We start from the raw sequence: 139,697 nt of genomic DNA on the forward strand, positions 1-139,697 counted from the left end.
CTAGCAACTTGATTGCAACTTTGAATAATCTATTTCTCATTTCAAATCGAAGATAAAATAATTGAACTATCGAATCATTAACATCAATAGTACCGTACAAGATAAAACTGAAAAGAGGAATAGAAAACCAAACCTTTAAAGAAATCTTTAGGTTCTAAAAAAAATAAGTATAGAACTCTCTATATTCTCCATTATTAATATATATCCTGCATTTAATTTGCTTGGCAATATTCTCCTCTGTTAATGCGTCAACATCCGTGCCTTGTCAAAATATCACCTAGCTAAACCCATACCTGACCAATCATATCCATTTCACAATACGAAGATCGGCTAACTTAATCAATTTGGAAGTTGATTGTTACGTCTAATATATCAATGACGCTAGTTTAATTGATTTCCTAATACGCTCACCTATATATATACTTTTTAAGTTTTTGTCACGATATGTATAATTAAGAGCAACTCCAATAGAATGGCCAACTACCCAAGCTAAATTTTAGCAAATATAGGGGGAAAATACCCTTCAACAGTCTCTCCATCCGAATGGCCAAATCGCACCCCTCATTGACCAAACTTGGAGAGTCTCTCTGCCTGGCTATTCGTGGGCTCCATACTCCCCTCCCACCCCATCTCTCTCTCTGCCCTGGCTAGAGCAAGAAGGCGGCAAGGATGCCGCTTGTGAACGGCGATGGCTAGGAACCGCACAACGGCGACGGCACGGAGGAGAGATGCGCCGGAGCCAGCTGCGACCGCCGCCGTCGTCCGCGTCGTCCCATGCAGCAACTGTCGCCGTCGTCCACGCCGTCCCCAGTCGCGACCGCCACCGCCGTCCGTGCCGTCCCCAGCCGCGACCGCCGCCCCCGCGTGGATTTGACCGGGCGGCGTGGATTCGGGGGCTGTTGCCATGGTCGTCGTCGTCACGAGCCGCCGCCGCTGCCACCCTTTGCTCAATCGCCGTTGCCTCAGGGAGTGCTAAGAGAAGAGGAAGAGGGAGAAAAAGAGGAATAAGGGGAGAAAGATGAGAAAGAATGGGTATAGAGGCTGACTCATGGGTTCCGCTGTCATACACTCAAAATAGAGAGGATGGATGGAGAGGCTGTTGGAGTAAAGAACGAATTTGACTTGACAAATAAAATGGAGAGTTAACCAAATAGACATTTGGAGAGTCGAATTTAGAGAAACTATTGGAGATGCTCTAAGCTAGCTTTATTAATAGTCCGTTTCAATAATGATTACCTCTTTAATTGGACCGAGGCTCCTGTGATTGATGTACCAGCTGTGACTACCACAGCTGCATGCTTATGCGTGTAAGTGATGCACTTCCTCCGTTCCATAATATAAGGGATTTTGGTGGGATGAGACATATCCTACTACTAATTTGGGCAGAGATACAACGAATATGAGTATAGAGTGTATTTATTGCACTAGGATGTGATGTATTCTGGTAAGCGAGGTTAGTTTTTTTATGGAGGAATTAGCTGTCATGCTGCCTATGAATTTTAAATTTTGATTTTGAGAATAATTTTAGGCAACGACAGCGGCAGAGGAAAACCTAAAACTTAAAATCAAATCCTATAATCGACGCAGTGCTAAGTACTCCGTACACCCTTATTCAAGGTTGACTGCCTACTGTTATTTGACTATTTGTTATTAATTGTTACTACAAATTTTGGGTGAAAATATACAAGAAAGTAGATATATTTTGTTTTCTTGACAATGCATATGTATATATTCAAATTATACATCACCAACTTTATCACAATTTATTATCATTACTGTTGCATATTTACTACAATTCACACATATATCTAGATCTATCGTAATACTCTACCAATTATTTTCATCATATCAAATTTCATCTAAAATTACTTCTATATATTTTCGTAGCAACACGCGTGGTATCTTCTCGTATTTTTAATGGTGAGTAGGAGCTAGTTGGGATGAGTGCAATGTCCCTTTCATTTTGCACTTGGAGGAAAAAATCAATTAAGTAAATTAACTACTTCATGCTCCGCCTAGCCGCCAATCAAACAGATTTATTTCTCCTCTTCACCCACTATATTTTTCCTAACAATGATTGGCACAATAAAATGCGCCAAAAACACATGACAAGATCGAGAACCTACTAATAGCTAGGAGTAAGATAACTGAATAATTCATTCTTATTTTTCTTTTTTGATCTGCTAATTGACACACATCTTATAGCTAGTCATCAAGTGGCAACTTCGGGGGCATGCCTAATAAGACAAAATTAGAAATAGTAGTTGAACTCCTATATAAACTTTGGTTTTTATTTATGAGAAAATCGATTTTGGTGGTTAGTGTCTAGCTAGCTTCTATGGATTGTATAATTAGCTGTGGTCTTATATTAGACTAGTGGTTTAATTAATTATGGCACATGCATTTGGGGCTGAAAATTTATTGAACAGGTAGAGTGCACGCATCATGCATGCATGCGCGTGACAAAATGATTATGTCATTCATTCTGCTAGCTAAGAGCAAGTTTAATAGTATAGCCAACTAATAGCTCCAATTCATCTATAACCAATCTAATAGCTCATTCATACAATAGCTACATACTACACTATTAATATCTGGTCCCACCTGTCATACACACATTGCGTCTTGGAGTCCGTGCTACAGCTGGCTACAAATCTATAGCCTGCTGCCCTTCTCTTTCCTCATTTATCTGCTTAAAATATGTTTGTAGCTAGTTTATAGCCTGCTATTATACCTGCTCTAAGCTAGCTGGAAACCTCAAACACATACTCGGTCAGTCCCAAATCTCAATATACTTATTGTTGTAGGTTATTTAAATATAGATTAAGATTTGTTTGAAAAAGACTATACCGTTTATTATTAAATGATGTATATATGGTCGAAAGTGAGAGGGTTGTTAGGGGTAGAATGGCAGGAGGTGATTGATTTAGTAAATTATATTTTAGAGTAACAACTATTTTAAGATAAATTTCAAATCTTGAAAGTGCATCTAGGCAACTAATTATGTTGGTGATTAATAACAATGTGATTAGAGATGACTAACAACTTATTTGAGTATGAGTGAATGAATGTTAGCATCGGTGAAAAACGATGTTAAAGGCAAAACCTCTAGGCCTTAATGACCTTGCAAATCTCGAAATACAACTATTATGTCGCGGAGATAGTATTCTACTAATATAAGATTATATATATGAAATTTTTTTCAAGAAATACATTAACAAACATTCAATTTCAATAAATATCATCGATAAGTACGACTTTTATAAAATGCCACTGTATAAGCGACTTTGTCTCGGAAATACCATCATCGTTAGGGTTTCGTTAGTAGTCCTCCGTTAAGTATTATAGGATAAACGGTGCATTTAACAATGGGGATGGATGGAGCCTTAACAACAATAATATTTATAGGACAAAATCGCTTGCACTCGTCGATGATGGCTTTGATTGTTTGTTAATGGTATTTCTGGATGTTCTCTATATGTATGGGCTCATTGATAACGGCACTATATGAGTGACAATGAGAAACAGCGTGAGCGAATCTGTATGAGATGACGTACGCGATATTCATATACAGGCATTGATACAAACTTCTACACAGTAGCTAGTGTTGCTGAATATAGCTTGGTCGTGTACTCCCTCCGTCCAAATTAAGTATTTCTTTGGTTAGATGGAACATAACTATAAATCTAAACATATTTTTTCAGACTCATATTACTAAAATATGTCCAATCAAAATCTTATATATTTTAGGACGAAGGGAGTAGACTAGCGTCCACCGTATGTTACATGTCGCCCACTGAATTAAATATGAAACTCTGAAATATTCAAAGACATCATCGGGAAGTGTGTTGTAAGTCAGAAATTATTTTGAGCTGGGGAATATTAGTTTAATTTCATTTGCCTCTGATATAATTTGTAAGGTGTTTTCAATTTTGTTCAACGTTAAACTTCTCTACTTTCATATTAGTGGGCCGGGTGCTTTAGCTTATACTGCCACGGAGATATAAAAGCCTATCTTAATTTTTTTTTGATGGGAAAAAACAGCAAGAGAGGCTACTACTGTGATTTTAATAAGAGAAAGGGAATAATTACAGAGAGTATGTACATGAGGGGGAAAGAAAGAACAACAAAACTAAACTAATCAAGCTAAACAAGAAACTGAATCCATGATTCCCATGAAGGTTTATCATCCTGTTTTACTCTATGCAAATGTAGAGTAAAGTCCTCCTTGAAATCTGATTTCCACTTGCTGAAATTGATTGAAAGATTGTTGAAGATAAAGTCATTTCTCCTGCTCTAGATATTCCAGCAACAAATAGCAATGACCTCCATGAAGAAAGGATAAGGAAAGTTGTTCTTTGCTTCTGAGATCGTGTTCATAACATCCAGATGAAAATTCCAGTTAATGCTTAAACTAGACCAGCATTGCTGAGCAAAAGGGCAGGAGAAAAAAAGATGGTGGGAGTCCTCTATGACCACTGATTGCAGGTAACACATTTGATGCCTCCTTGGGTGTTGAAATGTTTTCTTTGCAAGAGTTCCTTGGTGTTCAATCTTTCCATTAGAAGCAACCAAAGGAAGACTTTCAGTTTCAGAGTGCATTTGCATTTCCAAATCCAAATAAGAGGAGCCGGTGGGTGAATGTGAGCAAAGAACAAATCATAGACTTTTTTGGAATGATATTGATGAGAATTCCACTGATAAGTCCAGCAGTCCAAGTCATTAAAGTTATCCAGATTTTGAACCAGATCGTTTAAGATTTGCCATTGTTGAATTGCTTATACCAACATGGGTGTATGAAAAGACTGCTCAATACTATTCAGATCGAGGAAACCTTTAAGTGAGATATCTTCCAATTTTGCGAATGAGAATAGGATGCTTAACTCCTCTTGCAAAATGCTTCTAGTCCAATTATCTTTCCAAAACAAAGCTGTTTCACCAGAACCAACAGTTACCTTTGAGATTGCTCTGAAAGTTGGGATTAATCTGAAAATGTCCTTCCACCAAAAAGAACCCTTTTCTGTGTGTGCATGAGGGGGTAAATTTGAATGAGAGTAGTATTTGTTCCAAATGAGATTTACCCAAGGGAGATCTTTCTTATTGAAAAATTTGTCCAAATGTTTTGTGAGTAGGGCAACATTTTGAAGAGGAGGGGAAATGAGAAAACTAAAAATATATGTAAAACAAGATAAGTTATTAGTGCATGATTAATTAAGTATTAATTATTTTAAATTTAAAAATAATTAATATATTTTTAAAATAAATTTTGTTTTTTTTAAAATATACACGATTTAACCGTTTAGGAAGTGTACACCTGAAAAACATCATATATCCCTATTGACACTCCCACCTCTCACTCGTGACGACTCTATCCAATCCTTCTCCGTCTCGTCATGGCCACGGCAGCGCCACTCACATCAGAGCCCCAAGATCCCGACCCTCATATATGGTGTAGACCCCCGATTTTGGAAATCGGAAATCTTCTGTGTTTATCCGTACCAATCCCTGGATCAGTAGTTGGTACACACATACATAGTTGGATCACAACATATCACGAATGAATTCAGGCTAAAAGAGTTAAATACTTACATTAGGGCCAGGTAGGCCAACAACTATTAGAGAACAACAGCGGAAGACGGAATTATATAAGGGCCCGGTTAACATGCCACAGGCAGTCCACTGGGGAACGAGACCTAGAACAAGACCGCACTCCGATCATCTTGTTGGATACGCAAGCGTACCGACAAGAGCTTCTCTTCAACACTCTCCTAAAAGATATATAAATAGCAAGGGTGAGTACCAACCGTACTCAGCAAGCCACCACAGCAACAATACATATGATAGAGGGTATTTCAAGGAAGGGCTCCAGGTTCTTTTGCGTAAAGCAAGCTTTGTAAATCTTTTCACAAGCCTGAGACCTAGCATAGACTGATCAAGTTTTAATACCAGTGTTCACATTAAACAACGACGGTTCTGTCCACCATCCATTGTGATCCCAAGGATAGCTTTCCGCCATTGAATCGTCATGGTTTTCTAAGGACGTCCACCTTCCCGCCTCTCAGGAAGTGGCTCCATCAGCATAAAATCATCATGCAATAACCCATCCCACACAGGTTAAGAATTTAGAGTCTAGCCAAGTGTAATACACGTCCCGGTGCTCAATAACCGCGAGCACGGCTATTCGAATAGATTTGGTTTACTCACACTGCAGTAGATGTACACTTTACCCGCACTCCGTGACTGCCCAACACATGAGCCTCGTCCCAACACATGAGACGCGTCACGGCAAAGCTTTTCGATAACCTCACATTGGCAGTACCCGCTCCATGAACTTTACATCCTCATGCACTCTAGGCGTACACGGTTTCTAGCAGTGAGAGGAGTTCTGGCGCACCTGGGAAGGAAAGACTCACACATGCATTAAGTTATAATTATGTTTAAATTCTCACATGGCAGTCCTACTGATGGCGACACCACTGTAGACACCCGCCTCGCTGTTCTACCAATGGCTGCCCCACCATAGAGCCCCTGCCTCACACATCAAGAAACCACTATGCATGGATACTGCCTCCGCTCAGCTATCTACTCCACTAGGTCTATACCCATATGAGAAGTGCGGTTGTACGGGGGTCATTTCATGCTTAACTTCATGGCTCGGTCCTTAATTGACCGGGGACGGTACTAGCCTTTTCCGGATACCACCCAAATCCTCCGTCTGCCCCAGTTGAAAACAGTTGTTTAATTTTATTTCTCCTTTCACAAATCATGTCATCAACATCATGGCAATGTGGCGCTCATGTCTCCACATGCCGCATCTCAATACCTTCCCAAAGGTAATTGCCCAAGCATATAGCATTTGATAAATATGAGAATGCATGATTCTATAGTAGCATTTCTAAGCAATTGTCATAATTGACTAGGGACTCATACGTAAACATGGTTACGAAGGAATAAGGGGTAAACAATAATCAAGGCATGGCATAATCGCAAGTAGGTTGTTCATCATTGCATGCAATTTTTATTTGTAAAAAAAATAATTTCGCAATTGGGATCAACATGTTCAAGGAATAGTGATGACTTGCCTGCTCAGATTAGTCCTTATTCTTGATACAATCTTGAGCAACCTTCACCTCCTGGAAGCTACATACGTTGCCTCACGACTAACCGATATACAAATTCTATAATACGCGAGGAAAACCAATATTCAAACAACAATCAAATATGTACAAACAAAATATAGTTGTTGGGGTTGAACCTAGGGTTGCTCATACTACTCGTGTTTTGCTAATGGATTCTAATCAAGCTAAGAACTAAGGTTTCTTAATCTTTATGTTGTCATCATGGTCTTTTCAGGAGTTAACCAACATAGCATTTATGGGATACATATTTGGCTAATATGTGGTTTAGTCTAGCAAATGGCTATATATGCATCTATCTAAATAGAACGGTTATACACTAGAGGTTCTGTTGCCGGATGGATTTTGGATCGGTCAAATAATTACTGTGAATCATTTCTATTATTATGAACATATTTTATTTGTCACAATAAATTATGAAAGGTTAATAATTATCCATGCTCTATATGTTACACTTGTGAGGCTAATGATATTATAGTTACAGATTATCCCATCACATAATTTTACAATGAATAATCTTAATTTACAATTGAACTTAGATTATATTAGGTCAAGGTCTATAATTAGGATTTATCCACCATTCATGTTCATCATATATTCTCTTTAATTTTAATATGTGCAATCAAGCAATTTAATACTACACCGTATAGCTATAATGGGTTGTGCAGTATATGTGTGTGCACAATATCTTAATATTGAATCATTTACTGAATAGTTGCTATTTACTATAGGCTATATAGTACATGTGATTTTAAGTGGATTTATGAGTGAGTTACCGTCTATACAACTTAAGGGTTGATTTCCAATCTAAACATATACTGTTGTATAGGAAATGTTGTTTAATTAATTTCGTGTGGGTGATTTTAGTCATACTAGCTTTGTTATTATCTCTCATAAACAAGTTAAAGACTCTTCTTTGTGTGTTTATATTTTAGTCACGAAATATGAGGCTAAACATTATTTATATACTTTGGATGCATGTGTATAATTATATAGAGACATATATTAATAAATGGCACTAGCATTTCCTATGCTTTAATTAATTTGAAACAATGCTTCTAATTAGTTTACATGGGTTTTACGGTGAGAAAGCATGTTAAAGACAATTATTTGACATCTACTTTACAGTATATTTTCAATTTTATTTATTAGCACATTTTTAAGTTAACTATTATGCATCATCTTGATATTAATTAACTTTTAATTATAAACATATTTTATTAAATAGTGAACTATATACCATTGGAAAGCTTATGAATTTAGATGAATTTAGGTTCAAGTTTCACTCAAATCCGAGTTAAAACAAATAAGTTACGCTAGTGTAAGTATTCAAATTTGAATTAATTCTAATAATTGCGAAATGGTACTGTTCCTAATTCATTTATTTTTAATACAACCTTATCCACAGGCTATAGTGACTGACAGGTGGGGTCTTCCTATTTTCTTTTCTTTTCTTTTATTTTTCTTTCTAAAGGAATCATATGGGCAAATGACAGGTGGGCTCGATTCCTTTGACTAGGGTCAAACCGGCCATTAAACCCGGTAGGGCCCACATGTCATAGACTCGAGATTATAAAACCTCTATAATTAGATTTTTAACCACCCAGACCCACATGTAATAGACTCAACTAATAAAGATTAAGAAGGGGATTACTATTCACTAAACACGTGGGGCCCACTCTAATCTCTCCTCTCCTTTCTCTTTTCTCTCTCTCTGCTACCTCTCTGCTTCCTCTCTCTCTTCACGCGGCTCGGCTGGAACCGGCGGGCGGCGCGGCGCGGCGTCAAGCGGTGGGGGAGGGGAAGGCTCACCGGACCGACGGCGGGGTCGACGAGGACGTGGTGGCAGGGTGCGGCGTGGCGGCGGCGAGGCGCCGGGGCACGGCAGCGGCGGTGCGGCGGCGGAATGCGGCGTCGGTGGAGGTGAAGAAAGGGGAAAAAGGGGAGAAGAGGGGGAAATGGCGTGGGGAGGGAAGGGAAAGGGGAGGGGGCATTTATAGGGCTCGGGGGAGGGGTGGCCGGCTTTTAATCGTCGACGGGATGGCGCGGCGGCGCGGGGCTCAGGGCGATGGCGACGCGCGGCGATGGAATGGCGCGACGCGGCGTTGGGATGGCGAGCGCGACGGCGACAGTGCGCGGCGCGGGCGGGGCTCGAGGCGGTGATGGCGACGGCGGTGATGCGATGGCGCGGTAGCGGCGCGGGGCTCAAGGGCGACGGCGTCGCGATGGAGCGCGGTGGGGCGATAGGACGGTGCACGGTGCGGCAGTGTAGTCGGCGGGACGGCGATGGCGACGGCACGCGGCGCGGTGATGATGACGACGCGACGGCAACGACGACGTGACGCGCGGAGGGGTGGGGTTCGAGGCGATGCGACCGGAGACGGCGATGGCGCGCGGCACAACGGAACGCGAGGGGGCGCGGCAGCGGCCCGCGCAGAGCGAAGCGACGGCGCGCGGCGCGTCTGAGCGACGGCGATGGCGACGGCGACACGACGGCGTGCGGCGGCGTGGGGTGCAAGGCAGCGGCGCGACAGGGCTAGGGAAAGGGCTAGGCGCGGCAGTGGGGAGGAAGAGGGCTAGGGTGGCTAGGAACTCCATCAAACACCTCATGTGCAATGAATAGTGCTATCCTTAATTAAACCCTATTTAGCCTATCTCCTGTACAATTTTAATCCTATAAACTCTAAATGTACTTAGTTAAATGTTAACTAAACTTAAGCACTGAATACTCATGAAAATTTATCCAAAATTATTACCCATATTTATTTATTTATCGCACAAATGAATTCTTTTTAGATTAATTTGAGTTATTGGCCCTAAGGTGAACTCATATATTTTTGAAGACTTTGGGGTAATATTGAATTTAATATAACGACTTTTCATGATTAATACATTAGCAGATTGGTCGAGTTTAGTTGTATAGCAATATATTTTACACGGATAGGTTCAATCTATTTATTCTATAAATAGTAAATTGAGACTCGGCATAATATTAATCTAATTGTTTAATTAAAACCTCACATAATTTTATAAAGCTTAATTTAATTATATGACCATTATTTCATGTGAATTGGTTTACCTTTATATAGACCATTATAGTTTAGTAATATCCCATTAATTACTCCTAGTGAAACTATGTTATAGATAGAGTTCCATTATAAATGGTCATCATTTCAAGTGTATTTAGATGTCATGGCACGCAACACATGGTTCAAGTATTTAGTAATTAATCCATAATTTAAATTAGTAATTAACCTTCCGTTTGTCTGGCTTTGTTTTCTTGTGCGTAATTATTTGTAGTGTTAACAATTAAATATTATATTCTCGTAAATTTATCTATTACTTAAATTTTAGATCCTTACTTTACTTTCTTTGTGATCATTTACGGTTTGGCAAGCAATAGTAATCATAACAACCAGCATGATGCAAAAGTTTTAAAAAGTTCAAAATTTTAGTGATTTTTTTTATTGTCTTGAATTTTCAGGATGTTACATATAGGCCCTTATATATTTAACCTATTAGCTAGAAACAAAAATTTAATTAATTAAATCCCTTAAAATATATGTTGGATCTAATATGTATCCCTTAACAGCAAAGCTATGTATAATGACTCCATCAATCATCAATACCGGTTTAGTTTGCGGGCCTTCTCAAATGGTTTGGATCACAGTTTTGCTCTACGTGGCGCACGTTGATCTAATCTCTATCCTATGTCTATATTATATTATAAAATAAAATAGTAGGACCCATGTCTCATCCTCGCCTCGTTCTCTAGCTCCTTACACACTTTGAGAAAGCAGGGTATACTGGAAGCAGAGAGGGCAGGAGGGCGACAGTAGCAGCAAGCCGAATCCTGGAAGAGCGGCGGCGGCTCCTCCCCTCTTCTCTCCTACCGTTCGGTTGGGGCACGGGTGCGCTCTTCTCTCCCTTCCTCCTCTCTCTCTCTCTTTTTTCTTTGAGAGCACTTCAGAATTTTCTCAATTCGCTCCTTTGTTATGTAACGAATTTTCTCAAGTTCCCTTGGATCAGTTACAAGAACTTGAACACCCAATTGCACTTTTGTCTTCTGAAGGTTGAAACCAAGACATGCAATTCCTCCTCCCTCTCTTGGCTTGATTGTATACGTGCGTTGAGCTTTGCTGTGACTTTGTGATGTCAAGTTTCCAAACGCTCATTGTACCATTGCAATTATTCAAATGAAGACCGGTTGAAGATAGGGATGAAAACGGTCGGAAAATCCCAATACCATTTTCTTTTTCATATATATTTCTCGTAAATGAAATCAGAACGGTAGATCTGGAAACGGTAACGATATCGGTAATATTGGTATATCGGAAACGAGACTGTCGGAACGGAATATACCGATATTGGTTGGAAGTCGAAATTCATGTCAGAATTAGCAGAGTGTGGCATAGCACACATTTAACTATGCATGTAAATGACATTTTAACTTTATTCTTTCATCATCACACACCACATAACACCGTTATATGATGATTAATAATATGATAATAAGTTTGATGAACATTATAAACAAAGTTTAACAATACTTAACATCGATAAGTTGAGAAGACCAAAGTTCAGCAAAATCCGCATGCCACATCATAGGGTTAATTAACAACATTTTTCTCTGGTCACTTCCCCTTTTTTATGGGCTGCAAGCCTACCAGACTTCCTTCATTCATGGACTTCTGATGGGTTGGGCAGGCTAAGCCGCTAGAGAACTTCCAGAATTTTTTTTGGAATTTTGACGAAAATTATCATACAAATACGGTTACCGACAAAACGGTCGGAAAAACCTCCATCTCATTTCCACTACCATTTCCAGAAGATATTACCGTTTCCATTTCCACCACTGTTGGTTACCGATACCGACTGAAAACGGTCGGTGTAAACTAGAAACGGCAGCCGGAAATTTCCATACCGTTTTCAGGGTTGGATGAAGATCGATGATGACGGTGCTGCCCGAGCTCAAGCTTGTAGGGGGCTCGCCAGCATCCCTGTTGTTACCTTCTTTCGCAGGCGAGTGTCCAAGCACGATCTCGCGCGGGACAGCCGTTTTAACGGTTTTGCAATTGAGAGTTACGAATGAGATTTGACCTGTATTTGAGATAATTAAATCGGACATTTTCTTATCTGGCCTAATTAGCTGACCCTTTGTTTGGACCAGAGTCATTCTTAAAAGTACACACCTTGGCCTTTCTCTTTCGCAAACATTCTTGAACAGTTGCGTACGAGTTGGGCTTTTCTTTATATAGCTTAACGTTTCCGGCCCATGTATTTCCTTCTCTCCTCCTAATCGTTTCGGACGATGCAAGCGGTGGCCACGATGGTGTGCTCGCTGCCGTACGTCGTCGTGCCAAGACGAGTCGCCGGCGGCGAGCTGGGCCTGCTGCTGAAGCTGACGCCAAATTAATTAAGCTCCCAAACGGCCGCGCCGGAGGACTATACTCACTCCGTTAATAAATATTTGACGCCGCTCATTTTTTTTAAATATACTTTACCGTTCCTTTTATTTGATTCATTGTTAAATATAATTATACGTATACATATAGTTTTATATATTTCACAAAAGTTTTTGAATAAGATGAACGGTTAAACATGTGCTAAAAGGGTTAAATATTTAGAAATGAAGGGAGTATATTTTTTTTTAAAAAAAAAAGCTTCGTGGCCGGAGCTCTGCCGGCCGGATTTAAAAGAGGGAAAGCCGGAGGATTATATATGGATCGCATTCAGGTCTATACCTTCCTGCTTTCTTCCTCCGCGTGGCGTCGATTTCCGCCGTGCAGATACGAGGACGCCGGCGCCGAGTACGAGTTAAGGCCTGAAGCGGATGGACGAGAAAGCCTATAGGCCTTTGCAGCCCATATATACATTCCTGCAGTAAAAAACAAATCTATCTCTGTAAACATCTTTATTTGTCGTCAGAGTTGCAACGAACAGAATTAACAACGGGACACACGTACAGAAAACGAAGCAACACTGAGTGTGCCAATTCTTTAAATATTATAGCATGACTACAAGAATCCAGGATTTTTCTTTTGACGGGCACAAACCACCAAGGATAGCATCAAAACCGTTAAGGTAACATGTTTTGCCGGCCAACCGCCAAGTTTATAGACCAAGGAAAATTCCATTTTATTGGCGGCTAATTGTTATGGAAAGAGTTTTTTTTTCTATCTCCCCAACAAGAAATTACGATCATTTCCAACTTTCGAAAACGCCAAGAAATAAAAACTTATCAGTTCGGATTGACAATAATATACTTTACTTTAGATGTTATCGAACCGCCAAGGAAATTATCAAGAAAATACCTTATTCATGGCCGCTACAACCACCAAAGGAAGTATCAAGGAAATACCTTATTCATGACCGCTACAGCCGCCAAGGATATAACTTGGCGGTTCTACGTAACCCTCAATAAAATAGTTGTATCCTTATCAACTAGTTATGATCATCAAGATAACAAATAATATTGGCGGCTTTGTTTTGGCTGCCAAAAAATCTTGGATTGTTGTATGCGCAGGAGAAAATCGATCAGAACATATATAAAAGGGAAACTTTACATGGTGAAATAGCTAAGCTATAAGCTCAAGAAGAGATGTTTTCCTCCGCCAAAGTCTAAGGTATTGGCCTCTTCCTTGATCTTTGCTATTAGCTTGATTATCGAGAGTTTCTTATGTTGGAACATTCATTGATTTCTCTCCTATATTTTCCATGTCGTAAGTAGGATGAGAGTGCACACCCCCCTTTTTCTGATAGGCTTCGACCTATGAGCAGTGCCACCCACCATTCATATACTATCGAGGTTGTGCTCCATATTTATGGGCTGAGTTGCTCCCGGGATGTCCAGGTGGAAATCATGTCCATATTCTCCTCATATATCTGCACTCTGGACACAAGTAGGTGGAAGGATGTTTCTAAGGTGGGTCGGCAAAGCGAGTAGTACAAGTAGGTGGAAGGATGCTTCTAAGGTGGGTCGGCAACGCGAGTAGTAGGTATTGTTTGGCTAACTTCTCGAACCGTTAATCTCTGTCAGATGTCCGTACTAATGTTATGTATAATTAGGGCATGTTTGATAGAGCTCCAACTCCCAGGAGAGCTGGAGTCCAGTCAAACAGTTTCAACTCCATACAATGGGAGTGAAGCTGGCTGGAGTGCTCTCACAAAATGATTAACTAGAGAGGTGGAGCTGGGTTTGGTTGCTCCATAATTTCACTCCAGATCCAGTTCTTGATGTTAAATCTAAGAGTTGGAACCTACCAATCAGGCCCTTAGCCAAGCGAAGATCATGTATTTCTTTGGAGTCTAAAGCTTCCAAATGAAATATGATAGTTCTGTTAATGGAGCCGAAGAACTGTGCTCAGCTTCTCATGAAATTGAGTCAAACAGTAGATACAATGAAGAGTTTTTAGTCATAATCTCTCATGCATGAACGAAGGCATGATAAAACTATCATCTTGCTTGATTTCCAGGACCATCTTTACCCCTTCTTACATGCATATGTTTAATCAAGAAGAAAAGACAAAGAGAATCCTTGCCTCAAAATTCCTTATCAATCTAGCTATTATATACCCCTCTATCTCTCTCTAATATACATATATAAGCTAGGACTGCTCTTGTTGTCCATGAATACATACATAAACTTATTCAAGAGATCCAAAATGGTAAATTCATGCATGCATCATTCTTTGTTCTGCATGCAGCTAGAAAACGCTGCCTTCAGGTATGCTCTGCAGGGTAGGCTGCCACACTGATCCGCAGCTCTCCTGCTGGTGCAGCAGCTCATCTGCTTCAGCTTGTTTTTGCATGAGAGACACCATGTCGTTCAGGGAGATGGCGGCGGCGTCGTTGTGCAGCAGCATCTTCTTCAGCTCCTGCTTTCTGACCACCAGCTTCACCCTCACGACGGCGCCGCCGGGTGGGTCGTCAGCCATGTCGGCCGTCGCCGGCCGGAGTGCCTCGTCGTCGTCGTCGTCGGAGACGCCGTTGAGGGGTGGCGGCGGCGGCGGCAGCTTCAGGATCTCGCCGTTGACGTCCATGCTCATGATCTTGATCTCCCTGTTCCTATCTTGAATCACCATGCAATTCCCCATGATGATACGACGACGAAGACGAGTTTTGCAAGGAGATTTGGGATGATGAAATTACGAGGTAGCTAGCACGACCGAATGATCGATCGATCACAATTCACAAGTTAGAAATGTGTGTGTGGTGTAGTATTTCTTGGCGAAAGAGTAGGGGGTTGGAGGGGAGGAGTTATGTGTGGTATTTAAAGGAATTGTATTAGGAGGATAGCCACAAACTTTGGAGCATACTTCATCTCTGTGCCATTGGACTAGCCAAGTGAGCTTTGCTTACTTCATGTCATGCCTCACCAAAAGCAAGATATAGCCACTGAGAAAGTGAGAATTAGTGAAATCGACCAGCCATTTCTTTTTTTTGTCTCTATCTTGTTGTCGTCCTTGACTGTTGCATGCTGATTTGCATCAGGGCGGTCTCGTGAAATTCGAGGCCGGTTGCGCACGTCAAACATCTCGGAATAAACTTGATGTGCATTTTCAGCTAGATTTTACTATTATTGTCTTTTCAGTCTTATTCTAGTCTACTATAACCTTAATTTTAAGTACTATGATGTTGTTGAATTTTCTATATATGTTTAACAATTTGTCTTACTAAAAAATATTAAAAAAATATAAAAGTCATGCTTGAAGTGTCTATAATAATAAAACTAGTCACAGTAAAACAAATAATATTTACATATTTGTTTGATAAGAGAATGATCAAATATATGTCCAAAAGACAACGACGTTATATGTTAAAAATAGAGGGAGTATATATTTTTTATAATAAACAAGATAAAAAAAGGTATAGAAGTTATTAAATAACCGTTGAATTAATGGAGCAAATCGACTGTAAACTACACCGACACTTATATTTATGACAACAAATGCTTCTTCCTAGTGCCAAGCATGCATATATATGATCTCATTCTTATCCATGCATATTACATATATGTAATTAGATGGCAAAATCATAATTTTGTGCTGAGTAGAGGGTTTTTTTTGAAGATATATAATTGAATTAGCAAGCAACATACCCAGGTAAAGGGGGAGAGATCACAAAACATTAGTAGTAGGATACATGTGGAGCCCAACATTTGGGCAGGCCTAATCCATATCCTTGTAGTGGAGGTAAGAATCATTTGCACCTCTTGTCAAATCTGCAAGTGAAAATGGATTTGTGTACTGGTCATCATGTGGTTTAATTTGCAAGTGAAAGTGAAACTAATAGAGACCATGCATCCAATGCGTGTTACTGGTCATATATATAGACAGGCCGAAAACGATCGATATGATGGATCCTCCTCTCCATCAAGCACTAACAACCAATATAAACATTTGTTGCACGATCCGCATCATTTCAATTCAGTAAGAACGCTATGTACCCCGGCATCTATAGTTCTATTTATATATACACGTGATGTGTTATATATGCTTGCTATTTGACTACAAGAATCCAGAATTTTCTTTGCGGTCAAAAACACCAAAGCAATATATTTTTACGGCTACCTGCCAAATAATAACCACCAAATTTAGAGAGCCAAGGAAATCCAGATTAATTTCTTGGTTGCTAATCGTGAGGGAAAGTTCTATTAGCGGTCTAACCGCCAAGAGAACTACGGAGAATATTAAACTTTTGAAAAGCCAAGAAATGTAACCTTACCAGTCTCGACCGACAAGAACACATCTTACCTTAGGTGGTGTCGAACCGTCAAGAATATATGGTCATTGAGTGAAGCTGGAGACGATCGATTAATGCATCCAAGGCTATGTATCCAACTATATATCCATTATATATATGGTTATTGTAATGGGATAATGCAAGAGCAATTATTGTGTTTTAGAATTCACAATGTTCGCGGTTGAGTTTTCTTCTTCTCCTTTTAATTGTTTGTAGCTAACACAGATCACACGTTAATTCAATACTTTAGTGAATTGCACATTATATCGCATCTGTTAGGAAACGATAAGCGAACAAACGATAAAGAACAATAGATCAATCACAGAAGACACGAGATTTAACGTGGAAAACCCTCCCAAAACAGGAGAGAAAAAACCACGGACGCCAGCCAGCAAAATATCTTCACTATATCTGGGGTGAGATTACATCGCCGCATGGTGGCTTACAAGAGATATATATGGTGAAACCCTAAAAGGGATGATGATCCGTACGGGCGACGGGCCTCCGCTCCACTACGGAAGCTGGCCTTTATTAAGTGCAAATGAATTTCGATCACAACTTAACAGCATCGACCAAATATTCTCCCCGAAGTTTCCTCTTGCACCACAATTAATTAACTAATGGTTTCGCTTTCAATCATTTTTCATTCTTTTGGTTTGCTTTGGACCCTAGCTGTTGTTGTTGTTGCTACTTCCCTAGCTCGTTGTCCCCTCTCTCCTGTGATGGTGAGTTAGCTCCAAGATCTAATCATCGATCAAGGCATCCTGCATAAGGTAATGGGGACCTGAACCCTGATCCTTGATGGGTAAAACGTCCATTAAGAACAAAATGAAACTCACTCACGGGGTTCCTAATGGCAAAATACTCCCCCATTAGTCCAATGCATCCTCCTTTGGAGGATGCCACTATCACACGCACCTCGTTGCTCCCATCCTCTACTTCTACTAACATGGTGACTGCGAAAAGGGTGCATAGGGATGGATGGTGTAGGTCAACTCACGCCCATCTCTCTAGCAGTGTGCTCTAGCAATATTGTAGTGGTTCATAGGATATGAAAGAGTCAAAGCAACGGAAAATACATGGGGTGCAATGCAAGAAGATATATGAAGAAAGGAGGCGTGTATGTAGTATTGAACAGAAGAGAGAAGGCCACCAGAGGGGGGGGGGGGGGGGCAGTGCCAATGAATTTCCTTCATTCAGAATATATCACATATAGGAGAAGAGAATGAAAAGGCTCAAAGTTAAACTAAAGGGAAGAAAAGTTTGTCCAAATTGGAAGAAAAAATTAGGTCAAGTAACCTAAGATAAAACTTGGTATGCAAGAATAAGTGATGACCTATATACATACGTGTAATTCACTTTTAAATTTTTTCAACAAGGCTGCCGATATTCCTTAATAGAATACAGTTTTGTATGTGTTGCATAACAGATTCATTGGACCCTAGGCAAAAGGTTGAAGCACAAGAAAACAAAAACTTGTCCTTGTTGAATGTCGATATCAATTAAAGAACACGTCCTTTCACGCACATTCTAAACCCCACTATACTTTTTATGATCCTTCTTCCTGTACTTTTCTTTGTTTATACATTTGCTTTTGTAGTGCTCCCCATAAAAAACACTTTAATCAAGATAAAAGCTTTGTTAGCATTAGAAAATAAAGTGAAATGGGGACACTAATATGGTGATCGAGTCAAAATTATGTGGAAGACTATTTCAATCCCTTTAACGAGAGTGGGTTGTTAATCACGAAGAGCTCTAAGTAGCTAATTGAAACATGATATATAGACAGGAAAATACTACGAGACTGTCTGCATGGTATAGACGTAGCTAGGGTTTTGACTTCTAGATTATCCTAGAATTGATATGCAACTAGAAATAACAAGCTTTAGAAAAAGGAAAAAAAAAGAGAAACCATCAGCTTTCAGAAAACAAAATATTATATAATAGTAATCAATGAAACTTAATGGAAAGACTTCCCTTTACTCGCTCACTACTATCTCCGTCTTAAAATATAGCAATCTAGTATAAAATGAGATAAATTCTAGTACTTTGAATCTGAACAGGCATAAACATTAATGTAAATGTGAGTATACATTCATCATTGTAAGACATTCACATATAATTACTCTGCTATATATAAACATCTCTAGCTGAGCCGACACATACGTCTTGGTATATATTCACAAAATTATTATAAACACTTCTCTCGCTATCGATTGGCATGTCATCTAATAGAAAAAACTTAACTAAAATAGCTGTGGTATAGTAAACTAAAATATATATGTGCATGTATATAGCCTTAGTGGCTGGTGATCGATGGTGCAGCATTAGAGCAAGTATAATAGGAGGCTGTAAGCCGACTAAATACTGAGGTGGAGGAGAGAAGAGAGAAGAAAGAGGAGAAGTGGGCTGTAAACTTACAGCCGGCTTGGACACATAAGAACCAAGAAACTCTGTGAGAGAGACAAGTGGGTCATGTATTAATTGTAAAGAGCTACTCTCTCTGTTCCATAATATAATGCACAACTATTTTTTTAGGATGTTCATAAGGCATGCATGCATGTATACAATTTATTAGGACTTCTTCTCCATTAAATTATTACTTTTTTTAAATCCTCCACCCTCAAGATCTCAAATTCTATTGGATGCATGCATTATATTTATTAGGGTGATTCAAACTAGGAGATAATAATAATTGTTTCTTGGTCTTTGGGTTAATGGTGGTTGTGCCTTATATTTTGGAACGGAGGGAGTAACTATTATATGGGTGAGCTGAGAGAAGGCTGCAAATAATCTTACAGCTAACAAGTTAGCTGTATTATTAGTCTTGCTCTTGAGCTAGCTTAGCTCACTATAATATGTGCAATAAGCACTACTCCGTCCGTCCCAAAATATAGTAACCTTATATACTGGATGGGACACATCATAGTACAGTAAATCTAGATAGAGGTATGTCCAGATTCGTTGTATTAAGATATGTCCTATCCAGTATAAGGTTGCTGTATTTTAGGACGGAGGGAGTAGCTTATTAGCTCACTCCTTTGACCTATATCTAGCTAAGCTAGCTAGCTATAGCTACTCGCCCGTTGAACGCTTTTTAACCACGCGTGCATATGCACACGCGCTGAGATCGCGCGTTTTGACGATTTTACACGCGGCTCGTTTTGGCGACGCGCGGCGGACGGCGAGTGGCCGGCAAGGCTAGTGGGGCGGCACCGCCGCAGAGACTAAGCCGGCGACGTCGCCGTCGACGAGACGACCGGCCGCTATAGCTATTAGCTGCCGGAAGACGACTGCCGTCCGTACGTCGTCGTCGTTGGTGGTGGCGTAGTACATACGTATATATGCGCATGCTAGCTTGCTTCGCTTTTACTTCTCCGGTCGCCGCCTCGGCGGCCGACGTCGCCACGCGTATAAGAATTGAGAAGTTCGGATAAACTGATCATATAGTAGTATCTACTCATCAGAATATTATAAGGTTAATTAACAAAAGTCGATGCAATTATAATTATGAGATATTAAAAAAGACCCGACTCATTATGAGTTTCTCACTGGAGAGTAGAAAACCCCCTTAAGAATTTGAACTTTAGGAACAGATCGTCTTATAAAAGTCCTTGTGATCTCCCTCACTCATCTAGCTTTGTTATTTGGTGTCGCTAATAGTTTAATTGTTGTTTGTGTAATCCTCTCCCCAATTGCCGCTATTCTTTATTCTTACCTTGTTAGTTTACTCGTAATCTTAGATTTTCGGAATATCCGAAAACATTTCAAAAATATCCAAAAATATTAGGAAATATCTGAAAAGTTCTGTTTCTGTATTTTCTTCAAGAAAGTTTTAAATGCCTATTCATCCCCTCTAGGGAACATCAAGATATATACTATATATATATATATATATATATATTATATCATTTTTACAAACTTATATGGTTAAACTTGAAAATAATTGACTTACAATAAAATCAAGACATCTTGAGTTCTAAAACAAAAGAAGTACTCCCTCCATTTCAAAATAGTTACTATTTCAGGATTCAAAATTTATCCTAAACTAATCATTATTTTGAAGTACTATTTTTCCTTGTCAATCACCTTCCATTTTACCTCAACCATCATCTCACTTCTATTCAAATAAGTGTCGCTATAGTCTTTTTTTTTTCTTCTCAAACCTTAATACTCCGGAGGCAGTTGTATGTAAGAAAAACGTCTCAATCTGTGATTAATTAGCAGTTTCAGGGGCTGAAGGGGATGTGTTGGATAGACGTGGTTACCTAGAGATCTCTGTCGAATCTCAGAAATAAAGTGCATCAGAAATTTTTGTGTAGTCGCTTTTTATGTCGTTTTGCTCTTAACGACACTCGTGCACGCATGCAGTCCCATTTTTCTGATCTGTCGTCGTAGAGTACTGTTCACCATACGCACGGAGGAAAAATGGGGCTCGTCGCGTCGTTCTGTTTGGATTCTTTTGAGTAGCCTTGATCCGATTCTCTTTCATTTTTCGCACGTTTGCCATAGAGAGTTTGATGAATTATATGAGGCCCGAGAGAGCATGCACGATCGAGACAGAAAATAATAAGTGGATGAACTCAGTTGGGTACTATGCACGATTGATATATGGCCTAGCTAAGGATGCTTTAAAAAAATTGAAAATATATTATTTTTACCGATACAGTAGAAATATACTCGTTTTAGAATAATTGGCATCATTATACCGTTGTTGCGTCTATAGGAAAGCGAAATCGCTGACATGCTGGTGGACGCGCGCGAGTTCCTACCACCAACGTGCAAACTCGTGATGTCATCGGCGCAAAATCATGCAAGTACATAAATGCACCACGCGAACTGACGACATCGTGCGAGTTCATGAGTTCAGCGTGCAAACTCGTGACATCATCCTTCGTGAACTTGGGATTGGGATTCGGTGATATTCCCCCGTGACATTCTCGGTGACATTGAGTCACTGACATGTGGGTCCAGACACATGTGGGTCCCACATGTCAGTGACTTAATGTCACAAAAAATGTCACGGGGGAATGTCACTGAATCTGCGTCCGTGAACACGTGTGAGTTCATGTGTGCAGCGTGCGTACACCACCGAGTTGACAGTGGTGGGGGGATTGTCGAGCACACAAACCTAGTCACATGTATCGGGTGCACGAGAGGGCGGGAGCGGCATCGCGCGTGGCAGACGCGACGACAATAAGTAACGCTCTCGCGTCCTCTTCATGCAAACTTGAGACGGAATCGCGACCTCCTAGTCACGACAAAGGTGATCTAATCCTGTAATTCTTTTGGCTGTAGTTATACCTACGCAAAAAGAAACTGTAAACAATATATTATTTTCTTCTTAAGGATGTGTTCATTTGGAATTGTTAATCCTTCTCCCAGCATGTAAAATGGAACGATGAATTAACGTATGATTAATTAAATATTAGCTTAGAAAAACTTTAAAAAATAATCAATATAATTTTTGAAGCAATTTTACTATATATTTTTTAAAATAAAATAGTCATGAGAAAGTAGAAGTTTGGAAAAGTGTATTATAGAACACAACCTTAACACTTGGTAAGACTTAAGACTTTAGCACTAACTCATGATTGTCTTGATATCTTCTGCATGCTTTCTAACTATTCCCTTAATCTCATAATATAAGACATGGTCAAATTTGACACAGTCTTCAAAATACTTAATTAGACTGTGTTTAGTTCCTGAAAAGAGTTGGAAATTTTGGGAAAGTTGGAAGTTTGGAAAAAAAAAGTTGGAAGTTTATGTGCGTAGGAAAGTTTTAGATGCGATATGATGTGATGAAAAGTTGCAAGTTTGGGGTAGTTGGGGATGAACTAAAGACGGCCGAACACAACCTAGCTAAGTGAGCCTAAATCATAGTTATTAAAACCGGACTGGACCGGCGGTCGGACCAGGAAAAACCGGAACCAGAGCCTCCACCGGTCCGGTCTGGAAAAACCGGAACCAGAGCCTCCACCGGTCCGGTCCAGGTAAAAGATCGGCTTACAATCGACCAGGCTTTAGGCTATAAACCGGTTAGATTGCCCGGTTTTAGGTAAAAACCGCTATTAAACCAAAGCCTCCACCGGTCCGGTTCAGGTAAAAGATCGGCTTACAATCGACAAGGCTATAAACCGGCTTACAATCGACAAGACTATAAACCGGTTAGACTGCCCGGTTTTAGGTAAAAAAAACGCTATTAAACCGGGGAATAAAAACGCTTTGAACCGGCCTATGGCTGCTGTACACGCTAGAAATGGTGTTGGCGGGGGAAAATTCGCAAAAGGCTTCGATGGGCTTCGAACCCAGTACCTCATGGGAGTTAGTAAACTCCCCAACCACCAGGTTGCCCAGTGCCTTGTAGAATGATTAATATATTTAACCACTTATTGAACCGGATTAAACCACCGAGTCAACCGGTTCAACCAATGAACCATTGAACCGAGAGCCTCACCGGTTCAATTACCGGTCCGGTCTCAATAACTATGGCCTAAATATTGTTTAGGGTGTAAAGCAGACCAACACAATAGTTCGGGGTTGGAAATTGGACTTTTTTCTTAATTTTAAACAGATTTCTAAAACCTGTTCGGTTTCTACTCCGATGTGATCGGCCTCGATCAGTTGCGCTGCTTTAATTATTTTAGCGGATGATCTGGTGGCACGCTTTCATCGACGCTAGCTAATCGATCTGTACTTCCATGGACACTCCGGCGGCCGCCGACTGGTCGGAGCTTCCGGCCGACGTGCTCGGCCTCGTCCTCCTCGAGCTCGAGTTCCCCGACCTGTTCCGCTCCGCCGCCGTCTGCAAGCTCTGGCGCGCCACCGCCCGCGACATACGCCGCCTCGGCCTCTACTCCCGCGCGCAGACGCCCTGCCTCCTCTACACCACCGCCGCCGCCGGCCCGCGCGCCGCCGTGCTCTACAGCCTCGCCGACAAGACGACGTCCTACACGGTCCCCCTCCCGGACCCGCCCATCGCGGAGCGCCACGTCGTCGGGTCATCCCACGGCTGGCTCGTCACCGCCGACCACCGCTCCGAGCTCCACCTCCTCAACCCGGCCACCGGCGAGCAGCTCGACCTCCCACCCGTCGCCACCATCGAACACGTAAGGCCACTCTACGACGACGCCGGGAACCTCAACAACTACAAGCTGGTCTACTACGACGGCGGCGGCAACAGTCACCGGAGCAACGACGATGACATGCACACGGTGACGCACCCGCCGGAGACGTTCAGGGAGTTCTTGTATCTCAAAGCCGTCGTCTCCTCCGACCCATCGCGCGGCGACGACTACACGGTGATGCTCATCCATCACCCATATCTTCAGCTCTCCTTCGCGAGATCCGGCGACAAGAAGTGGACATGGATCAAGATGGGGAACAATGAGTGTGAGTGGTTCGAAGATTGCATCTACCACGACGGCGTGTTCTACGCCCAGACCGTTCACGGCGCCATCCACGCCATTGATGTCGTCAGTGCTTCTTCCTCCTTCACCCATAGGCTGATTCTCAAGCCGACCATGGGTGAATTGGGCACCCTCTACATTGTACGTACCACGGAAGGTGACATCCTGCAGGTCTTGCGAGTCACGGAAGAAGATGAAGGTAGCGAGCATAAGGACGTACGAACAACTGAAATCGGGGTGTACAAGGTTGACTACAAGAAGCAAGATCTTGATGACGTCGATGACATTGGTAACAATGCATTGTTTATTGGGACTAGTTACTCGATGTGCTTGCCAGTGAAGGATTATCCACACTTGATGCCAAATCACATATATTTCGACGATGACTACGGGTACTTGGTTCACCGTAAACATCTTCGTCGGGACGTTGGAGTTTATGATTATACGAATGACACTGCGATCGATGTGGAGTATCCTCAGCCGTGGCTGAATTGGCCACTAGCTCCAGTTTGGATTACTCCAAGTTTTACTAAAACTGCAAAATATAGTTGACTATATAAATGCGTGTAATGTTACCCTTTGTGTACATTTTTTTAGTAAATTTTATAAAACTATTGATACGTTAACTAAATTATCACAAAACTGCAGATTTATAATGATGTATCATAAAACTACTCTCTTCTGTTCCATATTACGTGACGTTTTGAACAATGTTGAGGTCAAACTTTTATAATTTTGACTATCAATAACTTTAAAAATATTTAGTTTAAAAGAACTAGAACAACATATATAAATTTGTATTTTAAAGCACTATAATAAAAGTAAACATACATTTATTTATTATATATATTATAGTAGAAAAATAAGATCAAAGATATATCTTGTAGACCGTGTCATTGTTTAAAACGTCAATCAAAATGCAACCGGAGGGAGTACAGCTTTAATAATAAATTTATCACAAAACTACAGGTTTAACACTACTAGAAAAACAAATTTTTTATGGCATTACCCTATAATTTTCGCTGGCGGCTATATGTAAAAACCGCTAGCAAAAACATAACGAGGGGTGGGGGGTTATGGACTACCAGCGAAAACCGATTTTCACGGGTGGTCATGATAAGAGGTCGACCATAAAAAATAACTCTATTTTTTGAGGCGGGTCTCTTAAGTATCCGCCAGCGAAAATGTTTCGCTGGCAGTAGGTAAAGAGTACTGCTGCAAAAAAAATTTTCGAGGCGAATATATAATCCCATCGAAGATCTCAGTCTTTCCACCCCACCTACCCTTCTCCATCTCCCTCCTATCTTCTTACCCTTCTCCAAATCCACTCTTCCATCCTCCTCCCTCCCCACCGAGGCGCAACCCTCTCCTCCTCCCTCTCCACCGACAGCGCAAGCGACGGCGGCAAAGGGGATGGGTGGCGGCGGTGACCGGGCTCGGCGGTGGCCAGTCTCGGCGACGACGACACGTGGGCGATGGATCTGGCGGCGGGCTCTCCTTCTCCTCCTCCCTCCTCCACCGCTGCCAGTTGCCATCGCCACCACCGCTGCGGGCTGCCGTCGCATCTACCGCCTCTCCGCCGCGAGCTCAGGGCCGGCCGGATCCGGCTGCCGCGACGACGGGGGTGGCCGGATCCGCCGCCGCGTCGACGGGGGAAGCCGGAGCCGCCACCACCACGACGGGGGAGGTCGGATCCGCCGCCACGTCAACAAGGGAGGCCGGAGCCGCCGCCACCATGACGGGGGAGGTTGGATCCGCCGCCGCGATGACAACGTGACCGCTGCTGGGCCGCAGGCGGCGGATTCGGTCGTGACGAGCTCCTCCCTGTAGAGGGTGACGAGATCGGCGTATTGGGATTGGAATTGTGGGTTGGAGGATTGGGATTAGGGATTTTGGGGGGGTTTTTTTTTGCAGGAATGTGAAATGTGAAATGTGATTTTTCGGTTTGTAAGTTCATTTGTTCTTGATTTCTCTCTACCGTTCTCTGCTTGCTTTTCTTTCTCCTAGAGATCGATCGATAATTATTTGAGCTCTTATGGTGCATGTGATTGTTTATGCCAGCAAAAAGAGCATGGGTAAGTATCTGTGGAAATTTTTGAATGGTGGAGCGTTAACGGAGGCGGACGGAGCGCCGCTTTTTTTTTTTGAAACTTTGCAGCATTAACACTGGCGGCTCATAGTGTAACCCGCCAGCGATAATTCATTTTCCCTGGTGGTTGTCTTAGGCCAAACGCCAGCGAAAATGGATCTTTGCTGGCGGCTGGCTTAAGACGACCACCAGCGAAAATGAATTATCGCTGGCGTTCAATAACCGCTAGCGAAGATCTTGATTTTCACTGGCCTTTGTTTGTGGCGGCTCTAAATTCCGCCAGCGAAAGCCAAAATGGCCGCCATGAAAGATGGTTTTTTAGTAGTGTAAGGCTAAGTATCACAAAAATAAAAATTTAATAATAAAATTACCACAAAACTGTAGAGTTTGGGGTTTAAACCCTTAGCACTAATGTTATGGTTAAGTTATAAACTTTCAAGTTTTGTGATTGAATTGATGTTAAACTTGTAGTTTTGTGATAAAATTTGTTATTAAATCTGTAGTTTTGTGATACTCCACCTTAAATTTGTAGTTTTATGATAAATTTGATGTTAAAACTATAGTTTTATGATTCATATATAACTTAAATCAGTTTAGTGAAATTTACTCTCTTTTTTGTTGATACTCAAATTGAAGCATCTGAATTCTGTCCATTTGATTAATCGATTTGGATGGAAACTTTAATTTGATATCCGGTTTGTCCTCCAATATATCAACAAACCAGAGTTCTATAATATGCTATTATATGGATTCTTTTTCCTCGTTTTGCTATTTTTGTTTTGAGTAAAGTGTAGGGGCGGTCCTTAAACATGTAGGAGTGTGTCATTTAGGTCCCTAAACTCTTAAAATGTATATCCAAGTCCCAGAACTTGTCATAGTGTGTCATCTAGGTCCCAAATGACCATAGCCCCTTCAGGATATTACGTGGCGTTGATGTGACATGCCACACGGACATGACATGGCATTATTTTAACTGACAAATGGGACCCATTTAATTTCTCTTTCTTTTTCTTTTTTTTTCTTCTCATTTTTTCCCTTTCTTCTCTTTTCTATGTGATCCGTGTAGAAGAAAAGGAAAAAAAGAATGAGAAGAAAACAAAAAGAAAAATAAAAGAAAAAAAAAGAGAAAGACACGTCACGTCCATGTGGCATTGCCACATCAGCGCCACGTAGGAATCCTAGAGGGGATGTGTCAATTTGGGATCTAGGTAATACACTTTGATAAGTTCTATGACTTGGATATGTATTTTGAGAGTTTACGGACCTATATGACACAACCATACAATTTTAAGGACCGCTAATGCATTTTACTCTTTTGTTGTCTACTCCCTCCGTTTCTAAATATTTGACACCGTTGACTTTTTAGAACATATTTGACCGTTCGTCTTATTGAAAAACTTTTGTGAAATATGTAAAACTATATGTATACATATAAATATATTTAACAATGAATGAAATGATAGGAAAAGAATTAATAATTACTTAAATTTTAAATAAGACGAACGGTCAAACATATTTAAAAAAGTCGATGGCGTCAAATATTTATAAACGGAGGGAGTATTGACTAACGACCGACAACTTTTTAAATCTATGAATTTTGTACTCCCTCCTTTTACAATCCTTTTTATATTGTAAGATGGTTTGCCCTCATCTAGATTTAATAGCATCAATATAAATTTATATACATCTTATCTTAACTACTTACAAAATTGATAACTTTCCATTAGTACACTGCTGGAGAAACCCACAATAGTCCCGGTTTGCAACCCCTTTAGTCCTAGGTTGACCACGAATCCGGGTCTAAAGATGCGATCTTTAGTCCCGATTGGTGTGTTACCAACTGGGACTAGCGCTACCTTCTTTAGTTTTTTCATTGTTTTTTTTGTTGTTTGCATATTGATTTTGAACCAAACTCAACAATAAAATCATCCACGTTCATAGAAACATAAAAAAATCATCCACAAATTCAAAGATCGAATCAACATACTCAAATTGTTATAAAAAATTCACATCACAAATTTACAGATCCAAAGACATCACAAATCATCCACTTGTCGACGCCGGAGCCAAAGCCGCGCAGGCCGCCGCCGCCACGGCGCCAGGCCACCTTCGCTCGCTCCTCGCTGTTGCTGCTGCAAGAAAAAGAGAGGATAAGAGAGAGGAGAGAGGAGGAAAGGGAGGAGGAAAAGGGAGGAGTTTGCAATCGAGAAGGAGAGGATAAGTGTGAGGGATTATATCCTACACGTTGATTTAGTCCTGTTGGTAATATCAACCGGGACAAAAGATAGTAGGGGTTAGACGCTTTTTGAACCGGGACTAAAATGATTTTTAGTCCTGGTTGGTAGTGTTGGGCTTTTCAACCAGAAAAAAAAAAGATGTTTAGTTCCTGTTACTATTGGAATGGGACTAATATGATTTTTGGCTGACCCAGTAGTGGTAACACCTTATTTTTGTCTGTCAATCGTCCGATTCTCAATCTCTCCATAATAGCCGACTCGGGAACGACGAGATCCGGCTGTTGATAAAAACTACTTCAGTTTATCCCGAATTCGTTGGGATGGGAACTGAACCGAAATCCGCGGGATTTAGCGCAAGATTGATGGAGCTTTCTTGAGGAAATTGTAGAGGAGATTGGGAGGAACCTATTATAATATCCAATTTAGAAAGGGGAGCAAAGGGGAGGTGGGATTGGAAGGAGAGGCAGCGCCGGCTTCGCACGGGCACAGGGGTTCGGTCTGGAGGAGCGAGCGGGAAGAAGACGGCAATGTGGCACGTGGGCCCCGAGCGATAGAGAGAGAGGAGGGACCGAGGGAGGCTCCTAGACTTGCTCTGCTGCTGCTGTGCCGAAGGGGAAAGGAAGAAAGCAAACAGGCCGAAAGGAGGAGGAGACAAATTAGACTTGACCGGAGAGAAGGCAAGCCTGCTGGAGAGAGGGACAGAAAAACAGACTTCACTGGAATTGGTCCAAGAAGGAGGGAGGATTTTAATTACTTTTCCATTTAAATTAATCACTGAAATGATCTTTGAATTTTCAAAAAAACTTAAAATGCTTAAATAATTCCAAGAAAAATCACGAAAATAGTTGGACACTCAAAAGTATTTAACAAAATATTTATCTAGATCATTTAATGATTAATAATTGTTTAAATAATTATTGAATTATTCTTTGTATTGTTAAAATTAATAAATGAAAATTTCAGAGAGTATAATTAATTATGGAGAATTTAATAATGATTAAATCCAGCCATGTTTTAATTAGGAAATTTTATTTCTCACATTAAACTTCACTTGTAAATTAGTGAACAAAATCTACAATCCCTTGTGAGAAGGAAAATAATATTGACTTGGACATTCATTTATGTTCTTCAAGGGACTACATGAATGGAAATGATGCCGGAGGTAGCACTAGCAAATTGAATGATAGGGCAGAGGTGTCTAGTAAGGACAAAACTAGTGTTTCGGAGCTGGAGGATGGAAATGTTTGTTCCCATCATGGGATTGAAGAGCCTAATGAAGAATCAGTGCAAGGCATTGTAATGGAACAAGAAGAATTAAGTGATTCAGAGGAAGATAGCCAGCATGTCGAATTTGAACGTGAGGAAATGGATGATTCTGATGAGGACCAAGTTCAAGGTGTCGACCCCTTGCTGGCTCAAAACAAGGTAATATTGCAGTTTAGCACATATCTGTTATTCTAGTATCATTTTACTGTTCATTTCTGGATGTAGAATTCTACTGATTTCCCCATTCTCTAGAATGATTTCACCAATGGCTTTTAACATATCTATTGCACTCTGTTGCTTATATCATGGAAGGTTACCTTTGTATGATTGCTTTTGCAATTTCTTGGACTTACCTGAATAAAAAAGTGAAGCATCACATTGTCACATGTTCAATCAATAATTGGTGACAACGCTGCAATTTTCCCTGAAAGATCTCATGTTTGAACCTTTCTTCTATGAATTAATGCTTGCAATATGTTCTTTCTCCTCTTCCTTTTGACATGCTGATAGGCTGATAGCTATAGATGTTTCCTTGTGCAGGAGGTTTCAACATCAGTGGGTTGTGGGGAGTATGAAGGTAGTAATAATCAGAGCCAGAACCAACAAATGGTGTGTTTAGTTCACACCAAAATTGAAAGTTTGATTGAAATTGGAACGATGTGACGGAAAAGTTAGAAGTTTGTGTGTGTAGAAAAGTTTTAATATGATGGAAAAGTTGAAAGTTTGAAGAAAAAATTTGGAACTAAACTCGGGCCTACAGGTGAGTAAACAGGGTGCAGCAACGCAGAAACCACAGAGGCTTTCTAATGCCACACCAGCAAGAGAAAAGCTGAAGGGGGATAATGCGAAACGTATAGGATCTAGAACAAGCCCACGATCATCCACGTCCCCTACAACTGAACCTAACCAAACGAAAACCAGAAGGCCTAAAGCTCAGCAGGTACAGATTGGTGCCGAGCGCAAGTCCAGTGATTCAAGAAGAAGCAGAAAAAAACCTGCTCCAATTTCCAGCATCTTGTCTCATTTGCACATCGGCTACCTGTTTGCCTGGCCGCAATATTCTCCAGATGATAGCACGGCAATCTGCTGTCATTCGCATTTCTGTGAACGGAGCAGCAAGATCAACATTCGAAGGTGAGACCTTGGAAGTACATGTCCACTGTTGAATAGCAACTAAGCAAGACTGAAGTGGTGTTCCTTGCTTCACCTCTGACACCATTGACACATTAGCCTGCCATTGAGTAGTTAATTGCTTTTGATTGACTTGACTGAGTTTGTGTCCTCTCCACTCTCCAGGAAAGTCTCAGCGAGTCATGTGTTGTGTTACAGCTTGTAACATGAGCCAATGTGTTAATGTTTCTGTAAAGTTGGCGTAGTGCCATGGCCATTGACGCTATAATGTTAGTAATGTTGATTAGTGCATGGCTTATTTGGTTGCACATCCATTTTTCCTACCATCACATATCTTCAACCTGTACTGCTTGTTATTTAGATAGCTCACTCCAATTACATATTGCAAGCTTGTAAATATTTTTCAAGAAGGCATTTCATTCCTTAAAACATTTTTCCCCAACGGAAACCGTTGGCCGGAATTGATTTCGCCTTATTTGTAGAGAAATAGCATACACAGAACAGAATGTACTGATGTATATACGAGGGTTAACGACGTTGTGAAACCGCTAATGGTTAGTTTGTGAAAACTGATACAGTATGTTTTAGCTGTTTTTTTTACGGTTTTTACTGGTTTTTGGTAAAATGGTGAGGAGCGGTTTTTAATTTAAAACGGAAAGGTAAACCCTGGGAGTACAATTCAGTCGTTCAAAGAAACAGAAAAAAATGACAAAATAGCCATTTTCGTCCCTAAACTATCGCCCGAGGCTCAGTTTAGCCCCTGAACTATCAAATTGTCCAATTCCGTCCTTCAACAATTGATTTCGAACTCAATCTCGTCCGTTCCCCTTGATAGCACGCCACGTGGCCAGCTAGACATGCGAAATGTCTGTCCTGCCCCTCACTCAATTCTTTACATGTTGGATGGCTGACGGCGTTTCAGGCTCCCCGTTGCCTCCCTCTCGTCCTCGTCTTCTCTGTTCGTCATGGCGGCTACATAGGTATGCTACATGTTCGTCCTCGTCTTCTTTGTTTTTTTGATAAAAATTCGTCGATTTGGTGCAGCTTGAAACATTGCTTGAAGAACATTCAGAGGGGATGCTTGTGAGGACAGGGCTTACATGCCGGCATGGATTCTTCCCAATCTTGTGTTGTTGTTGGTCTGGTCCAGACACTGGAAGAAGGTTCCTGGCATGCTCCCAAGTTGAGCAGCCCTGTGATTTCAAGTATTGGATCGATGAACACTTTGAAGGTAGAGCAAAAAGGGTGATTCAGGACCTAGTTTCCATGAGACACAGCATGTCGGAGCTATACGAACAGAGAAGACGAGGACGAGAGGGAGGCAACAGGGAGCCTGAAACGCCGTCAGCTATCCAACATGTAAAGAATTGAGTGAGGGGCAGGACAGACATTTCGCGTGTCTAGCTGGCCACGTGGCGTGCTATCAAGGGGAACGGATGAGATTGAGTTCGAAATCAATTGTTGAAGGACGGAATTGGACAATTTGATAGTTCAGGGGCCAAACTGAGCCTCGGGCGATAGTTTAGGGACGAAAATGGCTATTTTGCCGAAAAAAATCATCAGAGCCTCAGAGGCAGAAATCACCTGTAATATATGTATAATCATTGTTGTATGTGTGAAGTATATATTTCCTTATTTTTGGCATAGCTAAATTAATCCTTTATTACACAAAATCTATGGCCGTCCAGCGTAATTATGCCCTCCTGTCCACTCGTCCAACAACAACCTGCTAAATTTGCGTCTTGCAAAGATCACCTGTTCATATAATACTCTGCAGGGCTCCCCTCTGAAAAAAGTTGAGATTTCAGACAATTAACATCACTAGGAGAGAAATCAAGAAACAAGCTAGCCAGCAATGGTGTCTCTCCGCGCGGCCATCGTCCTCGTCGTCGCCGCCTCGTCGGTCGCCGTCGCCTTCTCTCGTACGCCACGCACCCCGAAACTAATTGCATCGATCGATCGATCAGCAATGGCGAATGGCGATTGAATTGATTTGGATGGATGCAGATGCGGAAGGGAACGAGGGGCCGGACTTCACCTACATCCAGGGCGCCATGGACGGGCCGTCGAACTGGGGGAAGCTGAGCCCGGAGTACAGGATGTGCGGCGAGGGGAGGTCGCAGTCGCCGATCGACATCAACACCAAGACCGTCGTCCCGCGCTCCGACCTCGACACGCTGGACCGCAACTACAACGCCGTGAACGCCACCATCGTCAACAACGGCAAGGACATCACCATGAAGTTCCACGGCGAGGTCGGCCAGGTGATCATCGCCGGGAAGCCGTACAGGTTCCAGGCGATCCACTGGCACGCGCCGTCGGAGCACACCATCAACGGCAGGCGCTTCCCGCTCGAGCTCCACCTCGTCCACAAGTCCGACGCCGACGGCGGCCTCGCCGTCATCTCCGTCCTCTACAAGCTCGGCGCCCCGGACTCCTTCTACCTCCAGTTCAAGGACCACCTCGCCGAGCTCGGCGCCGACGAGTGCGACTTCAGCAAGGAGGAGGCCCACGTCGCCGCCGGGCTGGTGCAGATGAGGTCGCTGCAGAAGCGCACGGGGAGCTACTTCCGGTACGGCGGCTCGCTGACGACGCCGCCGTGCGGCGAGAACGTGGTGTGGAGCGTGCTCGGGAAGGTGAGGGAGATCAGCCAGGAGCAGCTGCACCTGCTCATGTCGCCATTGCCGACCAAGGACGCCAGGCCGGCGCAGCCGCTCAATGGCAGGGCCGTCTTCTACTACAACCCGCCGGGCAGCGCCGTCTCCTTCCAGGAATTCGCCAAGTGATTCTTTCTTTTTTTTTCTTTCTTTTTTTTTTTTGGTTTTTTGTATTTGATGTTGAGTTGATTTGATTAACATTTCGACGTATGATATGCACTATATATAATTAATTAACATCGCAAAATACTTTTTTTTTGGAGAATACATAAAGGGCTCGCGTATCTTTGTATTAACTAGTGGGGGTGGGGATTAATTACTATATGCTTGGACATTTTTCCGTTCTTCAAGCTTGACGCATCGATCGATATATGTATATATTTGTAGCTAAGAAGGGGTAAATATACTAGGAGAGAATACACTCTATTGTCATTGAGTTTGTCTTTGTCAACAATTTGCTACTGACATTGTATATTTCTATCAGCGATTTATCAATTGTTTGCTAGGCTTTCCCCCGTTGTTCTACTCTTCCACGCCAAAGAGTGCATGTCAGATTAAGCAGAACCACCAGCTAATCCCCTTCGATGCGCAGCCACCGCGCCACACCACTGGCCGGGGCTCGAGATGGGAGTTGAAGCACGACGGGGATCGAGACTCTTCTACTTTCAAGATATGATGGTATAGTCTTACATAGGTGTAGGATCGAACAGTAAGAACTAATTCAAGCAGAGGAGGGGTGAATGGTTGTAGTACCAAAAAAACAAAACTTTTAGCGGAATTAAAAGTTACCCTCGAATCGATGTCGATCGGTCTGACTGGAATAGATCTGCCGGTCTGACCGCATCGATGCCACCGGTCTGACTAGTATAGATCGCCTGGTCTCACCGCCCGAAGATGTCGAAGTCGCCTGTCGCCGCCGCCAGTCTGACCACCGTGTACTCGCTGGTATGACCGGTACAAAGCCGTCGGTCTGACCAGTGGTGTCTCGCCGGTTGGACCGCCGAACCCGAGCAAACATAAATTGAAGAACTTTCAAAGTAAATGACAACTTTATTACTTATCTCTGTGTTTACAAAGTGTAGCAACAGCACTCCTCACGAAAATCTCGACTAAACTCGAAACCCTAACTATTCTCTCAACTCAATGCTCTCAAAAGCGATACCGGGAGGCCACACCTCCCTCTCTATTTATGCATGAGGGAAAAATAATAAACCTCGTGGGACCCACATGCCAGTTTCACACAAATTAATAAAAAAATGGTGGGACCCATGTGGGCCGGCCCACATAATTATTCTCAGCCCTCCTCTTCTTCCTCCTCTCTCGGTCTCTCCACATAATATTATTAATTTGTGTGCGAAACTGACATGTGGGTCCCACGGGGTTTATTATTTTTCTTAGATCGAATTGCCACGTCAATGACACGTCAGATGAAGACAGAGTCAAATTAGCCACGTAGGCGCCACGTCGGCCAAAACTACCATCCAAACTGCCGAGGGACCTTATGTGCACTGGTTTTGACAATTGAGGGACACGTTGTATCTGGTTTCCGGTTGGAGCACAAAAATTGGATTCGTCGACAAGTTAAGGGACCTCAGGTGAACTTATTTCCAACAAATTGTAAATGGGCCGAGTAGAGCCAGCCCAGCGGCTACTGGCCTTGGTCCACCTTGGCTATATATATGAATGGGCCTCAGATTCCTCGGCCCAGGCGGTACACGAGCAAAGCGAGGCGATTCTTCTTCTTCTTCTTCTCTGGTGGTGTGGTCGGGAAGCTAAACCCGGGAGAAGCCGCAGCGCAGCGAGGGTGACGAGGAGGAAGACGAGGGGAGAGAGAGAGAGAGAGAGGGAAGCAGCATTGGGGTTCGTCGCCTCCAGATCTCCGTCTCCGATCCGGCGACTGAGCTCTCGATCGCCTCCTCCTCACCGCCGGCAACCGCCGCCTGCTCTGGGTTCGCCATTGATGCATGCACCCTGCTTTAATTTACTCCTCGTTCGTTGCTCTCTCTCTCTCTCTCGCTTATCCCCTATCGATTCGATTCCTTCGAGTTGATGAGCAGGTCCCCTCCGCGATCGATGCCATGGATGTGAAGGGTCGCTCCGCCTCCGCGCCCGCATCGCCGTGCGTCGTGCTCGGGGACGACGCCGCCGATGCCGCAGCGGTGCGTGTGTCCTCTTCCTCTTCCTCTTCCTGCCTCTGGTTCGATTGGTTTGCGATTCGATGCGCTCGTGCTCCTAGTTTTGCTTTTGCGCTCAAGAGAGTTTTTGTCTGGGTAGTAAGTAGTAACCACCGCCTAATTAACTACTCCTACTAGTTAATTGATGATTGGATGATGCCGCGTGTTACATAGCTGCCTGTTCAATTTTGATCAATACAAAAACTCGTCCGTGCTGTGATTTTTTTTTTAATTTCATTCTGTTTCTCTGCCTATTGAGCAAGACATTGTTACTAGAGGTGTTATGGTTTGATTTTGTTTTTTCTTCACAGGTTGCCAAAGTTGATCGGAAATATGGGAGTATGCTCAATGCTGGGAGTCCACTCCAAATTCTTTACACAGATCAGTTAGCTGATGCGAAAGGTGGTCTTAAGGTTAGTTTCCTCACTCAGTTGTTATTGTTGTTTCATTACAATATCTGCCTCCTTGGCACCTGTATCTTGTGGGGAGAAGAAAAATGAGAAATTATGCTTTCTGGAAGTGAATCGAGTTTGTGACCAGACATTTTGTATTTTTGGCCCTTCCCAGTCACACGCCTTCTGAAGGTGGTTGATATTGTGATCTGCAACAACAATATATGACATTCTTCTGTCCTCTTTTTTTATTCAGGCAAATGCACCATGTGAAATAACTTCTGTTACAGAATGCACCTGCCCTCTAGAACTACAAGGCATGTTGAAGGAGGAATGTGTTGATCAGTACAAGCTACTATCTGACAGGCTGCTTGCCAAGGTAAGGTTTTATACTTATTCACACCTATGCTTAATCTATTTGAGCTTCATGGGTTGTTTCAGCAGTAATTCTCTTGCTATATATTGAAATCTTAAGACTAGATCGGCTTGTGAAAACCAGAACTCTTAGGAATGACAACAAAAATATTTTTCAGATAGTTCCCAAGGTTGCAAGAGTCAAGAAACCAGTTTCCAGTTCAGAGGTAGATGCAGAGTTTGGTGTTTCTGCATATTCAAAATATGGTACAAGAACAGTGAGTACATCATTGAGAGGTAGCCCTTTTCCCTTAGCTATTGAAGTGGCTATGACTGCTGAACTTTTAAGTATGTTTTGAGGCTTTTTTTATGATTTGTCATATATGTTTGCTAGTGGTTAGCTACTTAGCTGTGTGACACATTTGCAGTTTTAACTCGATGTATTCAATTTAAGGGGTGCTTGTTACCATTGCTGAAGAAAAATCACTGCAAATAGTTCACTACTGTTCTAATTCTTGCTGACTGTATCTACTTTACCTTATGAGTTATGATTAGTTGATAATGATACAATTCTAGTGTTTTTCTAACTTTTAGATATTATTTAACTAGATTAGCATTTTTGCTTGTTTCCTCTAAATGTGTTTCTCTTTCCATGTTTTTCAGTTCTTAAACTGAGTCAGATGTGGGTTTTATTCCTGGTGATCCTTCTCTTAGTCTGTCCTGTCTATTCATTAACACATGATGGAAGTGCAGAGATTGGTACTTGTCGGTTTGACAAAACGAGTGTTGCTGCACTCTCTTGCAAACAGCCTGATGGGAAATGGAGGCCACCCTCAGTGACATGTTGTAATGCATTGCTGAATGCAATTGATCATTTGCCAGCTAGCAATGAGAGCGGAGTGTGCTGTCTGTGTCGCTATTTGCAACTAAGATACCCTAATGATGGGCATGGATTGGTATCATCTTATGTTCTATGCCAGGGAAAGGATAGGCATATTGTCACTACATGGTCTTCTTTTCCAATCACATCATGTTATACAGGTATACATTTCATTTCTGTTACCTTTACTATTCCATCTTAAGATCTGGAGTAAATTAAAGTCTCTAAATATTTTTCTGTCTTGTTTTAATCAGTATGCAGGCAGGAAAAAACTTCATCGAGTGGTATGAGTAACCCTGTCCAGAAGGATCATCCTGTGAGAAATGCACATGGAACTGACAATGAGGTCTTCAAGATCCCTTGGATATTTGGTTCAGTGGCATTCTGTGTGATATTACTTATTTTCCTTTGGTACCTGTGGTGGTCTAAGGCAGCATCAAATGCATGCCAACTGCAGTCCCTTCCCCTGAACCGAAATTGGAGGCTGTCATCAGATGGTGGTCCACGCGCTGAGCGCAGGCGATCCTCTGGGAGGCGTTCATCGGCACAACTGAAGGAGCGCAGGATGTCATATTCATAAACTTCCCTGAACAGTTGGAAGGATTGGAATATCTGGTTCTAAACAAGTTCATTCTTCTTTCTTGACGGGCTGTGCTTTAATTGTTGGTATGATATGCATTGTTGAGGATGTGATGGTGTTTTTGTCTCAAGGATTGCACATACGTGAACATAGCAATTCACAACTGCTATTGCTTAGGAGTTCTGATATGCCAAAGAATGTTGTCTGAATATAATGGCCATGTTTAAGTGCAGTAAGTCTGTGACATTGTACATCAGTTATACTGTCTAAAACCTAACAATGAGGAGTTCCAGACCAGTGCACAAAGATACTTGCTACTTTTTTTTGCGTGTGTGTGGAAACTACTCACTTTGTCAACATGCCCTGGCCTTAAAGCCAAAGTTCATGGCTTGGATGTCAAAAACAAGCTTAAATGATCTGACAGCTCTATTCCCTAGCATTTGGACCCCTCGGACACCTGCATCATCCGGCAGAAAAGTGGAGCAAATTACATTGTTTGAGCTTTCATAGAATGCATTTTCCACTGGCAGCTTCAAGGTAGACCTGATAAGTTTCATCTCCACTGTTGGAAAGTCATTCCAGTTTGCTGAGCCACTGTTTGAAATGAAGCAAATCCTCCTTTCATCCCATCCTCTGGTATATCCCTTGGCTTGCATTTCCTTCGTCATCGCTTTGTCCAGTGCATCAAACACCGGGGATAAAATGTATGTATCAGCAGTGCCAGAATCAACAATTGTCATCTTGGATATATAGATATATGGATCAATTTCAAGCCTGATTCCATTGACCATCATATCAAGCTGCTGAATAGCATATGCTGGTTTATGATTGTAGTAGATCAATTTTGTCCACATAAGATTGATATCTCTGGCATATGGCCCAATGGTCACTGACCCTTCATTCTCATGATCTCTGGGGAAGCAGTAAGAAAACGCGGTATAATCTGTCTGCTGACATACCTGGTTGAAGAATGAGTAACTTTTAGTCCCAAAACCAATTATCCCAGCATTGACTCCATTGTAAAGATTATCTTCTCCACAACCAAAGATGAAATTATCAATGCTTCTGTTGCTGGCAAGAGTGAGCCTGTCTTTCCCTAAGTACCCAACTGAATACTCTCCTGACCCATATCTTAAGCTGTAGATACAAGTATCATCCTCTTCTACACACCCATACTCAACAGCAAGATCCATGTGCATGCCATTGCAAGCCTCAGTTGAGCACCCAACTTTACTGTAAGTTGAAGAATTGTAAGGGTTGAATATTTGTCCAGCTTTTGCAGCTTGGTCATAGCATTTTATCTGACAATTTTTACACTGAACCCAGGAGAGAGTTGAGCCGGTGTCAATGGTCACAAGATTGAAGACAGGTGGTGTGCCAAGGCTGATGCCCATGAAATACTTGTTCTTGCGCATGCTATCATCGCCTATGACGGTGGAGGAGTCTGCAGGTATGTTTGCTGGCTGGATCATTGTAGATATGAAGGAATTGTTTATGTGGAACACAGAGAATGTAATGGCTCCATTCGTGTTTAAACCAATACCTGTGTTGTTCAGGAGAAAAACAGTGTTTCATGAATCAAGAACAAGAACACATAAGTATGATGTGTTAAGAATGTTTGGCTTACCAATATTAATGCAAGGACTACAGGTAAACTACCATGACATAGTTGCAAAAGAAGTACTTAATCTTGGTTTGTTGATGGTTTTTATATGTTGCCTCGTGTCATAAGTGTGTTTATTTTTCATGATTCCATATTTAATACGAAAAATCCATACCTAACCGAATTGCATTCTGATGGAATAGAATACCCATGCAAATTGCAAAATAAAACTACCTTGCACATCAGGTTTACAAGATCACTTCTGACAGCAAAAGAAAAAAAATTAGTATTTCACCTGCCAAGCTTTTTTGGGGGAAAAAAAAGATGGCACTTTGGTATGGCATTCCAACGTAAAGCAGAGCTTTCTTAGCTTCGATTGTGACTATAATTAACAGATTAGATGAAAAAAAAAAAGGAATGACGAGCGCATTTTCTGGAAGCCATAGCATCATATAGCAGTAAATTTTGAAACTTCATTTCTGAGTTGATTTTTTGCTTTACTCATCATAGTCAAGTTTTCAGCATTGGCTTTTAAACTGCTAATAACATGGATATAGAAGTTCTGCCCATAGCTTAAACGATCATAGCATAATACAGTTGAAATTAAAAAATTAAAAGTCATTAACCACACATTTGACTGAATTTTGTATAACATACAAATCGCGGCCACCCATGTATACGTTTTTCATGTAATCGGGGGAAAAAAAACGGAAACATGATTACCGTAGGTTGATGAGGAGGCTGGACTAGTAATGCTCATGCACAGTCGAATTGTGCACCATAGCGAAGTCACCATGACAGCCAAGAACAGCTCCATCAACTATGTCGATCTTCACAAAGTCTAAGCTAGGTGCTGAGTAATAAAATGAAATGTCTCTAATTCTCCTATTTATTATATGGGTTTTAATTAACACAAGCTGCCTGACAATATGCATGCTCCAACTACCAACAATAACAGATATTTCATCACGATGAATATGCTATTTCTTTTTTTTTCTCCCCTAGAAATCCACTTAATTTCTCTACTGACTAGCGCAAACATGTAATAGCGTATTCGGAATTGTAACCAAGCCCCCCCCCCCCCCCTCTCCATGGGTTCTATACCCGATTCATAACTAGAAAGCTTCTCTGGTCCTTCACGAACCGGAGCTAAAAGTGCTGAAATCCAAAATGCTAAAATAGGAATAAGGCTTGCTATTATTAGAAATGCCCAAAAAATATCATATTCGTGAAGCAGAAACATTGCCTGTTTGGCTGACATGTGGGCCCAACAGGCAAAACCCTTCCTGTTCTATCTCATTCTCATCGTCCTGGATTAATTAATCCAACCCGAAAATGAATCGGATTAGGATCCAACGAACCCGAAGAAGAATCGGATTAGGATTCAACGAGGCAGATTTAAAGCCAAAGCGATCGAATTTCTCTACAGAGATTGCTCGATCGATCGATCGATGATGGCTCGCCACATCTTGGCGGCGGCGGCGGCGGCGACGGCGCTGGTGTTGCTATGCTGTTTTCATCTGCCGGCGACGGCGATGATGGCGGATACCATCAGGTACGGGCCACCGAGGGTGCCCCACCGGCTGGGCACCGTCATCGCCGTCGACCTCGGCAACACCAACTCCTGCGTCGCCGGCTACGGCGACGAGGCTGATGCGCCGCCGCTGTTCCGGCTCTGCATCCCCACCTCGGTCGCCTTCACCGGCGACGGCGACGCCCTCGTCGGCGAGGCTGCCAAGAACCACCCCGCCGCCATCTCCGGCTTCAAGCGCCTCCTCGGGACGAGGTTCGGCTCGCCGGAGGTGCGGCGAGCCGCCGAGCACCTGCCGTACAAGATCGTCGACTGGTGCACGATGGCTCACATCGAGGTGAACGCCGGCGCCGGCGGCGCGGCGAGGAGCGTGTACGCCTCCGACGTGGCCTCCATGGTGATCGCCGAGCTGAAGGCTCGCGCCGAGGCTCGCCTCGCCGGCGGCAGGAAGAAGGTCCACAACGCCGTCGTCACCGTCCCCTACTACTTCTCCGACGGCCCACGTGAGGCGGCCATGAACGCCGCCAGGATGGCCGGCCTGACAACCGTCCGGATCATCGACGAGCCCACCGCCGCCGCCGTCTCCCACGGCCTCCACCACGGCCGCCTGCGCGACGGCGGCAACGTCCTCGTCCTCCACGTCGGCGGCGGCACCTCCGCCGCCACCGTCCTCACCTACGACAACGCCGTCTTCGAGGCCGTCGCGTCGCGCCACGACGCCCACCTCGGCGGCGATGACTTCGACGCCAGGATCGCCGGCCACTTCACCCAGCTTATCAAGCGCGACCACGGCGGCGGCGTCGACGACATCGCCGCCGCGAAGCTGAAGTCGCAGTGCGAGCTCGCCAAGAGGACGCTGAGCAGCCACGACGTCGCCCAGGTGAACCTCCACGCCACCAACCTCGCCAATGGCGCCGCCTTCTCCTTCTCCGGGTCACTGACTAGGGCGCAGTTCGAGGAGCTCAACCACGACCTGTTCGAGAAGGTCATCTCCCTCGTGGACGCGGCAATGGCGGAGGCCAGACGCGCGGCGGCGGGGTTCGACGTGATCGATGAGGTGGTTCTCGTCGGTGGAAGCACAAAGATTCCGAGGATTCGGGAGCTCGTCAAGAACTACTTCGCCGGGAAGGAGGCGACGGTGAAGGCGACGGCGAGCATTGGCGGCGGGGCGGTGGTGGTGGTGGAGCCTGAGGAAGCTGTCGTCCATGGCGGTGGGCTTCTGAGCCATCCCATGGAGGATGGCTACCATTGCATGGGAGCCGGTGGTCGCCGTCAGATAGGGTCGCCAATGGATCGCTGTTACCATGAATTTTAGCTGAATTTGAAATTTAGACTCTCTTGTGTACAACTACTGTTGTATTAATCGTTGATATAAGAGATGTAGTGACATAATAGATGCTCTCTTCGTTTCAAATTAATTGTTCTAACTTTATCCTAAATACTTCTATCAATTTTTAAAAATTCAGATTCATTGGAGAGCTATACCTGTAGGCCCAAAACAGTCCGAAGTTATTTTTTATGGAAGTATCGTTTGGTAGTGGTAAATAATTCAACAACATATGAATTATATGTTATACAAAAATATTTCTCAAGCTGAATCTAACAATTGTATGAATATTTACAAATTTATAGTCAAAGGCTCTCTTTGGCATAGTTCTTGGAGTTGGGTGTTGCTAGCTCAATAAATCAATGAATCTAGATTTGCGATTACAATGATAACGTTAAGATAAATTATTTTGATTCTATTTTAAATGAAATTTAAAATTTCTAAACATCTGGTGACAATATTTTGGCCTGAATTCACTCGGATTTGTTTCCCTCGGATTAGTCTCTGCATGAATTAATTAGCAGTTGTGATACGTTTCCTTCCCACGCACGCATGCGGCCAGCAACATATAATCTAGCTTGGCCCAAAATTGATGAGTACACACAACGTGTGTCCATGCGGCTAGGTGAAGAGATTAAAGAAATTACAAATAAAAATTGTCACTGCGGGAATCCCACGACCTTCACGTCGCACACACTTACCTTTCCTACTCAGGTACAAGCGTTTCTTATATTTAGATGAGACTTGCGTGCTAGTTATATTACAGTAATTACAGTATATTTATATTGTAGTTACATTCGTGTGATTTTAATGAAAAAAATTGTTAGGTGATATATAGGTAGTGATTTAAAGATATGCCAAACAGGGTCAAAGATATGAGTGTTTAATTTAGGATAAAATTAAAACGATAAGTAATTTAAAACAAAGAGAACATAAATTATGTTGTGAACGGCTGATTCGAGCATTAGTTTCATGCAGTGAGACTTACATTAAGCTGTAATTAAGCAATACCAGTTCAACTCAAAGCTTATCACTCATAGATCACGCTTCTCTATGGCAATATGGCATAATCTAAAACAGTTAGAAACCCAAGAGCACATCATATCACTTTGGTTGTAGCATACCAAATCTTTGAATCAGTGATGTAGCACATGGGCAATTACAAATATATTTACAAGTTTTGGGTTGTTCTAGAAACCTGGGATTAACTAGGCCAATTCGAAATGCATAAAGAAAAAGTATAAAACGATTGGTTCAAGCTCTATCCTACTAGTGAGTACTTTTGTTTGTTTGAAGAAGTCTCTGACGTTCATCACGAGTAACAACTAACGGATCACTAATTGAGTTGTCGTGTGGCTTGTGCACTGAAGTCCTTTTCTAATCTATGGTCGAACCTTTCTGGTCTTTGGTCACTTGGAGCTCATCAGTTTGGACTATTTGTTCAAACATTTCCTCTTTAACTTTATTCTTTATGATGTTGACAAGACAGGGACAGTATTAATGGACTTGCAAATAGCGGAAGAAACAACGGTTATATATGCATATTTTCGTCAATTATAAATGATAGTTGTTATTTGTATCTTTAGCATTATGCTCCGAGTAGTTTCTTATAATTAATTTGTGATTTTGTCGTTCACATTAATTGGCTCTAGCTTTTCGAAGCAAATGCCCAAAAAAATTACTACATTATTAAAAAACAATGGGCTCTGAATTCTAATAATTAATTAACCAGCCAGTGGCCTCTGGTACAGTTTTCAGCTAGATTATGTCTTTTGCACCATACTTCCTTGCTTGATGCTGTTTAATCAATCATGCCCTATGGCTACCCTGATTAATTAATACAAAGTTTATTCCAAATACCACTGTATCAATTATCTTCAGAGTTTATTTCAGATACCTGATCTGTATAAATCATCAGAGTTTATTTCAGGCAACACCGTATCAATCATCTTCGTTTTGTTCTGATGCTCTAGCCAGTTCATAGGAGGTGACAGGTAATATATGACGCAGAATGAGAACTAAAAAATAATAATCTGAAAATCAAGGTCTATCGCCTTAATTTAGGAACAAACCACAAAAACAAAATGAAGTTGCCCTGCAAACGTGATGGTACTACTAATCAGCCAGTACACTCTAAAGCCATGAAAAAATATGTATGTTCGTTCTTGTAGCAAGAAAAGTATTTTGTTACGCATGTCAACTCCAGTTGCAATGTGAACATGCCATGGAAAATTTGAAATTCTTATTCCGTTCTTACGTACGGTCAATATGCGCCATATTGCAAATTCTTCGTGCGCTATAATTAGTTTGACAATAATGTCATGATTTATTAGAGTCTTCCCTCGGCAGGTTTCGCCGTTTAGAGAGGGGTTACTCTTCGCCTCACGGTAAACACAGAGAACTAAACAAAATCTATCAAAAAATTACTTTTTTTTTCTAAACTTTACCCCGTTACGCACCCAAACCCTTCCTATCACCGACGATAAGACATACATCATGTATAGATTCATAGTCAAAGTTTGTCTTTTATTTTTGGACGGAGAGAGTATATGGTAAGGGAAACCCTGCTCCTCCACGCATGTTTATAGCTGTTGGAAAGAGAAAAAAAATCAGCATTAGTCTCGATTCTCTAGTCTTTGGTCTAAAGATGCTCCGTTGAAGATATGTGAGAATATTTTCCTTGACAAGCAAAAAATGGATACGTATTTTATTCCAAAAGAGACCCCTGAATCTTCAACGAGAGGGGAAGGTGGTGTTGAAAGAATGAGCAACTGGATGATCCTTTTATTTTTGTTCAAGTAAAGAGTTGTACTTTCTCCTATCAGACGTTTCTCAAGTTAACATATCGGAACTAAACTTGTCTATCATTTAAAATAGAAAAAGGGTACGAATTACCCCCAACTATCGCGGTCGTCCGAATTACCCCTGAACCACAAAACCGGACATTTTTCATCCCAAACTATGCAAACCGGACGAATTACCTCCCTCGATCTAATCCGCGGTGGTTTTGGTCTACGTGGCGTACACGTGGCATCCCAGTCAGCGTTTTCTAATAAAAAATTGTGGGACCCGCATGTCATAGTCTTCACTTTTCCTCTCTCTCACTCTTCCTCTCTTCTCTCTCTCACTCTATCTCACTCTTCACTGCTTCGGGAAGACACGGCGGCAGCGGGAGACACGGAGGAGCGGGCGGCGGGCGGCGGAAGGCGGCGCACGGGGGCGGACGGCGGACGGCAGCGTCGCGGCGAAGGCCGAGCGGAGGCGGCTGCGGGCGCGGCGCACGGGGGCGGGCGGCGGACGGCGGCTGCGGGCGCGGCGCACGGGGGCGGGCGACGAGGTGCCTCTCCGCATACCGCTCCGCGCGTCCTGTGGCGAGGTCGACGGCGTCGACGAGCCACCGCGCGCGGCCGGCATCGTAGCGCGCCGAGCGGACCTCGCGGCGGATGCGGGTGCGGGGGAGGTCCGGGAGGGAGCAGCGGCGGCGACCGCGCGGGGCGCAGAGGTATCCTCGTCCGCTTCTCCGCCGCCGCTCGCCTCTCCGCCGCTGCCCGCCTCGTCCGCCGCCCGCCTCTCCGCCGCCGCTCGCCTCGCCCGCCTCATCCGCCCCTCCGCCGCTGCCCGCCTCTCCGCCGCCGCTCGCCTCCCCTGCCTTGTCCGCCTCTCCACCGCCTCCAGCCTCTTCCCCGCCGCTCGCCTCGCCCGCCTCGTCCGCCTGTCCGCCGCCGCCCGCCTGCCTCTCCGTCTCGTCGACGCCGTCGACCTCGCCACGGGACGCGCGGAGCGGTACGCGGCGAGGCACCTCGTCGCCCGCCCCCGTGCGCGTCGCCGCGACGCCGCCGTCCGCCGCCCGCCCCCGTGCGCCGCGCCCGCAGCCGTCTCTGCTCGGCCTTCGCCGCGACGCCGCCGTCCGCCGTCCGCCCCCGTGCGCCGCCGCCCGCCGCCCGCTCCTCCGTGCCTCCCGCCGCCGCCGATAGAGTGAAGCAGTGAAGAGGGAGAGAGAGAAGAGAGGAAGAGTGAGAGAGAGGGGAAAGTGAAGACTATGACATGCGGGTCCACAATTTTTTATTAGAAAACGCTGACTGGGATGCCACGTGTACGCCACGTAGACCAAAACCACCACGGATTGGATCGAGGGGGGTAATTTGTCCGGTTTACATAGTTTGGAGTGAAGAATGTCCGGTTTTGTGGTTCAGGTAATTCGGACGACCGCGATAGTTCGGGGGGGGTAATTCGTAATTTTTCCTTTAAAATATTCAGATTGGATAAATAGAAATCATATGTGAAATTTTGTATATTATCTAAAAAAATGTGAAATTTTGTATATTATCTAAAAAAAATGTGAAATTTTGTATTGGAGGGTACCTTTCATGATATCTCGTGATGTTATTGGGTCACACAAACATATTACAATAGAAATTAGTGCATGAACTTAGAGCATCCACAATGTAAAAAAAAAAAAGTAAGTACGAAGTATTGTTAACTGATTCACCATTGTGGAGGTAGATACTCTAGCCATTAGTGGATAATTTAGTGTGAGAGGAAATGACCAAAGTACGCCCTCATCAATAATAAAGCAATATTGTCAAGTTATATGTAATGTTGGGAGAGTAAAATTTCTCAATTTGTAGACTAGTAAGAGGGTATAAAATTAACTCTTTAGGAATAAAAGTTTAAACGCCCAAAATCACCACTTTTAGGAAAGGGGGAGTAGCATAGGGCTGAAATCCAAGCTCATATAAAATAATTTCTCTGTTTCAAAATATAAAAATTTAGTACAAAATTAGACACAATATAGTATTACTCCCTCCGTCCCAAAATAAATGTAGTTTTGCACTTCATGTCCAACATTTAACTGTTTATATTATTTATTTTTTTATGATTAGTATTTTTATTGTTATTAGATGATAAAACATGAATAATATTTTATGTGTGACTATTTTTATTAGTTTTTTTCATAAATTTTTCAAATAAGATAGATAGTCAAACATTGGACACGAATAACCACGGTTGTACTTATTTTGGGATGGAGTTAGTACAAATCTAAATAGTATTAAGTTGTCCAATTCGATACTAACTGCTATATGTTAATACTCCCTTCGTCCCAAAATATAGCAACCTTGTACTGGATGGGATATATTCTAGTACAACAAATCTGGACTGAAGGTTGTTATATTTTGGGACGGAGGGAGTAAAACGAATGGTGCATCACTCTCTCTATCACGGTGGAAGTGCCCATGAGGGCAGAAATACATTGATATTTGTGTCACCCAATGATTGGCCACAGCTAATGTGAAAGAAGGATATTTTTTTTTACATGAAAGAAGTGTTAATTTTGAGTTTGATGAGATAGAACAGACACTTGATTTGAGTTTGATGAGAGCAGATTGCGGTGATGCGGGACCCTTGTCTCCCGCAGTCCAAGGGTCAAAATGTCCAAATCCGCGGGATTTCAGGGCTTGGAGAGTATGGCCGAGACATCGAATCGAAGTGGCTGCTGATGCTGATGCTGATGCAGTCGCTTGACAAAACGGCAACTGCTACTAGAAAAACGGTTTTCTTTTGTAAATTAATTGTCGTTAATCTCAAGGTTGTTCAGCTAATACTACCGACTAATAACAGTATGCAATGTGCCAAGCCTGGACTTGGTCCATGGACTCATAACATATAATGTACTTTTCTATTTGTAAGTAGAAGAATTATGCTTTGCAGAAAAACACGATGAGCTCTTGTCAAGCCTGGACTTGGTCCATGGACTCATAACATATAATGTACTTTTCTATTTGTAGGTAGAAGAATTATGCTTTGCTGAAAAACACGATGAGCTCTTGTGCCCCCACAATATCTTTTTTTTTTCCAAAATAATAGGGCTAAAAAAGGATAGGATAACTCCCTTCATGATATCCTATTAGCAACGAAAATAGCTAGTTCTCGATCCGATTTGCTCGGACCGAATCGAGGATGTACTTCCCTTGTCTCAAAATAAATCAACTTTTATACATAAATTTTAACTTATAGCCTATGTTCAGAGGATCTAAACATGCCCTATCTATAAAAGATGATTTATTTTGGGACAGAGGGAGTACAATGTATTTTCTAAAACGCAATGGACGTGGATTAGGATAGGTATTGCTAAAATTTGATAGATATGGATTATTCGATCTTTTTTATGCAGATCATTCAATAAAGTACTACTATAGAATAATCCATTTTTTATATATTACTAACTGAGGATATGGTATGTATTGTTTTCTAAAATCCAATTAATGTGAATTAGGATATGGTATTGTTAAAATCTGGTGTATATATATTATCCAATTTATGTGCGAAAGTGCTATTGGATATGATCTTTTTATATTACCACACCATTTTTTGAACATACAAACATATTAGGAAGCAAGACCAGAGTTTAGGGGATAAACCCCAATACATTACCAAAAGATAAGATCTGAAAGCACAGAGCCACCCTATTGAAATGGGAATTTAACTGGACTAAAGGAGTAGACTTCCTGATGAAATTGAGCAGCAAAAAAGGAGCAGATCGACAGGGAGCTACGGCAATGCCGTGACAACTACTTCCTAGAGACTCATTTGACGTGCACTCCACTTGGTAGTCCGGTAATCCCTATCAGCTATCTCCATGGAAACGGCACAAAACAGAGGTTTGATGCTGAGCCGTAGATTTTCGTGTGAGCTTCATCGGACTCAGCAAAGGATATGGAGGTCGTCATTGAATCTGAAGAGCTCTAACATCAAACCTATCAATCGAAGTCGCGCATGTGGTCTGAGCTCAACCCGAATGACAAACTCGGTATGGTTTCTGCTGATAAGGAACAAAAGAGAAGCCATATCCAAAGACCAGCCAACCTTCAACATGAAAGAGTTTGAGTGGCTGCAAAGAGACTTCACCATTTGATTGGACCATACAAGCTCATCTATCATTTTTAATAACAAGTCAATAATTCCTTATGAGCAGACTTTGCTACGCAAAGAATATTATTTTGGACAACTCCTTACAAGCAGACTCTACCTATGTGTCTTCATCTGCAAAACAAGATATTCTCAAATATATCAACAAATCAACATATGCTATGCACGAAGAGTCCAATTAATATCCATATATACCCTATCATGAACCAAGTCCACTAAAATCCCCGCAAAATATAAAATCATTAATCATTATAAATAATCAAAGTACTAAAAATGAGGAGAAAAAAAAAATTAAAAAAGGCGATAATGACACGTAGGCTGGCAGCGATCCCGAGAGCACGTCCCTCCCTTAAATCCACGCACCTCGCCGAAGTTCCAATCGAAAATCAAATCAAATCAAATCCCAACCAAAAAAAAAAATTCAAAATCAAATCCCCAAACCCCACCATCTCCATGGCCGCCGCCACCGCCGCCGCGCGTGACCTCGCCGGCGACCCGCCGGAGTCGACGCTCCTCCGCGTCGGGGGCGAGGTCGCGTGGCCGGACGTCTACGACCGCGACGACTCGCTCAAGGAGAACACCAACCCCAAGTGCATCCTCAAGACCTACGGCGGCGGCGGCGGCGGCAACTCGTCGCAGAGGTTCTCCGGCAACCTGAAGCCGACGGCGGCGCCGATCATTGGCTTGTCGAGGAAGCTGGGCCATGGCGGGGGCGGTGGCGGAGGAGGAGGAGGGGGGTTCCGTCCCCCCGCGATCTTCCCGAAGAAGGCCAAGACCGGCGGCGGCGGGCGCACCCCGAGGGCGGCGGTGCCCGACCACGAGCCCGGGTCGCCCAAGGTGTCCTGCATCGGGAAGGTCCTCTCCGACCGCGAGCGCGCGCGCCGCCACCGCCGGTGGTCGCTCGAGACGAGGCCCCGCGGCGGCGGCGGCGGATGCTGCCCGGGGCTCGGTTCCCTGTTCGTCCGCCGGAGCCGGTCGAGGAAGAACGTCGTGGAGTGCGTCGACGACCAGTCGCCGCCCCCGCCGCCGCCGACTGCGGCCGCGCTGAGGCGGAGGGAGGAGAAGGCGGTGTTGATGACCGACGAGGCAGCGGCGGCGCCGGCGCCGGCGCTGGGAGGGATGACGCGGTTCGCGTCGGGGAGGAGGGCGGCGGATTGGGCGGCTGAGATGGAGATGGATGGCCACGTGGCGAGATCTGGGCCGTTGTAGCGTGATCCGGAAACCATGTGAAGAGAAGACATCGTGTACATGGAAGTTTGGTTTGGTTTGGTTTGGTGTGATTTTTAGCTGGTTGTTGATGTTATTTAGTGCAAGTTTTGAAGTTTGTGTACATATTGAAAATTAGGAGATGAGAATGATGGGATTCAGGTTAGCAAACTTTGTCTAATTTTGTTCTGTTTTGATCTGTTTCTGTTTGATGTGAGTTGAATGGAGAAGATTTCAGTATTGGCATGCTTGCATTGATGATATGTATGCAACTCTGACTTTGCATGCCTAACTTTTTTTTTTCCTTATGTAAGGACAAGTAGTGCACTAGTGTGATTTTAGTGTAGTGTTGATGTGTGTATGTCTGAAAATTAGGATGTGAGAATAATGGGTTTCATAGTACTACCAAATTAGTCAAAATCTGTTCTTTCTTTTTCTTGTTTCTATTTGATGTAAGTTGGATGGAGAAGATTCCAGTGTTGACATGCTTTCATTCATCATATCCATGTTCCAATGACTTTGCCTTTTTCTTTTCTTTCTTTCTTTTCTTTTTTGCAAGGACAAGAAGCGTGCTTTTGATGAGTTGATAGTTGATTTTAAGCGTACTATGCATAAGTCCGATAGGTTATTTGTTACTCGCACCAGTCATAAATATTTGATGGACGTTACTTACAAGATGTGATTTAACTTTTAAATATTTGAAACAACAATAATTTCTCGAATATGCTTAATCCAAAATTAAGAAAAGGGTAGGCGTAGATTTAACTTGAAAAATATTATCATAAAATCATAAGCGTATTATATTTTATTTATTTTTTTAATATATATTGATAGTGAAAGTTTTAAAAAGTTTGGCTGGATCTTTTCCTCGTCAAATATTTAGAGGAGTACGATTAAGTGGGATAGAGCTATGAGCCTGAGAAAAGGACTAACTACACTTCACAATGAGATGAAAAAACTAACAAGTACATTTAACAACGAGAAAATGTTGATTTCGAAATCGCTGGATTGTTGTTAGGTTGAAGGTCTGATGAGTGTGTCTGAAAATCGATAGGCCGAGAGTAACATGAAATTGATGAATTATGCTCAAGAAACACTACGTATATGAGAAGTAGAGTATATGTTTAGCCTGAGAAAAGAACCAAAGGACTAAGAAGTACACTTTACACCGAGAAAACGTGAATTTAGGAAATGTATTTTCCTTGTCTCATCCTTGCATCTCCCATGACTTTGCATTGAGTAACTTGTCGGAGGGACAAGCAGTGTGCTTTTTGGGGATTCGGATCGGTTGCAGTCACAATAGTGACTGCAACTTAACACTGCACGCAACTTTGGTCGTCTATTTTGGTGATCAACGGTTTAAATTCATAGCTACAGTAACATGAACAGTATTCCATGCTACAGTACAATGCAAGTATTTTGTGCTACATACCACGAACAGTATTTCGTGCTACAGTACCGTGAACAGTACACCGCACGATCTAGGCCGTTTAGCTTGTATCCAAGGATGCTATTGCTACTGCTTAATTTTCTAAAACGCTTTTTAGAAAATCTGCTTTTTGGTGGTTGATAATTGGTAAGACAAGTCAACATGTTGCGTGAATTTAATTAATTAGATAAGGTATTTTCTAAAACGTATATTTAGATAAGGTATGAACTGAGCAGATACAGATTAAGAACTGCAATGCATAATAGTTCAGATCATAGCTAGATTCGTTAATATACAGTATATATACCAATAACTTCAATCAATACTTTATACAAGAAGTTAAGCAGTGCAATTAACTGAATCCCAGCGAGAGGAACGCATATATACGCCGAATAGGACTCATCCAAAGTTCCAAACTACAACACTGCAACTGAACATCACATTCAGTAAGCATAATACAAATATGTAAAACACCCTATCTGATAATTATTGTCTACTCCCATACAATACAAAGATATCCATGTGATGTAGGATGGCTAGAGCAGTTCCAAAAGCAACAGCTTCGTCAGGCCTCAATTCTGTATTCAGCTCCCATCAAAGTAATCCTTGATAATTAGTTCTTGAATCTTTGGGATCATTTTTCTTCCACCAATGACAACAACCTCATTTGATCAGATTCTTCTTGTTGTTCCATTTGATCATCACATCAGGCTGTTGATGATCATAGTAAATCAATTTCAGCATATATACCTGATTGAAAAATGAGTAACTTTTACACCCTCAACCAATTATACCAGCATGGAATCCACTGTAAAAGGTAACCTGCTCCGCAGCCAAAGATGAAATTGCCTTTCAAAGTTATCTTCTCTGCAGCCAAAGATGAAATTGCCTTTAAAAGTTATCTTCTCTGCTGCGTTCATCGTCTTAAGACCAACTTTACTGTAAATTGAGGCTCATCAATCCAAGAGAGTTCAGCCTTTGTATCTTGACCATAGAATTTTATCTGACATTTTTTACACTGAACAATCCAAAACATTTTATCCGACACTTTTTACACTGAACATTAATCCAAAAGAGGGTTGAGCCCAGTGTTAATGGTTGCTGTCATCACCTATGATGGTGGAGCCTTCCGGTATGCTGCCATCACCAATTAATTAAACATAACGTGCATGATTACTTTGATCTAGAAGGGCCACCGTTTGTGGATTAGGGTCAACACCAACGACGACATAGGCTATGAAAAAGAAAAAAAAAAGGAGTGCCAGAAAACCAACCCAACCAATCTGATGAGCCCATTTGAACGAGAAATTTCTCCATTTAACACGAGATTCAAATGCATAACCGTAACAGTTGACACAGGCCTTGTCATTCGATTCTACTACACTACAACAACCAAGCTCAACTTCGAACGATGCTTTTGCTGCTGCTGCTAAAAACCAGGGTAGTGAAGGCCGCATAAACTGTGTACAGCATGCGTATTTAAGCCTAAAATGCTGCAATGCAACTTAACTGCTTCATATAGTAACATATTACTCTGTACAGATCCAGAGGGAAATGTAGAAATTCGTGTTATCACAAACAGTTACTACATTGTATTTTGGGACAACTGTCATGCAACCCTGTAGAACATCTCTGCCGTGTCCCCCATAAGAAATGTACAGGAGAACGAAAAATGTGATGACAAGTGTATATTGACTGTAATCTATAGCTATGACAATGCTGAGTTTCTAGATGGCAAATCTACGGCTTCAGCACTAAACGAAGACGCCAGGCAAGGTTTCCTTTGTATTGCATCACCAGAAAAACTTCACAGAAGAAATTGTCATATAAATCGCAGGTCACGTACTATTTCTCACTGCCATCCTTCTCGTCTAATGCTCCATTAGGCTTCTCAGACCTTACTGGAAGAACGCTGCGCCGCTCTTTGCCACCTGGTTTCGCTGATGCATTCCCATACCATATCATCCCAACAACAGCAAGGATCATCCCAAGGACTACCTGAAAATTCAGACCTTCCTTGCCAAAGAAGAGAAACCCAAGGGACAAGACGAGCACTGTCTTCATGTGGCCCAGGACTTGGAAGGATACGGCAGAAAACCGACCAATGCAGATAAATTGGCTCAGATTAACACCAATGGCAATGACACATGAGAGAGTCAGGAAAAACTGCAGAACAATAAAAACCATCGTAAGATGAAATGGAAAATTTGAGGTCAAATTACAAACAAATCAAGCATTGACTCAAATTCATCCATATTCCAACCAAGTAAAGTGTAACTATAGACTAATAACAAGCAAGAGATTGCACATAAAAGGAAATCTATAGACTATAGTTGTTTGAAGTTACTGCTAACAAGTGATGCTATGAAGTAAAGACTTTTGTGGTCACAAGAGGAAATGTAATGCTAGTCTAGGTCATTGAAAATGAGTAAATTTCATAAAATCCCACATATTATGGTCCAAGTTGCACAAAACCACTGGGATTTTGGCATGTGACATATAACCCCACGTATTATAATCCTAGAGTTTCACAAAACCACACTATTGATCATTTTTTAACTTATATCTACCACACTTCTGAGTTATACAATCACATCTCAAATTTATGAGCGTTTTATCCATCATATAAATATTACATCCGCTTTGTAAAATTTTAATATATGAGTATGTCAAAATGGTTAACGGTGTTGGTTTGTGAAACTTTAGAATCATGGTTTTGTGTCACATGCCAAAATTCATGTGGTTTTGTCTAACTTCGATCAGAAACAAAGCATTGTAATGAGGCTAGCCTCTTACCAAAGCAATCGATGTGAAACCAAAGTGATCCACTCTTTTGCCTGTCAACAAGAAATCTACAAAGGGCCCAACTAGCAGAAGAGATCCCGCTTGGGCTGGAGCAGTGTGGCCCAGGAGGTTGAATGAGTTCAGAGAGTACTTCCTTTGGAGAAAATGAACATACTGCAAGGAAAATAGAAAAGGAAAGGAAACTAATGAGCAATTTGTCTATAATTAAAGAAGTGAAAAACAAACAAATGATTTAGGGAGTGCCAATTATTCATAACTAACAAGGACTACAGGGAACCAATAATGATTCAGGGAGTGCCAACTATTCATCATTCATCAATAAGAAGACAAATAGATAGCCACAGTTACTGTTGTACCACCATGTACTAATTTCCCCCTCATAAAAATGTTCATGGCTGCCAAAGGAGAGCTATAGGAATAGAATGCAATCTTATCTCATGGCTGATATATAAGACATAACCATACAACAAGGGTGGTGATTTTAACTTACATATTGTTGTAAAGCTGTGCTCCAAACAGCTATAACAGCAGCAGCCAGACCTTTTGCATTTACACTGACATCAGTAACTGTGCAGACTGCAACACCTATAAGCACAACCATTATGCTCAGCTTTGTGTCCCGGGAGTAATGTACACGATCGAAGACAACCTCCAGGAGACATGATGCAGGTATCATGCACAGCTTTGCTATCTGAAGGGAAGAAAAAGGACTGTTTAGTACTTGAAAGTTTAAAGCCATGATGGAATCTAGCTACTAGAACGGTCCTTTGCTAACCTGATAAAATCCCACAGAGTTCCACATCAAGCTCACATTCATTCCAACAATTGACAAGTTCGAAAAGATCACAAACTTAATCAGATCTGGTATTGGTAAGTGGGAGGGCTGGCTGAGGCCTAACCACCGAAACACGATAGTCATCAAGGTGGTTGTCACAAAATGAAGACCAGTTAATGTTGTGGCTGCAAAATACAAAACACAGTCAGTTACATGGCATCCATTATCATACAAATGAAGTATGTGTATGTTGAGGAGCAGCCCATAAATCTTGTTGGACACAACAAGAAACTGGATAATATAGTGTGCTTCCACTGTTCCATTAAGGCCCTTTTAATGTTCAGCAAGCAGAGTGGCAGCTTGTGACAAGAAATTATGATCATAATTCTCATAGCAGCTAGAACAGCGTGGTTTTCAGGTCCACCGGATACCTTATAGGTTCACTTTTAATTTGTTTTAGATCACAACAAAAACAAATCCGGCGAACTTCTTTGGCATATGGATTATCTAGAATTCAAATGATTGGAATTTGATAAAAAATTACTCAAAGTTTAAAGATGCCTGTCAGTCAATTGTTTAATTGCATGCCCCAAGGAACAAACATCTGGAATCCACAATTACATAAGATCTAGTAGCATTTATTCGTTCTATACTAAAACAACATAATACTGCAAGTTTGTCATCCCAGAACACGGAGTAGCCTGGAATAAAACATCACAAAATATATATCTTAAGGTAGCAAAAAACATACCGAAACTGAATCCATGTGTAGCCATCAGAGCCTTGTTGACCATGATGATTCCAACGGATGTGGTGATGTTGAAACTCCATGCCGCAAAATCTAGCACCTTCTTCTTGTCGGATTTGCTCATGGAAGAAGTCATTTCGCTCGAATCCTTGAGGCTTCAAATCAACACCAACACTTTGGCAGGGGAGGACCTAACAAATTATTTTGGGAGGAAACAAAACTGTAAGAATTGGTACTAAGGTTAAAACAGAGAGAAAAATCCTCTTCCAGATCTAGAAGGAGAAGAGAAGGAAAAAGGTTAAGGCACAGAGAAATGGTGCGCGCGGGTAGAACGAGAGGAAAAGAGGACGCGCGCTCACCGGAAGCACGCCGTCGGCCGGCGCCGCTGGCTCGAGGGGTGATGGATGGAGATCAGCGAACTCGCTCGCGAGTCGAGAGGCAGAGGTGGCGGGTGGGGAGAGATTGGCTTGGGCGCGGCGAGGAGGAGCCAGAGGCGAGGGTACGCGGCGGCGGGAGCAGCTGGACGCCGCCGGGCACCGCCGCTCGCGTCGCGGTGGTGGAGATCGCCGCGCGACGGCGGAGGCGGCGGCGGCGGGCCAAGGAGATTTTGCTCGTGTGGTGTTTTTTTTTTCTTTTGTTTTAATTTTTTTTTTAGCGAAATGAAAACAAGTGTCTCCAAATCTCCCAGATCTGCCACTATGTGGAGGGTTATTTATAGTGTGCTTTAGTTTGGTTTGAAATTTTGAATTTAGTACCAAAATATGTCCAAATTCCTCGATTAGATCGCCGTGATTTCGTTTTCAAGTAAGGTGTCAAGAAAATGCCAGCCCATCCTTCCATCACCGCGATATTACAGGAGTAATATTTTTTCTTTTTTCCTTTTTAAGTAGTATTTTCTTTGAGAAGTAATAAGGACCTGCTCGAAAGTGTTTGATCAACGATGGATGGAACTGAAAAGTTGTATTCCTCCGTTTTACAATGTAAGTCATTCTAATATTTTCTATATTTATATTGATGTTAATGAATCTAGATAGATATATGTCTATATTCATTAATATCAATATGAATGTGGAATATGCTAGAATGACTTACATTGTGAAACGGAGGGAGTACTTCCTCCGTCCCAAAATATAGCAACCTAGAACCGAATAAGATGTATCCTAGTACTATGAATCTGGACATACTCGTCCAGATTCAATCTGTCCAGATTTGTGGTACTATGATACGTTCTATCGGGATCTAGGTTGCTATATTATGGGACGGAGGGAATAATAATTATTCAAGTATAGAGATGAATAATTTAAATATTAAAAAGTCGATTGATCTATTTAAAAAGTTTTCAGGGAAATATTAACGAACAATTCTTTTCTCAAAAAATATCGCACAGTTTAAACATGCATCTATTAAACTTTAAATCAACAATTGTGTTGTGTGGTTCTGTTTGTGAAAGTACTATATGTATCAGTGTTCCGCTTAACTGGTTGATTATATTTATTAATTAATTAATACGGTTGACACAACGTTGGGGTTAAGATCTGTATACTTTTTTTTTAGAACAATATCTGTATACTTGATTGTTTATTAATAATGTAAACACATACACCGTGCAGTTAGGGTGTCACATAAGCATGGCAGCTCATACACGTAGGGTCCATGCATCCATTATATTCAGATCTCAAATCAGATTTGGGCATGCAACCTTTTTTGAGATTCCAAGCCATCGCACTCAAATCAACATTTCATCCAAGTTACTACTAACTAGTCCGTTGATTAAGATTATATACTCCTACTTAACTTAAGTTTTTGTATGTATCTTCAAAAAAATGTTTCGACATGTGTATTCTAAAATGTGATTGCTGTTTTGGGGGGAGTTTGGAAAACTGACCAAGTTAATTCTATATATTAATTCCATTGACTATATAGCTCATGTATTTATGAAGTAAAGGTGTGATTTGGCACGCCAAGCTACGCATACAAAAGGCATGAGCAGGTCAGAAACCACCCCATGTTTTATATGTATGGAGTAATACGAATTGTATGTTGGTATCATGCATATGCTGAATCGATCGATCATCTGTTGGAGTGTTAATTGGACAACTTTAATTGTCGTGCAGGTTGTTACATGTGCAATTAATTGGCCAGATAGTAGTAGGAGTACTACTGTGTTTTTAGTCAAGTCGTGTACACTCCTGAGAGTGATTAACTATGGGCAACTAGCTTAATTACTGATTTGTCGGTGTGTGTACATGGATGCACATGCACCTGATGGGCCAAGTAAGCAGCAAACCATCTTTAGCTTTTCAGGCCCGTATGTGATTGGGCCGAACTACGGCCCAAAGTCAAAACGTATTAATAAAAACAAAGATCCCTTCACCTAGATTTCTTTCATAACCACACAAGCATAATAGATTAATAGTATCATTTTGGTGTTAAAAGCAAAATATCATGTTTTTTTTAGAAACATTACGAGCGAAGATGCCTTCGAAAGATTGGACTGGCAAATGTTAAGATTAATAACGAAGTCATCACAGTTATTATCGACAGATATATTATATATCACTTAAGAAAATAATATACCTATGTCGAGTGTAGAACTTGAACCCGATGAGCTGATTCCACCACAGTTGAGTAACATTCACTTCAGAAAAAAAAAATCATTTCCTCTCTAAAAAGCCAAAAGCAGTGCTGCAGGCTGCAGCCATGATGCGACTGTATACGCGTACCTGCACCGACAAATTACGAACCATTAGTCCATTTGTACTCTCCTGGCCAAAGGAAAAAATTGGAAACCATTAATCTAGTTGCCAATAAGTAATCAATCTCAGGAGTGTACACAACGTTGACTAACTACTACAACTCACACGAGATATCATCGATGATCACTGAATTCAGCAGGGTACAATATATCCGTATTATGGGAACTAGACATGGATTTTCAATGTGATCATGCCCTCCCTACGCATAGCTTTCGCGTGCCGAACCACACCTTTACTTCACGGAGGAATTGACCCTATATCATTGAAAAATTATGATTTTAGTTTTCACCCAAGATTGTTTAAATCTCAATTCTGATGTACAATTTTACAATCCTAATTAAGGGTAAGTTCTTATAGGATTGACTATTTTGTTTATTCTTGGTATGCTTCCTAAACCGTTAAATGATACGTTTAGTGAAAAACATTTTACATATAAGTTTTTTTTAAAAAAATCAAATAAATCTATTTTTTAAATTTATAATAATTAATAATTAAATATTCACGTGCTAATCACATATTTCGGTATCTGTGCCACTAAGTAGCAGAGTTGAACGACTCTTTTGAACGTCTAAGATGTCTGATTCTACAATTCTGTATAGGCAGGATATATTACTTTACGTTTTAATTTATACAATTCTATGATTGCGATCCTATATCGAATTTTCCAATCCGATCCAGGATCGTGATTTTAACAACCTTGATACCATCGAAAGTTAACTCTATTACTCTATTTATCATTGCATATCCAAACTTTTGTTAGATTCATTTTAATTTTATTTATTTATCCCCATCTCACGCTCAAAGTTGGTATCGATATCACTCTATCCCAAACTTGACTATGGCTACCTATATCATCCTCAAGCTTACCACGGATAAACCGCCCTTAAAGTCGCACATAGCCATGGTGATTGAGGTTGCAAGGTTATCCATGGTTATTACCCTCGATTAGACTCACACAAGCAATGTCCTTGAAGTCACCCATGACCACAACAAAATGACCATTGTGCTCACAAGGCCACCATGTACAGTACCCTTGATCGGGCTTGCCACATGTCGCCATCCTCATCACAGTCGAGCTTGCATTGTTACCCATGTTTGCCACCATAGATCTAGCTCGTCGATAATCACTTCCTCACCTCCACAAGGGAACAATGTAAGTGAATAAAGATCCATACTGAGGTCTCGGAGGACGTCTTGGTAGAGTAATCTTCACTTGTGATCATCTCTAGAAGTTTGAGTTGGATCTTGGTGGTCACTCGAATTCTAGAGAAAGACCTAGGGGTGTTGGATTGAAGGCCGAGGACTTCTGCCGGGATCTCTGCACGATGAGGCAAGAGGTTAAATCAAGATCCAACTCTTCAGAGTTTCTCGACAAAGAGTAGGATCCATGTGATCCGAACTTCGGGAAAAAAAATCCTTTTGTCTCCACTGTGCATATTTTGTGCTTGCCCGTGTGATTCAATTACTCTGTTTGTCTACTGTGTATCGTGCTGATTGAATAGGCCTAGAAGTTTGATTAGATTTGAAGTCAATTCTCTCATTTATTTCAATCCCAGAAGTTCCTGTCTTAGAACTCCGGAAGTTCTGGGGTGTCTGAGCTGCCAGGAAGTTCGGTCGTTCTTCACGAGGAGGTTCTGAGCCCTGTTAAAATTTGACCGTTGCGATTGTTTTTAGTATTTTTCAGGAAGAAAAAGTACGAATTACCCCCTCGAACTATCGCGGTCGGCCGAAATTCCCCCCCGAACCTGAAAACCAGACATCATTCACCCTAAACTTTTAATACCGGACGAATTACCCCCCTCGACCCAATTCAGAGCAGTTTTGTGCTATGTGGCGTACGCGTGGAAACCCAGTCAACATTTTCCTTTTTTTAAACATGGTGGGGCCCAGCTGTCATTCTCTCCCATCTCCTCCTTTTCCTCATCCCCTCTTCCTCTCTCTTTCTCTTTCGCGACGTCAGGCGCAGCCGCGCGGGCGGTCGGCACACAAGGGCGGCGGTGGGTGGTCGGCGCTCACGGCGGCGCGCGAGGGTGGGCAGTGGGTGGCGGCGTGGGAGCAGGATGTCGGCGGAGAAGCGAGGCGGAGGCGGAGAGGAGCGGTGGCCGGAGCTTGTTGACGAGCGGTGGTAGGCACGACGAGGAGGGGGAACTGGTCTGTGGGCTCCAGACAGCAGCGGGTGGCGAGGAGGGGGCGTGGCTGGGAGGGCGAGGCGAGCGTGGCTGGGTTCACGAGGCGAGCGCAGTGGGCGGCCGGGAGGGCGCGGCGGCAAGCGAGGGTGCGGGCGCGGCTAGGTGCACAAGGCGAGCGCGGTGGGCGGCATGGAGGGTGCTGTGGTGGGTGCGGTTAGGTGCACGAGGCGAGCGCACGGAGATTCCGGCGAGCCCTCTCCTCCCACCTCCGGCCAGTATGCTCCCACTGCGGTGGCCACGGGGAACATCATGAGCTCCCGCAGCGGTGGCGGCGGCCTCCGTGGCAGGGCGATGTCTGCCAACCGCTTCGTTGGTATCCCTCGACGCTCCAGGATGAGCCTCCTCTTCCGGCGCTGACGCCCGAGTGTGTCGGTCTTTGCAGGAAGGCGGTGGAGTACTTCGATTGGATGTGCCGTGTGCGGCCGGCCTGACGCCATGTCCGACACGTTCAGGAGACTCTTAGGTGTTCTTCTGATTTCCTCGTCGTCGTGATGTGAATGTTTTCTCGATAATGTGTTGCTGTTTCCTCCCTAGTTTGGTTAACTACTAGATTGCCCATACTATCCATAATTGAATACCCGCGCCACCGCCCACCAACCGCGCGGCAGCACCTGATGACGCGCTGCCGCCCACCACCCCCTCACGTGCCTACCGCCCGCGCGGCCGCGCCTGAAGTCACGAGAGAGAGGAAGAGGGGAAGAGGAAAAAGGAGATGGGAGAGAATGACAAGTGGGTCCCACCATGTAAAAAAAAGGGAAAATGCTGACTGGGTTGCCACGCGTACGCCACGTAGGATAAAACTGCTCTGGATTTGGTCAAGGGGGTAATTCGTCCGGTATTGAAAGTGTAGGGTGAGTAATGTTTGGTTTTCGGGTTTAGGGGGGAAATTCGGCCGACCACGATAGTTTAAGGGGGTAATTCGTACTTTTTCCTTTTCAGGAACGTCTATTCACCCCCCCTCCCCTCTAGGCTACATCATTAAGCTTTCACCGTTGTCAACGACGTGTGGTGTACCATACCGCCAAGTCGACGACGACTAGGTAGGTTTTCCCAAATATGATACTCAAGTGATACTAATATATGAGAGCACTACCAGCTTCGACCAACAGAAATAGAGCTATTACCTTACAGATAAGGGGCCCGAACCTTGTATAGAAATCCTTATCTCCATCTCTTATACCTCAATCTCGCATATGCCCTGGTACCAACGATCTCCATACCATACAAATACCGTAGTCGTGATCTACAACATCGACAAGTAGTATATACTGTTTTAAAGTTGGCTGCAGTGTATACATGTTTTCGGTCAATATTAGTATATGCAGTTTTTTTTTACATTGGTATATACTGTTTTTTTAGTAGTGGTATATACTATTTATCAGTTCGTAGCGGTATATTCTTTTGTTCAAGCTAGCGTCGGTATATACTGTTTTTTATTTACTAGCAGTATATACTGTTTTTAAAGTTAGTTTCAGTATATCCTATTTTTCAATTAGTAGCAGCATATGCTATTTTAAAGTTAGTATCGGTATACGGTGTCTTTGTCAGGGTTATCAGGGTTATGGATACCATATACCTAATAGTAGTTGATTAAATCTCGGCAGTACCAATAACCTGCGGATATAGGAGGAGTTCCGGATAAAGAAAGACAACCAAAGTTCTACATGGAAACGACAAGAACTACTCGGATTGTATCCATATTGGTTTCCTAGTTCTACTTGGACAAGGGGACACTTATGGGTATAAATACAAGGCCCCCTAGAAGGAGAGGGGACAATCAACAGACACATCCACCACAATCTACAGAACAATAGATCAAGACAGAAGATCAACATACAAGCCAACATACGCCAAGACAAGACGCCGGATATCGACTTCAGGGATAAGCACGGCTAGTCCCCTACGGTGACTCCGGATACTGTCAGGAGAGACATAGCGTTGTCTCTGATCTCGCCGGGTACGAACTCGAGGAGGAAGACTACCCTGCTACGAGTTAGACCTTCAGACCGCCATGTCGACAACAGTTAGATATGCTACCCCAAATATTGTACTGTTGTGATTATGGTGAATAAGAGCAATACCGGCTTCGGCCAATAGGATGTAGGGTTATTACCTGACAATTCAGGGGCCCGAACCTATATAAAAATCCATGTCTCCATCTCTTTTACCTCAGTCTCGCGTATATCTTAGTACCAATGATCCACATACTATGCAAATACCGGAATCACAACATCAAACATCGACAGTGGCGCGCCAGGTAGGGGGATTTTGGTGTTTTAGGATTTAGACGAGATGGGTTTAAGAGATGGATTCTTCAACAACAAGCTACTCGACGACTTCGGCTATGGAAGATTTAATCTGACCGGAGTATGTCTTCCGACGAGATCGGAAGCATAACCGAAAATTCGGTCCTTCGAGATAGATAGCTTCAAGACGTCGCTACCGCTGCGGCGGACATCGACTCAGCCTTCCTCATCCTTGGTTGACTCGATCTCCAACGCGGCGTCCCTAGAAAAAACAGCAAAATTACAGCCGGCGAGGATATGCAACTTTGTTCAACCTCGGACAACAATTAGATACGGAGTACTACATTGGACTCCCATGCAAACTAGTCGTGCTCCTACGACCTAACCACAAGTAATCAAGTCGGACACGACAACAGCTACTGCATGCCCATGATTGAGCATGCACATGGACAACCGGGAGGAAAGAAAAAAAACACACGTATTCATACAGTACGTGTCCATCAAGGTAATTAGTATATTAATTTTTTAAATTAATCTACTAATTTCGTAGATATATCCGGCATATATCTACACAGGTACGTATTATTTTATATAAAATTTTTCGTACCTATTTTCAGACTATACAATATTGTCAGATCCAAAATTTATTATGTTTATCTAGAGCATGTATTTTATATAATATCTATTGCGCGAGTGTCCCCAGTGTTAAATCGACTACAATCTAACGCTGGGGGCTCGCTCTATTTCATTCCGTATAAATCATGCTTGTTTACGGTTTACATAATGCCTGATATTTACATCTGCTTGTTATATCCTGATAATATTAAAAGATCCATGCAGTTTTTCGAATACATACTCGATATTATCTGTTATATGTCTTGCCTTCTAGAAAATATTTTTCAAGAACAATTGAGCACTCGAGTAGGTTGTGGTCAAGTACACCGCATTATCGAGAATGATCTCGACGAATGCAGAGTCGTCGCGCCCAACCTACCAACGAAGACCGACTACCTATCTCATAGCACCGGCCATGGCTGGACTACTCGAGAAAAGGTTGTTAACGGATAATTCCTCGCAAACGCCGTCGGCTTGATCACTCGACATGATTGCGAACGGACATCTAGATATGCTACAAGTTGGTTGTGTGAGTCATGCTGGCCACATGAGACGCACATGTAATAAACCAACTCTAGCACCTCCATTGGTGTTCGAGAGATAATTCTACACGTTCGCTGGTCTTCGAACCAGTACGTAGCAATCTCTCGCACCGCAACCTCCATTGGTGTTCGAGAGATAATTCTACACGTTCGCTGGTCCTCGAACCAGTATGTAGCACTCTCTCGCACCGTAACCTCCATTGGTGTTCGAGAGATAATTCTACTCGTTCGCTGGTCCTTGAGCTAGTACGTAGCAATCCCTCGCACCGCAACCTCAGATGGTCGAGGTACGACTACAGCAATAACGCAGCGGTCCTCGCACCACGACTTCAAATGATCGAGAGACACCTACTCACTGGTTCTCAACCAGTCAATCGTAGTGATCTCTTGTACATTTACTTCTAGTGGTTGAGTTACATCTACTACCTGGTTCTTGACCAGAGGTGTAGCGATTCTCCCATTACCTCTACTTCAATAAAGTTGATATCAGGTACACAATAATGCCAAGTGTTTTACCCAGAGATCCCTTACCACAAAGACACCTAGCGTTGAAACCTATCCTAATGTCCCTTTACGCTGTCTTGACAAGGCCTCCGAGGAACCTAAGGGAACTTCGGCTGGGGACGCCCAGAGCGGATAAGGACTTGTCGGATCCTTCAGAGACGAAAGACCATGTAAGATCTGGTCGTGTAAGAGTTCTCGCCGTGCGTATTAACCAAGCCGTGCAATTGGAAATTGGGTTTTCCAACTTCACGGCTAGGGGCTAGGATCAGTGCTTGTTCAACCGAGGCAGGTCAAAGGTCCAAGAGCTTTATCTTTCGAGAACGATTCTCCGACGACAAGGCTGGGGGCTAGGGAGAGTGTATAACTCAACAAACTGACTGATCGAAGTCGGTAAAAGAGTAGACGCTCATATACAAAACATTGATCTGTAAGTTTAATTCATTTTCGGTTTTCCATACATTCTATAACATGTTACCCTTTGAGCGTTCGCTCGGGGGCTATTTCTATCTAATATTCTTTTCTGAGTATTGATTTCAGGAAAATTCTATTCGACATTATCTAAGGCTCCATGTCTCTATGGTTCTACACCAAGATCGACTAAGGCGAGTACGACAAATGTTAACAAGGCTTCGTCGCAGATTCTACGCCTTCTCGATCGCTCGAGAACGGTTGGTGGATCTCGACAAGGAATACGGAATGAAGAAATGGTGTACCCGCCAAGATAAAATTTCTTGACTTCAATCCAAATTCTCGATTACAGCAAGACGGGAGACTTAGTCGCATGTTCTGTACTTTCTTGGTTGGCGTCGGAGATTGACTCAGACAAACCCTTTAGGTGCCCGCACGAGACTGATAAAGGAAGTCTAACATTATCTTTTAACTGACCGAGAACGGTCACATGAGCTCGATAACAGTTACTCCAGGGCCTGCGCGCAGTTGAGAATATGAATTCATTCAATGGCATCGAAGTCGGGGGCTACTGTCAAGGTTATGGATACCACATACCTAATAGTAGTTGACTAAATCTCGGCAGTACCCACCACATACTATGTCCTATACGGAAACAACCTGCGGATATAGGAGGAGTTCCGGATAAGGAAAGACAACCAGAGTTCTACATGGAAACGACAAGAACTACTCGGATTGTATCCATATTGGTTTCCCTAGTTCTACTTGGACAAGGGGACACTTAAGGGTATAAATACAAGCCCCCCTAGGAGGAGAGGGGACAATCAACAGACACATCCACCACAATCTACGGAACAATAGATCAAGACAGAAGATCAACATACAAGCCAACATACGCCAAGATAAGACGCCGGATATCGACTTCAGGGATAAGCACGGCTAGTCCCCTACGGTGTCTCTGGATACTGTCAGGAGAGACATAGCATTGTCTCTGATCTCGCCGGTACGAACTCGAGGAGGAAGACCACTCTGTTGTCAACTACGAGTCAAACCTTCAGACCGCCATGTCGACAACAGTTAGATAGGCTACCCCAAATATTGTACTGGTGTGATTATAGTGAATAAGAGCAATACTGGCTTCGGCCAACAGGATGTAGGGTTATTACCTGACAATTCAGGGGCCTGAATCTGTATAAAAATCCCTGTCTCCATCTCTTTTACCTCAGTCTCGCGTATATCCTAGTACCAACAATCCCCATACTATGCAAATACCGGAACCGTGACATAAAACGTCGACAGTCTTTTACTAGTTAGTAGTAGGCACGGGATTTCCAGTTATCGGAGAATATTAAGGTGCACAGAAGGGGCAAGAACGTCGGATTTTTTCTACAATAGCCTTTGCTTTTTGTGTAGTTTGAAGCCAATGTTTTACGTAGAGAAACCCTTCGAAAGACCGAATATTCTATGTGAAGGAGAGAAAAATCACAAATTAGAATCGAGCTGTAAAAGATTGGAAGACGAGGGGCGTTTTCGCAAAACGACACCCACTAACCCTAGCCGCCGTTGCCGTCGGAAGAAAATTGCATAGGACAGTAGTCCTTCGCTCATCCGAAGGACTTTGTCCCTGCACATGACACGTGTTAGGTTATATTCTCAGAGCACCCCTCCTTTGTCCCTACTAATCTCACACACGATGCGTTAGACCTAGTCGTTGTCTTCTTCCCACGCGGGAGACGACTAGGTGCAACGAAGTAACCGGGCCTTCGTGCTTGATCCTAATTCATGCATGGAGAATTTGCAAGACGTTATGAACAAGACTTCCAACTATACACGGAGAATTTGCAATCTTGCACACCATGCATGGCTAGCTTTCCAGGTTTAAACCAATTTTAGCTAACACCCTAATACATCGATAAGCATGACCGTAGTGTAGTTTATCGAGCTTCTCTTGCCTTGCCTGAACGCCCCAACTCAAGCAAGGTCATAAGGACACCCTTATGTCACAAGCTGCCGCTGCACAGATTCGCCTCACGTGTTCGCGCACACAGGGAGCCACCACATTTAGCGCCTGCCGCCACCACCGCCGCCGCCGTGGTGCTTCATGCCTATCACCGCCCACGAAGACCAAGCCAAGAAGAGCAGGACATAAGGGCATGTACAACCAAAGCCACCCCTAGAGTGTCCTCACTAACTGAGGGCACTCTCAAGGGCACTCATCTTGTGACCAAAGCCACACTTAGATGGACTCTTCAAAATTTGAAGAAATTGGCTAAAGGTACTCTAATCCACAGTGCGTATCCTAGCCCAAAGAAGCCTCATGTGAAAAGTTTCCAAAATACCCCCACATTCTCGAGGGGAAGTGCGAGAGAGAGGGGAGAGGGGTGGAAGGGGAATATGGTAGCTGGAGAGATCGTCGCCTGTGGCGCCCGTCCCCGCATTGCATCCCTCGCGCATGTCCCCTGGCCGAAAAGGAGATAGAGCCGCGTCCCCCAACCAGGGCGCGCGACGACTCGTGAGGGGACGACGCGGGCGAAAAAACTCATGGCGATGGACGGCGTGCTCTGGGGAGACGAGTTGGAGGTACGCACTACACATGCTATAACGGCGGCGTCAGTTAATAGGATTTGGGTGAATAGTGTAGTGGAAGCCTTGCTTTGAAATTCCAATTGGACACGTGTCGCATAGGAGACAAAGTCTTTCCTAGGAGCAAAGGACCGCAGTCCTATGAAATTTTCTTCCGCCGCCCTCTCGTCTCCCCCTCGCACCGCCGCCGCCGCCTCCCCCTTGCGCCGTCGCCGTCGCCGTCGCCGAGGGTGGGCTTCAAGGTGGACGCGGAGAAAGCGAGGAGGCGAGCTCTCCTCTCTTCCCCTCTCGCCGGCTCGCGAATCAGTGCTGCGCGGAGAGATGAAATCTGACAGGAGGAAGCCGTAGGCGTTAGCTGCTACTCTGCGTTGGCGATGTCGAGGGTTCGCGACAGGGCCGAGGACTTCAAGGAGTCCGTCCGCGTCGCCGCGCTCGGCCATGGGTACACGGAGGTGAGCTCAACGGCGGCGCGATTGCGCGGCATTCTCCACCATCTTCGCTGGAATGGAAGCTATCACAGATATCGCCTGAAAGAATATTGTTGATCCACCCTTATGTTGATTTCCTTCTGACAGTCTCAGTTAGCCGCGCTCATGTCTTCTTTCATCATCCGGAAGCCGCCCCCCAAATTACCCTTTACAAAGGCTGCAATCAAGACGGTACGAATTCTGTCTTTGCTGCAATGCTGTGGTGATGATTTGGTATGGTAGCTTGCTACTATATTTATGGTTTGTTTTCGTGTAGCTTGAGAGTGTCAGGGAACTGGAGAAGTTTATTGTGAAGCATAGGAAGGACTATGTTGACATGCATCGCACCACGGAGCAAGAAAGGGACAACATTGAGCATGAGGTGAATAGTGGTTACTTGTTGATTTTATTCTTTCTTTTCCTACGAGCATTATGGACATCTACCGTAACCTGCTATCATGTTAAAACGTACTCTGCAACCTGGTGGATGAGTTCATTGAAAAATTTGTTGAACTACTCTTTCTTTTCCGACGGGGTTACATTAGGACATCAACACTACACCGCAATCATGTTAAAACATATACTTTGCAACATGGTGGATGAGTTTATTGAAAATCTAATACTAAGGTTTGTTTGACATTGCATTGGAGTATCTTTCTTTGGTACTAATACTATTATCGCATCCTGATATATTCATACTGGTAAAATGTGTGCATTTTTTTTTGGCAATTTTCGGCTATGGATTAGGCATGTCTTCTCAACTTTTTATCTGTCTAGGTCAGTGTTTTTGTAAAAGCATGCAAGGAACAAATAGATATCCTAAAGAACAGGATCCATGAAGAAAAAGGTGGAAGTACAAAGACATGGCTTGGTACAAGCGATGAGAGCTCCCGGTTGGATTTGATAGCTCACCAGCATGGTGTGGTATGCCTTCTTATTCTTGCCATGGATCAACTATTTTGCTAATTTCCAATACAAAATGCAGTAGCACTCTTGTGTTTTCATTATCTGCACATGGAGGATTGTACCAGTAAAATCTCATTTGTTCTGATATATGTTTGCTACTTCATTTTCCATTTTACAGATATTCCGGGCATTATTATTTGTTAATACAGTTTGTAATTTGTATATATATATTTTAAACTAATCAACTCCTTGTGGATAATTTATCTTCTCCCCTTGCACAAAATTATCTTTTACTGAGACAAGTTGTTTAACACACAGATAAATCTGAGTATTATCCTTTAAATAGAAGAATTGACAGGTCCAGCATTTATTGTCCTGATGAAGTTGGATGATGTGGGTAGCTGGTAGCAGGATATCCATACCTTAGTTTATTGCTATTATTGGACATTAGATACGACAAAACAGCCATGCTGCAACCATCCTGTAAAAATAGGTGAATTTGAACAATGTGAAATTTTGTTTTCTGATTCAGTGCTGCTAGTATAGGCAACCACATGGCCATGTTGCTTTCTTAGTACGAATTTATGCAAATTACATGGTCATGTTTGCTAAGCTGTGTGTTTTCCATATAATTTCACCAGGTTTTGATTTTGAGTGAGCGTCTTCACTCAGTAACTGCACAATTTGATCGTCTTCGGACCATGCGTTTTCAAGATGCTATTAACAGAGCGATGCCAAGAAAACGGATTCAGAAGAAACGAGAAACCAAAGCTGCTGAACCATCTAAGCCAAACCTTGTATTAAAATCTGATGTTTCAAAGGTTGAAGATCAGGAGGTCTCTACTGCACCACTAAGAGTTCAAGAACAACTCTTGGATGATGAAACAAGAGCTCTTCAGGTAATATTTTGGTGTATATGTATTATGCTGATGAAATTCTAGTGAATTGTCATGCATGATTAATTATTTGCATCCTTTTACTCGTATCTTAGGTGGAGTTGACAAATCTTCTTGATGCTGTCCAAGAAACAGAGACAAAGATGATAGAGATGTCAGCACTTAATCATCTCATGTCAACACATGTTCTACAACAAGCTCAGCAGATACAGTATTTATATGACCAGGTAGAAAATCTATTTAAGCCAGTACACCGTATCTGTTATTTCTTTCTTGTAGATTGTCTTCTTATGTGAACATACATGTAGATATTCGTGGAAAAAATATAAATGACACTCCTTTGCTGATGTACTGATAAACATGATGTGTCTGTCATCTATTATCATCCACTGATCTTTTTATTGGGATCCATGGAACACACATTTCCCTCATTAAATTAAATTTCCCTTTTCTGAATAACTATCATGGTCTCTACTTTGCATTTCCCTCTTTATAATACCATCGAACGAAATAAGGTACTCCCTCCATTCCAAAATATAAGGCACAACCTCTCTTAACCCAAAGACTAAGAAATAATTATTATCATATTATAGTTTGGATCATCCTAATAAATACTACCTCCGTTTTTTAATAGATGACGCCGTTGACTTTTCTCACATGTTTGACCCTTCATCTTATTCAAAAAATTTACGTAATTATAATTTATTTTGTTATGAGTTGTTTTATCATTCATAGTACTTTAAGTGTGATTTATATCTTATACATTTGCATAAAATTTTTGAATAAGACGAATGGTCAAACATGTAAGAAAAAGTCAACGGCGTCATCTATTAAAAAACGGAGAGAGTATAATGCATGCATCCAATAGGATTAGATAACATGGGAGTGGAGGATTTAAAAAAGTAATAATTTAATGGAGAAGATGTTATAGTTAATTGCATGCTTGCATGCATGCCTTATATTATGAAACATCTAAGAAAAGTGATTGTGCCTTATATTATGGAATGGAGGGGGTATAAGATCTTTAACTGATGACTCGGGAGGTCCAATTGTGCTATATGCCTTCTTCTCAGGCAGTTGAAGCTACAAACAATGTGGAGCGTGGGAACAAGGAGCTATCCCAGGCGATCCAGCGCAACAGCAGCAGTAGAACCTTCCTCCTGCTTTTCTTCTTTGTTCTTACCTTTTCCGTTCTCTTTCTGGATTGGTACAGCAAATGAAGCTTATGTAAACGCCGTGATTTTTTTTTCTTTTCATTCTGAAAGTGGATCAAGTTATCAGTGCATCCATGTCTCGCTAGGTTTACTGGCCTTTTACGTGCAATGTATTACTGCATTCTTCATCTGAGACTCTGCCGCAAACGTGACAAAGCACGTTTTGTGAAATGGACAAGATGCTAACCATTTTATGAAATGCAAAGCTGCAATCTTACGAACGAAATGTAATTTTTGAACTTCAATACAGTCAGTCACTTTAATTTGCCTGGTTTGGGGGCATAAAATTCAATTAATCGGTGTTTACCCATTTTAAAATTTGCCATGATGATAGACGCGCTCTGAAGCCTGAAATGATTCCATCAGTGGCATTTTATCACAAGTCTACGTTTAAATAATTCTGGCACCATCTAATAATACAAATTGCGTTTAAGTACAGTAAAGTAGTAAGGGACAGGTGCAAGGCAAACCAAAACAGACCAAAGCTCAGATGGTTTGGACGAGGCAACACAGTTCCTGATATTAGACAAGAGAAGAATGAAATGTGCATTTAACCTCTAGTCTTGTCACATTACATCTCTATCTACATCAGCATGCTTATTGCAGACCAACACAGTGTTAACCACCCCTCTTTTACCGGGTTCCCATCCTGTGCCGTTGGGGGGAGAACGGCAGAGGCGCACAGTGAAACGTGAGGAAGCTACAGTAACATGCTGCTGATGCAATGAAAACTGTAGCTACAGTGAAAAAATGTTTTTGCTTATTTTCGTCGTTACTGTAGCGTTTAATCTCGAACATCCAAAACTTGATCCAACAGATATAAATGCCCCAACGGCTTGACACTGTAGCTCTATGCCATTTCAGTTGGAACGGCAGAGGATGCGAAGCCCTCTTTTACCATATGCACCCACCCATTAGTGATTTGCCTTTCCGTATTTACAAAAGTAATAGACAGAACAAGAGCAGGCACAGGCACTGGGCGGAGCTAGAGAAAAAACGAGAGGGTTCCTAACTTTCTTTGCGTAATATTGACATGTATAGCTCAACGATATTATACTAAATAGTTGCATACCCAATACATATAAGGAGCTGTTTGGTTGGGCTGTTTTCGGCCTGTATCAGATACCAACGTGAATTGATTCCCTTACATCTGTTTGTTTTAGATGGACCGTAATCGGTTAGCCCGCAAACGAATCCCAGCCCAATATAAAGTTGATTACGCTCCAGATCGGGCGTTACGCGTTACCGATACGGAGGCGGAGCGGAGCGAACGTGACCTAGCCTTGAGCGCCGCCACCTTGCAGTGCACCGTCGCCGGCGCCGCTCCCCCTGCCCGGCGTGCGTCGTCGACACCGCTGCCCCCTGCCCCGACGCCGTTGCCCCTCCCCTCGCACGCTCCATGACCGCCCGGAGATTGCCCGCCTCGACAAGGCCGACAACCCACTGCTCTGCTACCTTCAGTCCCTCCTCCATCTCCCTCGAGTTCCACATCCCTGACGACTGGATCTGCGAGAAGGACGAGGCTGTTGAGCATCAAGAAGGCATGGCAGAGATCTTGAGGCACACGAAGAAGGCACCAGCCACCAAGGAGGTTCTTCTGTCGTTTCCGCCATCGCCGGTGAGAACCCTCCCCTCACTGATACCACCACTCTTTATGATGATATACTTGTGATGCTGATAATTGATGATCTTTTTCTTTTCATTAACAAATCATGAAGTAGTTTATACTAGTGAATCATTTGTATTCTTGATTGGTTGCATGTATTCCTGCCTCAGTTCTGTTTGCTTTTTAAGTTTACATGAGTTTTGTAGAATCTGTTTTTCCCGATTGCAGGAAAAATCTGGAATAGTAGTTGATGGTTCTTTCATATTTGTTTTCGAGTGTAGGTTAAGTTCCGAAATTTTGTCGGACCAACTCATTTTACTCTCTAGATTTTGAGAATTTTGATTTTCATTACTGCCAGGTGATATATTATTTTGCAGAGTGTCAGATTGGAAAAAAAAAAAGGTTTGTCGTGCATTGCCTTTTCGACAGAATTGTCATCTTGCACATATATAATCAATTTACTTATGTTTCGCAGCATGGACTGTTCCAAACCAATCTACTCGCTGAATCTGAGTCTACTAATCTAGTAGTTTTACTCATGTCAATTGTTCATCCATATATTTCTTCAGTACTTTATTTAGACAGATCACAATGTATCCTCTTGTTGTTTAGTTCATTGAACTTCTGAAGTTCTCACTCCCAGCATGGGTCTTATATTTACTCTTGAGTATTCGGAAGCTACATCTACAAGATCTTGTTCAGAGATCTTCCAGGATGATGCTAGGCTGATATTAGATACAAATTCAAGAAACTAGCTGCTTTCAAATATTTGCATGTCAAAATGGATCCGATATTTACTCTTGAGTATTCCGAACCAAACACCACCCTAGCTTGAGATCGTTGGATCTTGATTGAACTGTTGGAGTTCCACTGCTCTCATCGTGATCCTTCCACAAGGATTCAAGTGCCAATTATTGCTTATCTCATGACTGCTGCGAAAATTAGTCTCGCGGTGCAGCTATTTACTTGTAACTGCCTATATATCTGGTATGTGCATAACTGTCCCATGGGCAATTTATTTCTTTACTTGTTATATTCCAAAAACTTTGTTAGCAAATATTTTTTTTTTGCAGCTGCTGTTGACATTGTTCAACAAATATTTGCTCTACTTTCTGATTAGCATTTAATTTTCTCTTGTCCAGGAAGTTGACTTCAGATGGCCCTGCTTTCCATTTTCTTTTAAAATTCACTTTGCAGAAGCAAATGGAGGGTAAATTTGCAGGTGAGCTAACTTATATTTCATGAAAAGTGTATGATTGGAAACCATAGAAACTATTCCACTTGTTACCAATTGCATAAGTGGAACACATATTTTTGGGTTTTGTGCTCTCCTTTAAACTCACAGTGGCATCTTTTGTTTCTTTTAATGTAGAAGTAACATTATAAATTGGATTCCTTGCATCTTTGTTTGAGCATGAGAACATATTTACATGCATGTGTGCTTCTTAACTTTGGAGTCAATGCCCTTTTTAGAATGAAGCGAGGACCTGCCCGATTATTCACTTTCAGTAGTTTCTGGATGCATGTTGTCCAATTATATCACTTGAATTCTAAAGCCACATGACCTTTTCTTGAATTATTCCTGTACATGCCCTAGCTAGAGTGCTATCAGGTATTAAAAAATACACATTTCCCTTCTTTTCTTTATTTTGGGCCAGGAAGCATGTCACAAAATTTAGGAGTTTGCCCTATATGAGAGCTACTATTGCATATCTTAATCACTGCCTTTTTAGATTGTTGTTGGATCACTTTTGAAGACTGTTTGTGCTAGACTCCTTTAAGGTGTTTTTAGACTTTTTTTTTTAAAATTATTGCATATAACTGTTCGGTCACTAATTTCTGAATTATTTCATTATTACCACAGATGAAGCAATGAAGAATAACCGATGTATTAGCTCAGTCACAATATTTGGAGCTTGTTCATTATTATATGACCACTATCCATAATTTCTACTTGAGATTATTAAACTGATGTTCACATTTTCAAGACTGTATACACTTCCCAATGTGTGATAGTATCAAACAGTTGCATGTTATAAAATTGTGAATATTTTTACATAGCTTTGATGTGCTACACGTGTTTGAGAACACTGCTGCTATGTAGCTTGTAATGTGCCTTAGCTTTGAGCTGCGTCACGTTCTAAGCGCTCCCTGCTTCGGAAGCAGCCGTTACCCGTTACCATGTTCCATCCAAACAATGTAATGCAAACATGAGACGTTACAGCGGCCAACCAAACAAAACCTGTAAAGTGATACATTTTCTTCCCTTACCGTTGTAGCTGATCCCATTTACGTTTGCATTTCCTGACCTCAACCAAACACCACCTAAGTATCATCTCCCTAATTAATGACAATATATGAAAAAGTGCATGGAAAAATTTAAAAAATACGTACCATAATGAAGAAACCAACTGATAATAATATATATGAAGTTAATAATGTGTCATGGGCTCTATACACAAAACAAATGAATATATCATGCAAAATGTGATGTCACCATTTTCATTCCTCCATGCAACAATCACCTTAAAAAAGAGAGGCATAGTTTAGTTATCAACAAACAATAAGTCATGAAATGATTTGACATAAATAAAAACAGTTATCTATTGATATTTATCATATTTGCGGTGGTTATATTCATGAACCGATAAACCACTTGCTGTAAGTGGTGGCTATCGGATGTGATTTTTGATAGAAGCACTTGTGGTCACTAGGCAGATTTGACGAGTCAATGAGGGCAAACCGGCGAGCTCGTGGATCCAGCCATTGCCGGCCAGCTTGCTGCTGCCACTGCCCAGACTGCCCTGCATGGCTGCGTTCATCGCAAAAGCAAGCAAGAAAATTAAGATTAAATCAGTGGTAAACTAGCAAAATTGGAAGAGGGAAGAAGCAGGGGTACATGACTTACCGAGTGGTGGATTGGATGATAGGATTTAGGGCTGTCATAGGTCGCGGAGTCGCCGGAGTGCGTGGGAAACGGGCGGCGTCGGCAGGCGAGCGCCGGGCGGTCGCCGCGTTGAGCACGGGCTGTGGCGGTCCGCGGGCGAACGGCGACGTGCGCACGACGGGATGTAGTCGGAGATGTCAGGCGTGGTCGCCGGTCGCGGAGTCACGCGGAGCAGGCGAGCAGGAGCGGCGACGGACGAGGAGAAAGAAACAATCACCGAATCACGCGCTTCATTTTGGGAGATGAAACGATGCCGCCGCTACGCCGTGTCGAACTGTCGATCCAACCACGTGCGCGACTCCTCCTCTCCTCTCAGTTGGGCTGTCTCTAATAAATACACAGCGATGGGCCTTATTTTGGGCCAGACGAAGGAAGAGGGGGTTCCAGGTTTTGGGCTGAGGGGGTGCCCATGTGGTGAATTTATAGGGGTAACAAGGTATTTCAGAATTTGGGCCGGGTTCCTGGGAACCCCCCTCGGGCCTATTGGGCTCCGCCCCTTGAGGCACAGCACCACAGAAACTAAGAGGAAGAACCAGATCTGATGCAGCGACCTCTCAACTTCCATCTGCTGTCTCCTCGCTCTCAAGGAATAGGGCTATTTTTGATTGAAGCCAAAAAAATGTGAACTTATCAATTTATTGGCATCTTGAATAGTGATAGTGTATGTTTGGATGAAGCCAAATAATTAATAATGCTCATTAACAATTTGGCACTAATTGGTAGCAATTCAAATATGTACCATGTATCTCTACCCTACCAAAGAATTGGTAGTGCCAATATGGTGAAAATTTGGCGCTACCAAAGATTTGATAGGGTAAAGGACCAAACAACCCCATAGTAACTTTAAGTTAGCAATGGTGGTTTATCATAAAGAGTACTACCTCCGTCACAAAATAAGTGCAGTCGTGTGAATCCGTGTTGAACGTTTGACCATCCGTCCTATTTGAAAAAATTATGAAAATATTAAAAAAAATAGTCACACATAAAGTATTATTTATGTTTTATCATGCACTAACAATAAAAATACTAATCATAGAAAAATTTTAAATAAGATGAGCGGTCAAACGTTAGACGTGAACAGTGCAAAACTGCATTTGGCTGCGTTCGTTTGGAGAACAAAGGGAGTTTGTTTGTTTCGTTTTCCGCGTGCACGCTTCCCAAACTATTAAACGATGTGTTTTTTGCAAAAAAATTTCTATATGAAAGTTTGCTTTAAAAAACATATTAATCCATTTTTGAAGTTTAAAATAGTTAATACTCAATTAATCATGCGCTAATGGCTCACCTCGTTTTGCGTATCTTCTCAATCTTTTCAATCCCCTCTCCCTCAAACACAGTCTTATTTTGGGACAGAGCGAGTATTGACTTTGCACACATAGGAGGAGGGCATAATAACTTGTCTTCAGATCGAGGATGCATTTGGCACATACTTTTATATATATTATAATAATAAAAAGTAGTGGTTAAAATTGTTTTTAGACATGTCTTTATAAAAACGATAAGATAATCAACCTAGAGAAAATATTTGTTTTTTTTATATAAACTTCCCAGCAACGCATGTGGTGTGATCCAGTTTCTCTTTAATCAAATTTCCATCAAAATTTCAAACCAAACATAGTACAAATAGCCCTCAGACATCATAGGGGCAGATCTGGGAGAGAGTGGCTTTCGCTGCAAAAATAATAAGAAAAGAAAAGAAAAGAAAACAAAAACGAAAAGGCCCCTCGGCCTCGCCATCGCCAGCCGCCGCCGACGAGCTCCATCCGGCGAGCAGCGGTGGCTGCCGCCGGTAAGCACCCGCCCCTACCCACGTCCCCCCCCCCTTCCCCCCTGCCTCTTCTTCTCTCATCTCCCTCGTTCTACCCGCACCTCATCTTCTTTCTCTTCTAGATCTGGAAGCTGCTTTTTCTCTTTGTCATAACCTTGGTAGTAATGCTTGCTGTTCTTTGTTTTTCTCCCAAAAAATTTTGTTAGGTCCGCCCGCCCGTGCCAAGTGTTGGGTGTTGATTTGTTCAAGTCTGGAGGAAATTCGAGCGAAATGGCTTCTTCCCTGAGCAAATCCGACAAGAAGAAGGTGCTGGATTTTGCGGCATGGAGTTTCAACATCACCACGTCTGTTGGAATCATCATGGTCAACAAGGCTCTGATGGCTACGCATGGATTCAGTTTCGGTGTGTGTGTTACTTGCTACCTTCAGATATCTTGGTTCTTTATTTTGTGATGATGATGTTTTATTCTAGGCTTACTCCGTGTTCTGAATGACAAACTAGCAGTATCCTGTTTGATTTAATATTGAACGAATAAATATTACTAGATCTTGTGTAGTAATTGTAGACTCCAGATGTTTGTTCCTTTGGACATGCAATTGATCAACTGACTAACAGGCATCTGTAAACCTTCAGTCATTTATTTTCGCAATGCTAGCACAAATTCCAATCATTTGAGTACTAGACGATCGATAAATCTTTAACTGAACTTGTATGCCTAATCTAATGATGCCAAAAAGGTTCACCAGATAGGCTTGCTTTTTTTGTGATCTAACACGAGTTAAATATGAGCTATGAGGTATCCTCTGGACTCTCAAAGCCACTCTGTTCTAGCTGCTATGAGCCTATGATCAGAACTTTTTTTTTTGTCACAAGTTGCCACACTGCCTTCTGAACATGAAAAGGACCTTAATGGAACACCGGGAGCATTGTAACTTATCTGATTTCTTATATCCAACCAGATTTATGGGCTGCCCCTCAACATGTTTCATTTGTATGATAATGGAATTATCTCCTGCCATGCCATGTAACTGATTATGTTCTGTGTTTTGCAGCCACAACCTTAACTGGCCTTCATTTTGTGACAACCACCTTGATGACTATCGTGTTTCGGTGGTTAGGCCTCAGCCAGCCCTCCCACTTACCACTGCCAGATCTGATTAAATTTGTGATCTTTTCGAACTTGTCGATTGTTGGAATGAATGTGAGCTTGATGTGGAACTCTGTGGGGTTTTATCAGGTTAGCAAAGGATGGTTCTGCTAGCTAAATTCAATCATGGCTTTGAACTTTCAAGTTTCAAAAGCTAAAGAATCCTTTTGTTCTCTTCAGATAGCAAAGCTCTGCATGATACCTGCATCATGTCTCCTGGAGGTTGTCTTCGATCATGTACATTATTCTCGGGACACAAAGCTGAGCATAATGGTTGTGCTTATAGGTGTTGCGGTCTGCACAGTTACTGATGTCAGTGTAAATGCAAAAGGTCTGGCTGCTGCTGTTATAGCTGTTTGGAGCACAGCTTTGCAACAATATGTAAGTTAAACCAACCTATGTTGTACTTGTATGGTTATGTCCCATTTATCTGCTATGAGTTAATACTGCCTTCTATTCCTATAGCTGTCCTTTGGCAACCATAAACATTTTTACGGGGGAGAAATTATTGCATGGTGGCACAACAATGACTCTGCTTATCTATGGGTCTGCTTATTGACGAATGATGAATAATTGGCAGATGGCACTCCCTGAATCATTGTTGGTTCCCTGTAGTCCTTGTTAGTTATGAATAATTGGCACTCCTTAATCATTGTTTGATTTTGTCATTTCTTAAGTTATAGCCAAATAGCACCTTAATTTCTTTTCCTTACCTGGACGCATAGACAATACAATTTTAACTCTTCTATTTTCCTTTGCAGTATGTTCATTTTCTCCAACGAAAGTACTCTCTGAACTCATTCAACCTCCTGGGTCACACTGCTCCAGCCCAAGCAGGATCCCTTCTGCTAGTGGGGCCCTTTGTAGATTTCTTGTTGACAGGCAAAAGGGTGGATCACTTTGGTTTCACATCGATTGCTTTGGTAAGAGGCTAGCCTCTTTACAATGCTCTGTATCTGATCTCACTGATATACATGTTCTAGTTTTTCCATAGGTAATTCGCCTTGCAGTTTGGTTAGTTGTGTAATGGTGATTTGCTGCTGGTTGGCATTTTGCTGGTTCACATTCTGTAATGTTGCAAGTTTATCAAATGGCCTAGACTAGCATTATGTTATATCTTGTGACCAAAGAAGTCTTTACTTTACTGCATTGCTCGTTATCTGTAACTTCAAACAACTATAGTCTATAGCTTTCCTTTTGTGTGCAATGTCTTGCTTTTTAGTAATCTATAGGTAAACTGTACTTGATTAGAATATTGATGAATTTGAGTGCATGTTTGATTTGTTTGTATGTATTTGACCTCATATTTTCCATTTTATCTTACAATGGCATTTTTATCATTCTGCAGTTTTTCCTGACTCTCTCATGTGTCATTGCCATTGGTGTTAATCTGAGCCAATTCATCTGCATTGGTCGGTTTTCTGCCGTATCCTTCCAAGTCCTGGGCCACATGAAGACAGTGCTCGTGTTGTCCCTTGGGTTTCTCTTCTTTGGCAAGGAAGGTCTGAATTTTCAGGTAGTCCTTGGGATGATCCTCGCTGTTGTTGGGATGATATGGTATGGGAACGCATCAGCGAAACCAGGTGGCAAAGAGCGGCGGAGCGTTCTTCCAGTAAGGTCTGAGAAGCCTAGTGGAGCATTAGACGAGAAGGATGGCAGTGAGAAATAGTATGTGATCTGCGATTTATATGACAATTTCTTCTGTGAAGTTTTTCTGGTGATGCAAGTATTATATACAAAGGAAACCTTGCCAGGCGTTTTCGTTTACCGCTGAAGCCATAGATTCGCCATCTAGAAACTCATCATTGTCATAGCTATAGGTTACAGTTAATATACATTTGTCATCGCATTTTTTTCGTTCTCCTGTACATTCCTTATGGGGGAGATGGCATAGATGTTCTACAGGGTTGCAAGACAGTTGTCCGAAAAGACAATGTAGTAATTGTTTGTGATAACACGGAGTTCTACATTTCCATCTGGATCTGTACAGAGCACTATGCTACTATCTGAAGCAGTTCAGTTGCATTGCAGATTTGCAGTATTTTAGACTGAAACACACATGCTGTTCTGTACTAGTGGTGTTGAGCTTTGTTGTTGTAGTGCCTGCAAGTGTCAAGTGTTCAGATTAACTGATTAATTTGTTGGTTCTCTGTGGCACTACCATTCTTCCAAATGATGAAAGTCAATTGCTCCGGTAGATTATCTATGTCGTCGTTGGTAATGGGCCTAATCCACAGCCGATGGTCCAGATCATGCCTGCCATGCTTAATTAGTAGTAGGTGACAAGTTGATTTGTACATTGGTATTTTTTGAAATATGGTGCTTGTCAATAACATTTATTAGATTCTCTCTAAAGTTAAAATCAATTTTTTAAGTTAAAACTGTTAAAACCCCATAAGTATTAATTTCCATAACCCTTTGCCGAGAAGGCGCTTGAAGCCCGAATACAGGGTCCACGGAGGCGTGTCTCTTGGCGTCGTCGGCGTATGGAAATTATATTGCAATTTTGTTTGTTCTTGTCAGTAATTAATGGTTATGTATAAACGAATTTGGTTCCTATATATAAACAAATTTTGTATGTTCCTTCAACATTCAAGTTTAGATGATAACCACAGGAATTGAGAAAGAATAGATTAATTTGAATGTGTTACGATCTTGTAAGCGACAACACAAAAGCACTGAGCGAGGGCAATACATCCCAGTAATACGAATTTAATTCTTCGTCATTACGAGTGTAAAAAGTACCAAGAAATCAAATATATTAAAGTAATTCCATAGATCATACATCTTGTAACATATATATGTGCGTAGTGTTATACATTACATGTAAAAAGAATCATACAGTATACAATATTTAGCTAACAACAATCAACAAAACATTTTTACTAGCAATCACTAATTTTGAGCCTTATCAAGCATCAATAATTTAGTTGTGGTTGTTCTCCCAGAATTGAGCTTGGAGCCAATCCACAGCCTTCTTATCCACTTGAAATGCCTTAGCAAGAACATCATCCGAGATTGGTGGATTTGATCCAAATACTGCATTAGCAATAGTAATCGCTCCAGGATTCTGGCTGCTAAGTGCAGCGATGGCAACTGCTGGCTTATCATAGCTTGGATTGAACTGGAAATGAATGAGACCTTGTGGGAACACGAAGACATCACCCTTGTTAAGTGTCTTGGTGAATAGCTTGTTTTCTCCGTTTGCTTGGTTCGATGTAACAAAACCAACATAGAGTGTACCCTCAAGAACCGTTAGGATCTCGGTAGCACGGGGATGTGTGTGTGGTGGGTTTTGCCCTTTAGGAGCATAGTCGATCCTTGCCATGGAGATGCCAAGGGTGTTGAGACCTGCGAGTTTCATCACGTTGATCAATGTAACATTGGATCCAGCCTTGCTCTTGGTTGTGTCCATCGGCTTGTCGAGGTTAGCTGCTAGGAAGAAGTCATCAACATTCACATCCTTAGCATCCTTGCAGGGGAACCCATTGACACGTACTGCATTGAAGTAACATACAAAGGTCAGATCAAAAGCTAGAAACATATATATGTACAACATGAATGTCTCGGATCATTGTTAATCTGATGTAACCGCATGATCAGTGAAGAAGTACACTACCTGGAGAGTTCCTGTCGGCAACGCAGAAGTCCTGAAGAGGACTGGGATCAAAAGCCATAGCCTGAGTAGCGACCAAAGCGATGAGAGCTGTGAGAAGAAAGAAGTTGGAGGAGGCCATGTTAAGTTGATGGAACTTTTGCTTGTGTACAAGTAGTGGTCGATGATTCTTGTATAGCTATAGTTGATGCTTTGCCCATGGAAATGATGCATCCATATATATAGGCCTCTGAGCATGAGATGATTTTGAAGTGGTCAATAAGAAAAGGCTGAGCTAGCTAGTGACTGGTTCATCTCCTCTAAAGTCTGAACTGATCTTGAACTCTTAATAGATTGCATCTGGGAAAGAAACTATTTAATTTGATGGATTCGATCTATCTTAATTCCCAGTCAACAGCTAGGTTGGCCGACTAATTAATTAATTAGATTATTCCAGTGCCTGTCATGCATGATGCATGCATTAGATTGATGATGTCTTGCCTGGCTCTGTTATCAGGTGCAGAGAAACATATTATGATAAAGATAGGGAGATGAATTTTTATCTCTCAAGAAGATTTAAAAAAAATGATAAGACAATTAAATTAAATTAAAATATATCCCTTTATAAACATACAAGTTTGATACGACACCTATAAGTTGTAAAAAAATAACCGTGAATGTACGTTAACTATTACTAAGAACCGAGTAGATTGACCATGTCTTCTCTATCCATGTAAAATATATTTGGTCCCTTTCGTCTCTGCATATTCAGGCATCCATGTGTGTTACGGGAATATAACGTCTGAATGTCTGATTAATTAGTCAAGAGCTAGCACACATGCTAATTAAAAGGGAAGTTGATAATCTCAGTATTGCAGTTAATTGCTGAATATATCAACACGCTCTCTGTTGCCTACAGCTGCCGAGACAGTTTCAAGCTAATAACTAATGGTACTTTGGTTAATTCAGTTGAAAGCTCAACAGATCAATTACATCATCAATTACATCGGCCGCCGGCTCTTCATTCTCCTGGCCAGATGCATATGGATAGCTAGGAGAGGAGTTAAAACAAATACTAGCTTCCAATATGGCTGTGTTTGGCAAATAGGATTGAGAAATAATATCCCACCCTCCAAAAGGCAACATTGCATCTTAGCCATCCATTCTTCACACTTTATTTAATCCTAGCCATTCATCTATTTCCATTTCCCAATCCGACCTCCCATATCCCATTTGCTAAACATACCCTATATGGAAATATTTATCTTTTTAGCGCTTCTTATATTATACTTCCTGTGTCTCCAGGAGTGTGTTTTGTATAAAAAAAAAAGGGATTATCAAAAAAAAAGTACCACAATTTTTTTAAGTAAAAAACTTTCAAATATAATTGTAGTATAGTTGTAATTTAATTCTACAATAATTATACTATAACTACAATGTGACTTGTAAGGATTAAAAAATATGCAACTTTATAGCTAAGTTATATCAAGATTAGAATGTAAGCATATTATAAGTACAATGTAGTTACAATGTAACTATAGTGTAATTATATTATAGTTATACTACAACTATACCATAGTTATATTTGAAAGCTTTTACCAAAAAAAAATTGCGACAGTTTTTTTTTTAGCAATTTCCAAAATATAGATTTAGTGAAAACACTCCAAGACGGGCGTTGGATCTGGGAGAAAAAACCGGCTCCCCGCCAATCATTCCCATCCACTCATTCAAGTATTTCTCTCTCCCTTGTCTCGCTCGCATCTCTCTCCCTTATCGCGCACTCGCTTACTCTACTGTCTCTCTCTCTCTCTGTGTGTGTGTGTCTCCCCCACCGAGGCTTTGATGCAGCGATGACGCGTCCCCATAAGGGCAGCTAGCGCTGGTGGCAACAGGAGGACAACTACAACGACGACAACGAGGAGGAGAGCAACCCATCGTGGCGAAGCAGCAGATGGAGCAAGTGGTGGTCACGCCATCGTAGCTGACAACAAGTCAAGGTCATTTATGGAAAGAATCACCGGGTCATCACATTGCAGCGTTTGAGGTTGTCGAAGAAAGCCCGATCCAACCATTAGAGGGGAGGAGGAAGTCATATATAGCCAATACATTTTTTTTAATGTTTAAAATTTCTAATGTTTAAGCCAATGTTTTTTTTATGTTTCTTTTTGTTAGATTGTAATGTTGTACTAGGCATTTTAATGTTGTTTCATATTTTTGTCTTCAATTCATTGTAATGTCGTTTCATGTCCGATCGATTAGGTCACCAACTCCGTTGTTGGCCAAATGAGATTCAGGATCAGATGGTCTTTAAGGGGTTCTTTAGGACGTGCATGGTAATTGTAAAGTGTGAAATTCCTACATTCAAAGGAGTAATAAACTCTTGAGTCTCGAGCAAATCGTAGGTTTGAAAGTAAGACACTACAGGTTGATTATTGGAGTTATTGAACGGTTCACACCTATAAACCGTTTACTAGTTATTGAACAGTTCACATCTATAAACCGCCCACTAAGCTAGCCAAGCAATAAAAAGTCAACCAAAATTTCATTTCTTACATAATTTGTTTAGATTTTGTTGGTTTTTAAAGTAATTAATGGTCATGTATAAAGGAATTTAGTTCGCATGTACAAACATTTTTGTTATCTTTCTCAAGCATGTAGGGATAATTGAGAAAGAATAGATTAATTTGGATGAGTGCTACGAGCTTGTGAACAACATAACAAATATAAGTACTGAACTAGCTAGGGCAATGCTTCCCCAATAATATGATTTTAATTATCCGTCTTTATGAGTGTTAAAAAAGTACCCAAGAAATCAACGATATTAAATTAATACCCCAGATCATACATCATGTGACAAATATATATGTGTATTGATATACATTATTCATAAAAAGAATCATATAAAATATCGAGTTTAGGATTACATGAAGTATACAATATTTAGCTAATATAATAATCAACAAACTCTTTTTACTACCAATCACTAGTTTTGAACCTTATCAAGCATCAATAATTTAATTATGGTTGTTCTCCCAGAATTGAGCTTGGAGCCAATCCACAGCTTTCTTGTCCACCTGAAATGCCTTAGCAAGAACATCATCCGAGATTGGTGAATTTGATCCAAATACTGCATTAGCAATGGTAATCGCTCCAGGGTTCTGGCTGCTAAGTGCAGCGATGGCAACTGCTGGCTTATCATAGCTTGGATTGAACTGGAAGTGAATGAGACCTTGTGGGAACACGAAGACATCACCCTTGTTAAGTGTCTTGGTGAAGAGCTTGTTTTCTCCGTTTGCTTGGTTCGATGTAACAAAACCAACATAGAGTGTACCCTCAAGAACAGTTAGGATCTCGGTAGCACGGGGATGCGTGTGTGGTGGGTTTTGCCCTTTAGGAGCATAGTCGATCCTTGCCATGGAGATGCCAAGGGTGTTGAGACCTGCGAGTTTCATCACATTGATCAATGTAACATTGGATCCAGCCTTGCTCTTGGTTGTGTCCATCGGTTTGTGGAGGTTAGCTGCTAGGAAGAAGTCATCAACGTTCACATCCTTAGCATCCTTGCAAGGGAACCCATTAACACGTACTACATTGAAGAACATACAAAGGTCAGATCGAAAGCTAGAAACATATATATGTACAACATGAATGTCTCGGATCATTGTTAATCTGATGTAACCGCATGATCAGTGAAGAAGTACACTACCTGGAGAGTTCCTGTCGGCAACGCAGAAGTCCTGAAGAGGACTGGGATCAGAAGCCATGGCCTGAGTAGCGACCAAAGCGATGAGAGCTGTGAGAAGAAAGAAGTTCGAGGAGGCCATGTTAAGTTGATGGAACTTTTGCTTGTGTACAAGTAGTGGTCGATGCTTCTTGTATAGCTGTAGTCTATGCTTTTGTCCATGGAAGCATCCATATATATACGCCTCTGAGCATGAGATGATTCTGAAGTGGTCAATAAGAAAAGGATGAGCTAGCTAGTGACTGGTTCATCTCCTCAGAAGTCTGAACTGGTCTTGAACTCTTAATGATTGCATCTGGGAAAGAAACTATTTAATTTGATGGATTCAAGCTATCTTAATTCCCAGTCAACAGCTAGGTTGGCCGACTAATTAATTAATTAGATTATTCCAGTGCCTGTCATGCATGATGCATGCATTAGATTGATGATGTCTTGGCTGTCTTTGTTATCAGGTGAATAGAAACACAGAGCACATTACTACCATTTTCAACCTTACCAAGTTTTAGCATTACTAAATTTTAGTATGTTTGCTAAAATTTTAACAAGGTTACCAAATTTTGGTAAGATTTTATATGTGCTTACTAAAAATTTAGCAACAAACTAAACGTAGTTAAAATTTTGGCAACTTTACCAGAAAATGGTATCAAAGTGAACAAGCTCATATTATGATAAAGATAGGGAGATGGATTTTTATCTCTCAAGAAGATTTAAAAAAATGATAAGATAATTAAATTAAATTAAAATATATCTCTTTACAAATATACAAGTTTAATATGACATTTAAGTTGTAACAAAAATAACCGCGAATGTACGTTAACGAGTAGATTGACCATGTCTTCTCTATCCATGTAAAGTATACTTGGTCCCTTTCGTCTCCGCATATTCAGGCATCCATGTGTGTTATGGCAATATAACGTCTGAATGTCTGATTAATTAGTCAAGAGCTAGCACCCATGCTAATTAAAAGGGAAGTTGATCATGTCAGTATTGCAGTTAATTGCTGAATATATCAACACGCTCTCTGTTGCCTGCAGCTGCCGAGACAGTTTCAAGCTAATAACTATTGGTAGTTTGGTTAATTCAGTTCAAAGCTCACCAGATCAATTACATCATCAATTACATCGGCCGGCGGCTCTTCATTCCCCTGGCCAGCTGCATATGGATAGCTGGGAGAGGAGTTAAAACAAATACTAGCTTCCAATATATGGAAATATTTATCTTTTTAGCGCTTGTTATATTATACTTCCTCTATCTCTAGGAGTGTGTTTTGCATAAAAAAGGGATTATCTAAAAAAAGGTACCACAATTTTTTAAAGTGAAAAACTCTCAAATATAACTGCAGTATAGTTGTACTATAATTCTACAATAATTATACTATAACTACAATGTAACTTGTAAAGATTAAAAAAATATGCAACTTTATAGCTAAGTTATATAGAGATTAGAATGTAGGTATATTGTAATTATAATGTAGTTACAATGTAACTATAGTGTAATTATATTATAGTTATACTACAACTGTACCATAGTTATATTTGAAAGCATTTACCAAAATGAAATTGTGATTAGTTTTTTTTAGCAATTTCCCAAAAAAAAAGTATAAAAAAGTATAGTTCTAGTGAAAACGCTCCAAGCTGGGCACTGAATCTAGGAGAAAAAAACCGGCTTCCTGCCAATCATTCTCATCCACTCATTCAATCATTTCTCTCTCCCTTGTCTCACTCACATCTCTCTCCCTTATCGCGCACTTGATTACTCTACTCTCTCTCTCTCTGTGTCTATCTCCCACCAAGGCTTTGATGTGGCGATGATGACATGTCACCATAAGGGTAGCCGATACCAATGGCAACGGGAGGACAACTACAGCGACGACAGCGAGGAGGAGGGAAACCTAAGGTAGAGAAGCAGCGGACGGAGCAAGTGGTGGTCATGCCATCGCAGCTGACAACAAAGAAGTCAAGGTCATTTATAGAAAGAATCACCGGGTCATCACATTGCAGCGTTTGAGGTTGTTGAAGAAAGCCCGATCCAACCGTTGGAGGGGAGGAGGAAGTCAGATATAGCCGATACAGTTTTTTTAATGTTTAAAATTTCTAATGTTTAAGCCAATGTTTTTTTATGTTTCTTTTTGTTAGATTGTAATGTTGTACTAGGCATTTTAATGTTGTTTCATATTTTTGTCTTCAGTTCATTGTAATGTTGTTTCATGTCCGATCGATTAGGTCACCAACTCCATTGTTGGCCAAATGAGATTTAGGATCAGATGGCCTTCAAGGGGTTATTTAGAACGTGCGTGGTAATTGTGAAGTATACTCATAAGAATTGAACGATTTTTTTGTGAAAATCTTATGAAATTACTACATTCAAAAGAGTAATAAACTCTTGAGTCTCGAGTGGTGTGTATCGTCACCTCTACTGAATCGTAGATTTGAAAGTAAGACACTACATGTTGATTATTGGAGTTATTGAACTGTTCACACCTATAAACCATTCACTAGTTATTAAACAGTTCACACCTATAAACCGCTCACTAAACTAGCGAAGTAATAAAAAATCAAACAAAATTTCATTTCTTACATAATTTGTTTATATTATATTGGTTTTTAAAGTAATTAATGCATGGTTATATATAAAGGAATTTAGTTCGCATGTACAAACATTTTTTTTATGTTTCTCAAGCATGATAACTACAAGAATTGAAAAAGAAGAGACTAATTTGGATGCTTGTTACGATCTTGTGAGCAACACAACAAATATAAGTACTGAACGAGGGCAATACATCCCTAGTAATATGATTTTAATTATGTATCATTCAGTGTTAAAAAGGTACCAAGAAATCAAATATATTAAATTAATATCCCAGATCATACATCACGTAACATATGCATATGTGCGTAGTTGTATACATTATTTCGTAAAAAGAATCAAATAACATATTTTTAGGATAACATGAAGTATACAATTTTTAGCTACTAACAATCAACAAACCATTTTACTACAGATAACTAATTTTCAACAGATAAGCATCAATAATTTAATTTAGTTATGGTTATTCTCCCAAAATTGAGCTTGTAGCCAATCCACTGCCTTTTTGTCCACTTGAAATGCCTTAGCAAGAACATCATCTGAGATTGGTGGATTTGATCCAAATACTGCATTAGCAATGGTAATCGTCCCAGGGTTTTGGCTACTAAGTGCAACGATAGCAGCTGCCGGCTTATCATAACTTGGATTGAACTGGAAGTGAATGAGACCCTCTGGGAACACAAAGACATCTCCTTTGTTGAGTGTCTTGGTGAAGAGCTTGTTTTCTCCGTTTGCTTGGTTAGATGTAACAAATCCAACATAAAGTGAGCCCTCAATTACAGTTAGGATCTCAGTGGCACGAGGGTGTGTGTGGGGTGGGTTTTGTCCTTTAGGAGCATAGTCGATCCTCGCCATGGAGATACCAAGGGTGTTGAGACCTGCAAGTTTCATCACATTGATTAAGGTAACGTTGGATCCAGCCTTGCTCTTGGTTGTGTCCATCGGCTTGTCGAGGTTAGCTGCTAGGAAGAAGTCATCGACACTCACATCCTTAGCATCCTTGCAAGGGAACCCATTGACACACACTGCATATTGAAAAACATATATGGGTCAGAAACCTAGAAACTTATGTATACACATTACGGATGTTTGAGATAATCATCAATTTGATGCAATTGGATGATCGATGACAAAAAACTATACCTGGTGAGTTCTTGTCAGCAACACAGAAGTCCTGAAGCGGACTAGGATCAGAAGCCATGGCCTGAGTAGCGACCAAAGCGATGAGAGGTATGAGAAGAAAAATGTTGGAGGAGGCCATGTTTAAGTTGATGGAACTGTTGCTTCTACAGAAGTATTACTCGATGCTAACTTGTTGTGTATATGGAGCTACAGCTAGCTGATGGTTTTTGGCCAGGAAAGGATGCATCCATATATATAGGCCTCTGAGAATGAGGTGATTCTGAAGTGGTCAATAAGAAAAATAAAAAAAGGCTGAACTAACGACTCGTTCATCTGCTCTAAAGTCTGAACCGGTCTTGATAGATTTGCATCTGGGCAAGAACTTATTTAATTTGATGGATTAGTGGATGGATTCAAGTTGTCTTCCCAGCAACACGGTGACCGATTAGTTAATCAATTAGATTATTTTAGTGCCTGTCATGCATGCATTAGATTGATGATGAAGCCTGGCTGTGTTATACAGTATCAGGTGCAGATAAACATATGACCATGTCTTCTCTCTATGTAACGTACGTATACTTGGCCTCTTTACTCCTTTAGTAACTTTGTTCCATATGGCCCTTTTAATTTGTCAATGATCTCCGCGTATTAAGCACGCATGTGTGTTACATCAATATAATAAGGTCTGATTTCTCAAGAGCTAGCACACATGCATGCTAATTAAAAAGTAGTATATCGGTAATTGCTGAATCGATCAACATGCTCCCCGTTGCTCTGAGACAGTTTCAACTAATTTGTAGTTTTGATTAATTCAGTTCAAAACTCGATCACCGGCTGATCGATCGATCGATCACATCGGCCGGCGGCTCTTCATTCTCCTGGTCGATCAGCTGGATACCCAAACAGGGTTAGATAAAGAAATAGTTCCAATAATGGAAATATTTGTCCTTTTCGCTTGCGCTATATTATAATTCATCCGTTCTAAAAACATTATAGTAGTAGTTTTAACTGGTAAAAAGAGATTAGTAAAACTATTATGCCCTTTTTTTCTGTTAATTAGCCCGATCGAACTCGATCTCTTCCTTCCTCTTCAGCATGTGCTGGAGCAGAGTTGTTAACTTGATATATAGTAGAAAAATTGCTCGTGTGTTGCAACAGTTTAAGTTTATTTTAATCTTATTAATGTTATATGATTTAGTTAATATGAAATTCACTGTAGCAGTTCGCTCGGATATATATATATATATATATATATATATATATATATATAGGACACTCATATGGGGCACCATGGTATCAAATGCACAAAATCACTTAAATTTTTCAAAATTTTCAAATTGTGAGTATATATCTAGTTATAATAATTTGATTCATACCTATACTTATCAACAAAACATCTCAAATTTAACTTTATTTCACAATCCATGATTACATACCTAACTAATTATATGTATGGATGCTATATACCTAGAATCAAAATCTAACAAAAACAAGTTCAAATTCAGTTCAAACTTGCTTTAAACTAGTTAGTAAAATAGTTAATGTTAATACCTAAGTAATTGAAAAAGTTTCATATCCATTTGAATTGGGTATATACTCAATTTCAACAATGGTGCCCGGGCACCATGGAGCACCAAACAAATTTACTATATATATATATATATATATATATATATATATATATATATATATATATATATATATATATATATATATATATATATATAATCATGAGCTGCAGTTAGACGTCCGATCGTCTCAAGTTAGCATGCGAGTTTTTTTAAAAAAGATTTCTTATATGGTTCATTCTGTATTTCTAAAAGTGAACGATTTTAAAAACCGATTCAAATACGAATATTTATTCGGTAAAAAAATCTTCAATTTTTATAATAATAGAGATACGATGGATATATGACCAATTGAATTACGTGTAGTATATGTACTTTTATGAAAATTGCTTATTATTGTACTCTTTCATACGAGCAGAAACCAAATCTTCTAATTTTTTTTACTACAACTTAATTAGTGTCAGAGGCATGAGTTTAAGCAATGCCAGCGACGAGAACGGGCGATGGTGAATTGTTAGAATTTTCTTTTTTTCTGTATTTGGAAATTTTAATTATGATTTGTCAGACATGATGATACGTGAAACACAATTGTTTCCTGATTCATTATAATATGTTTATCATACTTTTAGCTTTGCTAGTTATAAAAAAATCAAACAAAAATTCATTTGTAGATAATTTGTTTGAATTTAATTTGTTGGTTTTGTCAGTAACTAACGGTTATATATAAATGAATTTGGTTCACATCTATAAACAAATTTTATATGTTTTTGAAGCGTTCAAATTTTCATGATAATCAATAGAATTGAAAAAGAATAGATTAATTTGGATGAGTACTATGAACTTGTGAGCTACATAACAAATATACGTATTGAACGAGGGAAATGCATCCCTAGTAATATGATTTTAATTATCCATCTTTATGAGTGTTAAAAAAGTACCCAAGAAATCAACTATATTAAATTAATACCCCAGACCATACATGATGTAACATATATATGTGCGTACTGTTATACATTATTCATAAAAAGAATTGTATAAATATGGAGTTTAGGATTACATGAAGTATACAATCTTTGGCTAATATAATAATCAACAAATCATTTTTACTACCGATCACTAATTCTGAACCTTATCAATCATCAATAATTTAGTTATGGTTGTTCTCCCAGAACTGAGCTTGAAGCCAATCCACGGTTTTCTTGTCCACTTGAAATGCCTTAGCAAGAACATCGCCTGAGATTGGTGGATGTGATCCAAATACTGTATTAGCAATGGTAATTGCTCCAGGGTTCTGGCTGCTAAGTGCAGCGATGGCAACTGCTGGCTTATCATAGCTTGGATTAAACTGGAAGTGAATGTGACCCTGTGGGAAAACGAAGCCATCACCCTTCTTAAGTGTCTTGGTGAAGAGCTTGTTTTCTCCATTTGCTTGGTTAGATGTAACAAAGCAAACATAAAGTGAGCCCTCAAGAACAGTTAGAATCTCAGTGGCACGAGGGTGCGTGTGCGGTGGGTTTTGTCCTTTTGGAGCATAGTCGATCCTCGCCATGGAGATGCCAAGGGTGTTGAGACCTGCAAGTTTCATCACATTGATCAAGGTAACGTTGGATCCGGCCTTGCTCTTGGTTGTGTCCATTGGCTTGTCAAGGTTAGCTGCTAGGAAGAAGTCATCAACAATCACATCCTTTGCATCTTTGCAGGGAAACCCATTGACGCGCACTGTGTTGAGGAACATACAGAGGTCGTATCGAAAGCTAGAAACATCTATATGTACAACATGAATGTGTCATCAATTTGATGCAATTGCATAATCGATGATGAAATAATATACCTGGTGAGTTATTATCAGCAACACAGATAGTCCTGAAGAGGACTAGGATCAGAAGCCATGGCCTGAGTAGCAACCAAAACGATGAAAGCTGCGAGAAGAAAGAAGTTGGAGGCGGCCATGTTTAAGTTGATGGAACTTTTGCTCTTGATCTACAGATCCTGTAGAAGTAGTCGATATATAATTGTTTTGTATTTGGAGCTATATCTGATGCTTTGGCCATATGGAAGGATGCAGCCAAATTTCACTGGTGGAGAAACCATCTTTGATCGGTCGACCAAATTCGACAATAGTCCCGGTTCCATTTAAAACCGGGACTAAATACGACTTTTAGTCCCCGTAAAAAAAATTTTGATCTTTAGTCCCGGTTGGTGTTAAGATGATTTTTAGTCCCAGTTCATCCCCTGTCAGAGGCATGTCAGGGGGCCGAGGATCTTTAGTCCTGGTTCATACTACCAACCGGTACTAAAGATTACCACTTTAGTCCCGGTTGGTACTACCAACCGGGAGTAAAGATCATTTAGATCTTTAGTCCCGGTTGGTATTACCAACTGGAATACCAACCGGGAGTAAAATTAAACACGTAGTATATAATCCATAGTCCTTATCCTCTCCTCCACTCGCAACCACTACCTCACCCACAGATCGATCCTCCTCTCTTCTCCCCCTCCTCTCCTCTCCTATCTTACACAGATCCTCCCCTTCCTCCTTCCTTCCCCTCCCCTTCCTCCTCCCTCACATGAAGATGGATCTTACACAGATCCTTCCCTTCCTTCCCCTCCCCTTCCGCCTCCCTCACCTGGAGATGGAGGAGGCCGCGCCGCGTGGACGCGGTGGACGGACGGACGCGCGGCGTGCGGCGCAGACGTGCGTTGCAGGGGAAGCACATGCGCGCAGTAGTAACGATAGCGGCACCCGGCAGTAGTGGGATTGATATTTTGTGATTGATTTCTTTGAGTAGTAGCACATCCGGCAGCTTGTTTTCTCTCTTTTTTTTTGATATTTTGTGATTCACTGAGATGTATAATTTTGTGATTCATTGTATAGATTTAAGATGTATAATCTGTGTTGTATTTGATTTGTGTATACATTTTTGGTGTGTATAAGTGACTTTAAGATTTGTGATGTGGATTTAGGATGTTACTTTGATTTGGGGATTTGGGGTTTGATTTGGGATGTGCATGCCATCCGATTCGGGAGAAAATAAAAAATTAACAAAAAAAAATAAAAGGGGACCATCCGGGACTGTTCCTATCCTCTCTTTAGTCCCGGTTGGTAATACTCTTTAGTCTGGGTTGTTGGTGTTACCAACCAGGACTAAAGATTGATCTTTACTCCCGGTTATTTCACCCGGGACTAAAGATAGCGATTTTTAGTTCCGGATTCGTAGTCCCAGTTAAAAATCGGGACTACAGAGGGTTTACAAACCGGAAGTAAAGATAGTTTTTCCACTAGTGTTTATAGCCTCTGAGAATTAGATGTTTCTGAAGTGGTCAACAAGAAGATCGATCTATAGCAACTGGTTCATCTCTCCTCTAAAGTCCTCGTCTTGGTAGATTGCTTCTGGGCAAGAAACTATTTAATATTTTAATGTGATGGATTAGTGGATAGATTCAAGTTATGTTCCCAGCAACCGGTTGGCCGAGTAATTAGTTAGATTATTTTAGTGCATGCCTGTCATGCATGCCGATCTTTTTCATCTTTTTCTCGTTTCACAGGTGTACGCTTCGCAACCTGCTAAATTGTATTTTTTTATAAAAATTTATATGGTCGAGTTGCTTTAAAAAGTCGTATTAATTAATATTTTATTTTTTTTAATTAATATTTAATTAATAAGTTAATCCGCTGCTTTGTTTTTTTACTTGGCGGGAAGGGTTCCGAACTTTTTAAATTACTTTTTCTAAAACTTAATTAATTATAAGTGGGTCTCTTTCGTATATTTGTTCCAAATGGCCTATTAATTTTTCAATGATACATGCATGTGTGTTATGACAATGTCTAATTAAAAGTAAAGTTGATAATGATAGTATCGCAGTTAATTGCTGAATCAACACGCTTTGTTGCCTGCAGCTGCCTGATCAGAAAGTCTCAGGATAGCGCTTACTCCGTTTCATTTCTTTCTCTTTTTTTTTTTTTTGGTAGAAACACAGTTTTGATTGTTTTTCTAGTTAAATTTTTTTAAGTTTAATTAAATTTGTAAAAAAATTAACAATATTTTCATTAAATCTAACATTGAATATATTTTGATAATATATTTATTTTATATTATGTCACTACATTTTTTATAATCTTAATCAAACTTAAATTAAAAATAATTCAAAACGACTTATAATATAAAACAAATGAATTAATTAACTACTAGTAATTTTGATTAATTCAGTTCAAAGCTCACCAGATCGATTGCATCAACCATCGTCTTCCTTACCCTTTTTATGATGGCTACTGCTACTCAGCGATATCACGATAATTACTACGGTAATTAGTTATCGTGGAAAGCCATGAGGTTTTAAAAATGAGAAAGTTACCACGATATCTATAAGATAACCACGCGATATTGCAATTAGTAGACTTAATTTCCATCTTGATCTCCTATCCAGCTAACTGGATGAGGTTTATGATCAGGATCGCACCCTTACTCTTTGGCGTTTGAGCCGAATATTTGATGGCAACGAGATTGTTCAGGGGTTATGTGTTTGATCTGCAGGCCATGCATGAAAGGTTGGTTTTCAATATCGATGCTTGCTGATGAATGATAAATTAATCTGGCAGTGTTAAATTATTTAGAATTGTTACTGATTTATTTTTCTATTATATCACAGTAATAATCAATTCTGTATTAGTGCTACGAATTAATCCTTATGTGCTGCGAGGTTAGTGACGACGAACAGACGTTGATTGTGGAAAAATTCGGCAGCGACAAATTAAAGGCCGGCCAAGAGAGAAGTTCTGGTCAATGACGGTCTCAGGTCTGAATGTCTGATCCCGGGCCACCTGGGCCATGGTCCAGGGCCTAGGCACGAAAGCCCATAAAGAACCATACATTTTCACCATATATAATTTTCTCTTAGGCCAAATAAGAAGTTATCTGGTCCGAGGCTAACCCCAAACCTATGTAAAAAGAATCCAATTCTAGATTAGTTTTTTTTTATAGAGGAAGTATGATATGGACATAGAGAATTGCGCACCGCGGACGTTCACAACCATGGTCCAACTCCATATATATCCATGGGAATATCTAAACTTGAAAGGCAGAAAATGTAAGGAGAAATCTAGCTAGCTCCACTGCACCATCGATAGCTACCTCAATGTCTCAAATGAATTCTTTTCTTTTAAAAGAAATAGAAAGGAAATCGATCGATAGCTACGACCTTCTCACTGCATCGAAAAGCTCCAGCAAGTTTTACATCGATCCCTGCCTTTTTCTCCAAACTTTTCCTGTTTGTCAGTTGCAGGGTTCTTTCATCAAGGAAAAGAAAAAGGGACAGCCGATCGAGTCAAGGCCCTGTTTGTAGCATCTCACGTACTCGATCCCATAGTGTATAGTGTGACGTACAGTGAACCAGAAAAAAGGGCATAAATGCTTTTCATTTTAAAGAAAAAGAAAAGGTGGTATAATAGGACCAGAAATTAAGATACAAGATCATGACAGTTTCAGAAGGGTTTGAGGTTGCGAAGTAGTAGAATAATATATAGATCAAGAAGTACATCTTGCTCTATTTGTTAATTAGTGGTCGATCTAAAATTTTATAATTGTCAGTTATTAGATTAATTTATATAACGGATGAGCTAAGATTGTGTACAATGAGTACTACTAGAAAAATAATTTATCGCCACAAAAGAATCGTAACATCAATGTTAAAATTGTGGCAATAGATATATATTGCCACAATCTTAAAATCGTTGCTAGCCGTGGTAATAAATGGCGTGGTAACAGGTTATTGCAACAATTTTTATTTAGTTATAATAAAATTTGATATTGCCATAAAATGGATGTGGCAAAAAATATATATTGCAACACTTAACTTCGTTGCAATAAATAACTATTGCCACCACTCCATGTGTGGCATTAGTTCTTATGTACCAAATTAAATGTTTCAATATTAATTTATCATCCTAACTATTTTCTTTTGATATCTTGTCATAGCCAGGATCCGAACCCAAGATCTCTCCCACACGCGCGTTCTCCATGACCAACTCACCTACGCATTAATTTTGTTTAAAAATGCATACAATTCCATTTGAGACTGCCTAACAGAGATTTGAATCATGAATTTGAGTATTTAAAAGATTTCAAATGAAAAAATTAAGTTGTAGATCTCATCGAGAGCTATAAATTTCATATAAAATTTGTCATAATTCGTGTCCATATGAAAAGAATAAGTCAAATTATGAGATGATAAATTTTTTATTGCAACGAATTTGTTGATCATGGCAATAGAAAATAGTGAAAAGTACCATGTACTATGCAAATTGCCACAAAAATTAAATGTGTGGCGATAGAACATGTTTTTTTTTTGCAATAGTATTTTTTTTTGTGGTGATAGCTCATTTCCTATTGCAACAAAAATATTGAATAAAACAACGATTGTAAATCGTTGCAAAAAAGTATAGTTATTTGCTAAGAGAAAATATCATTGCGATAGTACAATATATTGCCACGAATTATTTTTCGTTGTAATAAATTGGTGGCGATAGCTCAATTATCTTGTAGTACGTACAATATATACTATCTTGATTACAATGATGTACATATTAGTTGTAAAATAAAGATACTCGATCTTCATGTGCGATCGTGTTAAGCGGCCCGCCTATGAAGATATATATTCGTGTGTGGTTGGGCAGCCAAGCACGCGAAGATGGTGATCTTCACCGATCATCTTGGGCAAACGGGTTGGCCTTCTGCACACGAAAATGCCTTTTGGGCTGGCTGGAAAAAATGGTTTCTGTACTAGTGCCATCACATCTGTTATCATATCGTCCTTCTCTTTCTAAAAAAAAGACATAGATAGTGTTCATCCTAATTGTGAAGAGGCTAGGAGCAGTCTAATTCTAACTTGCAACTTTTAGCTTGCTTCGTTATTTTCTATTTTTCACATGTGCTCATATTTTACTAAAGTTTAATCTCATGTACAGCACTTCCTTTGTCCCAAAATAGTTCTCTTAATTTGTAGTATTAAAAATTATCCCATCCAATTTTAAGTTTTTATATTTTGGGACGGAGGAGATACCCATGCTATGTGATATCAGATTTTCATTTTTTTTTTGGCATGTGCTAGTATGCACCACAAAGGTGTACATAGGCATGGGTATGGTATGTATGCACGCACGCGTTCTAACTTGTACTCATAAAAAACTTATCAATTTCATATACTCCTGACGTCAGATAAATATGACCAGTCAAGTAGTAAAACCATTCAACGCAAATGAAATGTATTTTGACGCCCAAAAATTCCTGGATGAATTTTTAGTGCGTGTGGCCATGCTTTCTTTCATTTTCAGATAATGGCACCAAGCGTTGGGCCCGAGCTATACCTAGCTAGCAAGAATCTGAATTAGTAGATGTTGGCATCAGACTCACTCGATCGGATTTTGTGCGTGAAATGCAGCACAGAAGATATGTATGCTTGAGCGATTACTGCATCAATTTGCTCTTGCGCCTTAATATTACCGGCCGGTCACATAGACACATACTCAAGTCTTCGAATATGCTCATAGGGGTAGGATTTACGTGCATGTGTTCATAGAGGTGAGTGCGCGTACGTTATGAGTGTTTGCGTTGTACTGTGTAATTCTCAAAAAAAAATTAATTAACTAATTAATTAATTCGTCTTAGCTTGGGTCTAAGATAGACATTTCTAATTTCGACTATCAATTCATGTTAATTAATTTAGTTTAATAAAATAAAAATTATATGGTATGAAGAAAGTATTTCACATAGTATATCCAAAAATATAAATTAATATTGTGATGTTAAACTGTATATATCTTTATCTTTATAATTTAATGATCGACTTATAAACAAAAGCTAAAACGGTAACTATTTTAAAAGAGATGAAATACTATAGTTTTGGTACATCAAAATGATATTGTAGATTATCTAATATACTAATCTAATTGTTTAGCCTAAACATTACCGTCCTACTCCTAATGCGGAATTTAAAGGTGAAAAACTGACAGGTTGCAGGTACCTTGAAAAACCATTAGTGCAATACTTGTTGTTTCCTCCACAATGTGTAGGGTGGAAGTAAAGGGAGCAGTTCCTCGAATCGCTTCAGCGTCTATTGGTGTAGAAGTAGTTGTAGCAGTAACGCGGTCGAAGTGATCTCCGGTTTGATTCCAAAGAGGCCTTCTGATGGCCATCTACAATACCTTAGGATAATTGCAAGTTCTCCCTCCAACACAAGTAATCGGGGTCGTAAGAGGTTTTAGGGTTTTGAGGAGAAGATGATTGTGAAATGACTGTCACCACACACGACATTGATCTCCCCTATTAATATGGTGCTAAGGGAGGAGGGCGAGTTTTGGCATTACCGATCAATGTGTTAGGTTGTGTTTCTCAAGTGAAGATTTCCAACCTCCACTCCATCGTTTACCACGTGCACGCTTCCCGAACTAAACGGTGCGATTTTTACAAAAATTTCTATAGATAAGTTATTGTAAAAAAATCATATTAATATATTTTTCAAGTTTTTTTAGCTAATATTTAATTAATCATGTGCTAATAAGTAAAAAATGCTTTCACGATATTCCTGTAACTTTTTGTGACCTTACTAAAATCCTATTAAAATCTTATATATGCGAATAGTATATTTTTCATCCTGGTGGATAAAAACTATGAGTCCATGCTTACTAGCATATTTGGAAGCAAAGAAACGGGTTAATCTTTCAGAATGTGCACCCAACTTTCGAAGCTTGGATAATTCAGTTTAAGAGAGATTCTTCTATATATGTGCAGAATGAATGACTGTGTTTGATTGGTTACAACCTAAAAACATTTTTCTTTGTGGCTCTTTTGTAAATAACTCTTTTTATTTATAAAATTTATACTGCTAGCCCGCCAGTCATTCACCTTAAAAAAAAAGTTATGAGTCCATGCCATACCGTGCTTCCCCGAATCAACCATGAAAGTCTGAAATGATCACTTATGAACTTTTTCTCCTTGATTTGGAACAAACTTTTTCCTATTTGCTTGGATTCACGCATGGCGATTTGACACACGTTGATCAAATATTCAAAAGCATCAAGTTCTTCGTTGCAACTTGCAGCCACTTAATTAACAAGTGTAGTTATTGGCTAAGCATATCATCTCTTGCTGCGCATGCATTCTTGGTCTCGCCGCCATCGACGTCGTCAACGGTCAACGTCGTCGTCGTTGACATCGTCGTGTGCTTCGACGACGCCGCCGCCCACGGCCGCGGCGGCGGCGGCGTTGGCGAAGCGCAGCGTGAGGCGGCCGCCCTCGCGCGTCGCCTGGAGGAGCTCCTTCCCGGGGATCACCACCTCCATCAGCACGAACCTCCCCTCCGCCCTGAACGACCGGAAGCACACGCACGGCTTCCCGCCGCGCCCGATCGACCGTATCGGCGGCGGGAACGTCGTCGGCGTCGGCGCGGGCGTCGGCGTGCCCCGCTTCTCCCTCCCCGCGCCGTCGTCCTCCTCCACGCCGTCCGTCTCCTCCTCGCCACGGCGGATGGCCTCGCCGTCGCCGTCGCCGTCCTTGACCATGTCGTCGGCGTCCACCGTGCTCTCCGTCCCGAGCCCCTCGGTGCAGAGCAGCAGCGACGACTCGGAGCTCTTGAGGCAGAAGCTGGCGCTCCTCTTGACGGCGACGTCCGCTGCGGCGGCGGACGACTTCGGGCGGAGCAGCGCGTCCAGCGACGAGTCGTCCTTGCTCTTGTCGTCGGCGACGTCGACCCACGACGCCGCGCGAACAGGCGGCGGCGGCGGCAGAAACCGGGCGGCGGCGGCGGCGGCGACGTCCACCGGCTTCTCCTGGAAGTGGAGCTCGCCGAAGATCTCGGTGAAGGAGGCCGGGTCGACGAGCTTCTTGCGGTGGTGCACATGGTTGCACGCCGACAGCGCCTCCAGCAGCGTCGGGTTCTCCGGCACCGGCAGCGGCTTCTCGAACAGCCGCCTCAGCGCGCCGCCGTCCGCCGCCATGCGCGCCGCCGCCACCGGCCAAGAACCAAAGCTTTGCACCGGCAAAAAAGATATGCCGCAGAAGCTTCAACCAAAGTGCTTAAGTAGATGTGTCACTGCGTTTACCTCAAAAAGGCGTCAGTCAATTCAGATGAGGCGTCAGAGATGGACAATTTGGAGAAAAAAATGTTTTGTATTTGTATATAAAATATGTGTGTGACTGACAAATTTTGGGGCAGGAAGAAATTTGAGTAATTCTCTGATGAATTCAGAGGAAGAGAGAGATATATATATCATATATATTGTGAGAGAAAAAGAAGAGGCTGAGAAAGATTCAGGCATATGTATGTGGCTGTGGAATTGGAATATTTTCTCACAAGTGGAGAGCAACTACTTGAGGAGACCTGTCATTTTGCCTGCAAATGCTACTACTACTACTACTCGATTCTGTACTTCTGTATGACTGCCACTGCAACAGCAAGCTGCAAGCACAAGTGTTGGTGTTCAGAATTCAGGATCTTATATAATATAAGTACTTTTTGGCTTGCTTGATCAGAATTCAGAAGCTACTAGCAGGTTAAAGGTGTGCAATAATGCAGCTAGAGGAGGCATCTCTGAGCCCCATGAAATCTGTTATCTGTACTTGACACGTCAGTTGCTTCACTGTTCTGATTCTGGAACAGGAGTTGACCTGTCCTCATGTTTGCCATGATCTTGCTGTGACTTGCTTGCATGATCCAGATGCTTTTATGTCTCTATGAAGTAAGAAGCTAGATCAATTTTCTGAGTTCTCTCTGTCTCGAGATAGGGCACATATTCTTCCTCTTAATGTCAGTTCCTTGGAGGTATTTTCCTCCCTTTTTCACACTCAGTTTACTTGGTCGCATGTATTTTGGATGTAGAGGCTAATATTTGTATTATATGAAAAAATTGCTTCAGTTACCACTTCTGTGTGCGACTGAGATATGATTGTAGACCATGATGTAGTGGAAATATCTAGTGAAAACCATCAAACCCGTGAAAAAGGTCCGGTTTTCACGTATTTTCACTTATTCGATGGTTTTCACCGGATATTCCCCTGTGATGTAAACTCTGATAAGATCACTAGAACAGAATTCCATTCGTTCTGTCAAAAAACAATTCCAATTTCACGTGGTGCAAGAACTGATCTGATAATGGCGCGATGATTTTCCCCAACCAGTAGTGTTCTTGTCACTGAGAATCACACCACTGTGAAGTGATCTTGAAGATGGAATGTGTAGCTGCTTTCAAAACTGACAGGGAATAAAGGATGTGACTGTCACAACAATGGAGTGCAATTCATCCCATTTACAGCTGAACAGGCAGAAAGCAAGCTGAAATTTGCATTTCTTAGATGCCTCTTATCTGTCTGAATTTTCTGTCTGAAGCGTACCTGGATGTCTGGATGAAATTGCAATAGATGTGTTTCTTGCTTATACTATTGTTCTTTTGACGATTAGGACAAAGCGTGAAGGAGGGAGTAGGACAAAGCTACATGATGCAATGGATGGACATGAAGATGGTGAGAGTTACATTTCAGATAGTTCAGTATAGGGAAATTACGATACTTTCAGAAACATGAGGTGGATGAATTAACGCAATGTGAATTGGAATCGAGGATCCAATGTTCAAAACTTAGAACTTAAATTTTCAAACATATGAGAACAGAGTACTTGCAAACAAGATGAAAATGCAGGAACAGTTGGTTGATCCAACCAGATTCCAGAAGAATGAGAGATAAAAAGAGGTACACAATGAAATGAGAATAAACACAAGTACACAACATAATTATCCATGAACAATTCTCAGATAGCTAAGATTTTAGGCATTGGAGACATTTATGTACAAGGGGAAAGCAACAGTCTGTTTGATTCACTCAGACAACAGTAGTACTCATAAACAAGATACATAAGTTAGCAGCAACAGAAAATGATCTAAAAACACCGTGATCATGGTCCAACAAGAAATGATAAGCACATCAAAAAATGCAAAATGCACAAAGCACACAGCTCTTGGTCCTATTTTCAGGAAACAGGAAACATTGGGTCAGTCATCTACTTCACAACAACAATTTGCGGCAACTTCTGATTTCATCGCCACGCTTCGATCCGTTCAACCTTTGAGTTTATCCTGCTCACAATGCTCGCACCTTTTGATTTCTCAGATGCTGGAGCAGCACGTGTTCCAAACTGCGCCTTGCCCTTTCTAGTCCTCCTACTATTGAGGCTACGGCTCCCTTTGCCTTGAAGTAAGTTCATAGCTGTAGCACGGGGAGCAGCGGCAGCTGCTGCCAGAGCAGGTTGGGAGCAACTAGTAGAGCCCTCTGTCTCCATGCTCGTTAGGGCTACATTTTCCGGGCAACTGGAATCCGCAAATTTTCCTTCAGCAAGATTGGTCTTATTAGGTTTCTCTTCAGTGCTGTGCACGGGACTGTTCAGAAGGGGCTCCTCGCTGACGAAAGAGGGACGCCTGGATCCTTCGTCAGGGTGAGAATCAAGTGAGAGGCCGGTGGTCTGGTGTCCATTTTCATCAGACGGGTCCTTCTGAGGAAGAGACAAATCATCCAGATCAGACTCTTCTCTATCCTTGAGGGTTTTTTGTATTAGCATCTTAAGAAAATTCATCACTTGTACTGCATACATCAATGCAGTCAAGGGATCTGCCATCTGCATTACATGTGTGACAACAGTTAGAATCCACCTAATGAAATATCAGTACCATGATCGCAATAGGATAACACACTACCTGAGTCATATTTGGTGCAAAAACCATGGCAATATTGCGCGCATTCATCTTGTTTATTTGCTCTTCTTGGACAACATCAGCCATCAAATTAACAGCCCAGTCTAGTAAGGCTGCTTCAGTTGGTGGAAGGCATTTGGCAACACGAGCACAGTCCTCTTCAGACTGGCATTGCATCACCTGTTCAGGTGGGATTGAGTCCAGCACCCCACTCGGGAGTTCCCTAAACCAGGCCTGGAAAACATGCGAAAATATATATGGGGTGGGAATACACCTTTGTTATCAAATTTGTGTGACCGCACCTATAACTGCTTCCAAAAGCAAAGATTAGATTCTGCAACAGAATATTGCTGACAGCACAGCCTCAATTTTGTATGTGTTGACGAATAATAAATTGTGAAAAAAATCTTTCTAAATGAAAAGGACATGATCAGGTTCCATAGGAAGTAAGTCTGGATTCTCTGCCAGGTGTTTTTCTTTTTGTGAAATTCCACTAGTTCAGTACAGACAATAATCAACAGCTCTCTAAGTATTGTACATGTGATTAGGATACTGGTGATGTCAATGGAATCACATAATTCAAAATAATAGAAAGAAGCTTACTTTGATTAGACCTGCCAAACAGTGGACATCAATACCCTCTGGCACGATCCCACCATTTAATTGGTCTCTCACAAGCTCTTCTTGGCTATTCTCTGCATTTATGCGAAAAATACCTTCTGCCTGCAAAGTACAAACAAAGACACTGATTAAAACACAAACAGTAACCAATTTAAATAGTTTTAAAATCAATTAAAATCTAACAAGCCATACCCGAAGACCGCCTTGTTCATAAAGACGTCTTTGCATCATCAAGAGAATTGTTGGGACACTGTTTCCTCTGGAATCATAGGAGCACTGCATCGATTCTGTTGAAACTCCAAAGACACTTGCACTGCAAGTAAAGTTTTAATCAGCTCACAATCTCGGATGCTAAATCAAACAAAAATTAAGCATAATCGATATTGCTCAAAATTCCATATTATCAGTGCAAATAGGTTAAGTTTGCAAAACTTGTCGTAGAATCAACCTAATGTATGAAAACAAGAGCTGAAGAGCATTTGTCAATAAGGTCAAGGCATATTTTTAAGAAACATATTTAACAATTTATATGGTACATAAAAACATTGTTCAAATTCTTATGAGTTATATCAACCTACTTACAAATCTTTGCACCAAAATAAAAGACATGCATAAATGTTGCATTATCAGTAAGGTTGTTAAAATACTACTTCCGTATTGCTTAGCTTAACCCAAGCAATAAATTGTCCCAGGGAACATTTTCTTTTTCAGGAGCTTTGCTCGTTTCATGTTCTCCAACTATTGACTGAGCACCAACTTTATGATACAATTTTATTGACCTTCTACCAGCAATTCTTCAGTTTGAAGACTACATGTAGGTGTTTGTGCCGCTTTATCTTCTTTTGAAGACACTAGGTTCCCTTTCTTCCATAAAGTAGAAACTGGATAAACAACCGTTTTATCTATTCTTTTTAGATTTTGTAGTCTAATGACCTGGGACTCCCAACAGAATATTTTTCATTTCCCTTATTGTATCTGCTGTTTTCCTAGTATAGATGTATAGGAGTAAGTCAGAAATGACAGCAAAGAAAAAAAATCAATATTTCAAGCAACTCAAGTTCAAAACGCAAAACAAACACATGTAGACAAATGAAAATGAAAGTACAAATGTGAATGGATCATCCAATTAATATGGCGTGTATCATTAGTCAAACATGACACTTTCTCATAGCTTTCTAATAACAGGTGATGCCATGATCCTTTTTTATATATATATTCCAATGTCAATCAACAGAATTCCTAGGACAATTTCTTCTGGTATGGTGTTTAATTAAAGGTGTCGTTTTCCTTCTTACTAGATTCGGTTGATGAAAGATAATCATATGCATACCTTTTAAGCTCTAGCCCATGAATATTGATGGGTTAAATTGGTGTGCTTGCTTATGAGTCAGGACCACAATTATTGATGGGTTAAAGGAACAGGAAAGAAATACTACCGCTGTAAACGCCAGGATGAAGGAGCAGGCAAACCACATGCTACTATTACTAAGTAAATACCTTTAATAAGGTAAATATAACAGTAATTTTTTTCTCTAACACATGATCTAATTGATTTACAACAAACTACCACTACAACGGTCCAACCAGCCTTATTTGTTAGTAGAAAAAACAACAGTTTGATTACAGTACCATTTATAATTGAAGGTATTTTTTCCACCCAAGTTTTACAAGGTAGTAAGCAGCTACAGAAAAATCATGCGATGCCATCAAAAAACAGTACATCTGAAGACATGATTGGACCATTATTAATGAGTGATGGAGAAAAATGTGGCACACACACTTCATCTACATTTCTAGAGTGGTGGTCCGAAGCCTAACCCCAATCATCAAGACATGCACATTTTGTCTACCACGGTTCAAATGCAGCAAAGGTTATAAAGTCTACCAACACAAAGACCAAAACCAAACGGAGTATAATACACAAATTTAATTCAAACAGAATTTAAAACTCCACCTAGAAAACATAAAAAATGTCTTTCTACCAATTCAGATGAAAGCGGCACAGTCGCACAGAGTTTTTAATAAACAAATAACTTTTCTTTTACCACAACCGAAACAAAAACCATACTTTGCAAACACCAATGCAACCTAAATTTAGGAAACAGCTCAAATTTCTTCTTTAAGAACAACTTGTTTGAAGCCAACACTATTTAAATTAGAGGACTCTTAACATTTCTGCAACAATTCATATCAAAACTCCAGCAGAAATGCAAACAATGACACCCAAAAAAAGGTTTACCACTTTTTTGAACACAGAAAATTAAACCTGAACTACAAACTGAATGACCTGAAACTCTGAAGAATTCACACAAAAAAAGGTTTACCACTTTTGAACACAGAAAATTAAACCTGAACTACAAACTGAATGACCTGAAACTCTGAAGAATTCAAACAAAAAAGGTTTACCACTTTTTGAACACAGAAAATTAAACCTGAACTACAAACTGAATGGCCTGAAACTCTGAAGAATTCAGCTCCTAGTGATGAACAGACCTCGCACTGGGAGCGCGGCGGGGCACCTCGGGCTCGAACTCCACGGGGAGCCCGAGGAATCCATGGAACCTATCGAAGGTGACGTGCGCCACGTGCTGCACGTCCGTCGGCCACCCTATCTCCATCCCTTCGCCGCCGCCGCCGTCCTCCGCGCTGCACCCGAGCAGCGACTTCCGCAGCAGCGCGAGCAGCAGCGCCAAGAACGACCACTCCTCCTCCTCCTCCTCTGATTCTCCTCCCTCTTCCTCGCGCCGTTCTTGGATTCCCAAGCTTCCTGTAGATCCCGGGCTGCTGCCGCTACCGCTGCTTCTTCTTCTTGGGAGCACGTCGCCATCGGAGGTGGCTAAATAACGCAGTGAGGAGGAGGAGGAGGAGGAGGAGGAGCGGCTTGCGGGTGAAGCGAGGTTGGTCGGGCCCCGGAAGAGCGCCACCTCCGCCATTGCTTTGCTTCCACCTTTTTTTCTCTTCTCTCGGCTCTAATCCTCCGCTAATGATGCGCTATAATCTGGTGGGGATTTCTCGCGATTTCTTTCTTCGGATTGGTGGAGTGGGCCAAGAAATGATGGATTCCTCTCCTGGTGGTGGAGTTCTTGGTGGCGAATTGCTCCAATTCAGGGTCGATTTCTATCGATTTCTCCCTTGTATTCTTGCTTCCGATTGGGATTTGTCGTGGGAAGGGGGATTGGTTGCGGTGGTGCGCGTGGTCCAAATCCACTCCACCACGAACGAAGTGGACAGAAAAGAAAAGAAAAAAGAAAGAAAGGGTTTTTAGCACCCGAAAAAGATCCAAATTTTTTAAGTGGGAAAAGAACAAAATCGGTGCAGCTGTTTGGTGCGAGCGAGAGAATGGAATTGGATTGAGGTGGAGTTGGATTGAAGGGAGGGTTAGTTAGTGCTGGGCTGGGTGTGATGGGTTCATCATCTCCTCTTCCTCTTCCTCTTAGGCTATAGCCATGGATGCATCGTTGATGACGATGATGGCCATGGCTCTAGCTTCCCATTCACTCTATTTAAGCTTTGCCATTGAAGAAGGTGAGAGAAGCTACTCTCTATTACGAATTTTTAAGCTGTTTTTTTTTTTTTTTTGAATTGGCAACAAAGATCTGGGGCCCTGTGAGATTGGGAATTTGTTAGTCAAGGGATTAGATTAACCAGCTCATTGCCGTGATGTTACATTGTTACGTGCATCTGCCTTGCACTGTACTTGACTGGAATTTAACTGAATGTTAGGTATTCTGGTTTTTTTCCTTTCTGAGCCCACCAAACACCATGGTTGGAAAGGCTTTTTGCTCTCTTTTTCTTACTAACTTTTAGGGACAATTCGTGCGATATATATAAAAAAAAATAACTTTTAGGAGCAATTCGTGCTTGTCCTAGTAAAATTTGTGACAGCAGAATGCATATTTTCTAACTGGAATCTCGAATGTAGGAGTTCGCAGGGATTCGGTTCAGATGAAATTCAGGTTTTGTTCTTCAGACTTGCATCAAATTTGCTGCAAATTGCTTGATGAATTGGGTTGATAATAAAATATACAGTATTCAAATGCCCCTGCTCCATCATTCTTTGTACCAGATTCCCATTGATGGCGGCGTGTTAAATTTACACGTACTCAAAGGAATCCAGCATAGGAAAATGCAGTACACTCGAGCTGAAGCAAAGCAACCTCTCTTCCATCTTACTAATAAATTCCATGTTCTTCAGCAACTGTTCATCAGTAGTTCAGTACAGCTCACTGACTGCACAGATAAGCTCAAGATCAAATTTGGAAGCCATTTTTGTAACCTTTACTCCATCCCAAAATTTGTGAACCCATTTTTATTACTGTCAGCACATCTTCATCGTTTGCTCTTTCAGCTTATCAAGCACAACCAAATCCTAAATTTTACTCTCTCCGTTTCATAATGTAAGTCATTCTACCATTTTCCACAATGATATTATATGTCTAGATTCACCTAGATTTATTAACATCAATATAAATGTGGGAAATGTTAGAATAACTTACATTGTGAAACGGATGAAGTAAATCTTAACTTTAGAGTTGAGTAGTTGACTTTGAATTTTTTTTATATAATTTATTATTTAGTGTTGGCTTTTAAGTCACTAAGGGCATCCACAGTGTAGTCTAAAACTAGTCCATAAGCAATAAAATATTCAATTCAACCACCTAACCACATTGTGGAACTAGTTCATAGCAAGAAAATAGCAAAAACCACCCATAAGTATATGGGCTACCCATATAGAATAAATATGTTATTTATCTCTATTTCCTCTCTCCTCCTAATACTAGTTGCTATCTATATACATTGTGAAGAAAGCAATAGTTATAGTCCATATATGTGGGTCCCATCTATATGGACTATTTTTGCTATATATATTGTTGTTGCCTAAGAAGATATAAGATATATTCATATTACTGTCAAAAAGAACATTTCCAATATTAAGCAATATCAAAATTTTGGTAAATTGCTAGCATCACCAAGTTTTGATAAAATATGCTAAATATGATGTTGCAAAAATTACTTAGGCATTACCAATGTTTGGTAACAAACTAAATGCATCTATATGTTTATCAATTTTACCCAGAAAAAAATATGGTTTAAAATGACAAAAACCTATTACCTAATCATGCTCGTATATAAAAGTTTACCTCAGAAATTATATTGTTATCGTTAATAAATGTTACGGTTTATAATCAGACGTGGGCAAAACGATGAGATTGAACAGACACCATGGCCAATGCTACTATTGGTTGCATAATAAATGTGAGTTTTTTCAGGTAGGGGAAGACAAGATCTGCCAGGCCATTAACAAGAGAAATGAAGAAGGGGATGTAGGACTGAAGGCCACCAGTGCAGTGCACCACCCCCCACTGTGTTTTGGTTGGGACAAGATCTGCTGCCTCATTAACAAGAGAGATGAACAGGACATTGGATTCTCCTGCACATCACGTGCTGGGCATGTGTTTAGCCTCAGAACTTGCAGTTGCTTCAACAATGGATCACCAAAAATACCAGGTGATAGTCAGATAAAACACTTCAAATTCATATTTAGATTTTTGCAGTTGCATTTTAAAAAAGTGCTATACATTTCGGTAACCAGTCTGGCCTAGGAGACTGGTATTTTAAAACCTTGTCTTGAACGCAGCAACAGGGTTCCTAGTTTTAGAGGCAATTTAAGCTTCTTGCCTAGAGGACGTATGATTTAAATTTGCCAGCCTATACGTACTACCCTAACAGCTAACACTAACAGTGGCATTTCTAAATCTCAAGCTGGGGTTTTGCCAAATAGTAATTCGCTAATTAATACGCCAGCAAATTGAAAGTCGATGCGTTTAATCCTTGACAAACCAGCATGCTCTCGCGTGTGGATCAAGCTTTGGAAGAACATTCTGTTGTTTGGTGGGAATGGGGCAGGAGTCAAAAAGAGGAACAGATTGTCACACATGTACAATTGTAGGGCAGCACAAATGTACTCTAATGGCACTTACTTACTTTCAATGTTTACGGCTGCTCTGCTAATGTTTTCACTTTTCAGAAGTTGGGCACAATCACCTTTGGTTGAAAAACAGTGGCATACCTTTTGCCAAAACATTGTCCTAGCTTTAAAGGTCATTTGCTATGTAGGTTCCTGTTTTTAATTAAGGTTGTGAGAAGAAATGACTCAACGTGATAGATTGGATTAATCGCAGAGCATGTACATATATAGGTCACGTCCTTTCATAACCACTCGATAGCTTTATAGCAACAAAATCAGGAGGATAAAGAGTTGTGCCCTCTAAAATTTACAGTACCATTCATATAACCCCTAAACTAGTGTTTGTCTAATTTTACATATTCTTTTAATAATTTTAGCAACATGAAATGTGTATGGAAGTTATGAAAACAAATTGAAGATATGTTTTTTTTCACCGGTTTTATAGGAATACACACATTTGAAAGAACTGATTAAAATATACCATCATTGCAGAGCAAAGATACGAACTCATGGCAGACGCCTGAGTTCGCAGATTAGGGATGCGAAATCATGGACACACATGTGAGTCTGCTCAACGGGGACTAGGGAGCATCCCCGCTCCACGAGTTCACAGTGCTACGGACCGTTCTCGCTACTTCATTATTGCGCGAGTTCGCTTTTCTCCCTGCAAACACCGCGAACACATCATGAGTTCGCACACTTACCGTGCGAACCCATGATGACATCACGAACATGTCACGAGTTCCCGCACCGACCATGCAAACTCGCTGCAAGTTCGCATCTCTGCTCTACAACAGCAATATACTTCTTGCAATTCGTTCAAAACGTGTATATTTTGATAAAAAGGTATATTTTCATATTCTTTTCTTGAAGATATGTACCAAAATCTTCATTTATCTCTCTCTCTCTCTCCCTGATTATTGAGGACATATATAATGCTAGTATGACGCAACACAATAAGATATAATTTGAGGGTTAAGGATTGACCCAATGCAAATATTTGTCATCTTAGTTAGCCAAAACTACTAGCATCCAAATATGCAAAAACAACCAACAAAACTACTTTGGAGGGGTTTTATGAACAATGTTACAAAAGTTGTGGCGTGTGTGTTGGGGGGGGGGGGGGTTAGATGTACGGTTTTAAAGTTTAGGTGCTAGACGGACTTTTGTTCAAAGTTTTGGGGGTATATGGACTTTCCTCTACCAACCCTTTTTACATCAACATCAGCTAACCTATTAAGAATTTTTCCATTTTTTTTCCAAAGTACCCCTGATTCCTTTGTGTCCAACCCTTAGAGAAGAAAATGGAATGGCGTCAGATAATGTTGGCAACACCGTTGGGAGGGAATGGGTCTAGGAAGGATAGAGGGAGGGTTCGGTGGAAGGGCCCGTCCTGTCACCATGCTCTTCGCTGTCTGGAGGGAAGGGGAGAACGGAAGAGGAGCTGCAATGGCTGCTTCTCACATCACCATACTCAACGTCATCGTTGTTGGGCACTTGGGCTACCTCCAAGCCACTGCCATCTCATCACGCCGTCACTAGAGGAGGTCAAGAGTGACCCTTTTGCCGCTAACTTTCTTTTGACCTCCCACTACTACCTTCGGATCTAGACTCTACACGGTGCTGTGTTATGTGAGAGGGCAATGTTGGCCAATTCGAGGGAGGAGGTCTTAGAGGGAATGTGGGAGGGAGGCGACAGCTTGAGCTTACACAAACAAAGGAGAATCACCCCATAGTTCAGGTTGGGGAGCACCAGGGAAGGATAACGACATCAAACAGGGAGTAATAACACTATTGGGCTGGCTAAAAAGGGAGGAAGGGGGGGGGGGAGGGGGGCACAACCACCAAGGAGGGGGGGAACAACCACCATAGAGGGATGAGTATCGGTCGTCGAGTGAGTAACTAAACACATGCAACATGGAGGTATTTTTAGCAATATGTAAAATTTCTAAATGGGTAAAGGACGTTAATTGATGGTGACGGAAAAAAGGGGATAAATATGATTATATGATGGCAAATTGTAGACATTGACCTAGTCGATGCCATTCTACAGAATAGAGCTTTCGATAATGATAGATCGTAAAATTTTGCTATTATTGTTGTTTCATTGCAACAAAAATATAGAGCTATAAAAGTTCCATTTTTACCCATTTGGAATTTTAGAGAAAGAACATATGAACATCAAGAGGTTGTGGTTGGTTTACTTTTAAATCTGTCCACAACTTATTTTCAATTGGAATATTAAAGTTTGCAATAAATTAACTATGATAACAAGATACCTAAATGGAAAATTAACCATATCACATCAGACTTACTTTCAAAGATTTGGAAAATTCCTTTCGTCAGATGGCCGACACAGCCCAACAAATTAGTCGCTCCGCCTCCAGCTGTTGTATGCCCCATCCCACTCTTCCATAGTGGCACATGCTCTCTTCGCATGTATGTACATGTATGAGCTATATTACCAAACTTTAAATGATTTTTCTCAAAAAATACTTATCTGGTAACATGGTTTTATTCATTACAATTAAATCTTTACAATAAGATGTCACACGATTGTAGTATGTAGTATGTTGGTAAAATAAATATGTTTTAAATGTTGAAATTCGATATTTAATGTATGAGAAGCGAATGCTTCAACTGGAATTCTACTCTATCGCACATTTTAAGTTTTGATTAAAAGCAAATATATTTTTGCTTGTTATAATTATTTGTGCTGTTTGTGAGCCAATATCCATGTAAAATAGACCATTTTAATTCGCATAATAATCTTATAAAAGTCTATTTCATAAAAAAAATAAGTTTTATATTGTTATGGGCCTATTTGGTTTGCATTGGGTGACCTTAACTTGGCTCGTACGGGTCATCCTATTTGGGATTAGCATGGCCATAGGACGTAGATGGCTGAATGGTGCTGTCTGGTTACATGTATTAGTTTAACTAAGATAGGTTGGGATAATGTTTGGTTGGTTATATGAGATGCAACACTTGGGAGATTTCGCATGAGTTTCGATACCTATTCTATCCTCTATGTGAAGTGTAAGGTTACATCTTTCATCTCAAAATTTATCAAATCTAATAAACATATCAATTGATTTTAGTTACATTTTAAATGTTTTTAACTATAAACTATACAATTAATATGCGTGGAAAAGATGCTAAATGATTTATCACACACATTTACAGTGATATGTTATAGTTTTTATATAATGGCAATTATGGCAGTAAAGAAAAAAAAGTCACTCCGCCTCTCGCTGTTCCCTTGCCCCTCCGTTGCCGACCTCTTCCCCGCTCTTCTCCCACTCTGCCGCTCGCCTCCTGCTCTCCTGCTCCTTTCCCACTCCGCAGCTCGCCGTTCCCTGGGTTAGGGTTTGCACTTTCGATTTTGGTCAAACTTTCAGTAGCACCAAAATTTACGAATTTCGGTACTTCTGGATCGAAATTATTTGAAACTTTAACAAACTTTAACTGAGTTTAAATAAACTTTGATTGAATATAAAAAAAGAGAATTTTCAAAAATTTCGGATGAGAGAATGATTTGACGGTGGGTCCTAGATTTCAAACTGAAATAATATAATCACTTCCCCGGGTTCCTACCAGGGTGTACCTTACCGCCGGTAACCGCGCGGTTACCGCGGGGGCACGGTAATATAAATACCGCGTAACCTCTTTAAATTCAAATAAATTTTAAAAATAATTTGAATTTTTGATAAATTTTGTACGGTTTTTCACGGTTACCGCGGTTACATGTATTAGTTTAACTACAGTAACCGTGCTTACCGTTGGGACACGATAAACCTGGCCCCGGCGGTTTGGAAAACCTGGTCCCTATCCTCTTCTCCATCCGTGCAGCTCCTCGACACCTTGACCCCCCAGCTGCTAGAGCTCCTCTATGGATCTATCCCCACTGTTTGTGACTGGATTCATCATCGGTTGGGCCGTTCGTTTGTCACATGGGCTTCGTAGTTGGGCTAAGCCCCGAGCAAACCTACTCGGCCCGATTCACCCCCGACGGCCCACCAAACTAGCCGAACCACTCGCCTAGTCTCGTGCCCCGGTGTTCCTCGCCCACACTCCCAACGCAAAACCAACCCTAGCTCTCGCAAAGCACCGCCACCCTCGCCGCCCCCAACCGCTTGCCGGCGGAGTTCGCCGCCGCGCCGCCCCTCGGCGGTGCTCCCTACCCCGCCCGCCTGACCGCCCGCCCGTCCGTCTCCCCTCCCCGCCTCGCCATCGCCGGCGCCCCACCCACCGCTACTCGCGCGAACGCACCGTCTCGACTAGCCGACGCCGCCTTGGGATCGCCCCCGCCCACCTCCAGATACGCGGCCCGGCCGCGGAGCCGTGCTTACGTCCGCTACCACCCGGCGCCGATCTCCACGACGCCCCGCTCACGAGGTAGGGTTTTGGAGTGGGAACGACGACGATCGCGTTCCCCCTCGCACGCCGCCTGATTTGAGCTGCCCCACGCGTTCGTTCGGTCCTTTCTCAGGTACTCAGATCAAACCCTAACCCGATGCTTCGCTTGTCCGAGAGGATCTGTGCAAGTGTGTAATCCTGGATTGATGTGATGATAGATTAATGGTTTCCCTCTGCATGTGTTGGTTGTGTGTATGATTGTAACAGATCTGTTGTGTTGCCCATATCATTGTTGATACATCTCGTGCCGAGTCCATTTCAAGTTCACTTCTTGTATGTGTTGGGTATAATGCTTTGGTTTGTCATGTGGCAGTCTATGCAGTGTTGTTAGTGCATCACTCGTATGTATGGACTTCAATGGATATAGTCAGCCATGAAAGATTCCCTTAATATGTTGTTTCCGCTCATCTTTGTAATGTTTTTGGCTAACCTTGCAATTTGGCGGAATATAGTTAGCAAGGTCTTTTCAGATTTAATAATATAGTCTGGTACTGGTTCTATTTACTCTGTACGTCGTTCCAGCTCATATTATTAACGTAGTCGAATATATTCTGTCTCCATTTCCCGCCAAAATTCTAGTTGGAACGGTTTAATTCCAGCTTTGATAATAATGTCTGTTACTACTGCTACGTCGATTCCGTCAACTTGTCGTTTCTACCTTGATTACGTGGCATAATTTTATCTGAAATGATTGGCTTGGAAACTTCGCATCTAATAACATCTCTTATTGACACGTGTGACATGTTGGTTCCCATTGTATATACCATTTCTGCTCAGCTCAGCAATGATGTTGGCCAATTTTGTTAATATGATTACCTGCCATATTTGTTTGGCTGTGTCTGATTGATGCACATGTTGTATATGGACCTGCTTTAACGTAATAGTGCATTATGGTTTAGTATTACTATTAAAAGGGATGTTCATTAGCAGTTTTTATCCTCTTTGGTGGACGTAATACCTGCTGCACTTGACCAAAAAATATGTTGCTGACATGTGAACTCTACTTATCACACTTTATGTGGCTGTTAATCAGGCAATGGATAGTGCTTTTGTCTCTTGTCGGGTTAAGATTCCTAATATTTGCTTCTGTAACTTTTCTGACTGAATAAATTTGTTTGATTGTTCCTGCCCATGTTGTATGATTTATTGATTGATTGGTATAAATTTTGTGATTATTCTCAAAAACCAATTCTTGCATTGTCACTGCATATTTGTTTCTTTTCTTCATTTTATACGCTATATCATGCATGTTAGAGTGAATGCCATGCATTGATAATTTCTGGTTTTATTGCAAATACTATGAAAATTGAAAAGCTCACACCTGCTTCCTTTTATCACCTATTGGATTTGCAGGCATCAAAACCCTGATTTGATAACATTAAGTGGAATTTTGACGATGGGTTTCGATAATGAGTGTGTTCTGAATATTCAAACTCTTCCTGGTGAATATTTCTGTCCTGTTTGTCGGACGCTCATATGTCCCAACGAAGCTCTGCAAACTCAGTGCACACATCTCTACTGCAAACCCTGCTTGGCTTACATAGTGGCAACCACACAAGCCTGCCCTTATGATGGCTATTTGGTTACAGAAGCTGATTCCAAGGTACTGCTATCTTCTTAAGGGAATGCTTTGTGCATATTCAGTTCATCAAGTATATTTGGTGGTAGTGATCCCTTTATTTACAACCTGATTTGCAATATGCAGCCTCTGATGGAATCAAATAAACCCCTTGCTGAGACAATTGGTAAAGTTACAGTCCACTGTCAGTATCACAAGAGTGGTTGTCAATGGCATGGTAATCTGTCTGACTGCATCACACATGGTACTACTTGTGCCTATGGGAACTCTCCTGTAGTTTGTAACCGTTGCAGTACTCAGATTGTACACCGTCAAGTGCAAGAACATGCTCAACTCTGTCCAGTATGTCCATCTCCATCATTCCTTATTACTCCCTCGATATGTATTAGCATCATTTCCGTATTCACTAATGTTTTTTCCCTTTGCATGTTATTGCAGGGTTTGCAACCTCAGGCGCAAGCACAACACACTGACAGTAGTATGATGCAGTCATCAGCAACAGGAACCCAGGCAGCCGTGCAAGGTCCTTCTGCAGTGGCCTCAGCAGTCCCTATGACGCCTGTTACAGCAGCTCCTACAACAGTACCATCCACAACTACAGCCAGAGCTGGAACAGATTCTGCTATCGCAGTTGCTTCAGCTGGTTCAACCACTGTAAGCACCGTGGCTGTGGCTCCTTCACTTCCGGTGGCACCTACTGCTGCTAGTCAAGGTCAAGCACTTGCTCCTCAAACTCCAACAGCTGAGCAATACCAGCAGCAGCTCCAGTACCAGCAGTACTATCAGCAACATTACCCTGGATATAACCCCTACATGCAGCAGTATCAACAGTATGGTCAGTACCAACAGTACACACAACCTCAGACGCAAATTGCACCCCAGAATGTGGCTCAAGCTCCTGCGCAATCTGCTCCATATGCTCAGCCTCAAGTTCTACAGCCCAATCAGCCCCAACACATGGTGCCATTCCAACCTCAGAATCAGCCCCACCTTACACAACTCCAAGCACCAGCAGCTCAGTCACAGTCTCAGCAGCATCCACCATTGCAGTCTGCAGCTCAAACTCAAATTGTACAAGCACAACCACAAAGCCAAGTATCTTTCCAACAGCCTCAACCCCATGCACAACCTACAACCCATACACCAGTCCCTACACAACTTGGTAGCCAACCATTTGCAATGCCTCCTACTCAAGCAACACCATCTGAAGTTCAGCCACATGTTCAACCTCATATTCCACAGCACCATCAGGTTATGGCTCAGCAACAACAGCCACAACTGCAGCATTTACCTCAGCAGCAACATCCAAATGCACAGCAGCAATCTTATCCACAAATGCAGGCATATCATCAGCCTCCTCCAATGTCTCATGCACAACCTCAGAATCCTTCAGTTCATGCAGTAACAGGTCATCAATCATTTTCACAGCCTCAGCCAGCACATCAGATGCAACAAGGTGCTCCACTGCAACGTTCCCTACATGTATCTCAGCAGCAAATGCCTAGTGCTCAGCATCATGCACTCGCACATACTCCACAGGGCCAACAACCAACTATGATGGCTCAAGGGACTCAGCAGACACCACAACATCAGCATGTTGGGCATCATGCCCTGCGGCCAGAAATATATGCTAGCATTCCTCCACAGGCAGCACCACAAGGATTCCCTCTAAACGCACCTGCTTCCTCACAAACAGGTCAATCATACCAACAAGGAATGCCCTCATCACAACAACTGATGCATGCACCTCTCCAATCCCAAGGCCAACAATTTATGCAACAGCACCCTACTCATACTTCTGCTGGTCGGTCTATGAATTATGTTGCACCACAAGAGCAGTTCCAAAATCAATCTGGTGGTCCAGTTAAAGGTTTACAGGCAGGTGTGATGAATCAACAACCACCAATGCGTATGGCCTCTGATAATGTAGGAGCAACGTCTGAATTGCATGGTGCTGGACAATCTTTTGGGCAGGGCTCTTCGTCTTTAAAAAAACCTACTTCGGAATCTGAGAAATCAGAAAATGCAACTAATGCCACCGGTAATACAGAAGTAAGTGGGAAAAATGGAAGTGCTGAATCAGCTCTTGTAAATCCTATTTCATTGGATGGGTCAGATGGTTCAGACAAGGGGAAGGGGAAAGGAAAAGTTGACTTTTCAGCTTGGGAAAGTAATTCACATGATCCAGATGCTCGGGGAGGCAAAGGGACGAGGTCTGGTATATCAAATGATCTTGTGAAAGGTGGATCATTACAGCAGGCACCACAACATCCTTATGGACCTGATTCAATGCTTCCTCAACATATGCGTCAGCCTGGGCATATGCCGTATATGCAGGGGCTGCCAAATCAAATGAGGCCACCTAAACATTCCTTTCCTGAAAATAGTCGGCCTCCAATGCAACAACCATTTGAAATGGCACCTAGGGTGCTTGGTCCAAACCAAAATCAGATGCGAATTTCACAGTCCATCAGACCTGATGGTGCTATAGTTCGGCCACCGATGGGGGCACCAATGCCTGGGCTGCATGATTCAACAGTTCCTCCTTTTGCTCCTGAATATGTTGGTCAGCCTCATCCTCTTGGTAATTCTCTGTAACAAATCTAATATGTATGTATGTGTTTGCAAGCATATGACCAAACTTCCATTTATTCAGGAACTAAAAAGAACAATAGTGTTGGCAATGGACCACATGGAGGCTCAAGGGCTTTATTTGAAGGTGGATTCAATTCTTCACAGAAACATTCCAAGTCATGTGCAGCAAATCCTGGCAGAAACAACGTTAGCCACAAAGATTTTGAAGATAATATGAAGCAGTTTCCAGTGCCTACTCACCTTGACGGTGAAGGTCATCAAAGGGGTCCTAGACCTTTTGAAGGAGGTTTAGGTAGACCTGATGGTTTTGCTGATATATTACCTGGAAGGCCTCCATTGACAAATCATCCTGGTCCATTTCCTATAGGCTTCGGAGAAGATTACCCAAGGAAACCCAATTCGACTGTTAGTTATCCTGACTTTATTTCGCCTGGTGCAGAATTTGGTCACCGTGGTATTGATGGAATACCTACTCTTAGAAATGCAGGTAAGGATCAGAATCACCTTCATCCTTTTCATCATATTTCATAAATGGCGAAAAGTTTAGTACACCTTGATCCTTTTCATCATATTTCAGTGACTAATGGATTAAAATGAAATTTAGGTCCATTTCTTCAAGGGATGACAGGCGGGCCTGGAGGTTTGCATAAAGATCAGCTAGGCTCTAGTAACTTTCCTGGGAGTGGACACCATGATTTTGACAACTCAGAGTTCCCTCGTACTCGATTCCATCCTGGTGATGCTTTTGTGCCAAGAAATCTGCACGGTGGTGGTTGGGGTGGTGGCCAATTGCATGGCATTGAACCTTCTGACTATGGCTACAGAGGTCACATGCATGCAGATGATCCAAATATTCCAATTGATTATTCTCGGCATGGTTTTCCAAAAGAATCTGCCCACTTTGGTTCGGTGGGTTATTGGTGTTTCTTTCTATAATATGCTTTATCTCTTCCCATATGATATTGCTGTTACCTGATGTTCTGTTTACCCGCTGAACTCTTGTTTGGTGGTCTTCTCTATAGGGCGGACACTTGAGAGATGGAGATGTCAGTTGGTGCCGTATATGCAATACTAGCTGTGGTACAGTAGAGAACCTGAATATACATGTAGAGACCAGGGAACACCATCAACATGCTATGGACATTGTTCTGAAAATGAAGCAAGATGTTGCAAAGAGGAGAAAGAAGTGAGTATACTAGTTTTAATTCTAACATACTTGGTTAAGCATTGCCCATCTGTGGTTTTAAACTCTCCACTTCAGTTCCTTCAGGAATTCTGGTGGTCCCAAGTCATTCAAGAAAAAAGTACCTGGGAAGGATAGCTTTCGTGGAAATAGGCGTTAGAACTCCTGTTATCTTGTTCCTTGGAGACAGGTGTCGGAAGGTATGCTTTGGTGCTTTATTATTTACCATAAGTGCAACCATTTCTCCCTAGGCTTCAGTTGGTTACCTCCTTTTCTTTTGCCAGGTTGCTGGTAATGCTTCTGGAACTATCTGAGACCATTGAAATTGGGTCTTGTCCATACATTTTGGTTAAGGTAGTGCTGCATGTTTGGAATAGAATTACCATGTTCTCCTGTCCATACATGTTTGGAACTATCTGTACTTATGTTGCCGTTTTACCATGTTGACGTTTTACCATGTTGTCATGTGGACTTTACCTGCTTTTGTGGAGTTCGTTGCTCCTATATTGGATGCTCAACTCACAACTCTGAGGATGCTTATCTTGGACCTGCAATACTTTAATTTTGTACACCTGGATATCTGATAATGCACAATGCATGACTCCCATGTTTATCCGCTAGGCTCAGATGGATTATGGGTTCTGTTATACTGTATAACGGCCCTACAGGGTCAAAAGAGATAAGTTTCACCAAAAGGATCCATAGCTATTTTTCTCATAGGAATAGAAAGAAACTATACAACTAGCTATGAAACCCTGCAATCACAATTTTTTTTCTATGCAAGAGACTAGTGGAAGTCTCTCTTGGGGGCCACTTGCAGTGCCTGAAATGGTTAACATTGAATCCCAGGACATACATTTGCTTTTTTACTCTCACAATGTTTTCTGTGAAAGAATATTTAATTAAACCCTATGATCCTAGCCCTTCATATTTTGAATGTGTGATGATTGGCATTTCCTGCAATCCATAGTTGTGATCAGGTATAAGAAATTGGTGGCAACATAAACTGTTGTTAACTAACTGCCTCTTCCATACGTTCATTTGGTTTCAGAGATTAATTTCATTCTACTTCGTGAACATTTTTGTTCCCAATTTATGAATAATAATTTTTAGTGCCAATTGGGTGAAACTGAGCTCATTCAAAATTTAAGATTAAATGACCAGTACTGGTGACAACCTACTATTTTAATTTTCTCATGACCTGTTTTTCATTCTGGAGTTTATAGATATTTAAGGTTCTGCTGCCTTGACAGCTTGAAAGGAATTACTTGTAGGAGAATATGCGAACTTACATTTTTTTTTAACCATAACATGTCACATAATGTTGAGTTGTCTTGTACTTAATGGTTTGACTAAATAACACTGCAATGATTGCCTATGAGGGCATCCCAACTCTAAAATGTCCAAAGGGAGGTAGAAGGCAGAAAAACAAGCTATCATTTGGTAGGAACATGGATCCTAGATATTAGCATGCCAACATGTAGTAAGAGTGGCATGTTAGTGTAGTGCAATTGAAAGGGGCAAAATTTGCCCTAGGACATTCCCATGGGACACTCCGAAAACATGCCTTTCCGTAGGAAACTTCGGTTTTGTGGCAATTTGTTAAATCATGCTATTCCTTTTCTTTTTTTTCTTTTTTTTTATCTTTGAGTGAAAATATTAAAGTTCACTAAGGACACTTTGAACCCATCCCCAAATTGCACGCTTGACCCGGTTAAATTTTCATCCCAAATTGTGGAAATGAAAACATTTCAGGGGATTAGGCGCCGTTTGGTTCAGGTTATTGTACAGATTATTGTCGTGGATTGTCGATTTGATTATAGGGATAAATTAAATATTTTAAGAAATAAATTTAATAAATAGCTTAAACAAGTGGTCTAAGCAATGCAGTAGTAGGAATTTTTTTAGAAAACGTATTTTTGGAAGTGTGGGCGAAATAATCCATTTCAATAATCTGGTGAATAAGCTGAAAAGAAAAGAGCCTAATTGAATGAAAAATTTTAGAAGTACTAAAAAATTTCTGACAAAAAAAACTGAACAAAATTTGGCCGAATTTAAACATGTTGTGCTGATTCCAAAACAAATTGTGTAAATCAAAAACATTTCAGAGGCCTGTATAATGGATCTTCCCCCGCAAAAGTTTTAGCAAAATTTGGCTGAATTCATACTTATTTCGTAATTAAGAAATGTGTGTTTTTTTTAGGAAGCATATCCTACCTGGTGGCCAAAAGACCAAAAATTTCGGAAATGTCAGTTTAAATTATAGAACCCGAACTTATAACTTGGCATGGGGGTAGAACGCCATTTCCAAAATTTTGTCATCAGTTAAGCCAGAAATCTTAAAATAATGCCATCAGTGTTTTAGCAAAGACACATTTTTTGAGTGCCTTAAATTCCACCAAACTATGATGTCATATAGAAAATTTTGCCGAAAGTAATTACACTAACAAACTCTGTGCACCGCTGGAATGAAAGCACATTCTAAGAAAAGGAGCAAATAATAAGGTGTAAATTGGTTCTGAGATGGACTTGTAATTTTTTTTCATTAGTTCTTGCAGACAGTGGTTCTTGGTTTGATTATCATAGGTATTGCCGTATTGGTGTGGCATTCAAACCCAATGAAGAACATTTACATTCTGTTGATATAATATTTTCAGTTTTAATTTTAAATTTAACACAGTTCGATATGACTTAATCCGATTATGTTTGATGTGATGATTTGTTTCCTTGGCAATAGCCTTCTCTTGTGTTTTTCCCCAAAGTGATCATTAAATCATTTGTTTCTTTTGTTGTTTTATTTGCTAAAGCAGAAATTGACAAGTTTAGGAAAAATCCCTGAGGGGGCTCAACTGTCGTTCTTGCATGCTTTCCTGAAGGCGGTAAGGATAGATGCACACTTAGCTTTTTCTATGTTGTGATTTAACTTAGCCACAGATCTTTGGCCAAAATATATAAGCTGATTATGCTAACCCTTTGTCAGTATGTTGAACTAGACCTGTAGAGACTAATTTCATATGTCCTAGACTGTTTCCATATTGGATCTTTTAGGATTGATATGACATTTAGTTTCTTTGTAAATAAAAACTGGTTGGACTAGCTGATCACATATAGAAATTGATTTAGTACAATGTTACAAGGCCTATAGATGTCAAGGACATTTTCTGACATTTCAACTGTATGGTAACCTGGAGAATCACCATTCTCTTCTAATGCAACATGGGATCATAATTAGTATCCACCATTTAGTTAGGGGAACCTTGAAAATATCCTAATGATGCAAAAGGTGTAGCTAACAATACCCTCACCATGGAATATGTCGTGGCTTTGTGCTGGAAAATGGTTCCACGACAATTATGACTAGCATCTAAGGAAGCATGGGAAATATACTAACTCACTGAAGTAGGAGTAGTTGTGAAGTTAAGTGCTAGGCACAAAAGGCCAAATTTGAATAATTAAGTTGCTTGGTGTTGGGATTGAACCTATGTAGAATATCTTTTGACCTTCATGTGAATTCAACTTTATCTTATTTATTGGGCTCAATGACCACATGTTTATCTGCATTGACATGTTTGCTAGTATTTTTGGGATTTAAGTTCCTTCCTGCCTAGGGATTAAGATGCAGCTGAGATATATTTGCTCAGTAGATACGCACATCATGTGTCTCCATTTTTTGCTGTCTCTACAATATGCCAAGATTCTAGGCTTCAAGCCACTTTAGTTATAAGTTTTCTAGGCTTCCCTGTCCCTCTCCGTGCATGCAACACTAGCTGAGAAAGTGGTGATTTTGATTGATATAGTGGTGGTTTTCAAGCAAAATGAACTATTATTAGATAAGTTAACTGAGCTCTAATTTACTGTCTCTTCATAACATTAATAATAGGGGTTTTCACTAGAGAGGCCCAAAAATAAACTTGGCTAGAAGCTTCTTTACTATGTAATCTGTATCACCTCCACATGTAATATTATTTTTGCACGTGATGAAGCTAAACCGCATATTCTTTTCATTCTGATGGGATATGTGGTTAGTTGCAGCGGCACCTAAAACATGGTCTCGCAAAGCCCTTGTGGTTTAACAGTTTCATCAGTTAAATCTGTCCTTAGATTCGCATGATATAAATGAAGAGTGAAACCATCACTGCTCACTAGTCTGTCCTATCATTTTTTGCTGCTTTTCTACTGTTAAGGCTCAGTTTGAATCAAATTATTGAGCGGATTGTTGCTGTAGATTATCTGCTTGATTAAAGAGATAAATTAAATATTGTGATAAATAAAATTAACAAATAGATTAAAACAAGTGATTTAAGCAGTACTGTAGAATAATGTTTTTTAGAAAATATATTTTATCAAAACTTGGAGCAAATAATCAGTATTGATAATATGTAAATAATCTAAAAAGAACTAAGTTAGCCATGATGTTCTCACCGTAGCAGGCAGTCATACTAGCATTTATTTTGCTGTGAAGGTGGCCATTATTACTGTCTTCTTCTGGCATTACCAGCTGTAATTCATGATTTGTCTTTATTCGCACTTTATATGTTTCCTTTTTTTTTTCCTATCCCTTGTTTTGTGTTACTGCTTTGGAAAGTCTTGTAGCAGCTAATGAGGAATTCATGATGGATATGCTGGAAGCTAAACAAGTAGCTCAAGCTCCGACCGCATTTCAAGAGCTCGAGTGGCACAGGAATGTAGACAAACCGTCATACTCCAGCTTGCTGAATTTAATTATTTCATTGTAAAACAGTGTAGTTTCTTGCACAGTAATGTATCAAGCAGTTGATGACTCGATGTATCAACATAAATGTAATCATTTGTTAATTTTTTCCTACTTAACAAATATCAGTTGGACCTGTACATTATGCTAGTATAAAGAAAAAAAAAGAATATTATTTGTCTGGTCTGGTGTTGCATTTATTGCCTTCACTTGATATAAAGTTGTGAACTCCAGCAGGCCAAGCTTGTACTCTTGTACTACGTATTTCCACGTAAGACAAAAGTTCTCTGTTCAGTTTGTGATATTTTTTGGATGTCACCTTATGTGTAGAGCAACTTTGGGGGAACTTTGGCATGGTGCTACTACTGATCGACCTATGCTTATATGATTGTGTTGTTAGCTTGGTTCTCGGGTGAAGAAATAGCCCAAACTAATGTGTACTCTCTAATCACTTTTCTTATTTAATTTATTCTGCCTGTCTGCCAAAAGAAAAAGGTAGTAATTTCTATTTTCCAGCTAAGTTTTCTAGTGTGTGTGATTATTTATTCTTTTTTGTTGAAAGTTTAAGTTAAGTTCTCTTTCGTTGGTGATCCTGTTTTCATGTCAAGCCGTCGAGGTGCAGATGGCGGCGGTCGCAGCCGTCTGCCGGTGCCGGAGCGGGCCTCATGGGCGACGACGTGGCTGGCTGTGGCTCTGTTCTTGGTAATTAACTATTCCTCTTCTCTCTCTCTTTTTTGTTCACTTTGATGTTCTATTGGTATCTTTGGGAGTTCTTTTTTCTCTCACATTCTTGATCTTTTATGTTCTTACGTCTTTTATCGATCGACTCACGCGTGGATCGCTGGGAGTGAATGCATGCGTGTGTCCGTGCGCGACGGACGGAGTAATGTCCAGCGCAGCGCAGCGTGTGATACGCCCTCCATGCGTTGCTACTATTGTAACTATCCATCACTGAGCTCTCGATTCGGGTCAGAAGCGCTCGGTGTTAATTAAGAAATAGATACAATTCCTTGGTCTCACGATTATAGATGGCCGTAAGGCTCCGGCCCACGGCATGATCATTTGGCCTGGCCCAAGCACAACATGGCACGATTGGTGTCGGGCCCGTGCCGACCCGACTCGACAGTTGGGCTGTGCCTAGGCCGATGTCTTGGCACGGTGAGCCGACTCGGCATGGCACGATCAAAGAAAAATAGTTGAGAGATCCAAAATAGACTTAATTGAGCCATATAAGGCACAACCCAATGAGAAGAGGAACGCAAAATAGATTTATTCTAGCCATATATGACAGGGCCTAAAGAGATGAGAAAGACAAAATATACTTATTCCATGTAGAATCACAATGGGCTGTCGTGCCTTCAAACCAGCACGGCACAACCCAAGTCTTATTGGGTTGTGCCTGGGCTATTGGTGCTACCTGTGGGCAGGCCCAACCCGATGTGTAGGTTAGGCCGTGTTGGCCCGACTGACCTCGGCACGGGCCCGGTTATGCCTAGGCCGGGCCCGACCGAGAGGCCTATTTGGCTATCTATAGGAAATATAACCCTTGTATTACAACTCCTACTTGAAGAATGTGTATGGGCACAGTACTAACAACAGTGATATTGCATTTCATTTCAAAAACAAAAACAACAATACATGATAGTAACAGAAGTAGAAGCACTGAACAGACTTCTCCACATCCATTTATTCATGAATTGGCTAAATTTTGTAGGAGCAACAACAATTGCGTCTGCTTCATGGTAATCGATCAGTTTGTGTTCTCCTTGCCCATGTAGCGACAAGGACATATACTTTGTCGTACAGCTTGTCTGGTAGTTGAAAGAAAGCAATTCTCCATCTTCGCTTGAACAACAGAACACCAAATGCCATCCAGGTACCAGTTATGAAGCCACACCCAAGTCCAAGATAAAAGAAATCTATCCCATGACCTTCTTTTGTTCCTCCCTGGTGACGACCTTGCTTTGATGCATTATCCCTCGAGCAATTGTTTTGGAGAGGATGCCCACAAAGTCCAATGTTGCCAATGTACATAAATGGATTTGCTGCATACAAGCTATCAAGCTGTGTTCCCGATGGAATTCTTCCCGTAAGATTGTTGTACGACAAGTCCAAGTAACTTAAGAACGTTAGATTTGACAGAGTGGCTGGTATTTCCCCTGAGATCTTGTTCCTTGAGAGGTCGAGTGATTCCAGAGATTGCATCTCCCCAATCTTGCTTGGAACAACTCCGATGAAGTGGTTCCGTGACAGATTCAAGTACACTAGCACATTAAGAGCAATTATTTCTTCTGGAATTTCGCCGGTTAAATTGTTTGAAGATAAATCAATGCTCGTCATGTTTGTGTCAAAAACTCTACTAATGGAACCATAGTTCCTGTCCCTTCAAGACTGCAGACAAACTAGTAATATCGAAATTTTTTACATCATCGACGTAGCACATTCCTGTCATGTTTGTCTTTCTCATTGCTGTCAGATTTGACAGGTAGCTCGGCAAAGAGCCCGATATCTCATTGTTACTTAGATCCATGTATTGAAGGCAAGCAAGATTTGTGATGTTCATCGGAATGTCCCCTACGAACTTGTTATGACTTAAGCGTAGAATTCTTAATAGCCTTAAGATTCCAATCCATGCTGGCAATCTTCCTGTGAATTTGTTCTTAGCCAAATCTATGAATAGCACAGTTGTAAAGTTTTGCAGAAAAGATGGGAACTCTCCTGACAAACTGTTGTTACTTAAGGCTATATATTCCATATCTTCCATAACACCGAGGCATGGCGGAGGTTCTCCCTCTAAAAAATTGTTGGATAAGTCTAATACAGCCAACCCTTGATATTTGCAAAAAGATTCCGGAATTTGACCACTTAATTTGTTAGAGAATAGCGAGAACTCCATTGCATTCATAGCTCCACTACCAGAGGGCAAAGGTCCCGACAAGGAGTTATTGGACAAGTCCAAAAAGCTTATGTTTGGTGGTAGTGCGGGTATCTTACCAGTTAACTGGTTGGAACTGAGATAGAGTTCAGAAAGTGACATGAAGCTCAAGCTGGCCGGCAATCCTCCGATGAGCTGATTGTTGGAGATGTTCAAGTATTTGACATTTGAAAAGGCATCGGAGAACCATTGTGGAAGCTTATCAACTATGCCTGCACTCGAGATATCAAGATCGGTAAGTCTAATTTGCCACTGAAGTCACCCAGGAAAATGTGGTCCCATCTGACAGGCTGCAAAGTGTGCAATGCTTAATTTAGATGGTGGTTGCCACTCCGAGCTGATATCAATAGTCAGAGCATTATAAGACAAGTCTATGACTTGCAGGCTCCTTGCATTAGCAAAGTGTTCCTTTGTTATCATCCCATCCAAGTCGTTATTGTATAGATAAATTTTGGTCAGACCAGTGAGCAAACCGATCTCATGGGGGACATTTCTAGTCAAGTGATTGTCAGAGAGGTCAAGGAACTTCAGATCAGTGAATCGACCTACAGACGCTGGGAGAGGCCCTGTGATGTTGTTCGAACTGAGATCTAGTTTAACCAAGCTCGTTAACTGCCCTATCCATTTTGGTAGCGTCCCAGTTAACTGGTTTACTCCGAGGTCTAGTTCCTTCAGTTGATTGGGCGAGCAATTAGACGACAGATTCTTAAACATCTCAGTTATGTCTCCGTATAAGAGAGCCCAGCGAATCTTCAGGACCTTCAAACTGCATAGATTGCTAAGGTCCGTGGCCATGACGCCCATGTTCTTGTCACCATCTCCATTAGACGAAAGATCAAGGAATTGTAGGGATGTCATCATCAGTTTGTGCGGAATTTGCCCATACAATCTATTTGAACTGAGGTCAAGGTATTGTAGGCTTGTTATGTTCCAAAACCAGCTGGCCGACATTGGATGGTCGAAGGAGTTACTGGAGGCATCCAGCACCTCAAGGTTTGTGAGGTTCAGGCGTGGTAGCAGCAGCTGGTTTGCGGTAGCAAGAGAGCAGCCAGAAAGATTAAGGACCTTCAGAGAAGGGATCATGTTCGAACATGACACGAGGCCAATCCATCACTGTCGTAAGGTTCATGTTGTGGAGACTAAGATGTTGATCAAGGTGTTCCAGATGTTGTAGAGCAAGTACAGAAGGGCTTATCTGGCCAACCAAAGCTTGTTGTACAGCAGGATCGCTGGTGACGCCATGCTTGAAGGCCAGCAGGGCGTCCCTCTCGTGCGGCAAGCAGCTCGCACTCGCACTCGCACTGTTGCCACCAGCAGCGGCTCGCAAGAGGGATAAGAAGAAGCAGGTGATGAGGAGCAACACGGACATGGCAGCTGGGTGATGCATGCTCGAGGATGTGCCTAGCTCAGTTCTTCCACTGCCCGTCGCCTGTTATTATTATAGTGTTACTACGTGATGTCCCACGATTAGTGCGGGATACATGGTAGATACGATGAAATGATTTAGATTAAAATATTATCAAAATGATGATAATTTAGCATGTGTATGTTTAGTTTTAGAATGAAATAAATTGTAGATATAATTACTACTTTCTTCGTAAATAAAAACCTAACTAGATATGACATATATTTTAGTACAACAAATTTAGACTGATATATGACCAGGTTCGTAGGACTAGAATATATCACATCAAGTACTAGATTAATTTTTTATGGGATGGAGGGAGTATATGCTTGCTTGTTGATGAGCTTCGTGTGTTTAATTTGTTGATGTGGCATACTTGCATGTAAGATTTAAGAGTGCTATTCAATACTATGCTTATATGTTGAGCTTTGGATATTGTGGGTAATAGTTTTATAGAAAGAATGGATTAGACAAGTAGTACTCTTGACAGCAGCATCACTTAATTAGGCTGAGTTTGCTTGGGCTAGATGGGAACCAATCTCCTACGCACGGAAAACGGAGTGGTCTATTAGCACGTGATTAATTAAGTATAAGGTATTTCTTTAAAAAAAATGGGTCAATATGATTTTTTAAGCAACTTTCGTATAGAAACTTTTTACAAAAGAATATATCGTTTAGTGCTTTGAAAAGTGTGCGCATGGAAGACGAGGGAGGAGAGATGGGAATTTGCTGTGCCGAACACAGCCTAGTGTGTCTCAGTGTCTGCGGAATCGGTCCGTCAACGGGTCGAGTCGTCGCTCAAGCAGTCAGCGCCTCAGCAGTCAGTCGTGAGCGCGTTCAACGAGATGTCAACTCACGCAAGCGTACATCCATGTACTGTACTGGTGCCCTGATGCCTGGGCAGCTTGGAGTACGTCCTGTGCATGGAACCGGCCGGATCCTCTAACGTGAACTGCTCCCTTATGTAATCACTGAAATTTTTTACGCAAAAAGCACGCGCTTCGCGCTTGCGGGGGTTGGATCCGTGACCCGCCTCACGCGTTCCTCCCTTCACCACACTCGTATAAGACTCTCGTATTTATTTACAATATTCGTCCTCCTCATTTTATCTTCATCTGGTATTCAAATGGTTATTTGAGACCCAAAATGAATTCAAATGAAAAAGTTATTAACCATAAAGTTTTATAGCTTTTTGAGATCTACAACATTAGTTTTGGTCAAATCTCCATCCAAGGTCCTTTGAAGAATTTGAATTTCAAATGTAAGAAATTTAAGCATAATTTTTGGAGCCTAAATGATTTGAAATGAAAAAGTAGTCAACTACAAATTTGTAGATCTTTAAAAATACTACAACTTTTATTCAGACCATTTCACCATCCGAGACCAGTTGAAAAATCATAGAGGCGCTCGGTTAAGAAAATAGCCAATACAATTTCATCTTTACTGGCGGTTCTCTTAGGAAAACAGCCAGTAAAAAATATGAAAACTGAGCCATGAATTTTGAATTGCTGTATGTGGGTAGTGCTTATCAACAATTTAATTAGATTCAATTTTGCATTCAACAATCTAGCCAATGGAACTTTAGCAAAGATAAAAGCAGCTGGTGCACCCTTGAGCAGCATGATTCTTGCATTCTAATACTTACTCCCTCTGTCCCATGATATAAGGGATTTTGAGCTTTTGCTTGTAACGTTTGACCACTCGTCTTATTCAAAATTTTTTGAAATTATTATTTATTTTTTTTGTGACTTAATTTATTATCTACATTATTTTAAGCACAACTTTTTATTTTTTATATTTGCAAAAAAAAATTTGAATAAGACGAGTGGTTAAACGTTGTAAGCAAAACTCAAAATTTTTTATATTGTGGGACGGAGGGAGTCTAATATATGAAAGTATTGAACATCCCACGTTCAACAATTCCATTGTCGTCTAGTCCGGTTAGGATACCTGGCTTTCACCCAGGCGACCCGGGTTCAAATCCCGGCAATGGAACTTTTTCTGATTTCGTTTTCTTCTTTCGTTGTTTGCAGCAAGATAAACACATGTTTGCGTCTTGGGATGTTAGTGCTATAGCATTGCTGCAATTCCTCATGATCTTTTCTCTAATCCTAGGCTGCTGGTCACGATTGGAATTGTTCAGTTAGCACTTGGCACTAGTGCTTCTCTTCTCTTTCTGGGAAGCAGCAGTGCTATTCGATTCAGATTATTTTGTGATCCAAATTTTGTCCTTCAAGATGGAACGGTGTACTGTGATGCAAATGCTCGTTGCTCGAACTTCACTGCTATCTAGGTGTCCTATATAAAATCTGGATGCTCCTAAACCATTTGCATTTGAAAGAATGAACGTAAAACACTGTATCATATCATCACTCGTACTGTTAGCTCCTTTCTCACTTCAAAACAACCAAATCCTCGAACTTCAAACCAATCGGAGAATTGAAACTTCCAAGCGTCTAGACTATGTCAAAAACAATCGGAGAACACACGGAATGCTTACTCTTTTGAGGTTTTAATAACACCAGATGAGGAACGCGGCAGAGTTCCACATTCCTGGTAACTTAGGCTTAGAAACAAAGAAATAAACCATGCGAGGTGCATTTGGGGGTTGCTATTTGGCGCGCGCGCGCACGCGTTTCCTTTTTCTTTTGCCATCTTTTTCGCGTTTTCTTTTTTTTCTGCCATCTTTTTTGTTTTTTCCTTTTTTTTTTCACGTCTCCTCCCCTAGCATGTTTTACCTTTTTTCGCTTTTTTTCTGATTTCTTTAATAGTTAACACACATGTTTTCAAAATATATTGAGTTAAAAGTTTTCAAATTTTAACTTGAAAGTTTTCCAATCTGAAGAAAGTTTCAAATCTAGAGTTGTAAATTTTCAAATTTTGAGTTGAAAGTTTTAAAATCTGAATTGAAAATTTTCAAATCTGAGTTGAAAATTTCAAATCTCGAGTTGAAAGTTTTCAAATTTTGAATTGAAAGTTTTAAATTTTGAGTTGAGAGATTTCAAAGATTGAGTTCAAAGTTTTAAATTTTGACTGTTCAAATTTTAAATTTTAAAGTTTAAATTTTGAGTCGAAAGTTTTCAAATTTAATATGAAAGTTCAAATTTCAAGTTGAGTTTAGAGTTTCAAATTTTGAGTTGAAAGTTATAAATTTTATGTATTGCTTTTAATTTTTCAATAGAAAGTTTTAAATTTTAAACTTTCACGTATAGATTTCATTCAATCTGTTAGGTAAAAAAACAACCGGGAAAAAGGAAAATCTTATCTAATTACTATCATTATCTAAAACTAATACGGTTAGTTATACTAACTTCTCCCGAAAAAATGTGCGCCGCCAACCCACGCTCGCCAACTAGCTTTTCCATAAATTCTTACATGTATGAAAAAAACCACCGCAACATTGATGGGTTCACATCGTCTGCCGTTCAGGCTGACGGCAAACATTGCCGTTGCCTTCATCCCTGCCACACATTCTTCTATCAACAGCTGCATGTAGTGGTCCTACCATTGTGATTAATTAGGGACTACTAATTAGCAGAATCACTTATTTCTCTTCAAAAAAAAATCAGCAAATAGAATCTCGGCGGTAAAGCGCGCGAGAACAAAAGCAGAGCAGAGGGAAGCTCCTGCTTTTTGACGCCAAGAATATGGATCGACACCAAATGTCTATTCATCCAGAAACAGAAGAACCAGAACAACAAAATCCTGTATTGATGGAGCAGCCAAACGATCCTACAGGCTACAGGAAGTAGGAAAAGCATGAACATGGAAATCCTTCATCTATGAAGCAGCCAAATGACTCTGCCGTCGCATCGAACGAGTAAGCGATACAGGCAAATTTCTCTTTGTTTGATCTCTCCTACAGTGTCTTCTACTTTTATCTTATCAAGCCTAAAATTTCGTTTGTTTTTAATCTACACCTATACACTACTCCGTGGCGTTGTTCAAATTTGATCTATTTTACTAACTTCTTCTATAACGTGATTTATCAAAGTTCTTGTTGATATTATTCAGTTAAACGAATACAACAAACATCTTTTTTTCAGAGCTGCACCTAGTTGGGTTCCTCAGATTAGCATGGCATTCAGTGATACAGAGGAGGCATGGAAATTTTGGGTCACGTATGGAGGTCGGATGGGCTTTGATGTTAGAAAGAAGTATCACAATAAAAATCAAGTAACACAGAAAACTACATCAGCTAGATTTGTTTGCTCCAAACAAGGTTTTCGAGGCAAGGATAAAAGAGATAATTTGACTAAGCATCCTCGAGCTGAGACGAGAATTGGATGCAACGTCCGCATGGGGCTTACACTCAATCGAGTAAACGAAAAGTATGAGATATCTGATCTGGAAGTCATGCACAATCACATACTGCAAACGCCAGAAACTTCTCACTTAATGCCATCTCAGCGCAAAATAACTGAAGTGCAAGCCTTTGAAATTGAAATGGCAGATGACACTGGTATTCAGCCCAGAATCGCTCATGAGTTGTCTGCCCGACATGTTGGTGGGTCATCTAATCTTGGCTACACTTGTCTTGATCAGAAAAATTATTTGCGAACTAAACGTCAAAAGGAGTTGAAATATGGTGAGGCTGGGAGCTTGTTGAATTATTTTAAGAATAAGGCCATAGATAATCCTTCATTTCATTATGCTGTGCAATTGGATAGTGAGGAACAAATAACAAATATCTTTTGGGCATAGATGATTATAGATTATGCTCACTTTGGTGATGTTGTTACCTTCGATGCAACCTTTGGGACAAATAGAGAAAGCCGGCCATTTGGTGTATTTGTTGGATTTAACCACTTTAGAGAAACTGTAGTTTTTGGTGCTGCTCTCATGTATGATGAGACTTGTGACTCATTCTGTTGGCTTTTTGACACCTTTTTGTCATGCCACAATCACAAGCATCCACAAACTATTTATACCGATCAGGATGTTGCTATGGGAAAGGCTATCACAGAGGTATTTACAGTAACTCGGCATGGCTTATGCACTTTTCACATAATGCAAAATCCAAACAAACATATAAATCGTCAGAAGACTAGTGATGGCTCTAATGTCCTTGCTGATTTTAGTGCTTGCATGTGTGAACATGAGGATGTGGAAAAATTTGAGGAAGTCTTTGCTGATATGAGGACAAAAGTTCGCAAAGAGACATGGTTGGATAGTATTTATAAGTTGAAAGAGAAGTCGGCTGAATGCTTTATGAAGAATGCGTACATATTAGGAATGCGAAGCACTCAATTGAGCGAGGGACTGAACAGTGATTTGAAGGAGTATTTAAATTGTGAATTAAACATTGTACGCTTTTTCCACCACTTTGACAGAGTTGTACAAGGGAAGCGAGATAAAGAGATCAAATCAGAGTATGAATCCAGGAAAAAATTGCCACGCATCTTAATGAGAATTCCTATGCTATTGCAAACAAGTAAGCTCTACACCCCGCAGATTTTTTAGGCCTTTCAGAAAGAATATGAAAGATTGATGACAGCTTATACAAAAGTATTAGATGAGGGCAGGGCATATATTGTTGGGATAAGATCTCTAGATGATGATTGTACAATTGAAGAAGAGTATATGGTTGTTGGAAATCATCAAGAGAGTATGGTGTCATGTGATTGTCGACAGTTTGAGAGGGTAGGAATACTTTGCAGCCATGCATTGAAGATTCTTGATGTGATGAATATTAAGCAATTACCAGATCATTATGTTCTCAAGAGATGGACACGAGAGGCGCGTCATGGGGTTGTCCATGATATATCTGGAAGACATGTCCTAGAAAATCCTAAACTAGACGCTTCACGTCGATATAAGTTTCTTTCACACAAATTTATCAGTTTGGCGTCTCAGGCTGCAGATTTTGAAGAGTGCTTTGCGTTTGTTGATAATGGTCTTCAAACCCTTGGACAGCAAGTGGAACAAATGGTAGAAGTGAATACAAATATTCAGTCGAATTTAGAGACAGAGTTTGAGATACCTGAAAATGTCTCCCAAGCTATTGGCCTAAAGAAAAAAGAGACCCGGTGTAGCACATCGAAGCGAAAGAAGAATTGGGTTGACAAGCTACATAAAAAAAGAAATAAAAGCCTAAGGTATGTAGTATGCTAAAAAGAAAAAATAAATGAAATTAAACGTTCATTAGTTATTCTGTTGTAAATCACAATTTAGGTAACCATGGTCCACTGACAGGCTAAGAATGGGAATGAAGTAGCACATCCTGAGCCATTAGAAAAGGACATATTGGAGAATAGTACAAAAGAATCTCACCAGGATTTTGAATTTTTGGGTAGCTATACCCAGCTACTGGCGGTATGCTAACCCTGACTTTTGTTTTTTAAGATTTGATAAATTCCAATTTTTTAACTTATATCAGTTTATAAATTTGCAGGGTGATTCAGATGGATATGAGTTATATTCTGAAGGATTTCATCAGTAGCTTCATTTCACTGCTAGTTTTTGGATGAAAAATACTCTATATGGGACATAGTAGTAGGCGGCAATGCTGTTTTTGTCAAATGAATACTTAAATATTTTATAAGACATATACTATTGTTCAAGTGTTTGGATAGCTTCTTAGTACAGAAGCTTGTTTTGATGTAGTATTTTGCTCTGTTGTGCTATGCTCTACTTTTGTTCTGTCAGTCGATCCATATTCTTGGAGCCAAAAAGCAGGAGCTTCCCTCTGCTCTGCTTTTGTTCTCGCGCACTTTACCGCCGAGATTCTATTTGCTGATTTTTTTTTTTGGAAGAGAAATAAGTGATTCTTCTTATTAGTAGTCCCTAATTAATCACAATGGTGGGACCACTGCATGCAACTGTTGATAGAAGGATGTGTGGCATGGATGAAGGCAACGGCAATGTTTGCCGTCAGCCTGAACGGCAGACGATGTGAACCCTATTTTGACCTGGTATTCTGTAGGGCTCTAATTGCAAGAATTTTTTGGGCTAAATATCTTGAAATTTATTTATTTTCCAGCTAGAGCCCCGAGTGGATTGTTTCAGTGAGGAAACATAAATGTTTGAACCACTTTAATTTGGACTATAAACTATAATATTCAGCAATAATTTATGGTCCAAAGCCATATAAAAATAGGGTTAATCACACTTAATTATTTTGCCCACAAAAGCAACACGGCAAAGTTGTTTTTACTCCCCTGCCACAAAATGAATCAACTTCTGGCCGGCTACAAACCTGGACGACAGGAGATGATCACGAAGGGAGTATAACCTACATGGCGGAATTACTAGTATAATTGCATAGATAAACTACTGCATAGCTAAAATAGCTAATTTGTTAACTAATCAAATATGTCAATGGGCACTGGGACGATGGCGGGTGACAACACCATAACAAAGCTTTTGGAAATGTGCCAAGTACTTAGAGCATGGTCCATGGAGGTTGGAGGCCACATGATCGTAGTGGTCTCATGTGGGCTATATGGGCTGAAACCAAATATAGGCCACACCTTCCACAATGGAGGCCACACTAGGGGTGAAAACGGTAATGGTAATTTCTAGCCAATTGACGTTCGTTTCTGACTTTCTATCGGCCGAGCCATATGAAAATAGTAATAGACCAAAACAAAAATGAAAATGGTGAAAAATATGGAAACAAAAACGGAAATGGTTTTGCTGTTATACCGATTGTTTATGTATTTACCGTATTCTTGTGGAAATTACAGTTTCTTATAATATGGTGATTACCGTATTTCTAAATATGCTGATATTTTTAGGGCATGTCTCTACTTGACCCACAATTTAGAGATTGATTGACTCTTCCATTAAATCCCTAACTTGAGTGCATGGCTAAAATGGAGTTAACTTATAATTTATATAGTATAATTGTATAAGCTTGAATTTATTTATACATATAACATACTTATGTAAAGTTAAATATACGTTTTTATAGTTTAATGTTTTCGTATTTGTTACCGGTTTCCGATCTGTACCGACATGTTTCCATCCATATTGTTCCATTTCCGGTTTTCCGATATCGTTTTCGTTTTCGACTTTACCGTTTTCGATTTTGTTTCCGAGAAAAATATGGTTATGGAAATGGTTGAGGTTGTTTTTCGATCGTTTCCGACCGTTTTTATCGTTAGCCACCCCCAACTGTTTTTGTATTTTGATTCCTGGTTACTTGTATGTCAACGCTTGAAATATTTATTATTATCAAATCCGATGAAACTTTTATGTTTTGGGCCCCTATGGCAACCAAAAAAAATACTCATGTACTTTACCTCCTAATGACCCACCTGTCAACCACTCACTAATATTTTTCCATCCACCCCATCCCCCATCTCTCTCACCGATTCGCCTCTCTCCCACACTAAACGCGATGCCACATCTCTTCCCCGTCTGAGCACCATCTCATTCTCTTCTTCCCCTATCCAAGAGCTCCCGGCCTCTCCCCTCTCCCCACCTATGCTTCTCCCATCTTCCTTTTCCCGGCCATCGCGCTCGCAAGCCTTCCCACCCTATCGACCAAATTGAGGTGGCGGGCCTCCTTTCCTCCCCTTTTCGTCGGGAGACCGTGCCAAGGCGGCGGGAGGACGAGCTCCCAGTGGCGGCGCGACCAACAAGCTCCTTGCAACAGGCATAGATCGGGTGGCGAGCTTCGGGCGGATTTGCTTACAGTGGCGCCCTCACTCTCCTCTCCTGCTCTGGCGTGGTCGTCGAGGTCAACATCGGTTGATGGTGGTGGTAGCTAACGATGACGAGGCACATTCTCTCTCCCACTTTCTCTTTGGATGGCTGCTAACTAGACCACAATTTTCCTCCTTTTTTCCTCAAACCACTATGGCTCCTGCAGGTAACTCTGACACAAATGTAGCCCCTCCCAAACCTCCACCATGGCATTCGAGCCAAGTTATAGGCTAGAACCACAGGCTTGAGACTACGCGTTGGGCATGGCCTTATAACAAGGCTAGTTTGTTTGAGCATTTAGCTCATGAAGTCATGATAGGTGTTAGTTTAGCGTACTAGGGTCAACAAGTTCAAGTTGGTGGGGTCACCACCAACGATATGCTGAGGAACACATCGGTTTAGTCGGACATCGTAATCTTACCTAGTGTCGTTGGTGTCATTAACTTTGGTGAAACAATAGTAGATCCACCGGTGGAGTACCCATAGAGATATTAATACTTTTGTATAGTACTAGTTGAGTCTAATTGGGTCTGCATGATCCTGGTGGAGTGGGTGTCATATTCCTTATCAATTCAGGATAATATCCTCATTTGGGTAATCCTGTTATTGCGTTTAGTCCCACATCGGTAATTAATGATGGGGGAGTACGACTTAAAAGGTGGGGGCAACCCTCACCCATCAAACTAGTCTTTTGGGTTGTGTAGACCTAGGACCTAAAGTTGTGGCTCCAGTTGGGCCTATGGTAGAGCAGGGCCAATGTGACCTGGGTAGCCACGATTGGTGGGCCGGGCTGCGCAGTAACAAGTGGTATCAGAGCCTAGACTAGTCTTTTGGGTTGTGTAGGCCAAGGATCTAAAGTTGAGGCTCCGATTGGGCATATGGTGGAGCAGGCCCAATGTGACCTCTCTTAAAGATTGGGCATGTGTTGAAGCAGGCCCAATGTGAGACTACAATGTAGCGTTGACACGCAGAGAGATGATGGCGGCGAAGCCATGGACTCGTAGCGACTAGAAAATATATTGGTCGGGAAGGAGCGCCCATAATCAGAGCCCCGGAGATGTAGGCTTCGTCTGAACTTCGTTAACAAATAT

The 139,697-nt window shown here is 41.2% G+C and overlaps 17 protein-coding genes, 1 non-coding gene and 1 pseudogene across 21 annotated transcripts; 9 read left to right on the top strand and 10 right to left on the bottom strand.

Moving 5' to 3' along the window:
• Positions 1–14,523: 14,523 nt before the first annotated feature.
• LOC127757799 (uncharacterized) lies at positions 14,524–15,539 on the bottom strand. Its single transcript, XM_052283386.1, has one exon. It carries the CDS (start codon positions 15,230–15,232, stop codon positions 14,843–14,845), a length of 390 nt encoding a protein of 129 aa, XP_052139346.1. The 5' UTR covers positions 15,233–15,539; the 3' UTR covers positions 14,524–14,842.
• An 8,042-nt stretch (positions 15,540–23,581) lies between these two features.
• On the top strand, positions 23,582–24,878 carry LOC127757958 (F-box only protein 7-like). The gene has a single exon (XM_052283548.1). It carries the CDS (start codon positions 23,582–23,584, stop codon positions 24,839–24,841), a length of 1,260 nt encoding a protein of 419 aa, XP_052139508.1. The 3' UTR covers positions 24,842–24,878.
• A 7,925-nt stretch (positions 24,879–32,803) lies between these two features.
• On the top strand, positions 32,804–34,176 carry LOC127757947 (alpha carbonic anhydrase 7-like). The gene is made up of 2 exons (XM_052283539.1): positions 32,804–32,934; positions 33,020–34,176. Exons 1-2 carry the CDS (start codon positions 32,868–32,870, stop codon positions 33,796–33,798), a joined length of 846 nt encoding a protein of 281 aa, XP_052139499.1. The 5' UTR covers positions 32,804–32,867; the 3' UTR covers positions 33,799–34,176.
• Positions 34,177–35,416: 1,240 nt separating this feature from the next.
• LOC127758198 (uncharacterized) lies at positions 35,417–39,163 on the top strand. Its single transcript, XM_052283818.1, has 7 exons — positions 35,417–35,618; positions 35,727–35,828; positions 36,155–36,256; positions 36,492–36,614; positions 36,769–36,886; positions 37,253–37,630; positions 37,724–39,163. The coding sequence occupies exons 2-7, from the start codon at positions 35,748–35,750 to the stop codon at positions 38,047–38,049; spliced, it is 1,128 nt and encodes a 375-aa protein (XP_052139778.1). The 5' UTR covers positions 35,417–35,618; positions 35,727–35,747; the 3' UTR covers positions 38,050–39,163.
• Positions 38,403–40,469, bottom strand: LOC127758199 (aspartyl protease family protein At5g10770-like). Its single transcript, XM_052283819.1, has 2 exons — positions 40,376–40,469; positions 38,403–39,592 (listed from the first exon to the last, which is right to left on the bottom strand). The coding sequence occupies exons 1-2, from the start codon at positions 40,467–40,469 to the stop codon at positions 38,403–38,405; spliced, it is 1,284 nt and encodes a 427-aa protein (XP_052139779.1).
• Positions 39,385–42,565, top strand: LOC127758197 (heat shock 70 kDa protein BIP3-like). The gene is made up of 3 exons (XM_052283817.1): positions 39,385–39,499; positions 39,606–39,699; positions 41,082–42,565. The coding sequence occupies exon 3, from the start codon at positions 41,104–41,106 to the stop codon at positions 42,496–42,498; it is 1,395 nt and encodes a 464-aa protein (XP_052139777.1). The 5' UTR covers positions 39,385–39,499; positions 39,606–39,699; positions 41,082–41,103; the 3' UTR covers positions 42,499–42,565.
• Positions 42,566–49,790: 7,225 nt separating this feature from the next.
• On the top strand, positions 49,791–50,883 carry LOC127757711 (uncharacterized). Its single transcript, XM_052283278.1, has one exon. The coding sequence runs from the start codon at positions 49,891–49,893 to the stop codon at positions 50,644–50,646; it is 756 nt and encodes a 251-aa protein (XP_052139238.1). The 5' UTR covers positions 49,791–49,890; the 3' UTR covers positions 50,647–50,883.
• Positions 50,884–53,563: 2,680 nt separating this feature from the next.
• On the bottom strand, positions 53,564–57,080 carry LOC127758058 (UDP-rhamnose/UDP-galactose transporter 6-like). The gene is made up of 6 exons (XM_052283679.1): positions 56,760–57,080; positions 56,404–56,591; positions 55,653–55,837; positions 55,368–55,568; positions 54,869–55,030; positions 53,564–54,238 (listed from the first exon to the last, which is right to left on the bottom strand). Exons 2-6 carry the CDS (start codon positions 56,534–56,536, stop codon positions 53,918–53,920), a joined length of 1,002 nt encoding a protein of 333 aa, XP_052139639.1. The 5' UTR covers positions 56,537–56,591; positions 56,760–57,080; the 3' UTR covers positions 53,564–53,917.
• An 11,303-nt stretch (positions 57,081–68,383) lies between these two features.
• LOC127756975 (syntaxin-81-like) lies at positions 68,384–72,059 on the top strand. The gene is made up of 7 exons (XM_052282364.1): positions 68,384–68,695; positions 68,819–68,902; positions 68,988–69,092; positions 69,488–69,634; positions 70,258–70,515; positions 70,608–70,739; positions 71,586–72,059. Exons 1-7 carry the CDS (start codon positions 68,618–68,620, stop codon positions 71,730–71,732), a joined length of 951 nt encoding a protein of 316 aa, XP_052138324.1. The 5' UTR covers positions 68,384–68,617; the 3' UTR covers positions 71,733–72,059.
• A 5,859-nt stretch (positions 72,060–77,918) lies between these two features.
• Positions 77,919–81,170, top strand: LOC127756974 (UDP-rhamnose/UDP-galactose transporter 4-like). The gene is made up of 6 exons (XM_052282363.1): positions 77,919–78,068; positions 78,254–78,450; positions 79,101–79,285; positions 79,376–79,576; positions 79,957–80,118; positions 80,544–81,170. Exons 2-6 carry the CDS (start codon positions 78,318–78,320, stop codon positions 80,862–80,864), a joined length of 1,002 nt encoding a protein of 333 aa, XP_052138323.1. The 5' UTR covers positions 77,919–78,068; positions 78,254–78,317; the 3' UTR covers positions 80,865–81,170.
• Positions 81,171–81,828: 658 nt separating this feature from the next.
• On the bottom strand, positions 81,829–82,985 carry LOC127756979 (germin-like protein 12-2). The gene is made up of 2 exons (XM_052282366.1): positions 82,815–82,985; positions 81,829–82,693 (listed from the first exon to the last, which is right to left on the bottom strand). Exons 1-2 carry the CDS (start codon positions 82,930–82,932, stop codon positions 82,122–82,124), a joined length of 690 nt encoding a protein of 229 aa, XP_052138326.1. The 5' UTR covers positions 82,933–82,985; the 3' UTR covers positions 81,829–82,121.
• Positions 82,986–85,791: 2,806 nt separating this feature from the next.
• LOC127756980 (germin-like protein 12-2) lies at positions 85,792–86,660 on the bottom strand. The gene is made up of 2 exons (XM_052282367.1): positions 86,497–86,660; positions 85,792–86,376 (listed from the first exon to the last, which is right to left on the bottom strand). The coding sequence occupies exons 1-2, from the start codon at positions 86,612–86,614 to the stop codon at positions 85,805–85,807; spliced, it is 690 nt and encodes a 229-aa protein (XP_052138327.1). The 5' UTR covers positions 86,615–86,660; the 3' UTR covers positions 85,792–85,804.
• Positions 86,661–89,359: 2,699 nt separating this feature from the next.
• On the bottom strand, positions 89,360–90,442 carry LOC127756978 (putative germin-like protein 12-3). The gene is made up of 2 exons (XM_052282365.1): positions 90,262–90,442; positions 89,360–90,143 (listed from the first exon to the last, which is right to left on the bottom strand). The coding sequence occupies exons 1-2, from the start codon at positions 90,377–90,379 to the stop codon at positions 89,572–89,574; spliced, it is 690 nt and encodes a 229-aa protein (XP_052138325.1). The 5' UTR covers positions 90,380–90,442; the 3' UTR covers positions 89,360–89,571.
• A 2,513-nt stretch (positions 90,443–92,955) lies between these two features.
• Positions 92,956–93,758, bottom strand: LOC127757632 (putative germin-like protein 12-4; annotated as a pseudogene).
• A 6,911-nt stretch (positions 93,759–100,669) lies between these two features.
• LOC127757729 (protein FAF-like, chloroplastic) lies at positions 100,670–102,182 on the bottom strand. Its single transcript, XM_052283295.1, has one exon. The coding sequence runs from the start codon at positions 101,794–101,796 to the stop codon at positions 100,987–100,989; it is 810 nt and encodes a 269-aa protein (XP_052139255.1). The 5' UTR covers positions 101,797–102,182; the 3' UTR covers positions 100,670–100,986.
• A 1,451-nt stretch (positions 102,183–103,633) lies between these two features.
• On the bottom strand, positions 103,634–108,677 carry LOC127757454 (rho GTPase-activating protein 4-like). Its single transcript, XM_052282958.1, has 5 exons — positions 107,653–108,677; positions 105,352–105,472; positions 105,142–105,261; positions 104,542–104,772; positions 103,634–104,462 (listed from the first exon to the last, which is right to left on the bottom strand). Exons 1-5 carry the CDS (start codon positions 108,090–108,092, stop codon positions 103,887–103,889), a joined length of 1,488 nt encoding a protein of 495 aa, XP_052138918.1. The 5' UTR covers positions 108,093–108,677; the 3' UTR covers positions 103,634–103,886.
• Positions 108,678–115,208: 6,531 nt separating this feature from the next.
• Positions 115,209–125,796, top strand: LOC127756726 (uncharacterized). Of its 4 annotated transcripts, XR_008013295.1 has the most exons (11): positions 115,209–115,619; positions 116,900–117,149; positions 117,252–117,467; positions 117,564–119,709; positions 119,782–120,207; positions 120,325–120,629; positions 120,743–120,906; positions 120,982–121,103; positions 121,188–121,257; positions 123,714–123,782; positions 125,489–125,796. XR_008013295.1 is itself a non-coding variant. In XM_052282102.1 (9 exons), the coding sequence occupies exons 2-8, from the start codon at positions 116,943–116,945 to the stop codon at positions 121,061–121,063; spliced, it is 3,546 nt and encodes a 1,181-aa protein (XP_052138062.1). In that variant the 5' UTR covers positions 115,209–115,619; positions 116,900–116,942; the 3' UTR covers positions 121,064–121,103; positions 121,188–121,407. The 4 variants fall into 4 exon arrangements, 2 of the variants coding, with proteins under 2 accessions (XP_052138062.1, XP_052138064.1); XR_008013294.1 differs by having other exon boundaries at positions 123,714–125,796; XM_052282102.1 differs by lacking the exons at positions 123,714–123,782; positions 125,489–125,796 and having other exon boundaries at positions 121,188–121,407.
• A 1,555-nt stretch (positions 125,797–127,351) lies between these two features.
• LOC127757357 (leucine-rich repeat receptor-like protein kinase PXL1) lies at positions 127,352–129,632 on the bottom strand. Its single transcript, XM_052282861.1, has 3 exons — positions 128,837–129,632; positions 128,443–128,761; positions 127,352–127,997 (listed from the first exon to the last, which is right to left on the bottom strand). Exons 1-3 carry the CDS (start codon positions 129,630–129,632, stop codon positions 127,352–127,354), a joined length of 1,761 nt encoding a protein of 586 aa, XP_052138821.1.
• A 2,243-nt stretch (positions 129,633–131,875) lies between these two features.
• TRNAE-UUC (transfer RNA glutamic acid (anticodon UUC)) lies at positions 131,876–131,949 on the top strand. The gene has a single exon. It is a non-coding gene; the product is annotated as a tRNA-Glu (tRNA).
• Positions 131,950–139,697: the final 7,748 nt, after the last annotated feature.

This window comes from Oryza glaberrima, chromosome 12 (genome assembly GCF_000147395.1).
Source record: "Oryza glaberrima chromosome 12, OglaRS2, whole genome shotgun sequence".
Taxonomy (NCBI): Eukaryota; Viridiplantae; Streptophyta; class Magnoliopsida; order Poales; family Poaceae; genus Oryza; species Oryza glaberrima.

What these genes read in the sequence shown, in the direction of transcription:
- LOC127757799 (XM_052283386.1), bottom strand. Translation starts at nt 15,232, where the DNA reads ATGGGGAATTGCATGGTGATTCAAGATAGGAACAGGGAGATCAAGATC.
- LOC127757958 (XM_052283548.1), top strand. Translation starts at nt 23,582, where the DNA reads ATGGACACTCCGGCGGCCGCCGACTGGTCGGAGCTTCCGGCCGACGTG.
- LOC127757947 (XM_052283539.1), top strand. Translation starts at nt 32,868, where the DNA reads ATGGTGTCTCTCCGCGCGGCCATCGTCCTCGTCGTCGCCGCCTCGTCG. An exon ending in GGTCGCCGTCGCCTTCTCTC is followed by an intron (nt 32,935 to 33,019) that starts GTACGCCACGCA and finishes GGATGGATGCAG; the next exon opens with ATGCGGAAGGGAACGAGGGG.
- LOC127758198 (XM_052283818.1), top strand. Translation starts at nt 35,748, where the DNA reads ATGGATGTGAAGGGTCGCTCCGCCTCCGCGCCCGCATCGCCGTGCGTC. An exon ending in ACGCCGCCGATGCCGCAGCG is followed by an intron (nt 35,829 to 36,154) that starts GTGCGTGTGTCC and finishes TTTTCTTCACAG; the next exon opens with GTTGCCAAAGTTGATCGGAA. An exon ending in ATGCGAAAGGTGGTCTTAAG is followed by an intron (nt 36,257 to 36,491) that starts GTTAGTTTCCTC and finishes TTTTTTATTCAG; the next exon opens with GCAAATGCACCATGTGAAAT.
- LOC127758199 (XM_052283819.1), bottom strand. Translation starts at nt 40,469, where the DNA reads ATGGAGCTGTTCTTGGCTGTCATGGTGACTTCGCTATGGTGCACAATT. An exon ending in AGCCTCCTCATCAACCTACG is followed by an intron (nt 39,593 to 40,375) that starts GTAATCATGTTT and finishes TGAACAACACAG; the next exon opens with GTATTGGTTTAAACACGAAT.
- LOC127758197 (XM_052283817.1), top strand. Translation starts at nt 41,104, where the DNA reads ATGATGGCTCGCCACATCTTGGCGGCGGCGGCGGCGGCGACGGCGCTG.
- LOC127757711 (XM_052283278.1), top strand. Translation starts at nt 49,891, where the DNA reads ATGGCCGCCGCCACCGCCGCCGCGCGTGACCTCGCCGGCGACCCGCCG.
- LOC127758058 (XM_052283679.1), bottom strand. Translation starts at nt 56,536, where the DNA reads ATGACTTCTTCCATGAGCAAATCCGACAAGAAGAAGGTGCTAGATTTT. An exon ending in TACACATGGATTCAGTTTCG is followed by an intron (nt 55,838 to 56,403) that starts GTATGTTTTTTG and finishes TGTATTTTGCAG; the next exon opens with CCACAACATTAACTGGTCTT. An exon ending in GCACAGCTTTACAACAATAT is followed by an intron (nt 55,031 to 55,367) that starts GTAAGTTAAAAT and finishes TTTTCCTTGCAG; the next exon opens with TATGTTCATTTTCTCCAAAG.
- LOC127756975 (XM_052282364.1), top strand. Translation starts at nt 68,618, where the DNA reads ATGTCGAGGGTTCGCGACAGGGCCGAGGACTTCAAGGAGTCCGTCCGC. An exon ending in TCGGCCATGGGTACACGGAG is followed by an intron (nt 68,696 to 68,818) that starts GTGAGCTCAACG and finishes TCCTTCTGACAG; the next exon opens with TCTCAGTTAGCCGCGCTCAT. An exon ending in CAAAGGCTGCAATCAAGACG is followed by an intron (nt 68,903 to 68,987) that starts GTACGAATTCTG and finishes GTTTTCGTGTAG; the next exon opens with CTTGAGAGTGTCAGGGAACT.
- LOC127756974 (XM_052282363.1), top strand. Translation starts at nt 78,318, where the DNA reads ATGGCTTCTTCCCTGAGCAAATCCGACAAGAAGAAGGTGCTGGATTTT. An exon ending in ACTCTGTGGGGTTTTATCAG is followed by an intron (nt 79,286 to 79,375) that starts GTTAGCAAAGGA and finishes TGTTCTCTTCAG; the next exon opens with ATAGCAAAGCTCTGCATGAT. An exon ending in GTTTCACATCGATTGCTTTG is followed by an intron (nt 80,119 to 80,543) that starts GTAAGAGGCTAG and finishes ATCATTCTGCAG; the next exon opens with TTTTTCCTGACTCTCTCATG.
- LOC127756979 (XM_052282366.1), bottom strand. Translation starts at nt 82,932, where the DNA reads ATGGCCTCCTCCAACTTCTTTCTTCTCACAGCTCTCATCGCTTTGGTC. An exon ending in TGCCGACAGGAACTCTCCAG is followed by an intron (nt 82,694 to 82,814) that starts GTAGTGTACTTC and finishes ACTTCAATGCAG; the next exon opens with TACGTGTCAATGGGTTCCCC.
- LOC127756980 (XM_052282367.1), bottom strand. Translation starts at nt 86,614, where the DNA reads ATGGCCTCCTCGAACTTCTTTCTTCTCACAGCTCTCATCGCTTTGGTC. An exon ending in TGCCGACAGGAACTCTCCAG is followed by an intron (nt 86,377 to 86,496) that starts GTAGTGTACTTC and finishes TCTTCAATGTAG; the next exon opens with TACGTGTTAATGGGTTCCCT.
- LOC127756978 (XM_052282365.1), bottom strand. Translation starts at nt 90,379, where the DNA reads ATGGCCTCCTCCAACATTTTTCTTCTCATACCTCTCATCGCTTTGGTC. An exon ending in TGCTGACAAGAACTCACCAG is followed by an intron (nt 90,144 to 90,261) that starts GTATAGTTTTTT and finishes TTCAATATGCAG; the next exon opens with TGTGTGTCAATGGGTTCCCT.
- LOC127757729 (XM_052283295.1), bottom strand. Translation starts at nt 101,796, where the DNA reads ATGGCGGCGGACGGCGGCGCGCTGAGGCGGCTGTTCGAGAAGCCGCTG.
- LOC127757454 (XM_052282958.1), bottom strand. Translation starts at nt 108,092, where the DNA reads ATGGCGGAGGTGGCGCTCTTCCGGGGCCCGACCAACCTCGCTTCACCC. An exon ending in CGCCGCGCTCCCAGTGCGAG is followed by an intron (nt 105,473 to 107,652) that starts GTCTGTTCATCA and finishes CTTTACTTGCAG; the next exon opens with TGCAAGTGTCTTTGGAGTTT. An exon ending in ATGAACAAGGCGGTCTTCGG is followed by an intron (nt 105,262 to 105,351) that starts GTATGGCTTGTT and finishes TGTACTTTGCAG; the next exon opens with GCAGAAGGTATTTTTCGCAT.
- LOC127756726 (XM_052282102.1), top strand. Translation starts at nt 116,943, where the DNA reads ATGGGTTTCGATAATGAGTGTGTTCTGAATATTCAAACTCTTCCTGGT. An exon ending in TGGTCAGCCTCATCCTCTTG is followed by an intron (nt 119,710 to 119,781) that starts GTAATTCTCTGT and finishes CCATTTATTCAG; the next exon opens with GAACTAAAAAGAACAATAGT. An exon ending in AATCTGCCCACTTTGGTTCG is followed by an intron (nt 120,630 to 120,742) that starts GTGGGTTATTGG and finishes TCTTCTCTATAG; the next exon opens with GGCGGACACTTGAGAGATGG.
- LOC127757357 (XM_052282861.1), bottom strand. Translation starts at nt 129,632, where the DNA reads ATGATCCCTTCTCTGAAGGTCCTTAATCTTTCTGGCTGCTCTCTTGCT. An exon ending in CATTGCACACTTTGCAGCCT is followed by an intron (nt 128,762 to 128,836) that starts GTCAGATGGGAC and finishes TCTCGAGTGCAG; the next exon opens with GCATAGTTGATAAGCTTCCA. An exon ending in TCTTTTTGCAAATATCAAGG is followed by an intron (nt 127,998 to 128,442) that starts GTTGGCTGTATT and finishes GCAGTCTTGAAG; the next exon opens with GGACAGGAACTATGGTTCCA.